This window comes from Buteo buteo, chromosome 3 (genome assembly GCF_964188355.1).
Source record: "Buteo buteo chromosome 3, bButBut1.hap1.1, whole genome shotgun sequence".
Lineage (NCBI taxonomy): Eukaryota > Metazoa > Chordata > Aves > Accipitriformes > Accipitridae > Buteo > Buteo buteo.
In genome coordinates this window covers 31,488,392-31,610,287 of record NC_134173.1, presented here as the reverse complement: position 1 = coordinate 31,610,287, position 121,896 = coordinate 31,488,392, and the positions used below count along the sequence as shown (strand labels likewise).

General features: G+C 38.1%; 1 protein-coding gene across 3 annotated transcripts; it reads right to left on the bottom strand.

The window, feature by feature from the left end:
- Positions 1–10,769: 10,769 nt before the first annotated feature.
- Positions 10,770–83,708, bottom strand: ASXL3 (ASXL transcriptional regulator 3). Of its 3 annotated transcripts, XM_075023224.1 has the most exons (10): positions 83,606–83,708; positions 82,153–82,264; positions 70,477–70,598; positions 57,686–57,803; positions 56,644–56,763; positions 51,907–52,070; positions 25,486–25,582; positions 24,914–25,019; positions 17,849–19,802; positions 10,770–15,162 (listed from the first exon to the last, which is right to left on the bottom strand). In XM_075023224.1, the coding sequence occupies exons 1-10, from the start codon at positions 83,681–83,683 to the stop codon at positions 11,494–11,496; spliced, it is 6,540 nt and encodes a 2,179-aa protein (XP_074879325.1). In that variant the 5' UTR covers positions 83,684–83,708; the 3' UTR covers positions 10,770–11,493. The 3 variants fall into 3 exon arrangements, with proteins under 3 accessions (XP_074879325.1, XP_074879326.1, XP_074879327.1); XM_075023225.1 differs by lacking the exons at positions 70,477–70,598; positions 82,153–82,264; positions 83,606–83,708 and adding exons at positions 65,253–65,628; positions 66,641–68,112; XM_075023226.1 differs by lacking the exons at positions 51,907–52,070; positions 57,686–57,803; positions 70,477–70,598; positions 82,153–82,264; positions 83,606–83,708 and having other exon boundaries at positions 56,644–56,742.
- Between the last annotated feature and the right edge of the window lie 38,188 nt (positions 83,709–121,896).

The following is a 121,896-nucleotide window of genomic DNA, read 5'->3' as shown; positions in this document are numbered from 1 at the left end:
AGGTAAAACAAACATTAAATTGATCTAAAACCCTGTAATTGTGAACTGGTATCCATTTACAATTTCTAACACTGGAGCAAATAACTACAAGCTGTATAGCCACAGAAAATCTGTCAAAAATTACTAAATTTTGCAAAATGTGTAGTAAAGTAAGAAAGTGTAGCTAATTTCTATTCACTGTTTATAACAGGTGAATTAGTCCTTTGAAATTATTTTGTACAGTGTTTAAAAGGGATTTAATCTATTAGGCTCTCCAGTTTTTAGACTATACAGACATTATGCTCATTATTACATTATTGTTGGTATTTCAGTTCATTTTCTGATATTCAGTAGGGACCCCTTTTTTGTTTCAGGACTAGCTTTAGCTTGATAAAAACACATGCTGTCTCAAAGTACTGTTTTCTTCATTATTTGTCTTTATGATCTTAATGTTAGAGTTCATCTCTCTTATAATGTATATAATTGATCTTTAAGATCTTGAAATCCATTTGATCTTTTAATTTTTAAAACTTCTTAATAATGGTTGGTAGGTATTTTAATATTTAGTTTAAAATTACTTTATGGTCTTGGATTGTCCAGAGAGTTTTCTTGTGTTCCTTTTTCAGCTCAACCGAAGTTTTGAAGAAGCAAGTCAATTTTACTGCAGAGAAGTGATAAGCATAGCCAGAGGAGAACCTTTAATAATGCTTCCTCGTCATGAGCACTTCTTTCCTCAAGGAAGGGTAGTACACAGAAAATGGTAACCTATAGTATAAGCATGTAAGGGTGAAATCAGAAAGGCCAAGCACAAAGTTAGGTTCGACCAGCAAAGAACATTAAAAACAATCAAAGAAGTCACTCTTGAAATACATCAGCAGTAAGAGGAACACCAAGGTGCCAGCTGGTCAGCTACTTAATGGAGAGGGAAAGCCATCCCTAAAAATGTCGACTATAATCAGATAATTAACAGAATTGGTACCAGCGACAAAAGGCTACTATCTCAGCCTTGAATAGGTTAGAGAGCACTTGTATAAGTGATACATTTGAAAATTATGTGGGCATAATGGCCTTTATTGCATAGCACTTGAAGGGGTGGCTGATTCAGTCACAGGGCCGTCAGGAGCTATCTTCCAGAACTCATGAAAATGGGTGAAGCCAGGAAGACTGGGGAAGGATGAACATAATAACCACCTAGATTTCAAAAGAGGAGGAGAAAAGGGAATTAGTATCATCAGCTTCATTTCACTCTCTAGAAAAATGTTAGCACAAGTTAATGGTTTATAAGGACTCAGAGATAAAAAGTAAACCAGCTATGGTCAACATGAATTTGTCAAGAAGGTGGGTCAACCCAGTCTTAATTCTTTCCATGACAGAGTAACAGGCACCGTGGACTGAGGAGCAGTAGATCTCACATCTCCATTTCACTAAAGCTTTTAGCACTACCGTGACATTTTCATAAGTAAAACAGCAAAATATGGTCTAGACAAAACTGTTACCCAGTTAGTCAAAAGTGGGTGGGAAACCATTCTCACACAGTCGTAGCAGCAACCATAGCAGAGTCAGTTCTGGCACAGCTCCAGTTCCTTCCAGCATTTTAGTTAATGAGATGGGTGATGGGACAACGAGTTCTGAGTGGGAGGCTGGTCTCGATGACCTACTGAGGGCCCTTCCAACAGGAATTATCCTGTGATACTGTGGTCCTGTTTTTCTAAATTTGCAGATGATACCTACCTGGGAAATACTGTTAGCTTGTTGCCAGATAAGATTGGAATTTCAGATGATCTGGACAACTTCAAGCTATGTTTAAAAGCTTAGGATAGCACTAAGCACTGACAAATAGAATATTCTACACTTAGAAATAATTAATTATTCAAATACAGGATGGGGAAGAAGAAGCTGGAAGCATTTTTATGGGAAAGGATGCAGAGGTTACTGGGACCAACCTGAACCCAAGTTAAACAGGCCACGGACAAACCAAACACTGTTCTGGGACACAGGAGCACAATTTTAGCCTCCAAGGCATGCAAACCAGTCTTACTGCTCCACTTGGCCTCAGCTAAGATAACACATTCACTTTCTCCTGGGAACTGAACAGCAAAAAGGATTTGAACTAACTGGAGAAAGTCCACAGAAGATCAATGAAAACGATAAGGGGTTGGAAAACATGACCTGTAAAGAAAGGCTGAGTATTAGGATTATTCAGCTTAAACAATGGAAAACCAAGAGAGACAAATTAACAGCCTAACTATCTAATAGACTGCTAGAAAGAGGAAAGAAGGAAGTTATTTTCAGTGTCTGTGAAGTGTAGATAAGACTGAATGGGCTTAAACAGCAGCAGGGAAGATTTGGGTTAAACATTAAGATAAGCTCTCTAATTGTAAGAATGGTGAAGCACTGAAAGAAACCCTGTCCCTGACTGGGTACCTACCTTGCAGGGCAGGTGAGGCACACCGCCCTCAGCAGCTGTCTGAGCCTACTGGGCAACAGCAGGGACAAGTTGACCTTCAGATTTCTGGCAATTGTATTTTTCAGATTCTATAATTTATGAATAAAATCATCCTTCTTTTTGCAGCACCAGAAATACCCTAATATTTAATCCTGACTTAAGTGTACCTCATAGCCTGCTTTCCTAATGCCTTACTCTCCTTCAGTAGTCCTTAAATACAACTTTTGTTTTTAACCACGTCACAATCATCAGATGCCAGAGAGAAGAACCCCTTGTGACTGACGCCTCACATGTATTTCTTTCTATTCCTCCCAAGTGTTTCATTTTCTCCCTAAGTCTCTATAAATTCTTTTTTATTAAATATTCAAGCACCATTGGCACTGGTGTACATATCATTCCTCTTTACTGTCACCTACACTCTTCATAAAGATCTTGATATTATTTCCCTGAAAATTTAGAACATGCAGAATGCAGAAGGTCTGTTCCTCAGGTCCAGCAATACTCTACAATGTCCCTTGAATCACATGGCTATTTTCACTGTCTTTTCATTTTATTTTAAAGGAGCCAAAAAGACAAATGCAGATTTTCCCCACCCAGATTAATTCATTCTAGGTAGCATGACATACCTAACTAAAATAAGTGACACAATGTATTTCTAGATTACTTTTTGAACTGTCCTATACAGCGACGAACATAAATCAGACTTGCCTGGCAATGCAAGCAAGGACTTTTAGAATCAGAAAACTAAAGTAAGGCTCTGGAATTCGTATTTTAGGAAACCAAAACAGAGACCCTTAATTTGAAAAATGCTCAGCATACACTAACTTTTAAATTTCTAACCAGAAATATTTTAAAATACCTTCAAACAGCCATTTTTAAGGAACTAGCCATCAGGTCTTGTAACTTTATACTATGAACTAGCTCTGAGTCTGTTTTTCCTTAAATATTTCTCTCCCAATTTAGACCTACAAAAGATGTTCTTAATATTTGCAATTCTGTACAGATACTGAACTTTTAAAACAATTGGCAGGATCACTTGTTCCAAAAACATAACTAAACTTCTTTTTCACTAGTCTTATGCTGACTGTTTCCTTATCCATGCCTCTTTTCAGTGACAGACTATCTGTGTTGGCTGTGTTTTCCTAATACTCTGAGGACATTTATTTGGACTTGTTGAACAGTAAATGCTCATTTCTGGATGGAACCCGAGACTATGGTCTATTCCGGCTGCTATGGATCAGCTCCTGCTCACATTCATTAAAAAATCTGAGGCTTGGACTTTTCCACTCAATAACCTAAAGGAAGACAAGGGATGTATGTTAGGATTATTGCATTTTCACAGTTTTATTCTTTTCCCCAAAGACTCCATACCATTCTGCACAGTGCCTAAGTAAATGAGCGAAGGGTGAGGCAGTACATACAAGTCTCTCCACGATCGCCCACATTTGCTCCTTTAAAAGCCAGAAATGCACACAGCAATAGCAAAGATTCTGCACAATGGATGTTGGGCTGAGAGTTCACAATCAGGGGGCATGAAAAAGTGATTTGCAGGATGGATCTGAGCAGTTGGGAAAGAATCAGAAGCAAATAAGATGCTTGACAGCAAGGCCCAATTTTTTTTTTTTTTCCAAAAAGGTGTATCTCCTTTATCTTAATATCAACAGTCATTTATTTACTCCACATAGCATGATTTCTTGTTAACAGAAGTCAATTATCCAATATATTCAGCTTACTTTCAGATTTGTTTTTTCTGTGTGGGCTCTTAAACTATTCCCTGCCCTGGTGGTACATGCATGAGGATGCTCAGAGATATTGGAAGAAAGCTCTTGGCTTTTCATTGGAAAGATACGGAGATAAGACTCTGAAGGCTGAACTAAGCTCTACAAGACCAGGACAAAGGACACAGAACAGAAGGGGTTTAGAAAGGTGACCTGTACACAGAAATTCACATTTATCCAAGGTGTCATCAGCTTCCAAAAAGTACAATCCAGGCATTTTTTTCCCCCATGGATATGTGAAACAACTGTTGTTTTAATCACTGCTGGTGCATCAATAGGCACCTCCCAGGCTGAGAGCGTGAACTTACAGTACTTAAAAGTAAACGGCTGTCATTTAACTGAGATATAACAAACTCGTCTCATCAGTGCCTGCTATGTATTTGTAGAGTACCAGTGTCCAGATGTCTGAATTATCTCAACAAGTGTTGCTTTATTTCTACGTCTAGGTGAGTTTCCACAAAAACCAGCCATACTAATAATGTACTCTGTCTCCAGGCACGAGCAGGTATCAGTGCCTGTGCCTGCCTCCCTTCTTTATCATGGAAAGCTGTCTCCAAGGTGGTGGGGCTCAAAGGTATTGCTGTTTGGTGGTCCTTCAACCGCAAGCCACGTCATCCAACAAAGCCAGGCTTGACAACAGCACACCCTTTGCACACCAAGCAGTGATAATACCTTCATATTTATTTGTGAAGCGCCTCGGTACAAAGAGCTGCGTCGCTGTCTATCTTCATCCACGCAGCGGCAAGGGAAACAGCAGGAAAAAAACCCCACCCACCTGGGCTCTGGCCCGGGGAGGAATCTTTTCCAGTGCATTGGTACTTCACTTCCATAGACTGCACAACTCCGACAGTGCCAACTGCAGGAAAGGATGACGTGAGCTTCAGGGCATCATTTCTGTTGAAAGCCATGTCCCAGGACTTGGAGGGGGGCAGGGAGGATGGCTTGTTTTCACTGCAGCTAAAGCTCCACCCTGCAGAAAGACAAACCCTGTGCCTTCGTGGTTGGTTTTCTCCGCGCCATCTGCTTTTGCGGAGGGAGGGTCCGGCTGCAGGGAGCAGGGCAGCCTGCTGGCCCCCGCTGCTGTCTGCCGGCTGGGCTGACCTCAGGGACACGCACGGGCTCGATACCTGGAAGGTCCTTAGCAAACACCACAGAAAAGCTAAATACTTTTTAAGGTCGAATAAAAATGTGCAGAAATACTTTCCAGGTTTTAAAAAAGTAAAAAGAAGGAAAAGGACAAAAGTGAGTATTTGGCTAGTACGGATTTAACAAATTGATTCGCATGACATTGCTTAGATGAAAAATAAAAGAAAAAAAGGCAGTTACTGTCAGAAGCAGAGCTGATCCCTGATTTGGCACAGCCCCATGCCAAAACAAATATCTAAGCAGAACTAAATAAGTTAAATAATCTGCATGACAGTACTAGCTGAGGGAGTTTGTCAGATGGGTATTGGATATGAAAAAAACATCACTGGATTATAAACTACATAGGTTGGTACTGTCTTCTTTCTGGATTTGGACAGATTTTAGCAGAAGGCTGCTGCTAACAAGACCCTCAGATGGTACCACATCTGAAATAATAATGACAGGAGGCTGGACAAAAGATGGTGTTTAGGATGCACTGTTCTGGTACTTCAGAGCAGGGCTATGAAAAAGCTTTTTGTTGCCCACCCTCTAACACTTGCACCCTAACCACCAGTACTCAAAGCTCTCTTTGCAGAGTAACATGATGAAAACTTTTTTTATTTTTTTTTATTTTTTTTAATATAATGGCTACTGAATTTCCATTTCAGGAAGGCCTTCTAGACTTCAAAAGATAAGTGGTTTGAGGAATATAACTTGGACTGGCTGCCTTTCATGCACCATGGATGTTTAATTTCCTTTGCTATGGGGATGAGAAGTAACAGAGGTGTATGCCTGGATTGCTGCTGCTGTTGTTAAGCACGTTCTGGGCAGGGTTGCAGATGGAGGCCAAGTACTAAAATACACCCAGCATTAACTACCCAAAGCAATATAATCACTTTCATCCACAAACTATTCTACTTACAACAACTTAATATACAACACCTAGTTTTATTTTACTAGTATAAGATGATTAATACTTGAGTTACATCAGAAGTCATTCAAACTATGTCTTACATCATTGTAATTGAAAAATCTTTTACAAAGGACTGATTTTTCTCTCACATTTCTATGTCATCAACCTGTACATACAATGGATGTGCACAAGCAGGATCTCCTGCCTAAGGCACTGAACATAAAATAAATAAACAAATGACAAATATTATTTTATCTCTTTATTTTTTTTTTCAGAATATTTTAATATTGAAGCCCAAGTTGTTATTTTCAAGGAACAGGGGAGGGGAAAAGGAAAGGGAGAAGAGAGAATTTATGAAGACAAATTATTTTATTTAATTTATGGTTTTGTGAATGGTCATTTCTGTAGGCAACAAAAGGTTGTTTTCTTAAAAAAAAATTAAAACAAACAGCACCATTAAAGAAAGCATGATCCCTGAATTCTAAACAAAACACTGTCTCGAAACAAAAAAATTGCTAAAATGCTTGTTTCACCGAGTCACCTCTGGCAGGGTAACAAAGCAAAGCATAACAGCATTAAACCGTAGCAATCCTGCTGAAACCAACTACACCCCCTTCTGAAGATTCAGAGAACCACTTTCCGAGCTTGTTCTGTGGGAATAATATTTTCTTTGGTAGAGGACTGAAGGAGGGTATTTACTTCACTGAATGCGGATAGAAAAAATATCTATGCACATTAGGGATCTCCCCAATAAATCTGTATTTCTCATGCATGGCAGGTATGAGTGGATTTCACATTGCTGTTATACTGCAGGAGTAATACTGCCCTATAAAGGCATAGAATGGCTAATGTCAAACAGATGTAAACATTCAGAATACTGACAAAAAAAAATACATACACACAAAAAACCCTGTACTGAAAATGTGAATCGAGTTAAGTTTCTGTAAAGCAGAAAAAATATTTTACAGCAGTACAAGAGAATTATGGCAACAAAGTAAAGCACTTTTCTTGTAACATTCATGAACAGTACAAATACAACAAAGTTATTCTACGGACTAAATTATTCTTTAACTATCAAATATAGTACAAAGCGAAATATTATGTGCTATAAAAGAAGCAGCTCCTTAAATTAGACTAAAAAATGCTTTTTTTCTTTTTGTTGGTTTTACAGTGACAAAGCATGATGACCGAAGACAACAGGATTTCATAGATTCAGAAACATTTAGCTACACAGGTCCATGATAAATCCACTGAATATTTTGTTGCTTTCCCCCCAGTGTTCTGCAGAGCCACAGAAGATGAACCGCTGTGCTGCTGCCAGGAGACTGCAGAAGTCATTCAGTGTTCAGAGCAGGGCCGTTCATGTGTGTCAGCTAAAATGATCGATTTCGGTGACACTTCTCAGCTCATCTTGAGTGTTTATCCTGGTACTTCACCACACCTTGGAGAAACTGCTAAACCAGAGGCTACAATAACGATTCTGAAATTGTGCGTGTGTTTATAAGGGGAAGGGGGTGCAGCATAAGGTAATTTTACTTCAGAAGTTGCATTATAAAGCACCATATGCACCAGCTTAAAAACTGTGCAAGGAATTGCAGGGCCCTGAAAAACCATCTGCACGTTCTGTAGCTTACCCTGACAACATGCACCACCCTCAAGAAGAAAGTCTATAGTACAGAGAATATACCTTTTGCTTTATGGCTCAACCTTTATTTTTGTCTTTTAAATGCTATTTCATGTACTCGACCTCAGCAGATAAATAAAATGCAAACAGGGAGCATCCAGTTCACCATTTCTTAATTATTTTCTTTTAAAGATTATTTCAAAGGGAGTTTCTGCTTGGAAAATTAGTTGAGAACAGAAACACACAAACACACACACTGCAAATGCCCTAACGTTATCTGCATATCTCACAGGTATGCAATTAAAACAATAAAGAGGGAGGAAAGAAAAAAGCGTGTTTCTCCCTCTCACCCAAAAGTGCTGCTCCAGGGGTAGGAGTGGGGGAACAATTTTGGACGTTTAAAAAAAAAAGGTAAATTATACATGCTGGACATTGGGACACATACATACGTACACGCAAACACAGAGCAGTGTGTTCTTAAGCAATTCTTTCACCACTTTTCAGTGCATAAACTATTAACACCCCACGGTGCAAACTGCATGGTCATTAGAAAACACAATGACACTGGGCCTGAAACCTGGACAATCAAACAAAAAAAGTAATTCAAAATTAACGTCTAAACGTGACTGTGTTCTTATTGAAGACCAAGGGTCACTCTCCCCCAAGCATCTGTGTGATACCAGAATCCAAGTAAGGTTTTCGGTCACACTAGGATTCAGTCAGGCTCCTATATCACCGCAGTTGCTTTTGAGTATTTTAATACCCTAAAACTATAATCTGTAACAACACTTCACGACTGTTGCTAACTAATTGGTCAAATTTATTCCTGGTGCAACTCCAATGACTCAAGAATGAAAAGAGTGGAACGGCACTATGGAAGAGTTTGGTCAGTTGTGTAATATAACATAGCACCATCCAGTCTAATGCCATTTTAAATAACATTTTATCACGACCTCACACATGCAAGTTGCAATCCTGATACAAAAATGACAATATGACATGAATGAGTTACCTACCACATTAGTCACACTCTTATCCTTCGAACAAAGTAAAACTATTTTGTGGCCGGAATTTATTTCTGTATTATGTCAGTCAATACAAGAAGTATTTTAAGATGCAAGTACAAACAAATATTGACTTATGTGCTGTGGACAGGAAAACCTGAGCTAGAAATAAGGATTCCCAGCAGGCTTATATAAACATAGGTTATTAGAAGTCTAAGACTGGTTGCTTTCTTTATTTTAAATAGAAGTATCCTACCTCTACCCAGGATAAATACAATGCAATACAATTCCGATACAAAGGCTCCTCAAATATGAATTTGATACGCATTAACCGACTACACTCATGCTTACTCGTGAGTATTTTTCAGTCACTGTTTTGCCAGCAGCTGGCGTAGCACTGGATGCTAATTTTCATGTAGTTACTCCTAGGTTTTTGCTTGGCTGGCTTATTTTCCTACCAGAAGACTTGAAAAGTGCTGAGAAGCCGTTTCTTAACTCACATGTCATATTAAGGAGCACTTTTGTATAGAAAAAATATATTATTGTATCAGCAACAAATTTGTTAGTGTAATTATAAATGGCCTTTGTACCACACAGTGTCAAAAATAATATTGATATGTTGCTAATTACAATAAAAGAGAACATCAAGGTGCACCATAGAGCTTCCTATGACAGGAATGTATGTTGTAGATATTCCAGCTCACTTTTAAGACAATAAATGGCGTTTATCATGTTTGTGAAAATGGTCCCACAAGAAAATAAATGTGGTTCCTCCATTCAGTAGAACCTCATTAATATGCACCCATGTCAGGGAGATCAACTACAGCTTATGAATAAGTATTCAAACAACGATCATATAAAAAGAGTATAGTGTAAAATGTAGCATAGTTTTTGTTTCCTAAATGTAGTTCTATCATTCACATTAGTATTTCAGAAAGCAACAGTAAATGCATCAGGAAATCCAAGCAGTATTACATCTTGCACATTCTTACTACGTTGCTCTCTGAAAATTGTGGAAGGAAAATAATTTTCTTGACCAGACTGTAAGGTCTTTGGATTAGTGAGGTTCTACTGTAATGGTAAAAATAACATTTCTCTCTGATGCTGACATTTGGGCAGACCAAACCACATATTGGCAGATGGATGACTTGCACTCCACATTTTGTGTTCTTGAAGTGGGAATAAAAAAACTCAAGGTATTTTCATCTCCCCAGCAACTGCATGTGCTTTATCCCTTTATAATACTTTCCTTTTAGGTGAATAGGGCCCCAAAATTATTGTTTTTCTTCTCTGCTGTTATGGTGGCTAGCACATCTGGAATGCAGCTATAGTCCTGAACGTAAATACAGTACTGGATAAATACTGAAGGTTACTTTAAAGATGCAGTATCCCTTTTAAAACTGCCTTTTTGATTCCAATTTCTAAAAGGTAGAGTAAGGGGTCTGAATCCCCTTGAGAAAAAAAAAGTTAGTGTTGTAAGTAATTCTAAGAATTACTTTAAATGGCAAAACTCTGAGATTTTTTTTAAATAGAGTAACTCATGTAAGAGGAAAAACAACTGATTATCTAATATTTAACTGATACACAATTAGAATCTTTCCTTATTCATTCATCACAAGAGCGCATCATTTTTTGGCCACAGAAAGGCTAAAACATCCAGAACCTATTACATAAGTCTGACCCTATAAATATATATATATGTGTGTGTGTATATATATATATATATTTGGGACTGACAAACCAAGTGGACAGATTAGAGAGACAAATGCAAATAAAGAATATTTGAGTGGGAAACAGGAAGAGAAAACAGGTTTTTAAGCCCCAGTAGAGAAGTTACTTTCTCCAGACCCTACTGAAGCCAATGTGATTCCAGTTTTGGTCCCACTAACCCATCGCATATACAATTTTTTCTCAAGGAATCAACAAGAAGAGATGATGAGTAAGATTTGAGTTCCATAGTCCCTGGCAGGCATATAAGGAAACTCCTCTAACAATTGAAATTCCTCTTTTTTTTTTTTTTTTTTTGGTAGGTGAGGTGACTATATTTTAGCCCTAGATAGTGAAAGTCAATTGAAGAAAACAATCCTATCAGCAGAAAAACTGCAAACTGACTTCGGAGCTACGATGGCCAATACCCCACACCTTGCCACTACCCCACTCAAAACAGTCACTATTCAGTGTGTTATTCATTCTGCATAGTTACTCCACTTCTTGCAGAGTTATTCTTCCACTGATCTTTAACCTGCAGCTTGTATCAACTATCAAAAAGTGGAGAAAAAAATGTGCTGCACTTTGTGCAAATAAATAGAAGCTACGAATGACATGCATTGATGCCTTTTTTTTTTTTTTTAGCACAGTAAAAGAGCTCATAGAAGCTTCAGTAACAAGGCTATCTTTTTGTTTTAAACTACTTCTACAGGTTTCCGCTTCTTCCCAGAAAATGGCACTCAGGCAGGAATAACTAAATTCTGAAAGCACACTTGGAAGAAAAAAAAAAACGATTAAAAAAAAATAAATCAATCAACTAATTGCAAACCATTAGTGGCCTAAACTGTTCCAATTTCTCTGTTCCTTTGTCCTGCGCTCCCACGCTGATAAGGGATACTGCATCTTTGATTCAGTTCCTATCGTACAACCAGACAAGCTACACACAGTTTGGAAGGCCCTATGCAGTCATCATGACAGAAGGCTCCGCAGCCTTTGCACACGATCATGGCTTTCAGCCTGCAAGAGCATTTCAGTTCCAGTTCGTCGGCATTGCTACTGTCAGCAAATTTCTGAACCGGGATCTGCGCATTCTGGTTAGACAGGCCTGTGGCAGTGTTTGAGCCACTTCCTAAAATCCCAATCGATTTCTCAATTGCAGATGCTGCCCTTTTGAAGCTTGTGCTACCGAAGTGTATTGTTGGATAATTTCCACAGAGCTGCTGCTGCTGCTGTGGGTGCTGCGTCTGTATTTTCTGAGCAGCAAGTTGGGTAAAAGGCTTCTGTGGCTCAGAAAGTAAATAGGAAGAGAAATCTGCATTTTTTAATGCAAACGCTTTTAACTGTTCTTTCACTTCGTTCTGATCATAGGAAGTTTGTTTCATGCCCAGTTCGCAGCTGCTGCTTAAACCTTCCTCAAAAGAAATAGGTTCAGATTTTATATTGCTACAGATGCTTGCTGGCTGAGGCCAACTAAGTCTTTTAGTGGTTTCCATAGTAACTGTCGGTTGTTTTTGATCAGAGGGGACTTCGGCATTTGGGTGAGGAGGGGGAGGAGGTGGCAGGGGTGGAGGGGGAGGAGGGGGATGCACTAGTGTTTTGCTCTGCAGAGTTTGAGAGGCACTGGCAATGTCATCACCTTCCTTAATTTGAATATTAGGGGAAAACACACTTCCTAGCCTCAGCTGGTGAGCTGCTGTAGAAATATTCACATCGCCCAAGCCCTTCTGTTCCAGGTGTCTGCTAAAAGCAAATGCGTTGCAGCCAGGTGGGCCTTTTGAAGTAGTTTGCAACAAAGCTGCCGTAGGAATGGGGCCTCTTGCAGCCATGGACATTTGGTAAAAATGCTGTCTATGTGAGGTACTAGCTTCTGCGTGAAAGCTGCCATTTTTATCAATGTGAAATAAGCTCTGCTGGAAACTGCATGAAGGCAACGGCCTCTTCTGCTGCTTGATCTCTGGGCTGTGAGCAATTCGGCTCTGAATGGCATGTTTGTTCAGCCACTCCTGCTTAAATGGCTGACCATGCCCTAGCTGATTCATGCTGGAACTAATTACACAAGGAGCCGCTTTAACATCTGTGTCCATTGACACCTTCCCAGGCTCACATTTAATTTGAGCATGTTCCCCTACAGTCCTGGCCATCCTCTTTTTTGGATGGTTTTCACGCTTTCTGATTTGTAGCGGGGCTACGCTGCCTGCTGTAAATCCTTTACCATCTGGATTAGGAGAGTTGGAAGGATGTTCAACAATATTTCTCTCGGACACTACTGTTTTACATACTGAGGTAGTTTGCAAAGGCAAGGGAAGCCTGTTAATTTCTAGTTTGGCTCCTGATCTGGGCTGCGGCAGTACTTTCTCTAAAGGCAGGTTGCCTTGCAGTAACTGTGTCACTAAAGGATTGTTGGCCTCCACTGACGACAAGCGACAGCTAGAGCCCCCGGCACCGGTAACTCTCTTTAGGGTTTCTGTTGTCAGGGACAGGGTGTCTTCCATAGAGTCCACAATGGATGTCTTGGAGGTCTGCGGCGGCTGCGCGCTCGTGGCTATTTCTGCAGTCTGGGCAGGCATTTCAGGTCCTGTAAAATCCTCGGTGTCCATCGTGAAGCACTTGTCAGACTCATTCGTTTCCGATTTAACAGGAACAGCAATGCTCGTCAGAAGACTCCTGGATTGCAGTTCTGACATTTGCGTGTAACTGGAAGGTTCAGTTTTGACATTTTTTAAGCAGTTTTGCTCTGCGTATTCCTTATGCTTACCGGAGTTAAGATGGCTGACCACCGGCTGGTCTGTACTCATTGCCTCTTCATCATGCCAACAAATTCTATTGTTAGTGCTATACTGACTGGCACAGGCAGCATCTGCTTCATTTTTAAATGCTGAAGGACCTCTTAATTGCTCAGCAAAACCTTGGCTGGGAGTAACCACCTCAATTAATTTATCTTGAGGAGCAAGAGGCACTTCTCGAAGGCTTGAACAACCTGCCTGCAAGTTCTTGCTGTCTTGCTTTGCTGTAATGGTGATAAAGCTGGAACTGTGCTCAAGGCTTTCATTAGAGACCACTTCAGGCCTGCTTATGACAGACACCTGAGGACAGGCTATACTTTGTAAGGCAGCTTCTGTCCTTACAGGTCTGCTCTGCAGGTCAATGCTGTTCTCTGCATTTTCAATAGAAGAAGAAAGTGACAGACTGGAATTCAGATTTGTAGTGTGGTCAACAATGACTTTGCAAGGTATAGACCTATTCATGGCAGTTTGTGTAAAGCTCACTGGCTGAGGTTTACCAGAGAGATCCATTCGGTTTCGTGCTCCAGAGCTTTTTTCTAAGAGATCAGCATTTAATTTAGTAGCATTATCGTAAGAGCTTATTGTCACCATGTTACCAGTAAACATTGAAATGGGTGGCCTTGCAACAGCATCTGCTACTGCAAGGGCCTCACTGCAACTTAAAGCTGATCTAACGGTAGTGTGAATGGAGACAGTGCTTTGCTCTTTACACCCAGTTATGGCTATCTTATCAGAAGAAAATCTGTTGGTAGTCCCCACTGGGGGAATCAGTACAGAACTACCAGAGAGATGATTTGGCAAATTATTTGCAATAGATGAAGCTGGCACAGTGGCATAATGACTGGAGACTGTGTTATTCGCATTGCTACTTGGTATCGGCAACCTTTTGTCATCGATGGCGTTTGATAAGACTGTATTGTCTATGGAGACTGGTACATTAGTGTTATCAATACATTTTGGTCCAACAGTTATGCATGGAGTATCAGCCCCTTGGATGGTTTTCAGCATATTTATATTACAAGCTGAAACTGCTGTGTTTGCACTGTCAACAGACATTAAAACAGAGGATTTATCAACAGAACTTGCAAAAGAAAGTTCTTTAATTGCTCCAGACATAGCAGTGCTGCAAACAGACACAGAGACTGAACTTTTATTATAAAGCACTGGCACACTGTTACTTTCAGTAGAGGTAGATGAAATAATTTTCTCACACAATTGTGGCATAGGTATATTTTCATCAGAACTGTGCACCGATATCTCAGTAGCAGTTTCTGGTAATATAGCTGTGTTAAGTGACTGCTGCAATAAAGTGGTAGTCTCACGGTGATGAGCAGACTTGTTGCTAGGGGACCTGCAGTTAGGATTAACTATGATGACACCAGTGGAACCTTCAATCTTTGTGTCAGTAGAAGTTGGAATCTCCAGAGATGAGGTACTTTCCTTTGAGCTGAACTGCGACTTTGATTCTTTATTAGTCTGGAGTAAATGAGCTCTGGCTTGATGCTTTGCAAATAGCTTGGCCTTTGTTTGTTCCTTGATGTGTGCCAGCGTTCTTGTCTTCCCACCTTCGCATGGGGTCCCCATTGCTCCAGAGACTATGCTTGCAGCTGCTGCCACGGCTGCTGCAGCTGCAGCTTCTCTTTGGGCTCTTGCTTGCTGAGCTCTTGCTTTGATATCTGCAAGAGTTCTAGCCCCAGTGTTTCTCCCACTGCTGACCGATGTACTTGGGGAAACTCGAGGTTCTGGTTTAGAAACAGGTTGGCTCTTGATGATAAAAGGTGGTCCAATTTTTGAAAGCTGAATCTAAAGGAAGAAAAAAACCAGTACTTGTAATGAGATCATCGACTCGCTAAAATCACCAGCTCTCTCTTAAAGGGTCAGAGAAAGGTAATGAGGGGAATTACTGTTCAGTGCAGTTCGACAGAAAAATACTACTAATTAGTGATATTTACACTTCAGTATTTTACCATCCGCCAGCATGAATAACTGACACCTGTATTAGCCTACTCACATTGACCCTTCTGACAGGAACAAAGATTGAACTGGATGACAACATGATGCTTATCTGATACAATTTGTCAGACCTGTTTTATATGCAGTGTACCTAACTGAGAAGATCAACAAGCCTAGTGCAGCGATACTAGAGAAGAGCCTATGACTAAGCACTTGCTGCAAATGTGTGAAAAAATAACAATCATGTAGTGCTTTTGCTCCTTGGTCTCCAATGACTGAGACATTAGGAACAGCCTGTCTTTCACTTATATACCAGACAACCTATCTTGCCTTTAGATAGGGTGTACCCGTATCTCCACTGAGCCTATTTTTCACGTTACACCACAGAGCACTTAGTGGTATAAAAGAAATGAATCACCAAAGGATATGCCTTTCCCTTCCTCACTCGCAATTTTAAAGAGACTTGCTTTAGTATATCCCTGGGATACCTCCTACACCACTGCATTTCAAAAATGAAATCCTCAAACCTACAAATATTAAAAATGCAAATATTAAAGTTTTAAATACCTAAAACTTTAAGCAAAATAATTACCTGTGAAATCACTGGGATTATTAGTATGTTTCCAATTAGGCACATCTGTTTTCAGGATTAGAGAATAAGAGTCCTGGGACCACTTTATAACTCATACACTCTCTCAGAATACCCAAACATTGGCAAAAACCCATTTCAATTTCTTAAAAGGGACATATGTTTACCGGCTGTCCACAGTAATAGGACTTAGTGGTAATGCTGTCACTTCTCTTCTGAAGGAACTGACAAGAAAACTAGGTAGTATTTGTAGGAAAAGTAGTCATAAGGTGTGACAGGAAGTAAGAGCCGTATAGCAGAATGATTTAGGAGAACTGAGGTTCTTTTTCCTTTTTTAATTACAGAGGATAGGGGTTGTTGGTGAAATTACCCAAGAGCCAAATATTTGTTACACAAAAAACATACTAGAATTGATTGTCCAAAATTATTTTTCAAAATGCTTGCCAATTTTTCAGTATTGTCATTCACTGGCTGGAGGCTTCAGGGAGATTAAATTCTTAAGACTGTGCAAGACTGACAGCATCTGACTTTCCATAAGAGATCAATATTAAGATGGTATTGTAATATTTAGCCACTTACATAACCATACAACTCTATGCTGGTCTAGAGGGTTGGAATACTTCACTTTTCCTAGCAGGTAAATTTTTGGCTTATAAATAAACACTCATGCCTAATATTGTGAGGCTTTACTATTTACTTGAACATATCTTAAAGAATATCACAAACTCACAACTACTTCAAAACACTTTGCTTTCTGTTTCAGTAGCAACTTTTTTTCAGTTTCCACTTCACATCACCAGAACTGCTAAATCTCTATGTGCTTGATTATTTTTATTATTATAGTCATGACCCTTTCTTTGTTCCCTAGTGATCTATTTTTCTTTGTGCTTAGAGAGTGATTATAATTTATTAGGCTAGATAGAGACTTTTCAAATATGAAAGATATCACTAAACTCAGAATGGGCTAACTTCCAATTGCATCACTGCTCATAAAAATAAATTAGTTGAAATATGCTGCCGCACTAGTGATTAAAACAGTTAGCCTATTTGCCCTCCTGGCCATACTAACAACGTTCAGTGATTGCAGCAGTTAAAAATAAATGCAGAAAAGGGCATTTCTGAATAATCAGGAAGTAGTATTGCACAGTCAATGGCTTAAGTTCAGCAAATTGAATCTAAAACTTGGCTGATGTCATCATGTACAAAATTAAAAGGGTCAAAACACTGAGCCTATATATAACTAAATCTATAGATCCCTCTGTTAGGAAAAAAAAAGCTTTCAACTGGAATTTACTTTCTTACATAGCAGAATGAGACACATAAAAGTGTTTGCTTAGTTGGTGTATCTTTTTTACCTTTTGCTTTGCCATTAAAGATATCTATCTACATATATCAATTAGACACTTCCCCCTAATAGCCAGGTCTCTGTTTTCAATTAATTCTACAGGTAAGACTTATACTTCAGCCTACCCCAAGCTTTGGGCTTGCAAAGGGATCTCCAAGTATTCTGACCCTAGGTTCTCTTGCTGGATTAGGGCACTGGTTGTTTTTCTTAGTATTGGTTATGGTACCATTTATGATTCATGCTTGCTGAAGAAGTCACCCACAGGAAAACAAGTGAATAATACAACTGGGTAATTAGAAAAAGAAGTAGCACTGTGTAAATGATGGGGAAGCTCTTGAATTAGATTAAGCCATAGATCCTGGAAAACTTTCCCTCACACAAAAGCAATTTTGTAGCAAAGACCCTGACTGAACAATTATAGATATAATTATATCAGAAGTAATTTGGCATGGTACAAATGTAATAGTAAAGCGAAACCACTGGTACTAACACCCCTCACACCTCCACAAAAAATACACTGTGCACTGTGTCTGCATGCGGTCAGTAGGAGGGAGATAATAAACCTTTAGTTTCCAAGTTGGCCTGTTTATTCATTACTTTACCTTAAGGGGTGGAACTCGGGGTTCTTCTCTGGGTGGCTGATCTTTATCAGATGGACTTGTTGATGAAGCACTACGGTTAGGCTGATCATCATCTATTCTAGCTCTCTTCTCTTTGCAGATTCCAAAACTGTGCTGTTCTGCTGTTTTCCTTTTTGGGATCTCTGGGTCTCTACTTTCATTCCTCACTTCGGGTGATTTTGTGGGTTCTAATGACTTGGAAGAATGTGAACTCTCTAGACGGCTTTGGGTGCTGCCTGTTAGCTTGTGAGATTTACTTCTGCACACTTCAGAGAACGTAGCTTTCTCTAAAGATGAGGTATATAGTTTATCATGTGGCTTTGATGGAAGCAGTTCGATATTTTTGCCAACTGATCCTTCTGATAAGACAGCTACCTCTGATGGCAAAAGTGTACCTTTCTTGTCACCTCTTTGCTGAATACTGTGATTTTTAATTTTGATCACCTCTGGAGGAGAGTGTTCTGGGATGGATGCAATGTAAGATTTCTCAATTTCAGAATGTGACTTACATGGCTGATGACTGAGGCTTTTGCTTTGGGGCTCTTCCAATACTGAAGTATCAGGTATAATTGTTAGTGAACCAACTTTCATATTTTCAGGAGCAGTCTGAAGTTGCTTTGGCTGAACAACAAGATTCTCTTCTTGAACCACCTTAGGAATGGCAGAGCTTTCTTCTTTCAAAGTGGGAAGGGAGTCTTCCAACAAACACGGCGATTTCCTTTGTTGCAAAGTAAGTCTTTCATTGCTTGGGGAATTAGAAACTGGAGATGTCTCCGATGGAAGAGGCAAACTATTTGCCACAGATGTTTCAGAAGTTAGAAGAACAGAAGATACTGAAGATGTTTCTGATGTTAAAGGCAAATCAGACATTGGAGATGTTTCTGATGTTAAAGGTAAATTAGAAGCTGGTGATGCCTCTGATGTTAAAGGTAAATTTGACATCAGAGATGCTTCTGAGGTTACAGGTGAGGTGGACATTGGAGAGATTTCCGACATTAAAGGTGTGTGCAAGTTTTCATCACTGGCTTTTTGCTGAATATCACCTTCAATGTTTTCAGTACTGGACACTTCAGATGAGCAAGCTGTTTCAAGAGATGCTGGAGTACAGGGTTCCTCTGAAGTCGACTGAGTGTCTCCTCCAGGAGAGGCAATACAAACACATGGTCCTTCTGGACTTCCAGAGGAAAAGGAAGTTTCAGAAATACAAGCATTCTCAGACAACTGTTCCTCAGGGTCACTTTGAAGCTCCATATCCACCGCAATGCCTCCACCAGTGAACAAGGAGCCTTCCAGAGCAGCATTTTGCATTTCTGGTGCAATTAGCTCTTTTGCAGACTCAGAATCCTTCTCTGCTGTATCACTGACAGAGTTTGTGGATGAAGCTGATTGTGCTGGTGATACACAATCCTCCAGCTGATCTATCACAACTGACATCTCCTCCTGAGAGCATTCTGACTTCAACTCCACTTTAATTTCAATGTGAGATACAGTATCAGTTACATCATTCATCATGACACAGGACTCAGTGCTGTCTGCAAGCTGTACTGCCTCTGTTTCTTCATTTGTGCCAGCTGGACTTACTGACTCCTCAGAAAACTCATGTTCTGTTTTATGGTTTTCCTCTTGGCATTCACAAATACTTGTCTCAACCACTTCAGCAATCTCCTCCTGAATGATTGATTCTTCAGGTATCAGTATATCCTCTGAGTCTGCCGCTAGATCCTTGACAGGAACCTGTTCCATACTACAAAGAGATGGACAATAATCTCTCTCTGGTAAAGGTGGAATTTTAGCACCTTTCTCTTCTTGGTCTTCAAAGGTTGCTTGCTTAGAAGGACCAGGTGTGCCAGAAGATCCACACAAAGAATTGCTTTCATCTTCATCATTGTTCTGCACTGCAGTGAGTTTCATTGATTCCCCTCTTGACATTCCCAATCTAAATAAAAACACACAAATTAAAAAGGTCTTTTCATCACAGACATGATAAAGGAATAGGATTGCCTTTCTCGCCCACATCTTTTATTTACAAAAAGGACATCTTTTCCAGTTTAAAATAATGGTTTGGTTAAGTGGTGGCTGACTGATTTATATATGGTTTTATACATTTTGGAAACCTAGCTACCTGGATTTTCTTACCAGTGTTAAAAAACTTAAATATTTTTAAAATAAGTAATCTATTATTCATTATTTAACTATTTGGCACATCAATGAAATAAAAAAGCAAGCTACACAGATTCACCAGTACCCATACTCTGTTTAAATTTCTGTGTTTTGTTTGTTTTGTTTTTTAATACCAGCACAATACTGCAATACTAATACAGCATGCATTGCAGACGAAATGCACAACTGTATCTTCTTCCATCAGTAACAGTTCTAAAGCAAATCCCTTTTTTCCCTCCTACACCTGCATTTAGGGTCAACGCAGCCAGCAATATGGCTTAAATGCTGCACTTTAAATAAAAAGCTGTACCTAAAACTAATAAGGCAAAGCACGTGTTTCAGTTTTGCAATTTGACAGTAATTTCAAATTTATCATGAAAATCAAAATAACTCCACTTCAGCCTCATTTTACAACTCAAGAGGCAATTATAAAGATCTCAGTTGACAGCTTGTGTGTTTTTGCTCCATTCTTTCAGCAAACTAAATACTTCATTTAAGATAAAAACTATTTCTAAATAAACAGATCTATCTATATACCATTCATTTGATTTCACTATAATTAAAAAGAAGATTAACATTCTTAAGCAGCTAAAAAGACATATTTATAAGGTATGCATTCAAAAGGAACCATCCCTGTGTATACTTCTCTTCTGAAGATTTTCTTACCTTTGGTCCTGAAAATATTAGTTTAAAAAAAGTTTTATTACTTCAACAGAATTTAAAAAAAACACACACAACAAACCAAATCAAAACAAAAGCCAAGGGCTGAAAAAATAGTTATTTTTAAAAATGTATGCGCTTTGACATCCTCATTTCTTTCCAAGGACAGTGGGAGTACAGGTGTTCAGCATCTTTAGTAAGATTTTCCAAGCAAACTTTGTGCATCAGCAATTCCATAATAGTAGAAAATACACAAAAGCTTGACTGGAGGCCTTAACAGAAATTTCATGGTCTTAAGTATCTTCTAATCTAATTAATAGAAGTTTGATCTCTGTTCTCATTTTAATCAGAAAACGAAGAATAATATGGAAATAAGCAAGCATAAAAGATATTCAGAAATTATGGAAGCAAGATAACTTGTCATTGTACAGTCAGAGGATACAGAGATCACAAAGGCCCATGTATATGGATGTACAGAATAAACATGTAAAAAACCCCAAATCTGTGGTTGCACATTTTAAAAATACTGAACTTATGCATTACAGTGAGAGCTGTAAATGCAAAAAAAACCCCAAACCAGCCTGCAACTGGTACCCCAAAAAGCACTCTCAGGGTAATTATTGATATTACCTACTAGTAGTCACTTAATATGCACAAAATCTCCCTATGCCATCAATATGCTGAGGAAGGATCCTCTGGAGAGCAATTCAGAAGAGCAATTTTACATCTCTCACATTGAATGCATTTCAGAAGATGTGTCTTTCTTCTATATAGACTATAGGTTCCCTATATTGTCTAAGTTTAGGTTATAAGTAGGTGAGTAAAGTTTAGTTTACCTAGGTTTAGGTGAGTAATTTCCTTCCTCTAAAATTCCTTGTGTAAACAAGCGAAAGTTATCTCAATGAGGAGGGCAAAGAAATCCACTGCATTACTGAAAACTGAATCAGTGGTCTATTTTCTCTAGCTGGCTTACATCACAAAAAGATATTGCCTGATATTTATCTTTATGGAATGAAAATCAGCAAAGGAATGAAGGACAGGATAAAAGTGAATGCAACTGTCACATGGACACTACACAAATTCACACATTCTAGCAACATATTGAAGAGGAAAAAGTGTAAGAAAAATAAGATAATGCAAGATTAAGGCCAGCAGAACACGTACTGAATCTTAAACGTTTTTTTGCAGTATTGGAAATACTACTATCTTGAAGAAGATACTGCAGTGAAGAAAAAGGCTTTCAAAAGGAGAAGGCTCAAGATCAGCATGTTTAAGGCAATCTCAGATTGCAAGATAAAAAGCTGATCTGTCTTCTTCCTTAGAGAAAAAGACACCCAAAGTTTGCAGAACAGCACAAAAATATGAGGACACCAGTAAAAAGCAATCAGTAAAAATGCTAAGGACAGGGTTCAGCTGATAAAGTGAGGGCAGTCAATCATCAAATAAAAAAAACCCCAAACAGCTACTCAAGGATATATGGATGCTAATATTCTAGTGCTGTGATAAGTAGTACCGGGGAAAATAAAAAAATTAAAAAATTAAAAAAAAAGAACAATTAAATCAGCAATAAAATTGAGAGGAGACCTACCCAAAATTAAAGTTTTGATTTAGTGAGCTGGCAGCACTATCCTGACACATAACTCTCTCAAGACTGGGAAAAGAAATAATAAATTGAGACAAGAGAATATAACCCTTGCAATCCTGGGGCAACGAGCCAGAAGAATGTGGATTTCTGGCAACATGCATCAGCTGATCCTAGACAAATGACTGCAGAATGAAGTTTTTGGGTTTTAGAAAGTCAGAGAGAGGAAAAATGAACAACCATGAGGAAGCAGAAAGAGAACATAAATGGACGGAAGTAAACTAAAACTGACAGTCGCATGATAAACAGCTTGGGTACAGGTAAGAGCAAACACAAGAAACATAATGTGTAGAGCCAACATGGAAGAAGCACTCTAAAGCCTTTGAATGCCATGTACTGGGGAGTGTGTAAAAATGTTTACAAAGATTCTGCATCTATTAATAGTCCTTCTCTAAGTATAAGGTGAAAATTGAATTTACTATTAAAAGATCAAATTAGCTCAAGTCAGAGCAAAAATACCACATTGACTGTAAAGTGAGCAAGTTAGACTGCAAGAGAGATCCATTTTGCAGACAGCACATGTGAGAAATAACTCAGGAAGCTTTCAAAATCTTACTTCAGTCGAATCAACATAGCTGAAAAGAGACAAAGTGCAATCATACTCAAAGCAAGTTTAAAAACCAAACTGAAGAAAGGTGAGAGAACTTACACAAGGTGGAAGCTATAGCAAAAGCTACCATTCAGTCAGTAAATAATGAGAAGAAGTACTTAAATCTAGCCAAACAGTAATGTAGACTGCCTACATAACAGCCAGCAAGAAGAATCCAAGTGAAACAATGCAAGCTGGGGAAAGGGCAGGGGGAACCAGATTCAGTACTGTAGTCAACATGGAAATTATGTGTAATATGACATTTTGCATAACAATGTTGATGTCAGGAACGTATCAACCCAAATGACATGTATCACTGCAGACTGAGTAATTATCTGCCAATCATTATAGTGTCCAGCATTCAGCTAGCATGGCAGGACTGCTGGCTCTGTAAAAGTATGGGTATCATTCTCTGTGTATGTGACAGTCATATGTGACTGAGGAATAGGCTTCAGCTAGAGTGAAGTCCTCAGGCTTTGCTGGTACAAATCTTCTACTTCTTGTGGAAGGCTCTATGCCAATACCTTACGCAGCCCTTTCCTTCATGAAAAGTTGGTAACTGACTCTTCTCTTGACATGCATAATGAAAAGCTACTACCTTCCTTATCTAAAAACCTAATTAATATTTTTCGATACTAAAGGGATCAACACCTGCACTACATTGAGGTCTCAAAGCTGTTAAGTAAGAAATTAAGCACTTGACAATAAGAAAGTCTGCCATATTAAGACCATCGAATTTCCACTATATGTAAAGATAAGGTGTGTAGAAATAGTATTCACACTGGGAGAAGGCACCTAGCAAGGGTGTGCAAAATAAAATATTAAAATGCATCTGTCCATTTGTTTCCTTGTTTTCACTACATTTCCCAGTGGTCCAAGGCAGTGGATTGTGAGAAGTAGCATTATTATCGCAAAAACACTTTAGTTAATGCCTTAATCTTTAAGTTAATCACTTATATGAAGGGTTCCCTGTACCCTGGATTTTCTAAGTAAAAAACATCTAACAACAAAAAGTAAGACATCCCATGTGATGATGGTTCCCATGGCACATTTTTGTCTGCTAAGTACTATGCAAAAATTCCATTAAAATATACCTGAAAATAAAATAAATAAATAAATCAGTAACTCTTAAAGAATTAGTTTGTAGTTATAATAATTAATACTTTTATTATTTAGTATTTTTAAAAACAGGGAGGTAATTCTAAGTATTGATAGATTAACTTTTTAAAGCAATTTTTAAAAGGAAGATTCTTGAATTTTAAAAAGATGTGAATCTCCTTAAATTTGATTAAAAAAAAAATAATATAAGAAATGAATCTTCAGCTGCTGCAGAATGCCATCTCTGTGGCATCATCAATGAAATTGTGCTGACTTGTCCCAGTTGTGCACCTGGATTGGTGCTATCTAATTCATTTTAGTCAGTTAAGGGTATTTATTTATTCTTTGCATCTCACTTCTAAAATTAGACTAGTCATTGTCACCTTCATTTGTCTCTAGCCAGTATTTCTTCTATATTGCACATTCTATTCCAGCAAGGGCCATCCGAGTCAAACAATAAAAAACACTATTTGATTTTAGAAACATTGCTACTAGCTTAGAAAAAATAAAATTAACAAAAACATACTACGGAAATATCTCTACTCATCTTCTAGTCTGTAGAAGCTGTATTTATATTTTGCAGGAGGGAAAAATTGCCCTAATGCTATCTTTTAAAAGATAATTAGAAAATACTCACATGCTTCGCCCTGTGTCTTAAGCTCTCCTTGGAATGAATTTTTATGGATGAGTTATGAACCTTTAAAAATGCAATTGTAATGCAAGTGCAGACACACCACTATAATTCTACCTACAACTTCTTATACTGGGGAATGACTGCCTTTGATAACTGCTTTATTAAGTTTTACAGCATATGACCATGCTATGTGAAGCAAAGAATTATATTTTCATTTTCTCCTAAAAGAAAATAAAAAATGCTTTTATTTGCTTCAGTACTTACTTTTCACCATAAAACCTTTCAAAGAATTTTTCCTTCCAAGGTTCTGTTTTCTTTTCTTTTTCAATCTCTTGTCTGATGCGCAACTGCATTTCTGGTGTAAATTCTCCTAAAAAACAAATACTAACATATTGAATAAAAGTTGTCAAGGATTAGCTTAATATGGGTAATTATAAATTACAGATACAAAGGTGACATACAGTGATTTCTGTTACAGTCACCCAAGAATTCCAAATGAAAATAATTAAAAGGGAGCGTGACATAGAAAAATTTAATTTACCATATGACATCAATATTTCAAAAGTATATTGGTGGGATGTAGTTGCATGCATTTATGTTTCCAAGGCTGGCAGTGATGAAGATGCTGGGGTTTTTTTTAAACTGTCAAAATAAGCTGCCACAGCAAGCTGTAAAAATGTACAGTAAATTCAAAATGGAATCAGCAATTCTTGTTTGGCTGAATTACTGGTGTATTACACTTTCTATTATAAAAGTATTTCTCAAATGTAGAAACAGAGACATTCTTCATAAAAACAATTAACCTTTGGTAAATCTGAGAACAAGTAGTGAGTTACCTTCTGCCAATCGCTGTTTCCACCCTTGTGCTGCATATGCGAAGAATTCATTATTTAGAGCAGAACTACTGAGGCGCAAAACTCCATCACTTCCCATCTAGAAAATAAGCCGATGGTAGCAGAAGATAGTGTCAGAAATAGTGTCAGCTAAGATTACATAAAAACAGAGTTCCAATTAAGGGAAATGGGGAGGGATAGGGAGTGGGAATAACAAAGAAAATTACCTACTACTACTAAACCAGCATTTTCATTATAGTTGTTACTGTAAATGTAAGTGGGCTAATCCAGCATCAGTGTGCTCTCTTCAGTCATCAGTATTACTGATGATAACTCAGTTTACAACTGATTGATGTGTTTTAATCATAGCCCTCTATCTTAGGCCTATGTCTAGAGCTATTGTACACAATCAAAAATCAATATCATTATTGTACTTGTGCATATGCCTGGAATATGGTACAAAACAAATTAATTAAATGTAATGAAGACAGTAACATTGCTGTTTCTAAATAAACTTAACACTCATGTTAGCTAATATGCTGTACTGGCAGAAGAGTGGGTGACAGGTAACCTTAACAAAATAACTGGTGTAAATTCAGCACTAAAACTAAAAACAGCTATACACATAATTTTATAGGCATCAACAGTGAAAAAGGTGGAAGAACATTATAATTATTTTTACTTTCTACATCTGTCACACATTCAATGATAAACCGCTATTAAAAATCACAATATTTTCTACAATAACTTTTAAAAGCAATCCAACTATTGAGCTTTTACCATAAAACTTAATGCTTATTTTCAGGTTGTAAGGATATGTCTGACTGTTGAAGGAATTCTAATAACTGGAAAAAGTAATTATATAAAACAAACTAGCGGTGGGTATCACCTCTAGCATAATAAACAAACAGACAATAAAAACAAGCTAGCAAATAAAGAAAGAAAGACAGGAAGCAGCAGGAGAGGTAACGTTGCTAGAACAAACACTCTCACTGTTTTAGATCCTTTAAGGTAACTAAGAGACAAATGTTTGCCAACACCATTTGTGACCTAGCAGCAAAACCCAGCACATTTTCCAGCATATTAACACGTTTCAGCTACGTACTATCCCCTAATTCTCAGTCCTTGTTTCAAACTGGAGCCAGAAAGAAGGAGACGTGTCAGAAACAGTAAACGATATTTAGCTGTATCTCCCTCACCCAGCTCTATATTTCACTGATAATACTGGCCCTACTTTCAGAACAATCTTTGCTAATTTACTCATTACCTAGCTGACATCCTGTCCCACAATAATCTCATAGGAGTAAACCAGAAAGATGTGAAGTAAAAAGAGAAACAGAATGATAAGCATGGACTCTGAAAAACAGGCAATGCTAAAGGCATTTGATTACAGCAAGAAAACAATATGTGCATTGTACCAGGGTCCCTCAGCAGGATATGAACCTACAGTTGTGCTGCCTGTGATTTCCTGCTATATGGCATTGTTTTGCCAACAAGTCATAGGATTTGCATTCAAGTAGGGTGGATATATAATGCTTCTACACTTCTCATGATGTGGGTTGTGGAACACATGCATATTAATTACAGATAGGCTATGACTAATGCTGAAACTGGAGAAAAAATGGAAAGAATTCTAGAAGTAATATATTAAAGTGAGATTTTTAGATACCAGTGCCTCTTGCACCTGAACAAACAAACCAATATATGGTCGAAAACAGCACTTACACAATTTCCTAAAAAGGTAAGATGAGAAGTTACAAAGAAAAGAATCACAAGTTACTAAATAAACAATTCTTTGTTCCTCAGAGAAAGGCGCAGCTTGAAGCTACCTTGAATTTCAACATACAAGGAGATGAAATAGAAACATCTACTCGTGTCATTGTAGGTTCTACTCCAAACTTCAGTAAATTTAAGATTTTATCCCTAAGCCTGATAGTGTTTTGCAGGAAAGGGTAATACAGACATGAAATTGTTATTATCATATTTAACCTCATTTAACTGCAGGCTGTCTCTGAAAGGTATGGTCCTCCTGAAACTCCATTGCTCAGCTGATGGCAAATAGTGTAGCTGTATGACTAGCCAGAACAACAAATCTCTTAGGAAAGTAATAATTTGTGGACAATAATTTTCTGTTAAATCAGCAAGATGATCCAACTTATCCTAAGGTCATATGATCACTAGATCTCATGCAAAGTTGGAATGTACCACAAGAGGCGGAAGAGAATGCCACTTTTCAGCACCAATCCACTTTCAAATTGCATTAAACATAATACGAAACTGTAGCCAACTGTGATTGAGCTATTTCACCTGGCTGCATAAATCAAGAGCATTATGAAGACCGCCAAGTAGTATTACCATGTGAATACAAGAAGAACAGTATTAGCTTCATTGTAACCCTGTTGTTGTAAGGACATGAGAAAAGCAAGCTTTGCAGGAAGAGTTACTGCATCTTTTATTTTATTGGCTAATATACTTGGAAAAAAGTGCCAAGTTTTTGGGTGCACAATTTCTTATAAGGTGTGAAAAAGAAACCGCAAACCTCAAGTTAAATGCTAGAAAGAGGTTCAACTAAATTAAAATGTTAACTAGTCCACCTGAGAGAAAAGCACAGGCTGGAACTTCAGAACAGAAAGCAAATGGTAGCAAGGTCATAGGTAAAGTTCATTAGCTCTTGTGGACCAGAAAACATGCCAAATAGTAAGTACCCATGGAGAAAAACCAGGAGGTAGAAAAAAAACCCAGAAGAAGAAGAATAGCAGAAAAGGGGAATGAGAGGATTGCAGTGGGTTACCTAAGAAGAAAAAATAGTATAGGTCAAATAGCAATGAAACAACAGATCATTTGTGGACTGCATTGGAAAACAGATGCATGCTGCACTGACCACTTTAGATATTAACTGTAACAGCTTACAAGTATTAGGGAACTAGGGAACTCAAGAAGAAGTCATTGCTGACTTCATGATAGTCGTTGCCTTTGATGAACTGGCAGAGGAGGACCTTTCCTGAGACCTGTGTTCATGAGACCACACAACTCATGGAACATTTAAGTAGCTGGAACAGCTGAAATCTAGGCAGAAGGGCATATAATGATACAGAAGGTGGAAACACACTAAATAATTAGAGGAGGAGCTTCCAGTGATGTATCTTAACATGATGTGAAAGAATAATTTCAGGCTAAAACACTATGGAAGGGTGCATGAAAGTAGTCATCATTACCTAGACTTGGTACACATAATGCACAGTGACTTCACCAAACTTGCTCAGAAATCTGAGATTGAAGAAAACCTGTGCTGGGAATTAGAACAGCAAGAATTTATTCAGTCAGTTAAAAGCTCAAAGAGAAAAGAATGAGGACAAAAAAGCTAAAGGAACTCATAATGGCCAAAGAGCTAAAGTGAATGAGGCAGAAATGTTCAAGATGTTATAAGAAGAAAAAAGTACTAAGCAGAAAGCAGATCCACTACCAAATGAGGAAAACAACCCAAACTAAACTAACAAGAAGTTCAATTGTTTAGCTATTTTTGATTCATTTAATGATTTCTACACAGGGAAAAATGTTTGAACAAGTTAGAACAGACACAAAATGAGCAATTTTATGTCTAGTTGTTATGAAAGAGTCTATCAGAAACAACAACACTAACAAAGATGTTTTATTCCTTTTCTCAATACCCCAGTCATGGGAAATCAGGCTGACATTTTTTCTGCTCTGTTAAACTCGGAAGGGCTAAGAGGTCTTCCTCCTACAATATTAGCTAACAATCTCTACTGAAATCTTCTTTTCTTACCTCACTCAGAGAACGCATTTTCACCTAAGTCAAAAAGTTAAAGTGGAAATTGAAAATTTTGAATCCAAAGGGTGTATTTACTTCTCTCTGCTCTGATGATAGACACAGCACAATTAACCACTAGGTCTAAATTAGAATTTGAAGAAACATGCCAATAAAGCAGATCTTAAATACACTATTAATTTTTATGGCATTTAAAAAAATGCTGTCTAACAGAGCCAGTGTGTTAATGAGCTGGAACAACAAACATTTCTTGGAAAGTTTATGTTTTATTCTGTTGAGCTTTAAATTTCTGTTTTTCTGATTAAGCACAATGGTAGAATTATGTTTTCTAATTAATACTTTTGTGCAGAATTCACAATGGCTTTTAAAAGTTCCTCTTTTTACTGAAAGCAAACAAAAAACCACTCAACCCCAAAACTTCTCTGCTAAAACCCAACATCTGTTTGCATTATAAAGCAAATGTCAAACATTCTTATCAAAAGGAACTGAGTAATCTTTCTATGAACAGCTAATTCAATTATTTTCCTCCAAGTTCCACTGAAATTCTCTTCTGACAATAAGGCAGGGGTTATTTTTCTATCTCAACCTGAAGATGCACGCTGGTGGTTTAGTAGGGATACAGCAAGTACTGCACAGGTATGTACTGGTAGGTTACCTGATCTTGGCTAGATTAGCAAATCTATTATTTTTATCTCTCAAATGATTCAAAATTCTCCTAATGTATTCATAAAACTACTAATGATCCACTATATATAGTTCCTGTGTAGTAGAACATATTTCTTACATAAAAGCTTATGTGTGAACATCACGCCATTTGACCATAATACCTGACAATAGAAAACCAAATAAAAAAAACAGCGAGAGAAGTGAAGATTCATCCAAGTGAATTGTTCAGTACCACTCAAGTAATTATATACTTTCTACAAACTGCTAGTAACCCTCTTTTGTGCTTTTATACTTTATATTGGGGGAAGAACAGTCCTGTAATTCATAGACTTTCCCAAAGGTATGTAAAAGGAATTATGTGCAAAAGATGGAAGGTATGAGAAAATACATTTTGACGCTTTTGCACTAAAGCCTCCAAAATATTAAAAATGAAAAATTTAGCAGCATTTATATCACACACAGGAAAAATTACATTTTATTTATGTATGTGGAGAGAAACCACCACCGTTTTCCAACATGGAACAAATGCGATTCTCCAGTACTGGGCACCAGCATCAAACTGACCTGTGATGAATGTACAGTGCAAATGTAGCAGCTGAAGATGCAGCAACCTTAGTGACTGACTTTCTGAAGGCAAACACTTTGGAGAGCTGGTGAGACAACATGCTGAGCCTGGCTCATTTTACTCTTGACAATCATAGAGCAGAAGTTCACAGGTGACAGGGAAGACCAGTACCTGTATTGTCCCCCCAAAATCTCCAATACTAAGGGGAACTCTCTCCAAGAAACAGAACTGTCTGAGTCCAAGTACACAGAAATAAAAACTTTATTTAGGTACTCTGTATAATCACTCTGGAAGAGCTCCTCTATTTCTACTAACAGTAAAGGAAGCAGAAAGACCAGACTCCTAATTTGGGTCTCTACATTTGCTACCTAAGCCAGTCAGCATGAAACACCCTCTTGCAACCTAAATACAAAGAAAACATCAATAGATACACTAAAGCATACCAGATTCTCTCTGGCTCCACAAAATCCCCAAAGGATTAAAAATTGCTATCAAATCTAGTAAAAAGTGATAGTAAGCTTTAGAAGAGATTGCAACAACACAATGCATTTCTCAACATGCACAAGCTTTTAACAAATGGACATCCTCTGAATGCAGACTAGTGTAAATTGGGGGAGTACTTTGGAACAAACACTTTGGTGACTAATTCTTGGGCTTTCCTTACACATCCATTACACTGCATAGGCCAACCATGTCCAAATTCATGCTTGTTGATCCTATAAATTTCCACCACTTCCTACTGGGGATCATGAAGTCTGATGCATTAATTGTTCCTTCATGCCACGGTGTCTATGTCAGCAAAAACCAGATCTCTCAGTGCTTAACACCAGGCTTGGTGGTTCATGTTGTAACAGGAGTGAACTGCCTTCTCTTTTAAAGTCCCTCCTTTTTAAAATAGGCTACCTACTCATATTACTTTAGCCACCCAAATACAGATGTAAGCAATAAATATTTATAGCTATCAACTATCTTAATAGAAAACACTGACCTTAGGCCTGAGACCTTTTCAAGGCTTGTGAAGTAGTATATCGAATGGGAGAAAGAAAGTGCAAAAGTAAGTTTGGCCCAATTGTGCTGGTTTGCGCTGAGATAGAGTTAATTTTCTTCACAGTAGCTAGTATGGGGCTATGCTTTGGATTTGTGCTGAAAACAGTGTTGATAACTCAGGGATGTTTTCGTTCCTGCTGAGCAGTGCTGACACAGCGCCAAGGCCTTTTCTGCTTCTCACCCCACCCCACCAGCGAGGAGGCTGGGGGGGCACAAGGAGTTGGGAGGGGACACAGCCGGGACAGCTGACCCCAACTGACCCAAGGGGTATTCCAGACCATAGGACGTCATGCTCAGCATACAAAGCTGAGAGAAGAAGAAGGAAGGGGGGGACATTCAGAGTGATGGCATTTGTCTTCCTAAGTAACTGTTAGGTGTGATGGAGCCCTGCTTTCCTGGGGATGGCTGAACACCTGCCTGCCGATGGGAAGTGGTGAATTAATTCCTTGCTTTGCTTTGCTTGTGTGCGCGGCTTTTGCTTTACCTATTAAACTGTCCTTATATCAGCCCAGGAGTTTTCTCACTTTTACCCTTCCAATTCTCTCCCCCATCCCACCAGGGAGGAGTGAGCGAGTGGCTGTGTGGGGCTTAATTGCTGGCTGGGGTTAAACCATCACACCAGTTCACAAGCAAGTCTCCAGGTGATACTATCAAATATCTGTGTAGACCACAAAAACTGGATGCTTGCCACCTGTGATCATTGGCTTCAGGCCACTACTTACACTGTTCTTGTGATTCTTTGAGGGGATGAATAGAAGGGGTGACTGCTAGCAATCATAACGAAAACAATATCCAAACTCATACTTTACAAACTATCATTTGATGACAAAGATTAATATTTGCTATTAATGATTTCTATAGTGTTAGTGCCAATGACATATGAGCCTAGACCCTACAGCTCCATACAAATGTAACTTAAAAAGTAATAGAGGGTGGTGGCATTACTGTCTGGAATTCAGCTTAAGATTAAAACAACTAACGTAAATGTCTAGGTATGGCCTACATTTCCAATCTCCTATTACAGTCAACGGAGGTCTAGCCGATGCAGTCAATGGAGCCTAGAGGACTATTCAGCTGACTAGCAACTCGGCATCTACTTTACAGTGAGACAAATAGCTCTTCAGGCACTTTGTTCATGTATTGACTCTATCTGTGTCATCTGTAGTGGGAGTTAGACACTTAGCACACTTGCAGACATACAAATTCAGATGTCTTCATTTGGAGGTGAATCCTATCCTCCTCTGTGTCAAACAGCTCAGAAACTGGACACAGGAAAGCTACAAAGAGGTAATACATTGCAATAACAGGAAAGCATAACAAGAAAAGCACTGACCAAATTAATTCCTGTTAATGCTTATAAAGCACAACAAATAAGATGAGTCAATGCATTTCTAAAGGCCATCTACCTTGTCATTAACTACTGAAAATTTAAAAAAGACACCCTTTTTCACACAGAGCAGAACTAGATACAAGCTCTGTGGATATATTTGGACAAAATGTTCCAGGTATGAGCAGTCACAAACATGACTCACAACAGACTATAAATTCACATCTGCTGCACTGGACACCAAAGACTACATTCCTATTCCTTTTGAAACAGCATGTTTAAAATGGGCACATGTAAATTTTAAATGGGCAGTCTCAGGCACCAGTAACTAGTTTACATGGGTGACTGTTTGGCAAGAAATTCAAATATGACAGCGTGATGCACCCTTGCACACCATCAGAGAATAAAAAGCTCTCTCCTTGCTAAACCCTCCAGATCTTCATATGATCTTTATATACAGAGAAAGGTAATCCCAAAATTAGAACCTGCTCTGGTAAAAGGGAGGAACCATTCCCAAGAACAGATTAAGAAAACCCAGTGCTCCCAGTGTCCAAGAGATTCACCACCTCCAAAGGGGATTCCAAGGGGAGAATGAAGGGGAATGAGGACAACAGAGACCATCTGATGAACCTCATTAAGGTCTTCGTAGATATGAAGCCTGCAAAATCTACCCATTTCACTGGTTATTAAACTTTGATGTCCATCTACCTTCACTCTAAGAATACAGCCAGAAATGAGATTGAGTGGATCAGAAGTGACAAGGAGGCTGTAGGACTCATCATGAAACCCAGGGATCTGTTGATGCTTTTATCAGCAGTGACAGACATATACTGGTAATGAAGTTGTGGTTTAATATGTGCTGTAGGCAGAATGCCTTTGGCATCTGTCACCCATGGGGTGATGCCCCAAGAAGGTTTAGAGAAATGGAAATAGGTAAGCAAAGATAGAAAACAGCTCTCACAGAGGAAAGGAACATTCTGTAAAGACAGACTTGCTAATTTGTCCAAAATTTGAATGCTGTTTATATATGTGACCCAATAGTATGGGCAAATAAAATAAAATAAAATAAAATACTGTTCTGTGTACCACTGCCAAAACAAGTTTATTTATAGAAGAAGGTTAAAGAAGGGGCCAATGTGATGACAGTGGTACATTTATCTCAGTCTTTGATGGTTGAACACTAATGCAAGAACTACAAATGGTACGTAGGAGGACTTGGAAGATTTGGTTGACAATCAACATTTTGACTTAATTGGCAAAATGGAGATCTGATAATTCATATGACTGATAGTAATATAAAAGACTAAAATTTTGGGGGGAAAAAAAGAAAGAAGAAATGACAACAGAATAAAAAAAAATGTGTTTCAAGTAGGCATACTTTCATAAATGCAGAATTAGTTGGGAGAATCCCCAAGAACATGGTGCTAGTGAAAAAGGAGTTAAAGAAACCTCACAGTTCTTTAAATAAACAATACTGACCACACGGAGTGCAAAGCCTCCTGTAAAGGAATAATGGGGACTGTACCATGAGACCGCATTGTCTCATTTAGGACGTCACTGTTGATCTCACAGCATGCAGGGAATGGAAATGAGGTCAACTTACTAAGCAAGAATACTACAACAGAACATGGTATAATGGGGCAAAATTAGACACAGCTGGCAAGGGACACGTCAAACTCTGGAAGAAATAATTATGTAAGTACATTAGGAGCAAGAAGATGATGAAAGAAAAAGTTAGTCCACTGTGCAACACAGGGGAAAAACTAGAGGGATATGGAGACAAAGCTAATGTTCATACTGCCTTTTTTGCATCCATCTTCACCACAAATCTGCTGCATTGAGGTGCTTAATACAATTAATACCAGCAACAAAAGGCAAAAGGGTAAGATCTCACCCTTGAACAAGCAAGGAGCTGAATAAATATTACTTAAATACATTCAAATAATTTGGGCTTGATAGACTAGCCTGTTAAATGCCGAGTTACGACTCTGTTTTAGAATTGTTAAAAGATGGATTTCAGAGCAGTGAAAAGGATAACTGCAAAATTATACATGCTAGCTATATTTATACAGCACATATGTATCACCTGTGTCTAAAGAAGGGGATAAGCACAGCTAAGGACTTACAGACTAAGGCAGCTTCAGAAGAACTCTATGGCCCCCACACAGATAACTGATTCTTTTTTGAGATGCCCTAGGGTGTCCTAAGATATTCATACGGACACATTCTGGGCAGACACAACCCAGAACCTACAGGGGACCTACAACCTTTCAAAGAAGAAGTTGGATACTAGACTACATACCGCAGCGCATCTCAATTGACACAACAAGCCTATGTTTACGTATCTTGCTTGCTCCCCCTGTCTTCAAGCTATGGAGAATATGTGCAATGATTAAAGCACAAGATATCACACTATACACAACTGCCTGGAAGTTAACAAGGAGCTGAGAAACAGCCAACATGGATTTGTCAAGAATAGGTCACGTCAAGTCCGTCTGTTTTCTTTCTGACAGCATAAAAGGCCTTGTCACAAAAGAAAAACAGCACAAGTTTTATAGCTTAACAATGCTGTGTCACATGACATTTTCTTAAGCAAAGCTAGGATATATAAATTGTAACTAGGTGGCTACAGAACTACTCAGAACTCTTTACTTAGGGAACTATTGTTTATTTATTACCAACTGGGAGGCTGTATTTCAGGGGCATGATAAAAAAAAAATGGAAGGAATTTGCAAAGAACATCAGTCAGAGAGGGATTGAGTACACTGAAATCTACAACTGAAATTCAGAATTCTCTTGATGCATTTGAGAATTACTTTGGAAACAATAGAGATAAGCAGGGCATTGCAATAGTGGCAAATGCAAAGTTGCAGACTTGTGTAGTAACACATAACTAGAGAAATACAAAATGAAGAAACTAAGTGGCTATGCAATGCTTCTGTAGAAAAGTATTTGCAGCTTATGAGCACGTGGGCTGATCACAAACTGAATATAAGTCAACTTTGCTATAAAATTGCGAAGCAGATGAGCACAACACTGGAAGTTATAAATGGGACTATTGTGTAAAAACACAGCAATCAGTTCTGCTCTTCTTGGTGTTACTTATCACTTGAGCTGGAGTAGTATGTTCAATTTTCATTGCTGCAACTCAAAACTGGTACAAAGTCCAAAGGAGAGAAATGAGGCTGAACACAGATTTAAGGTCCTAGATCTACAAAGACTGCATTAATAAGGGCTTCTTCTCAGGAAAAAGAAACGGAGAGGGGGAATGGGTTACCGCCTTCATGTTTGAAGGCTATTTCAAAATGAACACAGCAATCTCCACGCTTTCCACATAGATGCTGAACTGAACAAAGAATAACAGTCAGAATTGCAGCAAAAGAGATTCAGATTAGACACTGAGGATAAAACTTTCTAACAGTGAAAACAATGAAGCACTAGACTTACTTGGAGAGGCTGTGAATTCTCCATCACTGAACAGCCAAAAAACCTTTCAGACAATATCTATCAAGAAAAACAGACATTGTTGATTCTGCCTTAGTATACACAAGACTAGATAAACTGTCCTTTCTTTGCATATTTTCTATGTCAAGATATAAAAGATGCTAAAGAAGTTTAAAAATAAATTAGTAACAGAGTGTTTCACAGTTTACAAAGCTAAAGGATGGTATATCAAATTGCCATTATTACATCATCATTAAAAAGAAAACTAAAAGTACTCTTGCACGCATTTCTCTTCTGACCAACTGCCATCCTCCTTTTCTTAAAGAAAGGTGCTTAAGTCAGTCCTTGCATTCTGTCTTCAAGGCCTCTAGCCTCTTAATGCGCTTCCAATGGAGTGACTCTATGCAAGCTAGTGTAACTGACCACAGCTCATGATTCATATCTGAAACAACCACTCATTTAGACAGAATGACCTTCAAAACCACTGCAATTTTATAAGATAATGGCTTAGCTTTGCCTGCATGCAATTTAAACCATAGATTGCAATTAGTTCCGAAGTATCTTAAATGGATGTCATGGCATAGAGCATTGCACTGTCTTCTGGCTCTGCCTGTATTGCGGACACACTCTCAGTTTCTGGAACCATCTTTCTCAAACACAAACCTGTCGTATCAGCCACCACAATTATGCTTCATGATGGCTGGAAGGAGCCTTACTCACTCATCAACAACTCCTGCTAGCAGTTGATAGCTTGAGTCATACTAAAAGCCCAGGTAGATACTTTCTGTTCTTGAGGCTGTGTGTGGCATCCCTGTAGAACAGACTTCTCATTAAGCCCAAGAACCAGAAATTATCACTGGGAAATACAGAATGGCTGCAGAGGGTAGTATTATAAGGCCATATGTTTTGTCCATACCAATGTTTTCTAGAAAAAAATGTTACCATCGCAAAATGGACAAGGCATTAAAAAGGGGAACAGAAATTATTACTATATGTGCTCTTGTCAGTCTCTGGATTGTTTAATTTCTGACTGACACATTCTTCAGAAACTCTTAACATATGCTTGCACTTATATAAGCCTAAATTCTATATAATAATGCTAAACAATGATTCTCCTGTTCATTACTTTGGCTAATGATCTTGGAACCAATTATGTCATGGAGTTCTCCACAGCTAGAGCTCTCCCTGTCAAGTAATAGTTGGCAATTACAAAACTTAACTTTTACCCATCTGAAAAAAACTTTTAGAGTGAACTTGCATGTATTTCTAGTATTCCATTGAGGAAGTTTCTCCACTTCCTACAGAATACCGCTGACTGTTCAGGTATGCCATTACCTATCTAAAAGTCATTTTTCCACTTCTACAACTACCATTCAAAGAGATTGTGATAAATGGGACCAAACTGAAAGGATGTTCTAACAGTTGGCAAGTCTATAATAGAGAAGGAGTGTGAACGCGCTTGGGTAAGAAAAGGAAAGGCAGCTGTAGTTGTCACAAAAAATCTGTAAGTTCTGTTAAACAATAGCTGCATTTCTGATTATAGGGTTTCTGCTACACAATTCAATGTTAAGCAAAGATACTATATTTTTCAGCAGTCAGTAATATGTGAGTGGTACCATATGGTAGCGATATCAGATAAAATCAGAGGTTGAACTAACCCTTGATAACTGCAAGGAACAGATCATGTAGATAAAGCTTGTGAAAGATCACATAATAGACAATTACTAAGAAAGCTGTGAAACAGAAGATTTCTATTTCTATTTAGCTTAGTTGGCATAAGACTGAAAAAGGGGATTTTTATTTTCCATAAATAGTTCAGTCCATTTGATGTAACTGTGGCTACTACTCATATATATGCATCCACCATCTTCTATTTATATCAGTTAAACTCTGCCAGCAATCAATGCTAACTTTTAGTATGCAAAAGACTTCCATGGGTTAGTTGCCTATTGTATGAAATACAGCACTTGATTGTTATTAAAGTTGCCACTCTTCATATTTCATTTGGTTCTGGTAGATTAAAAAGCCCAAATCCAGTAATTTTTCTTCAGAATTTTTTTTATGGCTCATGTAAATTTTGGTGCCCTTGTCTGGATTCTTTCCACAGCTTCTGAAGTGAACTGGCCATGCTTAATATTCAAGATGATGACTTAATACTATTTATTTAATGAAAGGGTATTTTCTTTAGTGCAGCCTCCCTGCTGTTGTTGCTTTAAGGTTGACTGAACAGATGTTTCTGCTGAGCTGTCCATAATCATGACCATATCTTCTTTTCAAATCTGATTTAGAAACTAGCAATGGAATAATCCACATCATTACATCCAGTGCAGAATAGTGTATGCTCTCCTACACTAAATCATAGAATCATAGAATGGTTTGGGTTGGAAGGGACCTTCAAAGATCATCTAGTTCCAACTCCCCTGCCATAGGGAGGGACAACTTTCACTAGACGAGGTTGCTCAAAGCCCCATCCAACCTGGCCTGGAACACTTCCAGGGATGGGGCATCCACAACTTCTCTGGGCAACCTGTTCCAGTGCCTCACCACCCTCATAGTGAAGAACTTCTACCTTACATCTAATCTAAATCTACCCTCTTTCAGTTTAAAGCCATTATCCCTTGTCCTATCACTACATGCCCTTGGTAAAAGTCCCTCTCCAGCTTTCCTGTAGGCCCCCTTTAGGTACTGGAAGGCTGCTGTAAGGTCTCCCTGGAGCCTTCTCTTCTCCAGGCTGAACAACCCCAGCTCTCTCAGCCTGTCTTCATAGGAGAGGTGCTCCGGCCCTCTGATTGTCTTCGTGGCCCTCCTCTGGACCTGCTCCAGCAGGTCCATGTCCTTCTTATGTTGGGGGCCCTGAGCTGAACGCAGTACTCCAGGTGGGGTCTCATGAGAGTGGCCTCACTGCCATCATTAAACTTCAATGTCTAGCTTAGACTTCCTTACTATAGAACTCCTCAGTATTGGATTACCTCTGAACTTTTGGGTAAACCTCACATGGTAAGGGAAACGGCCACAAAAAAGACAGAGCTCAAGAGTCCACAGGAAGTACCTGTAGGTGTGATAGATAATTTGTATTTCCCTCAGAACTGGCAGGGAAGCAGAGTTTGGGGATCCAGAAAAAGGAACTACATGGAGATAAACCAGTGGGACTACCAGGGCCTGGAAGAAAAAAACTGCATGAGGGGCCCCAATAGCAAAGTTGAGAACAGCAGAACAAAAACATCTTGAATGCAAGTTGCCACACAGTGAAAAGCAAAATAAAGCCACTGGACTTCAATAAATTATTGGATTAGTAGCTGCACAAGCGTGATTCAAGAGATTAAGAATTCTGTAAATTCTTTACAGAAATGATGCTAGGGCAAAATACACCCTTGCAAATTATGGCAGTGTAGGGGAAAAAAAAAAGAAAAGAGACAGGAACCTATCAGCTTAAAGCACAAGCTTTTCATTAATCTCCAAGACCAGAAAGAACCATATTGAAAGTACTAACCAGGCTGTGTTATTAAACTATAATAATACACTTCAGATGGGGATAAAAATCAGAGGCCAGGCAAAAAATGAGATATTCTAACAAAGGAAAACAAGAACACTAACAAATCATCTTAAATCACATTAAAGAGCTAGCCTGTTACTGAACAGCTAACATGCTAAGTTTGTACTTCTCCAGGTCTTCACACATACAGAACGTAGATTTCAAATCCTGGAGAAAAAAAAAAAGGGGGAAATAATGCAACAAAGAACCCAGAAGATTACAAAGAAACGAGCATCAGCCAGGATGGAGCTCTCAAGAAGAAATCATGACATCAATCTAAATGCTTTCTCTGATAGGTCTGAGGAAAAAGCAGTAAATATCACCTAGAGAATCACACATAGAATCATGGGGTTTAGCATGACCTCCAGAGGTCATGAAGTTTTCAAAGCCATTCCACTTAGAGCAGCTTGTTTAGGGCTTTGCCCACTTGAATTCAGAGTATCTTCAAGAAGAGAGCTTCCACAGCCTCTGTGGAAAACCTCTTCCAGTGCTTAACCCCTTCTGCTGTGAAAATATTTTTCCTGATAATCAGATCAGAATTTCCCATGTTTCAGCTTGTTTCCATCACCTCTAATGCTACTACTGTGTGCTTCCAAGATGAGCTCTGTCTTCTCTACAACCTCCCATTAGCTAGCTACGAACTGACATGAGATCTCCTTGCAGTCTCCTCTTCTCCTGTGGGAACAAATCCAGCTCTTCTGTGCTATGGCCCCTTAACCATCTAGGTAGCCCTCCACTGCACCTGCTCCAATATGTCAATGACTTTCTTGAAAGAAAGGTTATCAGAATGATCACTTCTCCTGACCTGCTGGCTATGGTCCTGCTCATTCAGCCCAGGACACTGCCAGCCTTCTTTACTGCCAGGGTGCAATGCTGGCTCTTATTTAACTTGCTGCCTACCAAGACCCAAGGGTTCTTTTGTCCTTTTTTGAAGATGGGTGCAACATTTCCTTTCTCCAGTCATTGGGGACCTTTCCTGACCTCCAGGACCTTTCAAAGATGGTAGACTGTGGCCTTGCAAAGATATTACCCAGCTTTCAGCACCCTTGGATGCAGTCTGTTGTGTCCCATGGATTTTTATGAGTCAAGTTCTTGCAAGTAATCTTGACTTGGTCCTTATCTACTGCTGGCAGTTAATGCTTTTACAAAGCTCAGAGGCCTGGGAGAACTTGTTGGTGAATATGGAGGCAAAGAAGGCATTATGTCAGCTGTGTATGTGTTCATAGTCATTAAATCACACACCCCATTCAGCAATGGTCCCAAATTTTCTTTGTTCTGTCTACTACTACTTATTCTTTGCTCCCCTCAGGATCTTGAATTCCACTTCACAGTCACTATAGCTACAGCTAGCATGGTCATTTATTATACCCCCAACCAGCTATTCTATGCAATTGAACAGATATACCTGTGCATCACCTCCAGTTGCCTACTCCATTACGAGAGTCAAGAAGTACCCTGACACTCTCCAGAAATCTTTCTCTTTGTATTCCATTGTGTTGCCCTTATAGCGGCAACAGGGAGATTAAAGTCTCCATACGAACCTGGACTGTGATAGAGACTTCCTCAAGTTATTTATAGAAGAGTTTACCCACTTCCTCACCCTATCGAAGAATAAGTTGAGGTTAGAAGGGACCTCTGGAGGTGGTCATCTTATCCAAGCCCCCTGCTTAAGCAGTGTCACCTAGAGCGAGTTGCTGAAGACCATGTCCAGACGGCTTTTGAGTATCTCCAAGGATGGAGAATCCACAACCTCTCTAAGTAACCTGTGCCCTCACTAAAAAAAGATTACCTTATGTTCATATGGAACCTCCTGTCTTTTGGTTTGTTGCTCATTGCCTCTGGTCCTGTCACATCCTTCTTTCAGGTATTTATACATATTGGTAAGATTCCCTCTCATCCTTCTCTTCTCTAGGCTAAGTCCCAGCTCTCAAAGGCCTTTCCTCATACGAGAAATGATCCAGTCCCTTACTCCTCTCAGTGGCCCTTCACTGTAATCTCCAGTAGCTCCATCTCTTTCTACTGGGGAGCCCAGAACTGGACAAAGTACTCTAGGTGTGGCCTTACCACTGCTGAGTTAGATCGGATGGTCTAGCAAACTCCCATCACAATGACGACCATGCCACTCGCCTCTCCTCTGACCCCGACCCCTAAGATCTGAACCAGACTGCAATCCACCCTACAGAAGAGCTCCATACACATACACTGCTCCCCTTGAGGGCAACCACTTCCCGTCTTCTCTACCTGTCTTTTCTCAAGCAAATTTTCATCAATGGTTTTGATATACATAAAAAAAAAAGGGAAACAAGTGCAGAAAAAGGCACAGTATAATATTGGAGAGGAGCAAAAAAAAAAGGGAGGGAAATGAATAGTAAAGGAGTTGGTAATTACCAAGTTTAATACAAAACATTGATGATTTCAGGTCTTGAGGACACAGATGGTAGGAATGTGGAAGAAGTAGTGCAGTTGGAAGCTACAGAACATTTAAAAAAACAGACAGGGCTTGCAAAAAACCACAGAGACAAAAGGATAGCAACCGTTTCTTTGCCTGAAGATAAGGAACACTTAGAGGCTCATCTCAAACACAAAAATACGTGCACACATTTACACACAGTGCTATGACTTCGAAGAAAAATCTATCCTTTCTTAAAACAGTTTCCATGTATTTAAAGCCAACAATGGAAAAGGTTCTAAGTTTAAAGTAGGTAAACAGGAATACAAGAAAATTGCTTCTGACAAGATGCAACTATCAGGACCTTTTTGCTGTTGTGACTACAAAACAGTTACAGCAAAGCTGAAAAGTACACGGATGATAAGACAGATACATCCAACACAAAGGAATACACTAGACAGCAATACACAGATCTGACTTAAGAGCTGCTCCCAGAACAACAAACTCAGCCACCCCAACTTCATGTTTTAGGTAGGTGACATGGAAAGATACCAGCTTACACTATGTCTCTCACGGCAATTCTGATGTAATACAACTTGAGTGCTAATGTTCAATCTGTATAATCTCTCTTCTATGGGTCTCACCTTCTTGCAGTAGAGCATAACCTGACCCAGAATATGGCTAAATTTTATTTAGTCCTGATTATGAAGTTATCAATCCTTGTAAGAAAAACTTGTCATTCCCAACTGATCATTGACATAACATAAACAGTTTGTCCTTGAATACAAAATGAAAAGACAGATTCTGAAGACAGATGGTGAAAGTAATTCTGAATATTACTTTAGTCCTTTAAAAAATATCCAGACTAAACTTAGAAGTAAAACATCAAAGGATGAAAAAGAAAATATCCACTACTATAGGAATAATTGCTTCAGACAAGAGAAGAAAAGGAAGAAGAGTCTTTTAAAGAAAGAAACAAAGACCTTTTCCATCTTCACTAGAATGGGAAATATGCCGAGTGAGACTGAAGACTTGCAAACATATGTTTTCAAAATGAAATGTGACTTGTTAATTTAGACCTTGTCTAAATCAAGAAGACAAGTGGGGTAGCTATATTCATTCCAACACACTGCAGTGTCAAAAAAAGACAATAGAATCCAATCTGGTTGAGCTCAGATGCAAGAAATTAAATGAAGAATTTAAGGAGAATAATAAATCTGGCAAAATGAAAAGATAAAGCATGTTTTAAAATGAAGGAAAACCCAAGTAAAATATAAGGAAAACCAGAATATCCAGCAAGCAGTACCTTCTAACTGCATTCAAATTATAGAAATTACAATTAAAATTTATTTTTCTATTACATGGATCATACAAATACCAATCCCAAGCATGTCAGAATATGCAGCAAACAGCAAGTATTTATAAAGGTACTAAAAGAGGCACATAAGCCTGTAAAAAAAAAAGGTAAAATAGAAAAACATAGATTGTGATCAAGGCAAGCATGTATGAAACTTGTTTAAAAAAAGATGCTTGGAGACTTTGAGAAAGTAAAACATTATTAAATTATCCAACAACGCTTATATGTTGGGGAAGGTGCAGAAAAAGACATGTAAACAGCCAGGGTCCACTCATCTAGCTTTTGATAAAAATAAGAGACATATGCCTTTGATCCCGGGAAGCAGCAGGTGAGGGGATGTTACACGTAAACACCTAAAATTAGTCAGTCATTTTTTATGAGTGTCATAAATGAAAACCCTGCATCCAATGCCTTTTCTCTAGGCATTAGAAAACATTGCCTTCCTATGCAAAAAAAAAAAAAAAAAAAAAAGCTGTATCTCCTTAACACAAGAGAGAACAAGCTAAAGGAAATTTGAGTTTAAATAATTCAAAGACAAAGAATAGCAATGTTCTGAAATAACTAGGAAAAAGACCCTCGACCTCTTTTTCCCTTTTTTATTTAAGCAAACAAATGTACTGAAAATGGGGGGGAGGGAGGGGAGAGAGAGGGAGGGGAAAAGGGGGGAGAGGGGGAGAGGGAAAGAGAGGGAGAGGAGGAGAGAGAAAGAAAGGATGAAGAGAGGAAGAGAGATTGCAGGAGAAGCATGGATGGATCACTTCTGCTTGCTCTTATTTTCACTGCACCTGCATCCAACATCCTATTTCAAGTCCTTGGCTGTCTTCAGATTCAGAACTGTAAGGAATATTCTGTTCTCCATCTAATTCTAGTGCAGCCCTACAGTGGCAACACTGGAGGCACTGCAGACCAACTCATATCACTTAATTAATAGCACTCTGCAAAGAAGGAACAGTTGAAACACTACACACTGCAGTAGTGCAATGCATCATTAATAGCCACATAATTTGAAGCATGCCAGTTCCTTGTGTCCAGGTATGTTACCATTTATGTCCACATATTAGTTATATTCTCATAACACAGCTCCTAGCGCAGTGTCTTTTAAAAAAGGTACTTGTGCAAGTACTTTCCCACTGGAAGGGAGGTGTTTTATCAATCCTTTTTAAAGTATTAGTAATTCTGTCAAATGTAAATGGAACTGGTACTACATACAAGGTCCTCTTTTTTTTAAGCACTAACAGCTGTGCACTGTACTTTATAAACTTTGTTCGGAGAGAAGGAGAGGGGAACAAAAGCTTCACTAGTTTGCACCGGAAGAACAACGTTGAGCGCAGGGGCTCTCACATACCAGAAGGACTTACGGAAAAGGATGCTGCAGAGACAGCTGTGGCTCTTGTATTTTCAGCTTTCAGTGGGCACAGCACCATTGCTGTGTCCTACTAGATGTTCTTAGTTGAGCCTTGCTACAGACAAAAGCAACTGCAATAGTTCTGCTAACACCTCTGCAAAACTTGTTTGTAAAGGTGAGACATGCTTTAAGCGTGACGAGAGCTTGTAGCTAGGGCTTTAGAAATGAAACAAGAACTTCCACAACATGGATGCAGCATGGTGGAAAACACTGATTCACACTTCTGAAAAACAATGACCAAGCCTGCAGAAATATAAAAGCATGACACTTAATCAAAAATGTAAAGCTTCCTATTCACATATGTAGAAGTACTGATATTGAGGAGGACCTCTAAGGATTATTGCAAACAAGCAAACAAGAATTCCATTGCCACATCAATCAGAGCAGCCAGATTGCAATGCAATTGCAGTGAGCCTTACTGGACTGCGCTAGGGAAGCTAAAAGAGTATTCCTGTAGCTAAAGCCAACAGGGATTTTGAAGTAAAATCCTTAACCCTTCAACTCATGTAAAGTGAATGTTTGTTGTTAATACATGACTGTGAAACGTGCAGATACACCATCCATACAGCTGCATTTGGTAAAAAAGGTATCAACTTGCAGCACAAGGACAGAGGGGCCAGCCGGGGGTAGTAACCTCTCTGAACACCCCTGGCTAGCTGAGCTCAGGAATCAAAGCCCCAGAGTCTTACTGAAAAGGCAGCTTAAATGCTTTGGAATTTCTTCATGCATCTAGTCTATACAATACCTATATTAAAACTACCCTATATAAGCTGTACAAATAAAGCACATTACAACAACACCATGCTATCCACATTAACCAATAAAACCAAAGAAAAAATGCCAGTTAAAGGAAGAAATGTGACATAAAATGACCTTCAATTACTACACACACAGGGGTGCCAATTTAACAGCTTTTTAAATATGCTTAGGTGCAGCAGACATATGTTACATTTAACCTTCTATTGCAAATGTTCTCTGAACTAAGTGCTTTTGTCACAACCCTAAAATTGTTTCAGTGTAAACCTCAAACATTTACAGGAACATAATAATAATAAATTTTTGAAAGCTACTGATGATAGAGAATTGAAGAGGACAGCTAAAAGCTTGCAGTATTAGCAGAAAAGGCAGCTAAGTAAGAGAAAGTAACCATTTAGCTACTACTACACAGTAATTCCATAGACAGAAATGTAAAACAAACATGGGAGCAAATAATACACACAGGACTAATTTCTGCTGTTTGATGTCTTATAAAGAAAATGCTGGAAATGTCCCATGGCAAATATAATCCTCAACTACTGATGAAGTTAAGAAAGAAAACAGGAAGATGGTTAAACTGCTACAAGGAAGGAACTGTGAAAACAAAGCTTCACTTACTCTCTTTTAATATAAAACTAATATAGAGTAAGATATATTCTATATAGTATTTATTTTATTCTTTTGATTACAAAGAATAAAATAAATACTAAGTGTCAGAATGGCAGATACCAGACCTCTCTCCTTGTCTTTTACAAGTGTCAGAATTTTGTGTATTCATTACCTGCTCTCCACTGCAGAACTCAAACTGATGTGCTTAGGAGTAGGAGTAATTTGTGCACATCAAAAACAACAGTTACCTTTTGTTATCATTGCTCAAATGGTAGGAACAGATATTAAGCTGATTCATACTACATGAAAGCAAAGAAGTTTTGAAATGGAATTCTGTAGATAACCTCCCCCAAATTACTTGTAACTATTTTAAACAGAACAGAGAAAATCACTAATTGACATCAACCTGTGTCTTTTTTCAATGCAAGGTGAGAGGGAATCTTCGCAAAGTGATATAATCAACTTGGAACTGCCCATATCAACCTAAATTGAGTAGGCCAAGACAGAAACACAGAACCTGTGCCGACCTAAAAATTACAGGATGCTGTAATGTTATTACATAACAACAATACTGGCACTGACCCAAGAGACAGTTACTATTTTGGGATTCACTGATTTAGAAATTAAAAGAAAGAGATTAAGGTGGGTTTTGACCCATTTTAGAATCTTTTGATTTGTATGTCATTTTTTTCTTTTCAGTAGATTGGCTTACTATAAACCTGAAATATTCACAGGCACTTCTGCAATACTACATGGCTTCAGTATTTTCTTAAGAATATTTAAGTTTAGAATTTTGAACTAAAGTAACTACCTTGACTATCTATAAACTGTAGATTGATTCAGAAAATAATGTAGGGTTCGGCATTCGGAAGATCTCGCGATGTCACGGAAAGTTAGAGGGTTAGTCGCAGCCTTGTGATGTACCTGTAATCCCGCCTCCCCTTGTTAGTATAAAAGGAATTAACTGTGCAATAAAAGGCGGAAGTTGGCGCTCACACTGTGTGTGTTATCTGTCTCTTTCCCTGGTCCGGGCCGACCAGTGATCTAAGCGTGGCACCTTGATATGTAGCGAACGCTACAAATAAAATAGAAGTTTTTAAAATTTCTTTCATAAAACAAGTAAAGCTAAGACAAGATATAATTTTTACTAGGAAAATCCGCTACTGTTTTACATGCTCTTCATCAGTAGGTTTAGTCAGATAAAATGGTACTGCCACCTAACACACAGGTCTGAGGAGGCTTTGAGATAATTTGTGGGTGTTTTTGCAGGAGAAAATTCCCATCCTATCTGAAAGGGCAGGGCAGGTGCAAACCACAAGAGGCTCAGAAGAACCAAATATTACCAGAAGAAAAAATACAGGACAGGGAGCTAAATTCTCAAAGATCAGAAAGTTGTTAAGCGTTTGTAGAGTCTGGGTGCTTTCAGAGCATTCAGGAAAGAACATTTTGTTTACCACTATGGATGAGTAAAATCACTTAAGCTTTCTGCTACTGTGCAGACGAGGCAGCGCTTCTTTTCTTGGAAGCTTATGACATGGGTGTATTTCCCTTCCTTTTGCCCATACCCCACTGTTAACAGCAGCAATTTGACTGCCCAGTAGCAGCAACAAGGAAAGCTGGTGTAGACAAGATATTGACAGCTGCTGTTCCTTTTCAGCAACCTGTCATACAGACCTGTTACTCATCCTTGCACAAGATACATTGTTTAATTAATATTTAAAAGAGGCACTGATGCAGTATAGCAATCTAGATACAGAGAGAGAAACTTCATGCTTTGAAGATGAATATTTGCTGAGAGGTGGTCAGGAAGGCTTCTGTTACATGTAATTATCAGCTTGATGTATTAATATTAGAAGCAGGTATTTCTTTGATGAAAATTCCATTGTTCTTCAGCTGTAGAATGTTCTAATTAGAGCTGAAAAAAAAAATACTTTGCTGGTATTTGTGACAACTGAAATCTTTTGTGCAGAGACTTTGCTTTCCATACAGTTTCTATACCTACATGTTTTCTTTATTGCCAGCTCAGTCATCTAGGTCTCCTGGGGGAATCACCCAACAGGCTTCTGTATCAGCTGAGCTTTAAGGTTTTTGAGCCTTTGAGTCCATATAGATTAAGAAAGAGCTGAAAATGTGGATGTTCAAATTTCAGACACGAAGTTCCCAGTATCCAGTGATGCAACATTTTGGAGCAGTCTGCTAAATAGACAAGTCTGGGTCATGGCTGCTACTCTGAATGTCTACATACTATTTCACTCTGAACCCAAATGAAAGCAAATAAAATCCTTGATAAAACATAACTACGATAACTGCCAACTTGCTCCAATTTCTTTTATAGGTATTTTGAATACAGAAAATTACACACAGGCCTCACTGCTACTGAAATAAAATTTAAAATAATATACAACCTGAAATCAATTCCAAGTGTGAATAACTGATGATACAATTTATGTTTTCCTAAGGAAAAAAAAAAGGCAATGATCCTACACTTCCACTTCGTCAAAAATCTAGCAGGAGTAGGAAAAATGACAGCACCAACATCAGCAGAGTTGTTCTCAATGTCTTCCATTGCGGAACATCTTTCCTAAGGCCCTTTCTTCCATGGGCTCCCATGGCTCTTGTTCCATAAGGGGCTCCCATGGCACCTGATAGCAACCGCAAAACTTGAAAACAAAAGGAAAACCAGAAAACACAGCCCATGAAGCTCCTGACTTGGTCCTGAACTTTTTTTGAACATATTAGACTAAGCAGGGTTGAGAGATAAGTCATTTATTAATAATAAACACTTGCACACACAAAAAAGAAAACCTCAGCTCCCTTAACTAATGGTTTCTAAAAATGCTTATTCAAACTGACATATGCATGACAAGTTTCAGCTCAGTACGATTTAAGGAGGAGGAGTTATACCGCCCAGAAAAATGGTGTTTATGACAGAAATGACAAAGGATCGTTCATCATAGGGTTTTTCTATGTGGAGCAGTAATAAAACCTAAATGAGGCTGCACTTCATTAGTAATTTATTTCACAGATCACTATATATACACAAATAGCATAACTCTATTACATTTTTATAGTGCCATTCATTACAGTACTTCACATACTATATCCACATGACAACACAGAAATGCAGCTTTCTCTGGGGAAGACAGCAGCAGCCAACTGCAGAGCAGCGCACAGGGAGGAAACACTTCAGAGCCAGAAGAGCAGGAGTAGGAATTCTCAGGCAAAACAAGAAAAGGACAATATAAACCAACAAAACTGAACCCTCAGAGATGGGCAGCTAACTCAAAGAATAGTTTTACACCATTTTTGCTTGCCTCATGCCCCATTTGATTTAGACCGTAGAAATAAAAGAGGAAGACTGAATACTCTTGCCTTGTCCAGTTGGAGTGACCAACACCAGAGACTCCCACCAGAGCTCCCTGGCTGGAATTCTCTCTCCTTCTCACTTGATCCTTGAGCACTACACTAACGTTTTCTACATGCCACAGGAAGGAAAAGAGTACCAGTTCAATTGCTTTCATCAGTCCCTATCTGGGATGCTACTCTTTAGGTACAGCAAAGGACATATTCTTGGATATCAAGAAAAGGGTTGTGATTCTTCCGCTAGTAAGACCTCCACAAAATGAGGATTTGGTGCTATTTCACTCCCCACCAGAAAACAATCCTCAAACTATCACACTTAGAGGCCAAACATCTCCATTAAACTTCCAGAGATGAATGGAGACTCCTGCCTTCCAACCGCATGTTAAAACATGGTATACCACAGAATGGTGTATACAGAACGCTGTGAGATGACAGACAGAAGGATACTTGTAAACGTCTCATGACAACTGCTTTTCTGTGACTAGCTTGCCTGCAAAGTAATAGTGTCCAATTATGTAGTGCTAGGCCTTTGAAATAACACCTGCAATGTATGCATTATGTGAATACTTTCTGAAATAAAAATTAAAAAGAAATGGATTGCTTTTAACTAGTGAGGTATGATTAAACTCAACAAATATTCTCTTGATTTTCTTGCCAAAAACTGCTGTAAGAACACTGATAAGAAGGTAAATGGCTTGTTAGCTCTAAAGCCTCAATTTTTAAAAATAAATTTTAAAGTAAGAAACTTCTAAATAAGGCCCCTGTATTTGAAATGTCATTCAGGAACACTGAGATCTTTGATGGTTGGAGATAAAACATGATTTTACCTAGCAGACTTTTTTTTTTAATCTCTTCTGGTAAATTAACTAGAAAGAGAAAAAAAAATCAAAACTATTAGGAAAATACTTGCTGGGCACTAAGTTAAAAATCTGTTTTACAGCAGGGAAAACGGTTCTCTTAAAATTTGTCAATACTGACTTTGACTGCCTTGTTGAAGCTTGAGAATAAACACATTTACATTGTTTCTCCTGTGGCTCTGATTTGAATGTTCTTTTTCAAATATTCCATTATCAAAGTGCATATTTTTAGTCCACAACATACAGTATCTAATTTGATAAAAGGCTGAGTAAATGTACATCAATACAATTTTTCTTTCTCTTTTTGTCTCATATTGCACTGCTTTCCCCTTTGTTACTGTGGTAGACACTAACTACTAACAGTTTAAGAAATGAAACCATGGAATTTAACATCCTGATTTAAGATGCAGGTTTTAATCAGTCATTTAAGTGACCTGCATTCTCTAGTTAATACATAAAAATAGGGATGCTGTCCATCCACAAAAAAATATAATGACATTTTTTGGTTAAGTTAATGCGTCTGAATTAAGTACGTGAGTATTCCCCATTGAAATTGGTAAGACTGTTTAAATCCAGAAGTGAGACGTGTGTAAATGAAATTGTTTTGGCCTCTCTCTGCTATTTTAACTGCTAGACATGATAGAAAGATTTTTTTTCTTGCTCTAAGAAGCCTGCAATCTGACCAACAAAGGCAGGATGTAGGAAGCAACATGAAATTGAACTTTTATTTCCACCCTGTTACTTCCCAAATAATTTTCCTCAACAGAACAGACTAAAACCACACATGAGCCTACAGCCATGAGGTCTGAACAAGGACTTCCTTACAAAAGGTGTGAATGAATGGATTCAGTGCACTGCAGCTGAGCAGATGCATATGTAGGCATGCGTTAAAAGGTGAGGAGAAGAAGAAACTAACAGAATTAATATTGACCTGGACATTGCTGGCAGAGTGCCTAGGAAGATCACAGATGAAAAGAGACTCAATGTAAATAAAGTCTTGAAGATGAGAAGTTTATCTTCAACATCATAGGTAGAAAACCTAATTAAGAGATTTGGCAAGTTCAGAAGATCTGCTGGCCCATTTCCATTTAGACAAATCAGGCAGCTGCACAGTTTTCAGAAAGGAAGGAAGCAGGAGCTGGTTGACGCTTAGATATAAACTTTACACTCATTCTACATCTAGCAGTTTTACCTAAGAAAAGTATGGAAATTTCCTTCTTATTCTTTCCTGGAACAACTCCTAGTCAATCATATAAGCCTATGCAAACACAGTGTAAAGAAGACTCATTAAAGAAAGAAATATTGCACGATGCTACTTACCTGCCTGTCTACTTCTGGAAGCAAAAGCAGGAGGTATTGTTGGAAATGCTGAGGTAAAGAAGCAAAGGTGTGTTTATTTATTAAAGCCCTCAGGTTAGTGTTCACTAGAATAGATCCTGGTGTTTCTATGTCAATATCCTCAGCTTTGGTCCATTTCAAATGTCCTGGAGTAAATAAACAGAAATAACTTTAAACATAAAAAAAAAGGAGGAGAGTAAGAACAATTATTCCTTTTAAGTTTTTCACTTTTATTGTATAATACAGTAAGCTCCAGAGAAATGGTACTCTGAGAAGGGTAACACAGCCTTTTCTAGGTGTCTTAACAGCTTCTTTTATATTCCCTGTATTGGTCTCTCAAGCTCTTACAGTATCCGTGTTCCAGTCAACATTACAGTTGACATATTCTTACTCCCAGCTCAAGAGACCAACTCAACTCAGCAGCAGCAGAAAATTTTCCTGTCATGTCATCAACATAATTATAAGCACCTATTTCCAAGCAAAAGACTGCTTAATGAGGCTGATGTGAATCAACCATTACAGAGAGCTTCTCTTTCGCCGTGCTCCGCATCTGCAGGGCACTATGTCCTACATAACTTGTCCTATAGCACCTGCTAAAAACTACCTGTGTGAGTAGACAGTGATCATAGAGATAAGAATATTTAATGTGTTAAATTAGTGTCTGAAAACATGCACTTTTCAGAATTTTCATAAGAACCTATGATCTAAAATGATCAACACACAGAAGGCAGCAGCAGGAATTATCAGAAGTTTAGAAAACAGGGTCTGTGAGATAAAATACAAATCCAGGAATGAGTAAGATAGCAACTCAGCAGAGTGAAGGGAAAATACATAAATGGCTGATGAACAGGGGTAAAGAACAATGTCTTCTTACTGTCCACAATGGATAGCAAAGGTAATGAGATTAAACTCTTGCACAGTAAGAAATATTTACATTAAGATACTGGGAAAAGAGAGCTTTCAACCACCAAGGACAAGGAAACACTGGATTAGATCCATAGGGAGGCATTACAGTCTCCATCAGTGGAAATCTTTAAGAATACTAGACAAATACCTGTCAGGAATGACAGGTGTGTAACTGATTTTGCCCTATGACTGATGAACAAATTAGATGACCACTAGAGGTCCCATCTGGTCTCATTTTGCTATTATTTCTAGGTTAATATTTAAAAGATACTTTTTAAAGGTCCTTAAAGAGCAATTACTGCTATATCTCCTTCAGGATATATACATACTGCTACAATCCTTTTTTCCTCTCAGTCTTAACTTATTATGATACTCAATATGGAAATGGAAGAAGTGGGGAGTCTAAGTGGCTGGCAAAACTCAAAAGCTTCTAACCCCTCCCAGTAAACTCCTCCAGGTTTTGTTCTGTTATACTTTCAAATATTTCAAAGATGCTACAAAAGGGGTCTTAACTAAATCATACACAAACTCCAGCAGAACCTCTAAAAAAGCAATTGAAAAGAATATTCCACTGCTATGAGCAGTGATGGCATTTGGCATACACATAGGACCTCTCAGCAAGGATTACAACTGACATGTTAAGAAGAATACATCTATTTTACAAATGGGGGAATTTGGGCCATACTGATTATTAGGAACTTATCAAATACTACAAACTACTTAACAGTAACATTAATAAAAATAATGCAATTATGTTTAGATTTCTTGGAAGGCTTATAGCGGTCTCCTGTGAAAGGCTGTAAAATTACCCACAAAATGTACAAATGAAAGAAAATGCAGCAGATTTGTAAATTCTAATAGCTCCCCTTCAGCCACAGCCTCCCACAAACATTCTTGTAATTTCCTTTTACTTTTCAGCAGACAATACTAACTGAATGAGAAAAGGGTTACTTTGCATTTTGCACAAGATAACATTTTCCAACACATATTTCCAACATACTGTATTTCAGTACAGCAAAGGCTCCATTACGAACAAATGAATGCCCTGTTATAAAGGACAATTGTATGGAAGAAGTGATCATTTTCATGAACGCATCACAATAAACTGTCCTCACCATCTGTTCCACCCACTAAATACAAATGCAAAAAGAACACAGTCCCCAAGCATAACACAAGTAGTATGATGTATCTTATTTTAATGCCTGTATATATACTCTTTTCTTTAATCAATACAGAATACACATCTCCATCTTCTAAGTGATTCCAAATTGGAATAACATTTTTCCCAGCTAACACTTCATATCCTATGGAAAGACATACACATAGAGATGATCCAAACTAAAACAAGATATATGACTGCAAAGTCAGTAACATCCTTCAGTGGCAGACATTCTAATAGCGTGAAAAGCCCAAGACAGTATCAGAAAGTCAAACCTAATTCTGTGTGCCTCGGTCACACATTTTCTGACTTATCTGACCTACTATCACTTACAGGCTACCATGGAGGTTTTATCAACTTGTGGAAGAAATATGTATATTATTCCTAGGATGATAGGCCAGTAGCTCACTGTGGATGCCCAGAATAGCCATACTTTAAAAAACCAAAATCTGCTCAGAAGAACAACAAATTCTCTCTCCTGCACCCTTCCTATGGCTAATTTAGGACCTTTACTGCAGGTCTCAAGTTTGTAATCAGATTTAGCGAAGTATTTGGGAGTAGCATGGAAAGTTGTAGTTCTGTGGAATATGACAAGAGTATGCCACTACTGCATTGCTAATTGTAACTCTGAGAGGACTTTATGACAAAACATATGCCAACGTTTTTTATATTGTTTTCCACAGAGAAAGACATTTTTAATCCTTATATAGCTGCTACCAGAGTCTTGGGGGATCATGGCCCAGATCAGAAATAGAACCTGGAAGATGAGAGAGAAACTCAAACTTACAGCCTTGGAAAAGAAGAGATTAGTCTGCAACACAGAGAATTGACTATGAAAAGGATGGGAGCACCATGGTTCTACATCAAAGTATAAAAATCAAAATAAGAAAAGGATAGAAATCACACAGTTGGCAGAATCAGTTAACTAAAAGGGGAAAAAGTCATACTTAATGGGAGTTAAGAAAGTCTACCAAACACAACATGCAGTGAATGTTGGGCAGATCAGCAGTTTCAGACAATCAAATAATGTCTGGAACTGAATTGTGCACTGTATAGGACACTGGACCTATTCTCAAAGATGCTCAACAACTGTTCTATTAGTATCCCAAGAAATATTATGTCTCAAGAGAAATGTTTCAGCAGGTACAAGAACAGAAACCCTTAAACCTTACACAAAGTTCCCCCCATTCCAGTTGTGGTGTCCCAAAAGGCCAGAGGATTTTTTCTGAAATCCTCAAACATTCTAATGAATTCACTCTACATTTGATATCATTGGCCAACAGTTGATGAAATATCTGGGGATGGGGAGGAATGCATACATCAAATTATGTATCTCAGTCTTAAATGTAGAGAAAAGTTACAGGAAATAATCCAAAATTGGACATATCTTTGCATAGCAAAAGTTGTAATACTGAAGGAGTATTTTTGGTTTTGAATAATGCCATTTGATCAACAGAGAGAACTAGCTATCCAGCTGAGATTGATGAATAATCTGCAGAAAGATCATATATCAAAACAACGTACAATTTCATGGGAGGCTGTGATACTATAAGACTTGCAGGAAACAGTTCACCAGGAACTGGCAATAGTATATTTAACAGCCAACCTATGATATTTAGGAAGTAAAGTACCTTCAAGATATTTTACAGAATCACTATACATAAAATAGAACTATGACAGATCATTATTAAAGAAAAACAATCTTATCACCACAAAGACAGACATTAAATAATTTTAGGACGTTCCAGCCACTACACAATGCTTGTTTGCTAACTTTTCCAGTATGGCCACATTGCAAAACACTTCTTTGAATGATTCAGCAGTCTGCTGAATCCAAATAGTTCTTTGTAAAAATAAAGTAAGTTATGTAATTATTCTACCTTACTTTAGCCGAGACAAGAGTCTTAGTGAATACTACATTTTCTGCTCCTTAGGGAACATTTCCAATTATATTTCATGCAGAGCAGGAAAATCTGCCTATCACATGGAGCTACTGAGAATTTACTCTTAGCATCTCTTCAGAGAAAATTCTTCATTAATTACAGATCATTATCCATGAATCTTTCTAAAAACCACAGAAAATAAAACCAGAAACTGTATCTACCACCGCAAGAGGTGTAGCTTCAAAATAATTAAGGATCCAACTGAAGAAACAAATCAACCAAAGAAAGAGAATTAACCAAAAATGATATGCCAAATCTCTATATGACATGGAATAATGCAAAAGAAGAAAAGAAGGTTAACTTCTAATAGGGCAGGTATGTAAGCAAATATGCTATTATCTTTGGGAATAAATGCATATTAGACTGCAAGCAAATTTACCAGGAAGAAAGAATATTTGCTACACCCCATCCTCCAAAAAATCATAATGCAGCAATCAGAAGCTAGTTGCTAAATGACCTTTCTGCCTGCAGTTGCTTAGGTCTGTCAAACTTTAAAAAGCAACTACAGAAAAGCATTCTGGGGGAAAAAAAAAAAAGCCCATGGATTTTCCAGTTAGCCAGAAAGAAAGATGCCTTCTTGAGAAAGGGTCAGCTGCTGAGTTTGAAAAAGGGACAGATAAACCAGAAAAACAAAACTTTTAAAGGGATCACAGTTTAGAAAAATATCAGTATTACAATAACAAGTAAGATATTTATTTTACTCCTACTCACCTAAACCAGATTTTTTTAACCTCTTTAAGTGCTGGCTTGTTTGTTTTCCAGTTGGAGACTTTTGCCCATGTTTCATCTCTTTATCAGAACCATCTGCTTCACCACTTTTAGATTCAGATCCTTAGGAAAAAATAAAACCCCCAAACATGATACTGATGCATTTGTACCAACAATCCCCGCAGCACCCTCTACACTGTAAACAAAACAAAAATAGGATTTAAAAAAAAGTTGACTCTACTTGCTGCAAGGCAATACACCTTTCTGGTCACAATACGATTCCTCATCATCAGAGGAAATGGAAGTAAAAGCTCAATAAATCAATTAAGTGCTGAAAACTAAAGTTTACTGAACACTGCATTCAATAAAAATGTTCACTGATCTAATAAAAATAGCGTTTTCCTATAATGCCCAAGAGATATCTTTAAAAATATTTTAACCTCAAGTTATGGGGCAGTAAAGCCATCTAAAGGCGAAAAAAGATCATTTCTTTGTGAAGAAACATTTATAGAAGAGAGATGCCTGGAAATACAACTGTCAATTTGTGTTAAACATAGCCATAGAAATCTCTTAAAATGAAGTAACTTAACCACCAGAACTAAAGGTCAAGGTTATGCTGCAGTGATAAGCATGGTACCAGAAGAAGAAAAGCTAACAAAAGGATCTGAGTATTGCAATGCAGAATTCAGACACAAATTCACATTCACAGAGAAGCTTGCCTTTTTTTTCCCTCTCCCCTTTTTATGGCATTGAATACCAGCATGTGGTCCTCCATTAGAGTTCCAGAGCCAAACAAAATGTTACTTTGCATTCCTTTAAAGCTGCTGCTATTACCAATCGTCATTTTACTGTGTGCATTCAGTTCTTTATTAAAGAAAAATCTCCATCCTTGAGACACCAGATTTGATAAGGAAATAAAGACGTTAAACAAAGCCACCAAGCGGAAATATTATTGCAGCAGTTCCAAATTCTGTATGCTACACAGCTGATTCAGAGGAAGACTCTGACTAGAGCTGATCTTGCAAACGGTCCTTTAGCTATTTACCTGAAGGTGAATCCGACTGCTCATCAGACACCTTTAATGGTGTCAAAACAACACGAGGAACAGTCTTGTTTACCATCATTGAGACTCCATTTCTTCTTTTCTGCTGTTGTCTTAAAGCCTACAAAAACGATAACAAAACATAAAAATGTAACAAAAAAATAATGCTTATAAGTGAATTACATGAGACATTTCTCTACCATTAAACTGAATCTCTTAAAATAAGCATAATTTACATAGCTACTGACTTGCCAGACTTCATGCTCGCCCCCTTTATGTCATTTTCCTTTAAAATATAAAATCAGGCTTTTGGTTATAAAGAGAAAGAAGATGCACCTTAGATCATTTTCCAATACAGTTTTGACAACAAAGAAGCACATAACTGTTTGCTCTACCTTAACAGCACAACATGATAACCCATGGAATGTGAAACTAAGACTTCCAAGTAAAAAAAATGTAAAATAAATGTTTCAAAACCAGAATAAAAATATATATATGTCTGCACATCTCTCGCAGGTGCATCCTCTCCAGTATACTGCTCAGTCAATCAAGTTAACACAGAGTGTCATCAGTATGTACAGCATGTAAGGACTACAGTATTGATGCACTCACTCAGCCGTGAGTAGTGCTGCACAAAATCACTGAACATGGCAGGAATCATTTATTTTTGTGAAGGGAATCAGTCCTAATCTTGGAAACCTTGCAGCACTTGGCTTCTGTCTGCTTGACTTTGGGCATTAACCTTCAGAACACGAACATGATGGTGTTCTGGCAAATCTGGGGAAAAACGATACAAGAATAAATCTCTACAAATGGGAGTGCTTTGTGTTTCATAAATGGATCGAATGCAGGGTTGATAATGTAATACAAAATATTTAAAGATTAGAAATAGCAAATACCTGTCAGACTGTTTTATATGGAAAATGATATCTGATTCAAAAGATCTTAAAACATACAAATATGAATACTTGCCAATCAATACATTTGCAAGCATTAAAATTCTGGAATTAATCAGAATGGGCTGGGCTTAATACAGATCTCTCCTATCCTCCTGTCTATTCTTCTGCAATCTTACTGTGGACTGTCTTTTTATAACTGTGATTTGTGTTATGATCTTGGGGGGGATTTATTAAAGTAATACTGTATCAACAAGGAACATATTTCATATGAATTATCCCTGTAGGTTTATGAGCATGAATGACTGATGCCTTATAAGGTTTAAGTCTGTAACTTCAATTAATCTGTAAAATCTTTACAAAATGTTCACATAGCTAAATAAAAAAAAAAAACAAACTCTGGAGAAAAAAAGAAATCAATATCACTCTATTCCTCTAAATAACACACTACACAACATAAAATACACCAAGCCACACAAAAGCTATTTCATCGATTAACCCCTTTTATAGTACACTTCTTAAAAGACACATAAGCACTGTGCAATAAAAAGCAAATTAGAACACTTGAAATCAAACAAAGAGAGGAAGCTGGTCAGATTTGCACTGAACCAAAGAAGCAAGCAGAAAGTCATGAAGAACAGCCTATACTTCACACATTTTTGAGACAGAAAATTCATACTAGTATTAAGCAAGAACAGCCAGACTTGTGGACAGAAAATTCCAAAATATTAATGTTTCTCCAAAATTCCCCAAAATTCCAAAAACGACCCTCAGTGCACAGTCCTGCCAAGCTCAGTGTCAAACCAGGTGATCCTTCTTTAATAGTAATACCACTAAGACAGTAACAAATAGCCCACTAAAAATTAACCGAAAAGACAGCCAACTTCTGCGCTAACAGCATACCAATATAAGCACAACTCAAACTTTGTATTGTTGTGCCCCACAGCCTGATTTGCCTGATGAAGAGCAAAGACAATATCCATCCTCAGTGTCATCCTCCCTAAACAAATGAGTAAGAGCCCAAACGATGCCTCATGTTCTCCTCCAGCCTCCTCCTGACCCTTCAAGACAATTTCCACTTCTACCAGGGACCACAGTCTTGTTGCCAGCATCCATAAGGAAATACCATTTTAATGATTTATACAGCCACTGTGACAAAGGTAGATTCTTTGCAAAGCCTCACAGTTGATTTTCAATGCTTTAGATTGAACTCCCATGAATGAGAGAAAGTGAGTAGCAGTGTATCCTCCATCGATGACAGGTAGTCAGTGTTTGTACACCTTAGGTGACGCACACGCTGCTGGAGCGAGGGCAGCGGTACCCAATCTTTATCAGGTGCACCACTTACCTTCTTTCGTGTTGCAGCAAGGCCACTTGCGGGCCTTAAGCACACATTTATGTAACTGATCTGGCACTTCTGAGAAGCACAGGCCACCCCATGCTCCCAGAGCACTAATGCAAGACAGCACAGCTCATCCCAGCACTCCCTGGACACTCAGAGCCACAAGAGCAGGGAACCCAGCTGGGAGCAGTCAAATGTTGCTACCAGAACTATTTACTTTGAGGCATAGCCCACTTTTGAGCTATAGGCTAAGCACCTCAACATGTGAGGATCAAGCACAAACCTTAAAGACACCATTTCCCTTTGACACACATTTGCTTTTCAGGGTTTCTTTCCGTAACATTCACTGTTTCACTGCCAGTCCCTCCCCCATCTCCTCCAGCTTTACAACGCAAGGAACCGATCATCACGCAGGGCTCACAGTCAAGTTTGGAAATCAGTCTGTATGGAATAACTTAAGCTGCCAGTAAAGCTACACACATATGGACACCTGAAATAGAGGTTGTAAAATGGAAAAAAAAATTAAAACCATGTGGGCATCAAAATCTAAGTCAAAGTTTCAATGCAAAGTACCAATGAGTTATACTGCCCAAAGAATAGAAGAATAATCTTCCCTATGCCTCTCTATCTTTTCATTTGTCAAAGAAAAGATATGAGGCAGGGGAGGAGGGTATAAAAGCATCCAGTAAATAATCTTAACATTTGATTTGCAGGGTAGAGAGATGGCTGAGATTTCGCTCAGTCATCCTGTTTAGTGGGACATATTATTCCCAGCTAATCACAACAACTTTGTGTTAAATTCTCCTTTGAATTTAAAGCTTCAGGGTCTGAAATTTCGGATTGACAAGTCTTTGCAAGACAACACTAGGAGCAACCCAGCAGAGGGAGAAATTGCCGACTGATGCCTAGTTACTAGTAAAGCTAAACACCAGAAGGAGTTAAATATAAACCAAAGACACTCTGTGCAGTCTCTGCTGAGGACGAATATATAACTTCTCTACACTCAGCCTCAAGGATATTAATTTTAGGATACAAGACTACCGTAGGATAAGACAAGAATCTTGTATCCCAAGATTAATTCTACTTAGCTGGGAAGTCAATGGGATTACTCAAAGTGAAACACACACCAAACAGTTTGCTGTATTGAGCTTTTAGTGCACCAAGCTAATTTAGCACTTTCCTAGTCACCATGACCAAATAAATCTCTAGTTTGGGCTCTTCTGGTGAAGGGAATAAACACAAAGTAGATGAGTCGAATTTGTAACTAGCACTTTAGAAAATGAGGAATTTTATAACTTATTCCAAAGAAAAATGGTTCCAGACCTGACTGTAGATACAGAAACATTAACTAACACAAACTACATTGACCACTTTTACCGACACAGCCTTTTGCATCTCATCCATGTTTAGAGTTATATAACCTCCTAGCTGGGCTTCCTACAGATCTACAAGAAAGAGCCAATGATTCTACCAAATGATAAGGTGTCATTTTTACCAGAGAAAGTAAGAGATAAACACATATAGCACACATGATAGCTTACATCATTCTTTAATGAGACTCTAAGTTTACATTTCAAATGTGTTCAATCACTTAGTGCTAAATGCTTGAGCTAAAAAACCTGCAAGTTGTAAATTACTAGAAATGATCACTGTTGAAGTATTCTGTAAAACATTACTACCATCCTATCTGTACAGCACGTAAATAAAAAAAGGAGAGAAAGAAAACGAAAGTTCATGTGGTGTACAAGTTAAACATTAAAAGCCCTCTTAAAATCACCACCAAAATATAGTACTTACATCCAGCCTTTCACAAGCAGATTTGCAAAGGACATCTGTGAATCTCTCGCACATAATGAGTATGGAGAATTCCCAATATTCCCATTCATAAAAATGAACCTGTGACCATCTGTTGAATAACACTGCCACGGTCATTATACAGGGCTTGGAATAATTAATTTGTTCAATGAAATTATTTTTATTGCCAAAATCTTTAGGTAACCTATCAATCCATTTTCAACCAAAGAACTAAAAAATAACATAAAAAGATGAGTATTAAGAAAACACAAACTCTGAAGATAAATGGCAGAAGAAAAGCACCATGCAATTAAGAGTGATTTGATTCCAAGCAGTTTTTTATAAAGAGGTGACAAGAGCAAGTCTCCTTCTCTTTTTCAGGGAGTTTATGCCCCTGCTAGAGTATAGCAGTGTGTTGGAGGTTTCATGAATACCATTATCTGTTCTTAAGAATAATCATTTCTTATTTAGTTGATCTTAACACAGTAAAGACTTCTTCACCCATGTGACAAAATGGTTGACTCTCTTCAGTAAAAACTAATAAAGTCGTCTCTGAAGTAGGAATGAAAGGAAACAATATAAACTAAAAGGTAACTGAAGAGAGGGAAAAAATACATCCCCAAAAGAGCACCAGAAGCAAAATGTCTAGCTCTATGCTCTGATTTTACTGCTGCTTGGGATATTTTTTTATTATGTTTCTTTCCCACATCTTTTCAACTCAGAATGAAAAAATGCAGCATACAGATAAACCATTAATGCAGAAAACCACTTTCATTTGAGCTTAAATGCATGACATGCTGAGATTGTTAAAAATTAAGTTACTAACAACAAAGATATGTAACACTTGGTTGCATTAAGCAACATCGTCCCAGATTTCTATTTGTTCCATAAATGTCAAGTCTACATTCTGAAACTCATATCATGAAACATAACCTTTGAAATTTCACACATTATGGATCAGAAATGTAAAGCTATAGAATTCTTCCGTTCTGCCATGTGAAAAACACAAGCTACGATACACTGAGAAAAGTCTATTGCACAAAATAAATAACAACTCTACATCATGGTCATGGATCCCAAATTGGTAAAGATGAAACAGATTTATAGTTTATCACCGATTCACTTAATACCACCATAAAATTCAGCCTTTGTCCTCTTTCTCACCCTCATTTTGTTAGTAAAATTTAGACAGCCTTTAATTCCCATGTATCTATAAAATTAAAATTTCTCAGTGGCAACCTGTTTCATGGATACACAGAGCAGTTAAAATAAAACAGTAAGCACCATAAATCATGAAGAATAAACACATTATTATTTTCAGGATTCCACTACTTCTTATATTAAACATACATTAAAAGTACTCAGTTATAAACATGCAAACATAAGATTAAAACAATAATAAAGATGTCCTATGGAAACAGCTACAAAGTACAAAGTGCCATTTCCAAAGCATAGAGCAAATTAATTTACTTTTAGCCAGACTTGCACACCAAACATAACATTACTATTGTTACGTGTACACAACCAATCATTTGGACATGAAGAGTAGTGGTAGAACACTAGGCTAGAAGTTTGGAGACCTAGGGTTTATTTTCAAACTCTGCTAGTAACATCTTGAACAAGCATCTATTCTTGTCCTATGCCATCCTCCTACCCTGTGACACTTACATCTGTATTTGGAACAAAAATAATTTCTTGCTGTGCATTTGTTCTTTAGGTCCCAGTAGTGGTCAGGGTCCTTCTGTACAACTACCATATACATTAACAACTGAACATTTTTCTGTATATTAACCAACATTGAACTAAAGTGCTTGGGCATTTGTGATGCAGAGACAGAGATGTGTGTATTTATGTGCATGTCTGCACACCTGCAAGCCAGCACTATCTTCTACAGGATTACAATAATGCATTCACAGCTACAGTTGCTGCAGATCTGCAAAGTAAACATTTTTGTTGCTTTCCCAACCACAGAAACAAGAGAAGGACAAAAAAAACATTTGATGTGTTCAATGTCTGTTCTGACTTGCATGTGAAGGGGATGATGATGGTATATGCATCAACTCAGTGACACTTTTTTCCAAAGAGAAGAGTGTTGGTTTTTTTTAAATTGTTTGTATAGTATTAAACTAATATCTATCAGCTGAAAAGTGCTTTATGGGGAAATCTGTTTCTTGGCACAACAAAGCACGTATAGGTAAGGAAACAGTTTGTAGAAAGCAGTTTAAAAACAAACTAAAATAAAGATAGCAATGTCAATACAAAATCTTAAAACTGTAATCAACATTTTACATAAGGTCAAATTTGCAAACATACTCTGCACAGGGTCCAAAGCATACAGTGGGGGTTTCAGGGCTAGACTACCATTCTCCAGATAAAAAGTTTTGTCATATTACTTCTCAGAGAAACAGGTGCACCAATTTACATTGCACCAATGTCAGCAGTTACAGCGTAATGCCTTTCTGCCAGACATCCTGTTTCAGCTTGGGTTCTGCCACATGCCCACACAGCCTGCGCACACAGCCTTCTGGGGACCTAACCAACAGCTCCTGGAACAACATTTGTAGATAGCTGCTTGTCAGCATTTTGTAGGGGGCTTCCTAGAGCTCTGCAGAGTTGTGAGCTGTTCCAGCTCGTGTCTTTCCCTGAAAAGCCCAACCATTTTGAGGATACACTTCAAAATCAAGACAATTCATTTTCACCTGGGTATAATTTCATGTTATAACTATTCAAATCAAAAGCTGTTCTTTTCATACAGCCCAGAAGAAGATATTCACTTAGACACCCACTGCCACTGTATGGAAAAATCATGTAACATCATTGGGAAAGCTTGACTGGGACTCTCCTCTCCAGTGATGATATTTGTCATTAATACAGTAGCAATAACCAATCCAACTTAAATAGTTCCCCAAGTTACTTAAAGAAAAACATTATTAGACAAGTGCAATGCTTCGAACTAGGCCACTATCATCAGCTTGATTGTCTGAGACTTGGAACAAGCAACTGCATCCACGGAACAGAACAAAGAGAGCGCTTTTGACCTATATTTGGCAAGGAGATTCTACTACATAGCAGTGGTAGACTTAACCAAAGGTAATGTTCATGCCAGGATGTATTTTAAGCAAGGGACAGTCCTATGGTCAGGCAGAGGGGCAACTACACTTCAATGCGGTACAGTTCTAAAGTTGCTTTAAAATTCTTCTTAGTTATTTCTCAGAGTAAGAGATTCTGGAAAATACATTTATGAAAACAGAAAACATGCAGGAGCGCTGCAAAAAGCATGCTATGCAAACAACCCCAGAGGAAAAACAAACAAGCAGAATGCCCCAGCAACTGGGGGCTAGTTACTAAAAAGCAGTACAAAAAGAATACAGGGATTGTGTGGATTCCTGTCCCTTTCTTTCCATCACAGGTAAGGGCTGAGGACCATGGGGATGACCCAGAAGAAAGTCTCATAAACATTGTCTTGCGTCTTACCAAAGCACTGTGTTGAGCAGCTGGTACATGCTGCCCATGCATAGGGACCTTTAGAGGGACATACCGTGCAGCCTGCCTTCGGGCAATGCATGTACTCCCTGAAGAGCTCCTGCTGGAACTCTTGCTCTTCCAGCTTCTTTTCCCCATTATGCAGTCTCCCTGCCATAGTTTCTCTGTCCTCTTCCCTAGACTTGTCTTGGCAAACAGAAAATCAGTTTAGTTTATCATCTTCGAACTTCCATTTTCCTGAATGCATTTTGTAAATTCCACTGTCCCTTCCCATGTCTCTCTAGAAGTGAAAAAGCAACGTTTTCCTTGTTTTCCATTTGTTGACAGGAAAATGTGTCAAGAATCATCACTTATGTTGCCAGACATCTGATCAAATGCTTCAGCTAGGGAGCCAGAATTCTCCAACTGTGGCCTTGGTAAATTTGTAGCATCTGAAATGAAACATAAGAAAATGGTTAACAGAGACACTGAGAAACTGCAGCAAACTCTCTATACTGAGGAATTCAGCACAAAAAATACCTCTCAGTTCACACTGGATTTTCAGAGCCTTTCAGGAAGACACCCTGTGCTCAAATTCTAAGTGATAAGGACATAATAATAATGATCTCCTCTGTCACCTTTGTTTCTTTGTGGGCAAGGAAGGGAAAAGAGGGCAGGCAAATATATTGGGCTTATATCAGAACATGTGAGTGAGTAGCTGCTCAAGTGAGTCAAAGGACAGACACCACAGACAGACTCATACTGTATTACTTTCTATGGACAGCAAAATGCTTCAACATAACTTGCATCTGGCTGCAGTCAAAGAAATAAGTCCTAAGTTGGACCCGGTGAGTTTGCTCTTGTTCTTCTCTCAAAGCAAGATAAGCAGTGTGCCTGAGCTGAAGACAGGAAAGCAAATCCACACCAGCATCAAGGGAAATCAGGATTCTACCTTCAGTGCCAACCTAGGCACTTGGACACCCGTGTCCTTAAAAAAACAAACAAAGAAATCTTGATAAACCAGACCCGTGAATTTGGGTAAATCAGGGCTGAATTACACTGTTCACCAGTCTGCTCTGAAATTTAGTCTCTTGTTGCTTCAGCTTGTAGGTTGGTTTCTAATAATAATTACATTGTGCTAGAAAAGTCAGCCTGAAATGCTATTTGGAGCTGTACAGGTCTAATGTCCTATAATTCAGAAGCAACACATAAGCCAAACCATAACTTTCCCATAGCTCTCTTACTGCTTGGGGCCTGACAGCATCTACTGGAAAAAAAGGGGCGTGGACTTGCCACTTCTACTTTAAGAACAAATTATATGAATGGGTGCCTTCCTTCTCCATAAAAAACTGCATCTACCCACTTTACGAATAAAATAGTGGCACATATATGAACCCAGCCACCAAGCATGCAGACAAAGCCCAAAGTTAAGAAAAAACAAAACAAACCACGGCAGCAACATACCTTGTGTAGACTCCCTTATTTCCTGAGCTTCTCTCCTCCCAAACCCACTTGGCTGCTGTCTCTGGAGTTTCTGTCTCTACAAAGAGATCTGGATGCCCAGCACAGTCTCAGACATGTCCTGGTCTGTATTCAGATCCTGAGTCTGAATGGAGTAGCCTTCTCTTCTCCCAAAAGAAAACTTATGGGTACCCTTCTTGGTGCTGATTCCAAAGTGCCAAAAGTGAGGCAGGATTTTCTTCCATGTCTGGGAGGTCTACTATCATCCCAGACATCGTTATAGTGCATCTTCAAGTTCTTTATCCTCTCTTGGTACTGCCCCAGGAAACAACTGGTACACTGATGGACAAGGTGCTCTTATACTTGGCTATCACAGTCCAACAGACACTAAAACCACCTCAACGTCCTGGATATTCACACACGCTCAGTGTTACCTATGTGAGGCCAGTTTGCAGATATGATCGTTTCTTCTGAGAAATGTTCCAAGAACATCTTGATAGATACAGACAAATCTGTACACAGCGAAGACTTCCAAACAAATTATCACCTCAAGTCAGTGGAACAGAAACCGGACCAGAGAGGAGCATGGTAGATACTATGCCATGACTTGATGTCCATACTGGAGTTAGCCTTGTCCAGAGCAAGAATAATTCACACACTAGTGTGACCATGTACCACTGCTAGCAGATGCAGATGTAGTTCAGTACTTTCCCAGGAAGAGGTCCTTACATGGGTCTGCATGCCAAAACTCTCAAGTGTGAAAATGAGGTAAATCAGTATGGGACTGATCAGTACTGATAGGAAATCAGCGTGTGACAGCATGCCGTAAACCTTCTTTTCAAAGGTACTAGATCAGCAACAGATGGGCACACATACCCAAACACTTCCAACAGCAAAAGGGAAACAGAAATCTGTAAAATCTGCCATCAGAAAGCCAAGCATAAAAGGCAGCTCTACACCATAGATGCTTTTGTCTAAACCCTCATGAATGGGGAACTATTTTGTTGGACATTACACTCAGATACTGTACAAGAGCAAAAGTGGAACTCCCTCAAAAATGAGACAGAAGCATGAAACATGCTCAGTGGTAAAACACTCAAAACCTTTCTCCCAACAAGGACACTATGGTAGGTGGTGAAGCTAGAAAGCTTCCAGACCAAAATGGCAGCCCAGCCTTTGAAAGGTGAGGAGACAAGGTCTGAACTGTGACACAGACATTGTGAGAGTCCACTGCAACTGCAAACCTCCTTAGCCTCTGCAAAGTACCCCAGATCCACCGCTACCTGAGACAAATCAAGACCAAGAGCCAGGGTTCAGAAAATGCCCTTTCCTCCAAGCTCCTAGCATAGCTCAAGAAATGCAGTGTTGTGACTAATTTGATTCATGAGAACTTCCTAACATGCAGGCTGTTACAAGGAAAGGTGAGATTGCTTTTTGCAATCTAAACCCAGGAATATACCTCTGGAATTCATTAAAAATCAAATCATATGTAAATCCAGCATATGATACTTTAAAGAGAATTGCAAATGACTGGAGTGGTTAACAAGTAGATAAGGCCAGGTTGGATGGGGCTTTGAGCAACCTCGTCTAGTGGAAGGTGTCTCTGTCCATGGCAGGGAGGTTGGAACTAGATGATCTTTAAGGTCATGTCCAACCCAAATCATTCTATGATTCTATGATAAGCAGTGGAGGAAATCTAGTTCTAGCTCAGATTTTCAAGCAATACTGCAGATTAACAACTTGCCTCTCACTTTAATTTTAATGGATTACAAAACAAATACACACAAGATCAAGTTAATGTGAAGAACCCACTGTTTTTTAAATAAATTGAGTAGGAAACTGTTTGAAAGACTATCCTGTAGGTTTTCATTCTGTGAAAACTGTTTAGTAATAGAAAAAAAGCCATACCTAGGGAAGACTCCATTATGACATACACACAGTATATATATGTTTATATTATAAATACTTGCTGAGAGCATGATGATGGCTCATATTCTGTTACTTTAGCATGGAACTGGTAAGTTAGTATCAGTCTGAGGAGCGTTGCATACAACTGTCCAAAGTTTCTTGTGCATTCAAAGGTACTACAGGTTCTTCTTTGTACAAATTTTAGGTACTATGTATCCATAAAAGCAATAGAAAGATTGGAAAGTGAAAGAATAAATTTTCAACAGCAATTTTATAAATAAAATCACTGTTAAATCTTATTCACCTCTGCTACAATATCAAATTAAATCAAATCTGCAGCATGTATATGGCAGTAGCCAACAACTGAAACTTTAGAGAAAACAAAGCAAAAATCCTCTACTATTCCACAATACAAACATCCATTTGTCTAACACTGTACATAAAGAAAACATTTTACTGATAGCTGTAATAATACTCATACTCTGAAGTACAGGATCTAATTACCATCAGCTTAACTAAAACTAATTTCTTTTTATCGATTATTTAACTTTCTGATGTTGCTTTAACCCTACTGCCTTAGGGAATGTTTTCAAAGATTTCCATCACTGTTTTGACTTTTTATATTAATTAATCTATTCTGATTAATTTGCCCTTTTAAAAATTATTCTTAATGCTATACATCTGCTAAGTGACAAATGGTAGAGTTTAAACAGTTACACAAGTTCAAACGTTTGTAGCTTTGCTCTTTTTTCCCCCTCCTTCCCCTTTGCCCACTCCCTCCACCCCTAAGAAAGTTCATGTATTGCAAAAGACACGTATAGAAAAGTTTCCAAAAAGTGACTTTTTCACAACTATCCACAGTGTTAGTGAGCTGCTTTGTGCCCACTGTTCAATTTTCCTGATGAAACAGATGTAATACCCCAATCTAACAATCCTTTCCAGGCCCCAAAGCCTCTAAGTACATGATAACCTTATATGAATGATAAAGGTCTATGAATTTTAGTGGATTTAAACTCAAACCGCATGAAAGACTTAAGTGTTTTGAGGAGATGTGGAAAGGCTTTGCTTAACTTAAGCCTAAATCAACAACTCAGCAATAAACTACCCCATGAAATACTAGACCTCCGTTAACCATAACTAAGAGAGCAGTTATGAGAAAAATTAAAACAACATCATCTCATTACACTAACACTTTAGAAAAGTTGTATTTCATTTTTGATAGTCTTTACAGGACTAAAATAATTCCTACATACTCGAAATTGAGAGGAGATAATGATAATTTTGGGGGATTTATAATTTTTTAGTTTTTCTTTTTCATTTGCTCAGCTGTAAGCTGAACTAATTTGGCACTGTTGGAAAATAATTTTCACATTGTTATGCTTTCAGTTAGTATCTGGCTTTCAATAATTAGCTACTTTACCAAGCTTTACTACTTATCATGCAACCTAAATCATCCAAATCATAAGTTAATCAAAAACCAGAAACTACTCCACTTTTATACACTGTAGTGTCAAATAGAGTATGAAAGAAAAATTACTTAACAGACCATAAATAAAAACTGAACAGCAAGTATACCCAGGTTCTTACCTATCTGCAGAACTTCTTTCAAAATCTTTTTTTTTTTTTATTTTAAGCCTCACATAAAATTTCCAACACAAATGCTTACATAGGAAAAACAGGGATGTGATAATATAAACAATTCTGCTTACTTGAAAGGCACTTAAAAAACCCATAAAACTCACAATAAATAGCAGGACTGCACCCTCGGTTAAAAAAAAAAAAGAAGAAAAAAACCCCAGCAATACATCACCACTAAACAAAGCACTAAAAATCCTCAGAAACGCCTTGAAATTCTTCTGAGATCTTATTCGTATAAGACTGACATGCATGCTGAAGGGAAGCCAATTGATTATCAGTCAATACAAGCTTACCTGCTTAAGTGCTTTCTTTGTGTGCTGCTGGAAGGAAGATACTAGCTTGCTTTGCACTGGTGCATTAGTAAGGCTTGAATCACGATTGGAAGACATTTCTTCAGATGTCTGCTTTGGGCAAACTTTATAAAAAGAAAAAAAAAATCAGAATACTGTTATGGGGGTTATCTTCCCTTTATCTTGGAAAGTCCTGAGGACAGAAAAAAAAAAAAAAAGGCAAGTGCCTGGAAAACAAAAAGCTCGCTCTAAGAAATTCAACTAATCTTGAGGTCCAGATGAGCTGAAAATCCAGCCATACTCTAAATAATTTAATTGTGTCACAGATATTTGTACCTCATCATGCCCTTTCTATGCAGTTCTGGAGGCCTTGCATACTTTGCCTTTCAGGTCCTGAGAGGTAACTGAAATAGTTTAACTATGGTTTTCACACAGAAGCTAGACAAAAATTATCTTCCTCACCAAGACATTTTTAGTGGATTATTATGTGTCTAAATGTGTATTTATACAAGACACACTGATGACCCTGTGTTCTAGAAATATTTATAAATACGTAACTTCATGCCAGATTGTAATGGCTTCTTAGGAGCCAGACTCATCTGTTTTATAAGTACTTCTTGGTAAAGCTAAGATCTCACACTTTCCTGTTTAATGAGTAGACTGGAATGATCTGCAAAGAGGAATTCTGGTCTCTCAAGTAATACACACTGCTACTTGTCAGCCTTCTAAATAATACATGTTCTAATGAACAAATACTACAGTACTTGCATTAAACAGCCTCTTGAATACATGTTGTGTGACACACAGAAAAAGTCTCCTCGTTAAAAATAAAAGGAAATACGATTAATTGTTTTAAAAAAACCAGCTTTATTACACAGATATGAAAGCTGTGAAAATAGCTGGAGGATCCTATTAGTCTTGGTAGTCAGCAAGCTTCACTAAAAGGGCTGCAAAAACCTTTCCACTCTTAATACCTTGCATTACTATTACTCTCACTAGTGTCCTAAGACAGCCCAGCTAAAAAAGCTTTAGCATGGATCCAGAAATTAAGCAGCTTTTTTTCCATTCTCCTCTGCTGACTCAATTCAAGTCTGTCTTCCAGAGCTGCTCAAAGCTGGTTTGACATACCTTTATAATGCTCTGCAGCTGTATACGGTTTTCCAAGGATTGCCATACTTCGTACACCTACCAGAATACTTTGAAGACACTCAAAGCAGCTGCAGAGACACGTGCCAGAAATAATTTTAGCCCAATGTTTCTGTTTGCCTATGGTTTTCTCATCCCATCCTTCAGTGGGATGAGCAGACACCTGAAGTAGCATTCTAACTCCCTTGCCTTTAGCAACGTTTCATAGAAGAAATATTGTAATGATTTTTAATTTGTGTTCGTAAGAAAAAGATAGAATAGAGACAATTTAGTTATCAATAATTAATGGCCACCGTAAGATGCATGTGAAATTAAACATTTGTTTTCACACTGAAAGAAAAAAAAATACTTACCTCACAGAGAATACACTCTGTTTTATGGTATTGGCACTATGTCAAGATAATTTTCATATTAGATAAAAATTTTCATTAGCAGATAAGACAAGTCCTATTTTGTCACAAGATTTATAACTGATATTTGTCACTTTTTTCCCTTATACTTGAAGGATTTGTCAAAATAAACAAAGAAGCTGCAACACAAAACAGGTTCTGAGTTTACAGTGTCTGGCTGAGCTGGAGTTAATTTTCCCCATAGCAGCCCTCATGAAGCTGTGCTTGTATCTGTAGCTAGAAAGGTGTTGGTAACACACCAGTGTTCTGGCTACTGCTGAGCAGCGCTCACACAGCATCACGCTGTGTGTCCAACATTCCCCCCTCACCAACAGGCTGGGAGGGTGAGCAAGATCTTGGGAGGGGACACAGCCAGGACAGCTGACCCAAACTGACCAAAGGGATATTCCAGACCATGGGACATCTGCTCAGCAATAAAAGCTAGGAGAAAGGAGGAGGATTACAATGTTTGTCTTTCGGAGCAACCGCTATGCGTACTGAAGGCCTGCTTCCTGGGAAGTGGCTGGACATCGCATGCTGATGGGGAGTAGAGAATCAATCTTTTGTTTTCCTCTGCTTCTGCATGCAGCCTTTGCTTTTCTTTATTAAAATTCCTTTATCTTGACCCACAAGGTTTTTTTTCCATCTGATTTTCTCCCCTCCCCATCCTGCTGAGCGGAGTGACAAAGCAGCTTGGTGGGCACCAGCCATCCAGCCATGGTCAACCCACCACAGTCCTTTTTGGCACCCAATGTGGGGCATGAGGAATTTGGGATAATGATAGTAATTGGGAGAGGTAATAGGCAAAACGTGGACCAAATAATGTTAGGGAGCAGAATGATCATGGGTAATTTTGATTGTTGTAATTGTGGTGAAGGAAGGAGGGGTAGATTGTGTGTGTAAATTCTCCACTTTCATTTGGTGTTGTGATTATGCTATTTTTATTTTGGTGGGGGGAATTCTTTTTTGTTGATGTGAGTGAAGTTTGTGAAGATTGTGTGATGAATGTGGAATTTAATGATAATTCTTAAATATGTGATTCACAGAGGTGAGGGGTAGAATGTGTTGGGTTTGCGTGGCAAGGTTTTAGTACCAGGGAGCTAGAGGGGTGGCTTCTGTGAGAAGCCGCTAGAAGCTTCTCCCATGTCCAACATAGCCAAAGTCAGCTGGCTCCAAGATGGACCCGCTGCTGGCCAAGGCTGAGCCCATCAGCGATGGTGGTAGCGCCTCTGGGATAACAGATTTAAGAAGCGGGGGGGAAAACTGCTGTGGAACAGCAGCTGGAGGCAGGAGTGGGAACATGTACGAGAAACAACCCTGCAGAACCCCAGGTCAGTGAAGAAGGAGGGGAGGAGATGCTCCAGGCACCAGAGCAGAGATTCCCCTGCAGCCCGTGGGGAATCCATGGTGAGGCAGGCTGTCCCCCTGCAGCCCAGGGAGGTCCATGGTGGAGCAGATCTCCACCTGCAGCCCGGGGAGGACCCCACGCTGGAGCAGGTGGGAGCCCAAAGGAGTCTGTGACCCCGTGGGAAGCCCGCACTGGGACCCACACTGGAGCAGTTCATGAAGAACTGCAGCTCGTGGGAAGGTCCCATGCCAGAGAAGTTCATGGAGGACTGTGTCCCGTGGGAAGGACCCCACGCTGAAGCAGGAGAAGAGTGTGAGGAGTCCTGCCCCTGAGGAGGAAGGAGCAGCAAAGACAACGTGTGAGGAACTGTCCCCAACCCCCATTCCCCATCCCCCTGTGCTGCTGTGGGAGGAGGTAGAGAAAATTGGGACTCGAGTTAAGCCCGGGAGGAAGGAGGGGGGAAGGTGTTTTAAGATTTGGTTTTATTTCTTGTTATCCTACTGTGATTTGATCGGTAATAAACTAATTTCCCCAAGTGAAGTCTGTTTTGCCCGTGACGGTAATTGCTGAGCAATCTCTCCCTGCCCTTATCTCAACCCATAAGCTTTCCGTTATATTTTCTCTCCCCATCCTCTTGAGGAGGAAGACTGATAGAGCAGCTTTGGTGGGCACCTGGCATCCAGCCAGGGTCAACTCACCGCAGTCCTTTTTGGCACTTGTGGGGCTCAAACCTACAACCCCAGGATTAAGAGTCCCATACTCTACCGGCTGCACTAGCCCACTTCACTTGTCCTTTAAGTTGTCTTTTTTGATAGTAAACTTTACTCATCATGTGGAAAAGATTGATCCAACTTAAAGGACCAGCAAATTGTCAGCAGAAAACAAAAAATAGCTGGTTTATATAATCTAAATCACTGCAAAAGCCAAGCTCCTGAGACAAAGAACACCTACACCAAAATAAAAACCTGACATTTCAAATTACCCAGCTCTTTTCTTTCAAAGAGAATTTTTTTACTGTTTTCTGGCAAAATCTGACAATCAAAGAACTGAATAAAAAACCAGAAATAGTGTGAGCACACAAACCCCAGAGTCAAGGAGAGGAGAACAGAAGAAATTTAAAAATGCCTAAAGAATGGAAATTGTTATATACTTAACTGTACCTCCTAAGAGAGGATGCAACACGACTTGTCATGAAAAACTTATTCCTGTTCTCCAGGCTGATTGCAACTCCTATTACCTTCTTGTTCAATTGGGAAATTCTGATTTTCATTACTCTGATCTAGGACATTATCCAAGAGTCTCCCCTATTTATTTTGGGGATAAAGTTCATCCTAGAGAGGTTTGGCAACACTAACTGATGATGTTCAACACTATAACCCTTAATGGCAAAGTCACAATACAGCACAGGAATAAAAATAAACATAAAAATAATTTTGTGCTTTCAATCATTTTTCTTTTAACAATAAACCCTGAAATTCTGACAGGGTCTATTAGAGGCCATACTTCTTATTTCTATCATTACTTAAATTTACATAAAAATATTATCAGTGTATTGGTTTCTTTTGCTTCTGTTTCTTCAAAGCTTTGACAACAAAGTTAAACCAAGGAACAGGCATTGTTCTAATGGGTGAAGCAACTGGAACTGAAACCCACTGAAACAATAAATAGGTTTCCATTGCTGTAATCTCTTCTGCAGGTACAGAAGGAATGCCTCACTCTAGGCTGGTTTAGTTTAGTGCAACCCAAAACTAGTTCCTTCAGAGTTTTGGAAACCAAACATTTTCCTGTGGTCCATGATTAAAGAAATAGATATGTGAAACTGAAATCCACTGCTTAAAAATTTTAAAATGACATGGTGATTAGAGAGAGTCAACTTCATTTATTAACAACAAATTATACTTCCTTTCTAAAATATATTATGTACATTATGAATATTTTCCTTCATATATCTAGTAGCTTAAAGTAGTAAGAAGCTCTTTTAAATATTGTTTTCCATGTTTTAATTAAATTTCCATTTCCATTAAAACCAGCTTGATACAAATCATGTCTATAAACCTAACCATCTAGTAAATAAGAGATGTCATTGCCTATTTTCCAAAAGTAGAAGGTACAAATATTAAAAATCTAAATGTTATGTTAATTTATAGAATTGCTTAATAACTTATACAGTCTATTCACTTTAATAGCAAAAAATAATACTAAAATTGATATACAGGCCTCATTTAGAGGATAATCAAGATATTGTTTACAAAACAATATGAATTGACTTTTCTGTAGGAAATGAAATAGAAATATGAGACAATGAATAAATTTATTCTTTAAAACATGTTCTGCTTCTGTGTCAAAGTCTCACTATACTACAGTGCCTGTAACCACAGAAAATTGTATTTATTTATTTGTTCATTTATATGGATATATGGTCCAACTGCTTTTCTCTGAATAGGTCAGAAGTAAAAGAAAGGGAAAATATGACAGAAAAATATGTAAGTGTTTGAAATGAACACTGATGATCCCAATGAAAAAAACAATGCCTTAAGAACACAGCAGGCATTTCTGCTATGGAAACCAAAGAACACAGTAAAAGAAAAACAAATTCAAGAAGAGCCAGTGGTCTTTGTACCTACATACAACTTTGGAAAGCTGCAACTACTTTGTCCTTAAGCACTGAAGATGCATGAATATTATCAGATCCATGTTCTCTTGAAAAGCTTTATCAGAAAAGAATGCTAAAAATAAACCACAGGCTGGAGAGGAAAAAAGAACCCTGAAAGAATGCGACAGATGAAGGAAAAATATTTGGAAGCAAATAAAGAGGATACACCATTATTGCTACAGTAGAGGAAAACAAGAGCAGTTTTAAGCCTACAGGAGGCATTTCCATTTAGTGGAGAATAATTAGGCTCCATTCTTCAAATCGGCTTCTTCAAGGGCCAGGACTGAGTGAAGGAATAAAGCAAAAAGCAACTATTAAGCCATAAACTGTTAGGTTATGAGCTGGAAGAGCAGCTGGGTTTCTGAAGATAAGACGTCCTTAGTGAATGTTCAGACAGTGTTAACATGAATGATAGAATTAGAATTACTTAGCAAAAAGAGCATGTTAAAAATGTTTTTGACAACTTCCATTTAAAATAACTTCCTCTCTTCCATTTTTCCAAGACCAGTTTTGGTAATTATTATGAAAGGCTATCATTTATAAAAATCAACAACTTTATAGGCTATCTCTGTAATTTTTTATTACCTTTTACCTTCCCCACCCAAGAAATATGACACCTATATAAAACATATCAGAAGACACGTTTCTTTCTAAGAAACAATTTTTATAGGAATACAACTTTAAATTATTCTGTCTCACTGCCACTGAAAGTTATTAGGAATAATTATAAACAGATTTATATAACTAGATGGACAGAAAAATTCCTGGAGTGCTTTAAGGGGCTTATTTTCCCCAAATAAATAGCACAATTAATTCTGATTTCAGACAGACCATACTGATTTAAAATCAAACCAGTAAAATCAACAGCAGTTCACTTCCTTCTTTGTTAAAGAAACCACAGCAGATGAGAAGGATTGTTTATTAATGGCCATATTACAAAACACAAATTAATATTGCTACCATATGCTAAAGACTAGAGTCTACCTCAAGCATAAAATGCATGCACACACTCTGGAGATATGAAACTTCACAGAGAACTCCCTTAGGAAAACGTACACACAAAATCTCTCTAAAATATCCATAAAATTCAGTATTTTCTCTGGGTGACACAGATCTATACTTGTATTGACATAAATGGTCACGCTTTGCCAACATAGATATATCAAGTAATTCACCTCCATCGCTCTTTGATCTCTACAGCCCAACTTGCAAAATCTGAACAAATCAGAACTCCACTGTTGCCATCAGCTCTTGAAAATGAAAACCACTTCGGGAGTTAGTTAATTGCACAAGTTCACCAAAGCAAGCAAAAACAGATGCATGTATCAAGGGCACTACTGTGACTGTAATATTCTTCTTGAAAAGCAATACTAGCACTGTGAAATGATAAATAATGTTGAATAGTATTTTTTGGAAAAAGACATCAAAAACCACATCAGCTTGGTAGCTTGCACTGAATCACATTATATTCTTGGCATGCTTTTGAGACCCAACATTTCACAAAGCTTTGAAAACTGTGAATCCTTATTCCAAAGGAAGTCAACATTTTCCACTAAAAATATACAGCCTGTCATCACTAAGCCACCAATTTCTTAGGCCTCATTAACTCTACTGTACAGCAAATAAAGCAGATGAGAAAGATCTCTCCCTCAAGCTCCACAGTATCTTCTCTCATTCTTATGACTCCGCTCCAGTGGCAATGAAACAAACAGAAGTTAAACTTGATCCTGGGTACAGTATTTTTATTTTATAACTACTTGAAATGAAAAAAAAAACCCAACAAAACAAAACCACCAAAACAAGCAAACAAACAAAAAAGTGAAAATCCATCTCTTTCTGATGTGTCATCCAAAACTCTATGTTCGAACTGCTATTCCATTACTGCCCTTCTGCTTTTAGAAGAGCCTATCCCACATCCAGATGTTGCCATGTGCAATGAACTTATTCAGCAGAATCATCCAATATTACTCCCAAGAGACAAGATGCTAAGGATAGCAGGTTTCCCTGAATTGCCAGAAATTCAGTTCCCAGAAAGGAACTGAACATCTAAATGTGGACTCAGGTTTCAAACAATGGTGACTATTCATTCCTCACTACGGGAGTTATCCTAGTGGCTTCCTAGTCCGAAAAGCAAAAGGTGTTCAAGAGCACAGTAGCTACAAAGACAAAATTTCAGGATTCAGCATGAATCTGATCCTCTATCGTCCATCATTTCACCTACTATCTCTAAGAAAACTGCATAAGAAATTAATTCTGCCGTTGCACGTTTGCAATTGAAAAACTTACAGTTTTAGTAAGTGCTGAAAACCAAACTGTCTCAAGAGGAGGCATGTTGCTCATATTTGGGCAAACATCAGAACCTACATTTGGGTTGGGGAGGGAAGTCACGCTACCATAGGAATTGCTACCTCCTCCACAGTTACATCATTGTGCATTCCATTGGCTTGCGTGAAGACAATTTTTTAATCAACTGTGCTCCGTGGCTGATGGATTAGACCTGGCTTCAGAAACCCTAGGGACAAATGCTTTTTGAGAACAGAACATCCTATTGATGGGCAAAAGGATATGATAGTCATAATTTGCCCAGGCAACAGTAATTGGGATTTTAATTCTTCTACTGACTGCATCTTTACATGCTGCCCCTGTATTTGAGGGAAATGGAATTTATAAAAAGATATGAGTCTGCTACAGAGCTTCTATAGAAATCCCATTCCAAACAAAATCAACTGTAGGGAAAAGAGTTTCTTTAACATATGCCTTTGGAGAAGGTGGGGAAAGAAAGATTTCTCCACAGTATCTGAAAAATCCTGAGGTATGACCATTCCAGTTGTCAGTTTAGCAATACTGATGTGGAGTAACAGCTTTCACCAAGTTATGTGTTTATAACTATGAGGAATTTTTATAATATTATGCTAATAAAATTGTTCAGTAGCCTGCATTTATACTGGGAAAAAATGTGCCTGCTGGGGAATAATGTGATTCTTCTCTGTTTGAGTGTCAGCTGGTACTTTTTACTCTGAAAGCTGAGGACTATCATCTAAAAACCCACCAACAGACTGCAGCTATTGCTTAGGATTTCATCCTCTGCTTCCAGCTAGCTTTAAAGCGGCACTTTTTAAACTCTTGCTAAACAATTTCTGATCACTCTGTCAGAACTGGGGCTTCTGGACTCTACCACAGTGGAAACAAGAGCAAATAAAAATGCAATCAACCGGGCAACTAAGAATACAATGTGCAAACAACGTCCATCCTCATATGTATCATATGTACTAAGGCTGAAGGGAGACATTGTATCTATTGACCTTTCCTAAAACACAAGTCAGAGAATTTCATAAAGCGTTTTTTGTACTGAATCAAATGTTATTTTTGCACCACAGAATAGTTTACTGGAAAGAAAAAAAATCCCAGCTTTAGTGTGAAAAGTTTAACTGATAGACTTCTTGTTAGATTTGGTCTGCTAGACCAAATATTTTCTATAGAAATACCTTTTCTCAAATATTTACAAACCAATCAAGTCACCACCTCATCTTTGATAAACTAACTAGACCATCCCTATTAAAATTCCCAGAGCAAAGGAGGTATTTATTCACTCAGGAGTTCTTATATGTCTCTTCTAAATCCTTTCCTATTTTTCTTAATTCTTTCTTACAGCTATAATGAATGCAGTATACTAGTAATCATTTAAATAGTGCTATACCCAAAGGAAACTGTGCCTATATTCTTTAATCAGTACTACCAGAATTATAGTCCAAGAACTGCATTGGACTAATTAGCAAAAGCACTGCATTCATGTTCAATTCATTTTCTATTGTGATCCTTAAATGCTTTTCAGATTTACTGATTTATTGAATATGTGTTTCCACTGCAGAAATGTGACCTTTTTTCTTCACTTTGAAGTCTAAAAAAATTCATGCTGTTCAACTATAATCATTTACAAGGCAATCAAAAGAGGTCTGAACATTATTATTTATTATCAATAAATTCAATCAAGAAGGATTTTATACTTTTCAAAAAGTTTTGACAAAGATATTGAATGAAGAGTGGTCAAATCACTTCCTCAAGAGAACAGCAAAAATACCTACTGTGGATGGTGATTCTTACACCTTTGCAGATCTAATAATTTGTAATTTTCAACCCACTTAAAACTGGCTGTATTTCTTGGGCATGGTCCTGTTTTTAAGCCAAGCATTCTACACTGTAAATGAAATCACTTAAAGAATTCTACATATATATCAATAGATACCTTTAACAACAAAACTTTTGGTCTCAAGAAAAGCTATTATCAAACATGTTTGACACAACTATGTTCTGTATCAGTTGACTAATACAAGATATGCTGTCTTCAATTCCTTATTGATCACATCCAGCATCAGCCTTTCTACATGCAATGTAGACTCACTATTGCCATCCCATCTACTCTTTTCAAATACATCCACTGCACGACATAAAAAAAATTTAAAATGTCTTCTTTTCAAAAAGTTAAATATATCACAGTTTTCCAAGATTTGTTAAAGATGAAACATGAGGGAAAGTTCTTAGCTTTAAAAACAACCCAGGTGTAATTTACTGCTCTACCCCAAATATTTTAAAATGTTTAATTTTAGCAGCTGTTTTTTTATGTCACCACAAGTGCTAGAATTATTTTTATTACTGTAAACTGTGAAAATGGTATGCAGCCTCGTCCCAGTTAAAACCCAGAAATTTTCTACTTCTGGCATTCTGGCATCCTTATTTACATCCTACCACTCCTAAATAATTGCCAGGTTTCTGCCATGATTTTTATTTGTTTATAACAAGTAACATCAACTTTTGCTTTCCTATCTGTAACTGTATTTACACTGCTTTTCACTGCTGTATTCTTCCTGCAACTTAGGGAAGTGTACACCAATAAATTGTCTGAGTATCAGACAGGAATTGTTGAAGAACTACAAATACGTAGGTTCACTTATACATGCAGTATATACTACATAAGCATAAAACCACTGCACATGCAGAGTCTGTTAACTTACAGACACAATATATCAAAGAAAATGAAGAAGCAGAGCCATTTAATAATTCTTGACTTTTATTTTTTCACTAAGCTTCAAAATTTCACCACTAGATCCACAACAACCTGTCTTAGGTAGTTCTGTTACTCCTATCACTGAGCATTGTGTGATTTTTCAATGCTGCTAGCAAGCAATGCTGAAATAGCAGTATTGGTCCTGTACAAGTGCAGCATGGAAGCTAAGTTGCTCAAGATCAAAAAGGAAGTCTGCAGCAGAACAACACGAGCTGAGCCTTTTCATGTCTTAGTTGTAAACAGGACACGGTCTCATCATATATGAAGTGAGCCAAAACAGTAGGCTGCAGTCCAGCAGTGGGACAGCTTGTGAGGGAGCAGCAGAAGAGAAGAACTGATCAAGGAAAAGTTTATTTCAGAGGTCCTGGTAAGCTTGATTTTTGTATAAAGCATTCACTTTATAAGCACTACATGAGTGTAGTTTTAATAAGAAAAATATTCATTTCTATTACTTGCAAGTAATTTTAGGTGACTGAAGAACTGTGTTTTCTTTATGAGCAATTATTACCTCTCAAAAAGAAAAACTATTTCTAAGGTTGCCATTTTCAAGTTCTTGCAATGTTTCAGTTTGTCATTACCTCAGAGAAAAAAAATGCACAGGATTTGATATTTCAACATGTCTTTATGTCAACATGACACCCAGGAGAATCTATGCCTAAAACAAAAAAAAATACAAACCTTTGTTCTGTGCCCAGAACTCTACTGAGGGACCAACCCCACATGCCCATTGTGAAATCAGTGAGATGTCTATCCGACAACTGCAAATCTGAAGCCTGATAAGGCAAATTACTCTTTAGCTGGGGGGCCTAGAACAAAAAAATTGTAAGCCAAAAAATTACCTACTCAAAACACAACCAAGAGTGCTACTCATTGTCTTTTACAAACCTAAGTCAAATAAAGGCATTTGGTGTTCCTGATTTCTTTATAAGGCCAAAAAAGAGAGGGAGTCACTCAAAAATAGTTCCACTGAGTGCAAAACATTACTTATACTGTTTAGAAACCACACCATGAAAATCTTAAGTAAACAATACTTTTTCTTTTCCCAAAATATGCCCTCTAATATTGAATTTAAAACACCTACCACCATTTTCTTCTCCATTATTATTGTTTGTCTCAGCCATTTCAGTGCCATCTAACTCAGAATCACATCCTAAATCCAATGTTCCATCAGTAGGGCATGTTGATTCTTCCTTCTACAGTTAAAAAAGAAAAAGAAAACTCAAATTAACAAGAAAAAAAATCAATCATGATGCTGCTGCATCTCCGGAAATAGATTACTGCAGTGTACTCTCATGCTTATATTTCAAAAAACAGAATAAAATAAAATATGCTTGTGAGTTACTTCAGAGAAAGACATAAAACCAGATCTTCATGAAACAACTTGCAAAGCAAATGCAAAAAAGCTATTTTGTGAAGTCGTAACATACTCTTTTTTAAAAAATGTCAAATAAAATGCAAGATCTTCCACTTTTTTTTTTCTTTAACAGAAACAGACTTATTTGGCTTTTCAAAATCCTTGTTTTCCAGTTGAGTGTCCACAACACTGCAGCAAAACACAAATCCTTTAATGTTTCTTTTCTGCCTTTGCCTGTTTCCTGAATTCAAATAGCTGAAGCAACCTGGAGCTCACAAGCATGGGAGTGATTGTGAATACCTGGATTTGTGCCAAGAATATCTCCCGATTTAAAGAAAAACAACAGCATTTGTTTTACTAAATTAGGAAATAGAGCTTCTGAAAACTATTAATTCAATCTCAGATACAGAATTTTTACTTATCAGGAGCAGGCAAATCTATATAGTTTTATATTTTTTAAACCCTTACATCAAGTAAGTCTGTCATAAATTACAAAACATCCTTTCCCCAGCCAAAAATTTTAATTGACTACCTTTAGACTGCCAAACATATAATCTCACTGTCTCGTTTCTCACCTCTGCCTCACATTCCTCCACTCCTATTGTGAAGCCCCTCTAAGTTTGATCATGTACAGCAAGAAAAAATTTCCACCCACAGAAACCATCATATACATACCAAAAAAGAAAAATAAAGAGGAAAAGGAGTAGAAATAGCATAAAGGCAAAATACTATCACTGCAATTATATTCCTTCTCAAAAGCAATGATGCAACCTGTAAATTAAAAGCTCATTTATACTAGACTTGCAGATAATTTTGCACTATTCAAAAATCAAACATTAACACAATTACTTAATGAGAAAGTCAGTGATACTCTTGAGCTCACTGCTCATAAAACAAAGGCCTTTCTGTGACCAACTCTGAAAGAGCAGCATTTTAGCTAAGCTACATGTTTTTTATACCATATGCCAAATTCAAGAACATGTATATGCTTTCTAGGATAAAACATTCAATGTTTACTTTCATTATAAATCCTTTTAAAAGACATCTGAAAACAGTTAGAAAGACTATCAGGTCATTTCCTCTCTAAAGAATCTAATCTGTTTACCTTTATATCTATTGAGACATTCATAAAATGGATTAATAGCGCTATGTACTTTCCATATACAAAATTTAAACTTACTTTGAGAGCGTAGAGTCCTGACTTCCCAGGGATTTTGAAGAATGTTCCATCACCTACACGAGTGTTAGTATGAAGCATTGCATTCAGGCAAGCTAATGGAGAGGTTCCACTGAAAAATAAAATTGTGCAGTCCAAGATTGAGTGCCTCTTGTAAACTATTCCCTCGGTCTATTTTTTTTTAAAACTCATGCTTGCCTGGCTTTTTTTTGCGTCCCCCCCTCCCTTTTTTTTTTTTTTTTTTTTTTTTAATTCTCTCAACCCTGAAAACATCTACATTACAATAACAGGCCAGTTTCAAACTTAATCATATGCATCTGTCCCCTAGGCTCGAGGCAAAAAGTCTGTGAATTATAATTATGCTTTTCTTCATACAGCAACCAGCTCCACATTCTAAGAGAACCAAAGTCCAAATATTTATGTGAAATTACTTTGTAAATAACACCATGAAGCCTCATTTTTAAAATGTTACAGACAATGTGGCTGCTGCACATGAATGATCAAAACAGTACGAAGTTCAAGGGCAGCTGCATCCCATAGGATGAAAGGCAACAAAAGAATAATAAAGAGCCCAGGAAGAACACATTTAAAATTAAAAGTGATATATAGTTAAGCTTTCTTCTGGCTTAACATGGTCAGCATGCAATACTATACATAAATATAAGCACATTTGTACCTTCTAAGAAGCACTATCTTTTCCAATTAGAATTGTTTTAGAGATTAAGAGATTGACCTACTCAAGGTAGTAATTGTAATACCACTATGGAATGCATGTTAAGGGCCTATTTAAAAAGAAACATTACACATTAAGAAAAAAAGAGATGAAATACTTGTACAGAGATGTCTTTGTAATATATGCATGTTTACATCAGAAAAAGAAAGCAAACGTTTCTACTCTAGCTACACTTACACTATTCTGAAAAGTTGATCTAAGAAATAGTGGGGAAGAAGGTAGTCATAGATTGTTTTATTTCATTTTAATTTAAAAATTAAAGTACAAGATTTATAGATGTACTATCACATCTTTGTCCCCATTTACTGACTAATGTACACGGTGTACTCAGGGACTGAATCTGAAACTGTGCTTCTTCCCTGGGGTCCCTAGCCTGCACGCACGCTTATCTTTAGCCACGTAAATATATTCCACTTGGTTAAGTGGAACAATGCCTGTGCATTAAATTGTGTTGCTAAGTATTTCAGGATTAATTATATACTCAACTATAAACCAGGAAGAGGGCTTCAAAAGTCCACCAGAAACTACTGTTCTTTATTATGCAATATTATAAAACATCCAATCTTTGTTGAAAATTGCACAACTGATACTTTTTTTATAAATATAACTGGACTGAAATTGTCATCTTTCATACGATGATGCTTTGTGTTGATTTCCATGGCTCTGTTACAACAAAACTCACCTTTACTGTACATGTATTAATTTAATGGCAAGATGGATAATGCGGTAATTGCTCTTCCAGTAAAAATTAAACTATGAAGTGTCCTCAGGATAGGAAGTCCTGTCCAATATAATTTATTTCCTATTGGTCACCTAATGTATCACATTACTACATCTAAAATCAAAAAGCACAGGTAAAAATACTGCTTGCTGATATACACATCAGATACTTAACAGATATCTATTTTATGAGTATTCTAAATATAATCATACAATACAAAAATTCTGACAACTTTTTGTTGTTCCTTTTTTTTCCCTGCAAATAAAACTAATTCCACATCTGGTTTTGATATAACACTATAACAGAATACAAAACTAAATATGGTAGAAATATAACAATACTGCTAGTGGTAGCACAGAAAACATTAAGAGATTTCATTGAGTTTAACGATTACTTAAAACAGTTTTGGAATAAGTTTTGGAATAAGTAGGATTCGTCTCTTTACACATTTTCCTTATTGTATTAATGTTTGACAAGTAAAGACACAAAGCATTTAATAGAGCAGTTCTAGTTGTGTAATTTCTTCCATATGTTAACATACATAACGTGAAGCAATTTCAACTCTCACAATCTTGGATCTTTTTAGTGAAACATTATCACAGATTAAGACTTTCTCTGCAAGACAGGAAGAACTTGCTGACTCTGCAGCGGAAGACAAACTCAATATATCAACAAGAAACAAAACTCTGTGTGCATGTATGCATGATTTGTAGCCTTCTATTCCAATATAGATATTCTGGACTCCACACTTATTTTTAGATATCATTAACCAATTAAAATGATAAAAGATGAATGAACCCAAAATAGAGGATTTGGCAATATCTCATGACCACTACTGTGTTCGCAGTAGATATCTTAATCTTCAAAGTCTAGCCAACTGGCAAGTGGACAATAGAAACTACTCTCTGACTTACAAAGAAATCCGTATCAGCTAGTGAGCCAAGAAGTACTTAAACTACTGTTATGCTTGTTTCATACAGATATCTACAATTCCGAAATAATTTGGCATGCAACCAAAGGGCCATATCCACTCTTCTTGAAAATTGCACTTGGGTATGTCTATAATGAGCACAAAACAAACCACACATACTTAAGTTGCAAATGAAATAATAATCTGGACATTGTGGGGTGGGATTTATTTTGAGCTAGCAGCTCAAACTGAAATTCCATGGTGTCCTTTATCACTGCTATTTTGACCCATGTTAACCAATGACTTGCCTATTCTTCTGTCAGCACAGGCATCCTTAAAACACTCTATTAAAATTCCCAAACGTTACCCACAAGGGATGCTGGAAACACTTGCAATACACGCTATCACAGCACATGGGACTGTGGTTAGAAAAGGCAGCAATCAAAGATCTCACGATGCAGACTGATGTCTGAATCATAAAGCAGTTTCTGAGGGATCCATACTACTTATCGCATGCTTTCTAAATTCTCCTGTAGCCTGAAGACATATTTGCTCTGCTCAGAGCTGCTGGCATGTATTAATACAGCAGCCAAGGACTGCCAAATATAAGGCTGAGTATCTTTGAATGTCAAAAATGGCAGTTTGACCTAAGTTCCTGAAACACTCCAAATCATTTCAACTTTGATTCAGTTAAATCAAATTGGATACAACAATATTCTACTTTGTAACTTGATATCTGTGAATTTTTAGAGCCGTAACATATTTTAAACCAATATGCTGCAAGTTTTGTTGCCGTAGTCTACACACGAGGAATATGTTTACCATTTACAGCCTTCAGATGCAGAACTTTCATACTATTTATCACCTTTTTGGTGAGATTGCTTTAAACCGTTGTGGTATTCTAAAAGTCATTCATACATGGGAGTCACCCTCTGTAGCAGTATGTCTTTAAGATTGATCATTTTCTGCTCATATGTCTATTTTATATACATATACATCTATACATACATACAAGCAGTATGACCACACCCACACATTTTCAAATAGATTTAAAAAGTGAAAAGTTACTTACTTTCTGTAAAGTTGATATGAAGTTACAACAACCAGCAACATAGGAAAGAGAAAAAAAATTACTGATTAGCCTTCCAATATAAAAGTTGTTAATGCAATTTGATCATTTAAAAGACATCAGGCATTTCAAAGTTTCATAAATGCTCTTTTCCAGAATCACTATAAGTTTGTAGTATTCAGCACATCCTTCCAAACGTATTCACAAATTTCCTGTACATCATCAAAGCAAGCTTCTCACCCCAACTCCCCCAGTCAAAAACATCTCCAATATTTTGTGACTCTGGGCTCCCTCTACTGGTCATGCAGCCGGTGTTGCCTAAATCGAAATGCCGGACTACACAGTCTCTACACACAAACCCCTGCAAAAACATGTAGGGGAAGTACAGATTTCAGTTACTTTCTCCCCTGCCACGCTCCCCAAAATCCTACAAAAATCTGTAAAAACACCAGTAAAAACACTACTTATTTTTATATTGTAAACTTCTCAAACACACAGTTTTGTCAGAAAGACCCTGAAAACTTCTGTGGTTATACTTTTAATTCTAATGGTCTTTGCTAGACTGCTTGCCAAGAGAAAAAAAATTATGATCTTGGCAAAAAAAAGTTTTAAATATGGAAAATAAGTTGACTAAAGCCAACCTTTCCAGACAATATAGTGTGGCAGATAGTGAAAGTTTCCTGACACTATGCAGACAAGGCAACTCTGGTCCTGCAGCAGGCAGCATTTCAGCCACTCAGTCCCCCTGCACATGGCATAGCCCCCTCTCAGAGCTTACAGGGTTCCTGATAAGGTCCCAAATTGAACAACGACTGCTGTAAGAGGAGCACATAGCTATTGTATATGTGATCAGTATTTATTTGCTTGAAATCATCTGCTCATTTTATACAGATCCAAAAATAGTCACAAAGGAGCAACCATTTTTACTGACTGCTGGAAACAAAGTAAAACCAAACACTTCAGAACTGATTTCTAGACCTGATATGAAGTCACACAGAATAAAATATGTTTATAAAGCATGTAAGTTACACCAGTTTCAGAGTACACAAGAGTGATAACAGACAAAGAAAATAAAACTTATGAGGGAAGGCTGTAGAAAACACGTTTGTGTCGTTCAGAAAACAGGAAAATAAAAGAAGGCATAATTGTAATTTTTCAGAAAAATGTAAAAGGCTGTTGAAGTCAATGGAGATAAATGTTCTTCATGGCCACTGGAGGAAGAAAGTTCACAGACAGTCGAACAGTGTGGCTGTAGCTGTTGATGTTTTAATCAACACCAGAGCAGAGAAGGGAAGTTTGTAAAATGAGCTTCATCAGAAGATCAAATACATACCAGTCCTACCTGGTACATATACTGGAACCTGTCCCAGTGTTAGCATTTGTATTGAATGATCTCTTGAGCATGTGTCCAGCACTGTATCCTAGGACTCTTTATCTCTTTAATAAATCGAAATTTTGTTCAAGCCTGAAGTTAACCATATACCCTAAGTATACTTTTTCCAACACACACAGCAGCCAGAAATGCTGGAGAATTGACTAGATGTCTAGATGTGCACTGCTTGCTTAAGTGTTTCATAGAGCAATGCATGTAGCACTGGATGCCCAGTGCAATGAAGCCAAAGAAGCAGCTTTCCCACAATCTTCAAGGAGCCATGTGCCCGTGGTCTTGCTATTATGTGCCAGCAAAATGTCTGAACTTGCCTTACAAGATTGTACCTGTGATCTGGCTTGGGAGAGACACATAAAAACACCAGGAACCTAAGCAGCAATACCAAGACAAGAAGGTAGCTGTCCTATATATCAAGATGACAAGTAAACTGCCACTGACCACTTTAGAGCTCCTCTCCCTCCACAGCCATGCTTGACTGAGCTGGCAGCGTGGCAGCAGCCATTAGCGCCGGGGCCAAGGCAAGCTCTTCCAGCCTGGGCTCAGGAGGAAGAACCAGGAGAGGTCCAGTGAACAGAAAACCGAAAAAACACCCAAGTCATTTTACTATATTCAAATGGTACAGACACAGGATTCTTCCCTTGTCAGAGGAAAGTAGAGAACATACAGTAAATGGCTGAAAACAATGCTGATGAGTGCAAGATTTCCTGCCAACCATCTACAAACTTTTCAGAAATAAAAGCTTCAAGTTAGTCTAAACAAATCAAATCACATGATGATGAAGTCTCGACTGTCCTCCCTGGTTATTTTATAGATCCCTACACAGTGCAGGGCGCTGGCTCTGGCTAGACACCAGGTGCCCACCAAAGCTACTCTATCACTCCCATTCTCAGCTGGACAGGGGAGAAAAAAAAATAACAAAAGGCTCGTGGGTGGAGATAATGGCAGGGAGAGATCACTCAGCAGTTACTGTCACAGGCAAAACAGACTTGACTTGGGGAAATTAGTTTCATTTATTACCAAAGTAGGATAATGAGAAATAAAACCAAATCTTATAACACCTTCCCCCCACCCCTCCCTTCTTCCCAGGCTCAACTCCACTCCAAATTTTCTCTACCTCCTCCCCCAGCAGCACAGGGGGATGGGGAATGGGGGTTGGGGTCAGTTCCTCACATGTTGTCTTTGCTGCTCCTTCCTCCTCAGGGGCAGGACTCCTCACACTCTTCCCCTGCTCCACCGTGGGGTCCCTCCCCCAGGAGACAGTCCTCCACGAACTTCTCCAATGTGAGTCCTTCCCACAGGCTGCAGTTCTTCACGAACTGCTCCAGCATGGCTCCACTCTATAGGCCGCAGTCCTTCAGGCACAGACTGCTCCAGCGTGGGTCTCCTGCAGGGTCACAAGTCCTGCCAGAAAACCTGCTCCAGCATGGGCTCCTCTCTCCACGGGTCTGCAGGTCCTGCCAGGAGCCTGCTCCAGCGTGAGCTTCCCAGGGGGTCACAGCCTCCTTTGGGCACCCACCTGCTCCGGTGTGGGGTCCTCCACGGGCTGCAGGTGGAGATCTGCTCCACCGTGGACCTCCCTGGGCTGTAGGGGGACAGCCTGCCTCACCAGGGTCTTCCCCACGGGCTGCAGGGGAATCTCTGCTCCGGCGCCTGGAGCATCTCCTCCCCCTCCTTCTTCACTGACCCGGCTGTCTGCAGGGTTGCTGCTCTCACATATTCTCACTCCTCCCTCCTGCTGCTGTTCCACAGCAGGTTCCCCCCTTCTTAAATCTGTTATCCCAGAGGTGCTACCACTGTCACTGATGGGCTCAGCCTTGGCCAGTGGTGGGTCCATCTTGAAGTCAGCTGGCATCGGCTCTGCCAGACATGGGGGAAGCTTCTAGCAGCTTCTCACAGAAGCCACTCCTCTAGCTCCCCGATACCAAAACCTTGCCACACAAACCCAATACACACAGGAAGACCACAAGCAGTGTATTTGCTTTCTCATCCAATGTTAAACACAGAGTACGTGTTCCAGGTAAAATTTCATTCAGAGTCATTCTTCTTTCAACAGACAGCAAAATCATGGACTAAACATGTTAATCCAAACTAAACCATTTTAAATTATCAAACAGCAAACTTGATTTGAACAATCAATTTAAATCTTGCTTTCCAGTTTTTTCCATTTAGTTTCCTATTGCAAGGTTAATTCATTTATTGCTTGAAATGATTAAAATACCCCAATTAGCAAATAAATAGAGCTTTAATGTAATACTACTTTTTGCTCATCGGTAGACTATAAATGCATTCAGCAATTATCTAACTTAACTTACAAAAATTAATCTAAGTCATATTTTCTGATGTTAAAATAGCAATGACATCTTATTTACTAAATCATTACAAGTATATTTACTTCTGTTAAGTCATTGTTTTAAAGAAACTGGAATTTGATTAAAAGATTGGCTTTTAAATGCTGACTGAAAATACACTAGATGTGTTGGACAAAAAGAAAAAAGGGAGACTTTTCAAAATATTACATATCTGACATAATTTATTAAACAATAAAAACATTATCTTTTAGTATGTGGGTCATAGGTAGCTAGGTAAGCATCTACTATTTTTATATAAAGACTAGTAAAACTGTAGAGCTGGTAAATCTCAGTCTCTTGCACAGTTTTTATTCATAAATTGAAACAAGAAAAAAGCATTTTACTTTTTGAACTTCCAATCGGCTTCTTAATTTTGAAGGGACTATCAATGAGAACTACAGAAAATACTCCTGATACCTACAGTTAGTGTGACTGTAAAAACTATTTATGTTGTGGAGTCTTAACCACTTAAATAATAAATAAAGTCATAATAAAAAAGTCTTAAGCCTTAAACAGTTGTTTGTTAAAGTTTTATAGGAATTGAAGTGCATACAGGCAGAATATTATTTATACAGTTTGAATAAACTATATTTCAGGTTTATTCCTAATACAAGCTCTTCCAATTGGATCTTTAAATGTATTTTAAAGGATTAAAAGAAATTTCTTAAAAGAAATATGTTGGGTTTTTTAAAGTTTATTTTTAACCAATTTTATCCATGTTAGCCAAAATTAACATCAGTTTTGTTCTCATTTGGGCAGGACCTTAAAGAAAATTTTTACATCTCTGGTCCTACTTACGCTTCAAACAGGATACCTGACTTTCAGTCTTTGAATACCACAAACAGAGCTACTGTTCTTGAGCAGGGCAAGTAAACCAGAAGGCTCACATCTATCATGCAATAAGACAGACTAGTACAGCTGATTTGACCATAGTTTCACAGACTGCAAACAAATCCCAGAAGATGACAGGGAAAAAGACCCATTATATATACTATTAACATCACTTCATACTCAACCCTCATATAGATTTCTTATTTTTCTAAACCAGATTAAGATAGAAGCAAGAATATTATTAGTATAATGGAAAAAATAAGGACCAGTACAGACATGCTAATACATAACATATCCATCATAGATACCCTGCGTCTGTCTCACAAGCTAGCAGAAGTTACCTATCAGCTTTCACTGAAGTTAACCAAAGTAATGAATCCCAAACATCTAAAGCAGAAGAACATAGCAATGAACTTGAACCGTGCCCTTTGTAGCTTGTGAAGGAGTTACAAGCAGCTGGAATCACAGTTGACTAAAGTGTCTGATATATCACCAAGAAACTGAATCTTTTCATTGTCCTTCAAATGTGAAATAATCTGGAGCAATACTGGAGAGAAAGAAATTCAACATGGATACTAAATTCAAGCCAGGTATCATGAAAAAGTATTTTATGCATTCCTTAGCAGGAAATCTCATTTACAAACTCACCTAGTCTGGTTTTACATTTTGTATTCACCAAACTCAGAATCAGGGAAGGAGTCAGAAGTGAAGCTGCTTTCACAGAACTAAAAGGTGTCCTCTCTCTTATCAGACCACCTGTGAAGCATTAAACAACGCTGTCTCTCCTTGGAGGAGTGGCAAGCAGCCACCCAGAGAGACACACAAAGATTATGCAAGTCTTCTGTGAAAGGATATACGTAACAAACAAATACTGGAGATTATGCCACTACCCTTAAGACCACTTCTAGGATCCTCCTACATGAACCAATCTTCCTCTGGGCCTTTTCTACATCTACATACAGTCATTGTGTGCAGTGATTACATGACATTAGCACACACAATAAAGCACAAACAATATAAACCTCTAGCCATATGCCATTATGTAAAAACCAAGGTGGACAAGTGAATGAAACTGCGAGTTAAAGGCAAACATGACAAAAAGACAGGGGACGCTTGTAAGAAAAGGTTGTTTGTTTCTTTGTTTATGAGTTTGCCAGACTGGTTGCATTCACCCACAGTCAGTCTCAAGTGATACCTGACCACACAATCTAAGATGATACTTAGGTTTCCTGGTAAAGCAAAGCTCTCATCCATGACTACGCATAAATTTTTATTCTAATTCCCTCTCAGGAGCTAAGAGTTTAGCTTACTTTTGCAAATAATGGCATAGACTTAGGTTGTATTGCAGCACTATGGTATAGCTGACCTTTCTTTTTTTCATCTGAGGTAAAGACTACTGAAAACACATCAGATCTGCCCTCTGCTCTGTACAATGGCCTTTGATAGACATTTCAATCAAGTTCAGCATTTCTACCCTTAACTTTAGAGTGCTCTATGGTCTGGGGCCAGGGTATATGAAGTTCTGGTACCCTACAACACTGATAAAGAACCTTTTTGATATCTAGAGCAAAGTGTATTGTATCTTCTGGTGCTGGCAGCCTGGGAAAACTTCTGGTGGTGTCAAACCTGGTGACAATAGCCACAGAAATGTTGCAGAAAAAAAAACCAAATGGAGTTCATCTGTGGTGAAATCGCAGCTTTATTATGACTCATCTAAAACCATAAAATGAAAAGCCCAGGGAACAAAAGTTCATTGCAAATCTCAGTACTCCTTAAGCTAGTGAGGCAGCTTCTTTTTAAAAAGAAAAAAAAAAATTCTCTCACAAGAAAGCCTTTACATACAAAAGTTCTAGAACCTGTGTAAAATTTAAAAATGTTCCTGGATAGAATTTTACAGAGTTATTGCCATGGATTTTCCCCTGAAAATATTTTTTCTTAAAAAAAAAAAGGTTTTGAAGGAAAAATTTCCTATGGAGATACAAATTTACTCTAGGTTTACAATGTATTTGAAAACAAGATGCTAGCAGTATAGCACGTAAATTTGAGAAGAAAAAATAAAAAGCATACAAACTTATCATACCAATGTGACATTATACACTGCAGACAGAAAGATACAAAGATGCTTTCCTGAAATTTAAATATCCCTACTTATTATTTTTGCTGATTACCCTTGCCCTTTGTCAGCCACGCCTCTGAGTAGGTCTCCCTAAATATCTTGAATGTTCTGAAAAGCATGTTTGGAACACCATGACACCTCTTTAAATGATATTCACATATGGCAACAAGCATTCCTCAACCAGAAAGGAAATGAGAATACAAGTTTTATAGAGAATGTTTACACTTTTCTGTGTTCCCTAACACCTGGGAAAAAACCAGGGGTTTTGTCTTTGTGAAGATAAACCTCAAAGAAAGGATATATAGTAAATGCATCTCTGTAGTTTGAATGCTTACCATTTTGTTAGATGTAGTACAAATAATACAAGAAAAAAACAATGCTAACAACAACAAAAAGCATTTTGAATGTGTTTTTGAAAGACACAGGAAAAGATTAAAGAATACCTTTTGAAATCATCCTGAAAGAAAAATGTTTCAGAAAGAAAATTATCCCAAAAGAACAAGAAATCAGCATGTGTCAGAGAGAGTCATGACAGCTAAGGTGTCCTCTGGACTGAGAACACCCTCCTCATTCAACATCACTTGAAAGAAACTATTTGATTTCTTTGTGTAACAAATTCTTATGCTGGTCAAATAACACAGTTCTCTCTGACAGCTACTTCCTATTCAATAATATATGTTTTTTTTCTTTTCTCTTTTAACAAAATATTTCCTTTTAGCAGTTTTAACTTATTTCATTAAAAAGCAGTAGTACATTTTTCATTTTCTACTCTAATACCAATGATCGCCATGAAGAACAAAATTATAAAGAAAGGAAGAAAATGAATTCCTGCCACATGAAAGGAACTCTGGAGTAGAGGTTAAAAAATGGCTTTCTTAAAGAAGCCATGGGTTTGATATATATGATGTCTTATTTTAGTATCAGATTTCACAGGCCCTTGTGGGTTTTAAATACATATGTTTAGAAAAATGAAGTAATGACTGTGCTACAATCAAAAATGTACTAAACCCAAGAAAAACATTGCCACAAAATGTGCAATGTATAAAATGAAAAAACCACCCCACCCTTCCAAATATTCTTGGCTTCAAGTTGGGTGAAGCTTACTGTTCAAAAAAAAAAAAATTAAGGTGGAAAGTAAAGTGACTATGCTGAACAAGACATAGTCAGTAATCACCGAATGCCTTTTGGCCTCTAAAATTTAATCATCCTACACAAGGGACCTCTATGAAGTTATCCCAAGTTCTCTTGTTTAATTTGGCTTTTTAATTGGCCAGTCTCCACAACTTTCTCTGTAGTGCTTTAAGAATATCTTGTGTGTGTTATTGAGATATAACTGGTTAGTCAAACACAAATAAAAAATACACCCCACCCCCCTAGCCCCCCCAAGTTACAGCTATTTTTAAGAACATTCAGCTCCATCAAGGTTCACACACGCATATAATTGTAGCCTAATTTACATTGGAGGGAACTTCCAGAAGTCATGTAGTCCAACCTCCTGCTCAAAGCAGGGCCACTTGGATCTGGGCCTTGTCCAGTCAAGTTTTGTGCAATCTCCAAGAAGGGAGACTTCACGGCCTCTCTGGACAACCTCCTCCCGTGCTTAACTGCTCTCACTAGGAAAATATTTTTCTCAGTATCAAATCAGAATTTTCCATGTTTCAATTCGTGTCTGTTGCCTCTCATTCTTTGCTTCTCATGCTGTCACTGTGCAACCTCCAAGAAAAGCCTGGCTTTCTTTTCTCTATGCCCTCCCATTAGTGAGCGGTGGACTGCAATGGGATCCCCCTGAGCCTTCTCTTCTCCTGTGTGAACAAGCCCAGCTCTCCCAGCCTTTCCTCATACATCATAGGCTCTAGCCTCCAGCCATCTTGGTGAACCTCCACTGGACTCACTTTGGTATATCAATCTCTTTCCTATATTAGGGGGCCCCAAAATGGATATGGTACTCCAGATGTGGTCTCACACGTGCTGAAGAAAGGGGAAGGAACAGTTCACTTCACCTGCTGGCCACGTTCCTGCTAACACAGCCCAGTATGGGCTTGGCCTTCCTTGCTCAAGGGCACATTGCTGAACTAACATCTAGCTTGTTAATCGTCAGGACTCTCAGGTCATTTTCTGCAAAGCTGACTTCTAGCCTGTTAGCCCTCAACCTGTACTGCTGCATGGGTTACTATGTCCCAGATGAAAGAGTTTGCTCTTGCCTTTGTTGAATTTCATGAGGTTCCTGTTAGCACAATTCTCTTCTGTCTTAATCCCTCTGAATAGCAGCCCAGTCTTTCAGTGTACCAACCGCTCCCTCCAGTTCATCCAGATCATCTCCAAACTTGCTGAGTGTGCACTCTGTCCCATTGTCCAGGTGTTTAACAGCAACATTCAACAATAACAGCCTCAGTATCAATGCCTGAGCAACACCACTTAGCAACTGGTCACCAGCTGGAGTTAACACCTTTGATCAAAACACTTTGGACCCTGCAGTCCAGACGAATTTCCATCCACCTTATCATCCACTTATTGAGTTCCTATCTCACCAATTTGGCTGTGAAGATACTATGGGAAATTATGCCAAAGGTCTTACTAAAGTCAATGTAAACGACATCTACTGTTCTCCTCTCCTCCACTGAACCAGTCATCTGATCATTGAAGGTGATGAGGCTGATCAGGCATGATTTGCCCTTGCTCATTCATATTGGCTTTCTGCCACACTTGGGCCATTCATATTCAACCAAGGAAGATAAAAGAGTTTTCCTATGCCCTTTTGTCCATAGTCTGATAATCAGCCATGGCCAAGACAGTCATTAACCTTCACACCTTCAATCAGTTCTTCCTTGTTCATGTGTAACAAGTCCAGGACAGCATGTCCCCTAGTTGGTTTGTCAATCATCTGCATCAAGAAATTGACCTTCAGGAATGTCCTGGCTTGCTTGCATCCCCCCTGACTACTATGACCTGTAATAATTGCAAGGTCCCCAGTAGTTACTTAAAGGCCTCATCTACTTCTCGGCCAGATGGTCTGCAGCAGATGCCACCACAACATTACTCCGGTTGTTCTGCCCTCTGATCTCTCTTTTAAGTACTTGACAGGCTCAGTACCCATTCTAAGGGAAAGCACTGTACACTCCCACCCCTCCTTTGCATGTACTGCCCCTCTTTGCCAGCCTGTATCCATCCATCTATCCATGGCAGCACTCCAATGTGTGAACTATCCCACCATGTCTTTGTAACCCTAAGGAGCTCTGCAAGTGTGCACAGACTTGCAATTCCTCCTAGGCTTCTTTCCCATGCTCTGTGCATTTGTGTACAGGCACTTGAAATGGATACCTCAGTCATACTGCCTGCATAAGGAACGTGCAAGGTTCATTTTGTTCCCCAGACACTTTCTCAGTGTTCCCCGTGCCTTCACTTCTCTTCAAATTGCAGCAACCCTCCCATTAAGTAGCTACTTCAAAGCCCTCCAGAAAAGGTTACTGAGACTGTCAGCAAAGGTGCCCTTGCTACACTCCATCTCATGGATCCTGTCCCTGTTCAGCAGTCCTTATTCCTCAAAGAGGGGACCATAGCTTTGCCCGTGACAACAGTCATGCAGCTACACTTTGACTTGAGGATCATGCCCTCTGCCACCTGAGCATTTCCACCTCACTGGCAGGACTGAGGAAAATACCACCTGGGCATTTCTGCTCTTCACCCTTGCCCCCAGGGCTCTGCTGTCATTTTTTATATACTTGGGCTCACCCCAGTAATGTCATGGTAGCCACATGGATGAACAGCAAGGGGTAAAGTCTGAGGGTTGGACAAGCCTCAGATATGTCCATCTGCAACATTTGTGATTCAAGTACCCCAAAAGAAGTAAAACCTTAGCTATAGCAAGTACACCAGGTTGGCAGGTGGGTGCCTCTGTCAGGATATGGCCTCAAATAACTATCACCCTCCTTTTCTTCTTCATGTATGCATTTGCCTGAGCCTCAGCTGGCTCTGATGTCTCCCCTGACAATCTTGCTCACCTCCTTCCAGGGCACTACACCTATCCTTCTCTGCAGGCAGAGAATCTCCCTTCTACTGCCAGAAGTAATAAATTTCCAACTTCCCAATCTTAGGAGTCTCTATCCACAGCTCGTTTGACTATAATCTCTAGCTGCCTCTACTTCACATCCCAGAGCCTGGGTTCTTGTCTCTGCAAAGATCCTGTTGATATCGTGTTTGTCCCCTCTCCTGCTGCATAGTCCACTCATCTCCCAGAGCTCCTTCACCTGGAAACTCAGCACCTTGACCAGAGTGCACTTCCCGTGGGTGAAGCCACAGCCCTGCCCAGTGCATGTCCTAGACCTGGGAATGCAGCCCAAGAACTGGAGTTCTCTCTGGGCCAAGGCCTCTGATGTGCCAGGAACAGTTGCTGGTGACCATGCCCTACAGCGTATCAGTACCATCACTGCACAGTTATAAGCAGTCCTACATTGTCCTGAGCTAATTTTCTGCACCCCACTGTGTCCCTCTTGTACTAACTGCTGTGAAAACTGCTAGGTGTCTTAGCTCCCTCTGTTTCCTGGGCTCTGGGACCTGCACTCTTGCCCACCAGTTATACAGCTACTCCTCAAGCATTCATCAAACAGGTGCTTGACACTGCTTCATCAACAGTCAGCTGAAGACAGAATACATAGGTAGTCTACAACCAGCAAGTAGCCAACAAAAGCTGTCTGTATGAGCTGACAGAAGGAAATGCCTCCATAGGCTGGCCCTAACCTGCAGCAGCAAGCCACTGAAGTTCCCAGAAGCAGGAGCTCGCAGATTTTCCCTGAAGCTTCCTGAAGAAGCCTGGAAACCACTACAACTGCTAGGTCTCTGATTAGCTGCCTCTGCTGGAGATCTGCAAGAGTAACAAAATATACTGCAAAAGAACAACAGGACTTCTGAGCTGCTGCACCACTCACGGAGGAAGCCCATACAGCATCTGACAGTGGCTTCATTAACTCTGTCGCACAGTGAAAAAGGGAAAAGAAGGCAGAACAAATCATTGCTGGAAAACCACTAGGGGCCAGGTCTAGTTCAGAAGGCTGCCACTTCATCATGCTATACCAGGATTGTAATCCTGATGCAGTCACAGCTTCCAGCCACGCTCCTCCCCTGGTTGACTAGCAGAATCTCCAGCCTTTCTTATCATCCACAGCAGGGGCTTTTGTTACCACAGCTGTGTCACTGACAAGACACCATCCTGCAGTTATGCCAGCAATAGCGCATCTATGTACCTGTATGGAAGGCAATGGGGTAGTTTCTGCTTTCACCAGCGAGGTTTGCACCAAGATTAATACTGGGCTCGTGTCACTTTCAGCCAGCTCTAGCATTCAAAGTAGAAGCTTGAGTGGCTTCCCTCTAAGGCAGACCACATGTTCCTGCCTCCATGACATGTTCTCCCTGCACCACCCCACCCCCCTTTTTCTTTTTCTTTAAATCTTGATTATTTCTCCAAATAGCCACGCAAATGCTTGTGCCAGCATCCAGGGAGGTGGGCAGCCCAGAACAGGAAAAGCAGCTTGAAGAGAGCAGGATTATTCTTTCAGCTGCAATATTGGTTTACAGAAACCGGAGAAGGATGGCCTCAGACTGACACAACTGGTTCCCATTTCAGACTCCTCAGAGCAAGGCCTGTATTTCACCTTTTGTCAGTAAAGCAACATGCTCCCTCCCGCCTCTTCTGAACCTACACGCCAGATGCAGCTGGCTCGCCTGAGCTGTAACCCCTTGGGTTGCTACATCTGGCATGAGAAGACACAGAGGAGGGGAGAGGCAGAGGTACCACCCTGCTGAGGGAAAGCAGAATTACCAAGCTTGAAGGAGCCCTACCCCCCCCCCCCACGTTCTTCCACTCAAGCCTAATGTCATGTCCCTGCTCTTTCACATGATTTCAGTATGGTTTTCCAGTCGTTGCCATTAAGACCAATTGCAACTCAATTTATAAAATTAGAATAGGTGCTTATGTACAAACATGTCCTTCTACCTTCCCCTAGTAATGAAAAGAAAATACAAGAGGCAAAACACATGCTGTTAAGACCTATTAGAATTAAATTTTAAAAGGCAAACATATTTCAGAGAAAAGGCTTAAATTGTGGCAATATTTAACCATTTAAAGGAAATAATCAACAAGTATTGCTGAGCAAAGTTCACTAACTACTGTAGAGTTTAAAACTGTTTATATTTTGTGAGAATTATGGATTTCTTTTTTCACTTCAGAAATCTTTAAATCTTGAATATGTTACTCATTGTTGAGCTATCACACTGTCGTGTAATATGAGATTACTTTATTAAATAATATTGCTCCCTGATAGAAAGGACAGCATTAAAGCAAATTGCTATGCTGAACTTAAAAGTGATTTATTTTTATTTCTTTACTCTCACTAGCAAAAATCTTAGTAAGTTTAAGTTATCCTAATTAAATTGTTTTATTAACTTTGCCCATTCTTAAAAATTGACACATGTCAACATACTGGCCTGCATGAGTTTGCTATGTTGAGCCATTTCAGCCACACCATCCATCTGCCTAAGTAATCCATTTTCCAAATCAGCAATAAAGTTTTTAATGCAATCAATTTTCCAAATCAGTAGGAAAGTTTTTAATTCTTATTAAAATTTCTATGGAATTTTTTACCTGGAAAGAATGTATCTATTTATTGAATGGCAATGCTGAAACCACCAAAGCCGAGTTATTTTAATATAAGGATTTTACAGTTTTTACTTGATGGAAAGTAATTTCCAGGGTCTCGGTTACCACATGCCAGTACCACACACAAGTTCTTCCTGGCAGTTAAATTTTTAACTTTGCTGCTAACAGCATTCAGTTACAGATTCCTCAACCACAGTGGACTTGCTTGGACTTGTTTCCTTTTTATTCTTTCTTTTCTCTCATTTTCCTTTCTGTCTCCTTTTCTTCTGTTATTTCCTCTCTCTTTCTTTTCCTTTTTTTCTCTTCTCTCTTTTCTTCTTCTCCTTTTCTTTTTTCTCTCCTTTTTGGTCTCCTGCCTTTCATTTCTCTTTCTTTTTCTTTCCCCCTTTAGTCTCTTCTTTATCTTCTCTCCTTCCCTTTGTTCTCCTCTCCCTTCTCTCATGTTCTCTCTTTTCTTTCCTTTCTGCTTTTTTCTCTTATTTTTCATGGTCTTCTCTCTTTTCTTTCCCTATATTTATTTTGTCTCTTCTTTCCTCTCTTCTTTCTTTCCTCTTCTCTCTTTCCCTTTTTTGTTTTTTTCTCCCTTTTTCTCTTCTTTTTTTCTCTCTTCTTTTCCACTCTCCTTCTCTCTTTTCTTCTCTTTCCCTTCTCTCTTTTTTTCTTCTCTGTTCTCTTTTCTTTCTCTTACCTTTTTTCTTCCTCTCTCTCTTCCTCTCCCTTGCTTTCTCTTTCTTTCCTCTTGTGGTAGCCTAGCATTGGCCAGCAGCCATATGCCCACCCAGCCACTTAATCCCCCTCCTCAACAGGACACAGGGAAAAAAAGGGATGAAAAAGCTTGTAGACTGAGATAAAGACAAGAGGCAAAACAGACTCAACTTGAGGAAAATGAATTTATTGCAAATTAAAATAGATTTGGGTAGAGAGAAACAAAGACAAAAAAATTAAAACAACAGCTCCCTGATTCTAGACTCAACTTTCCTCCTTCACTCCCGATTCCTCTACCTCCCCCTCACTGAGCAGTGCTGAAGGATGTGGAGGTTACAATCAGTCCACAAAAACTCCTCTGTGCTGCTGCTTCCTACTCACACTTTTTGTCTGCTCCACTGCGGGCTCTCCATGGGCTGCAGTTCCTGCCAGGAGCCTGCTCCAGCCTGGGCTCTCCGTGGGCAACAGCTCCTTCAGGAATTATCCAAATCTTCCAGCGTGGAGTCCGCCACAGGCTGTAGTGTGGGTATCTGCTCCAGCGTGGTCCTCCACGGGCTGCAGGGGAATCTCTGCTCCTGGGCCTGGAGCACCTCCTCCCCCTCGTTCTTCGCTGACCTTGGCGTTCACACTACTGTTTCACGCTCTCTTTTTTACCCTCCACTTCTGCCAGAGTGCTGGTTTTGCCCTTTCTTAAATATGTTACCAGAGAGGCTCCACCATCCTGGCTGCTGGGCTCAGCAGTGCCCTGCGGTGGGTCCGCTGGAGCCAGCTGGAACCGGCCACGTCCGGCCTCTCCTCACAGAGGCCACCCGGCAGCCCCCACTGCCAGCACCTTGTCATGTATACCTCTTCTTTTCTTCCTCTCTTTTCCTTTTCTTTCTCTCTTTTCTTCTCTTCTTTCATTTCCCTTTCCTCTATCCTTTCTAGTTCTCCATCTTCTCTCTCTATCTCTTCTTCTCTCTTCTCCCTTTCGCATTCTCTTTCTGGCTCTCCCCACATTCTCTTCTCTTTCTTGGCCTCACCTCTCTCTCCATCCTATAATATCCTATTCTGATAAAAGAATCATACTTCTTTTAAAACAGAAGTATGAAATAATAGTAAACCTTTTTGTGAAACAAGAACAACTGAAATCACTACATTTCATTTTATTTTTGTTAATTTCTATTCAAAACAAAGGAAGTGTACCATATCTTACTCCTTCTCACTCACAAAAATTCAGGAAAATCTCCACAGCTTTTTTTCTTTATTTCTTCTCCCCAGTTTTCGATTAGGGCATGACATCTCACTGAAAGAATTTAGAATTTTGAAACTAAATGTCAAATTCTGGGATAATTATGCAAAAGTGTCATGTTTCTTTTTAGCATCCAAAACATTGTATCCAACCCAAAAAGAGAAAAAGGAAGTTAGAACATATGAGAACGACCTATTTCTACACCTTCAGTTCACACTCAATCAACAAAAAAAAACCAAAAACCACAAAAATTTCTTAAATCTATTGTATCATGTGAAAGAATGAATGAATGAATGAAAAGAAACATTCCTTCCCTTACAAAAGATTTTTCTCAATATTCTTGTATTTAAAGACTAATTTACTCAACCACCAATACCGGCAGAAAAATCAAACTGATATAAAGAATAAAGAAGCTGGGAGTAATCACAATAAAATAAAGATTAGATCCAAAAGCAATTACTTTTTTCTAGTAATATTTATTCCTACGAAAATACTTCTGCAAGCAAGACGCTACTTTCACACTTTACATTAAAATAAATGTAACTACTACAACTTTGTTGACTAATAAGTGTCAATTATCTCCTTAAAATGTTTTTGTTAAGAGCTCTAACCTGTAAGGAAAGCCTGAAAATAAATACAGAACAGGCAATTGCAGTACATCCTGTACCTTTAAAAATGTAGCAACATATGATTTATTGTATTGGGTCAAATTAAAACATTTGGGTGGATGTGAAATGTTTAAATTATACTTGTTGTACATAAGAGAGTTTAACTTGGCAAAACAGCATAGCAAAAGGTTCTTTCCTTCTCTCAAAGGACTGAGCAGATACTTTTATTTTTGTGTTTTAACTTAATCCAGCTGTTGCAATTCATACTATGAGTAGATCTCATTATTTTTTGACTTACAACAGCTCATTAAGTCTGGAACAGAGAGACTTAAGTTTCTATTTAACTTATAACTAAAAGTCAATCTAATTTCATAATGTCACAGGCAATGTTTTAAAATTATAACAATAGTAGCCATCAAGTAATTTGTAAAAACAAAGCATTGATAATTAAAATAAAAGTTTAAGACTAGCCATTCTTGATAGGCACATCATTCCATCTGAAAGGAAGCTTGATTCTGCTGAAGTCATTAATAAAGTCCCTTTGAATGTAGAGGCTGAGACACACATACAAAGAGCGAGCCAAAGAAACATAACTTAATGTGGTATCACAAACAAAATCCAGTCTTAATCAGAAATTGTTTTCTGTTAGTCATCCTGATCACTATGTCTAAATATTTTTAATAAAGAATTAAATGGTAAGTATAATATTAAATCAACTGACGGTACCAATCAGGTAATGAATTCCTGGATTGTAAACCTGGGCACAAATAATCTTGTATCACTACTACTTCAGTTTATACAGTTCAGTACATCTTCTGACTGAATGGTATTTTGATGCAATTGTTTACATTAATATCCTTAAACTACTACTAGAAACAGAGAAAGGTTAACGGTTGGATTGGGATTAGTGGTGTTAGTTTTGGATGAAGGGGACAGACAGTTAAGAGTACACATACAGTTTGAAACTGCCTAATTTTCACTGGCCTAGAAAAGATTCCCTGACTGAAAGCAAGCAGTCTTTAAAAAAAAAAAAAAAACAGAACTAAACAACAACTTCCTGCCTGTCATATATTTTTAAAGATTTCTTCTCAAAAAGTTCCTTGCTGTCCTTTACAGGTCATAGTTTTTTTCCTTTGTGATGATTGTAGGCAACACATGTTATTTTTGACACAATGATTCCATATTTGATAATGGCTACCTCAAGTATTTAACAGCCTATAAAACAAAAACTCAAGGTGTATTGGTAACATAAGAAAAAGAGCGGAAGCAATAACAAGTAATGAGGGCCATTTGCAAGAGAAAATAATAATTGTCTAGATCCTGCACTTGTTTTATTTTATTTGTAAACGAAATATGAAAGCATGCAAGTGAAGCTCTTTTAGGAAAAAAAGGTACAGAATGGTGTATCTTGATAGATTCCTGATAGCAGATAAACATATCTTAAGCAAGCTTATTGAAACATATAAAAGATACAGCAGTAGCTATGGATGCTATAAGATGGTAAATAGGGTGACTCAGCTATTTTTGCTTGTTTTTTCTTTAGTAAGTACTACCTTCCAGTGGTAGAGCTACTAGATCCCATTTTCCTTTTTTCATATTACAAATAAAATGAAAACAAAAAGAAATTGGGGGGGGGGGGGGATCAATTTGTCCTCTCAGCTATTGAGGGCAAACAGCAAAACAGTTCTTAGGAATCTTTTGAGCTCCTTCCCATAGTCTTTGCTATTGGAATAACTGAGCAAAGGATGTATTTGAGTATAATTTTGTGATATACAATTTTATATGCATGTAAGTGCATGTGTATGCGTAGAAAGGTGAATTTGTGTCTGTAGGTGTATTTACACACTCAAGCACATAAATACAGTTTTGTAAATACAATATTTAAGTTCTTTTATTTATACTTTAATTTGATATATATATGTTTTGGTTCTCAGTTCTCTGTTGACACTGTAAATTTTTGCCAGCCACACAATTACTGGTTCTAGCACACAGCTATCATAAAACAGCCTCACTGACAAATGCAGAGTTTATTGGGATTACAAGCAGAAGATGGGAGCTTTCTATACCACTGAAAGAAAAGCAGATCTTGCATAAAACATATTTTTCCTTCACATGATAGTACATAAGCAAGCAAAAGATGTTTAGGCACTTTTTAAACTCTGTTTTGAAATTAAGAACATGCACATAATTTAATTTCACAGTAATTAAGATGACTACCTATGAGACTCAAAGTAAATAAAATGGAATTGCTATCAGCTAGGCTTAGATGGAAAAGAAATTCATGTATGTAACAAATTTTCTCAACAGTTACACCTGATCTTTTTCACAGTACTTGGTTAGTGAAATTCTGAGGCTTTTTTTGGTCTTGATTCTATAAAAACATGTTTCAGAATTTTAAATTAAATATGCCAGTGCATGACTATAAGAGAACTAGTAAATTTTTCAGCTCATGCAATACGGGGGGGGGGGGGGGTTGGGGCGGGTACGAAAAAAGAATTATTTCTGTATTTTTTCCCCTTCAGTTAAGAAATGGTTTAATTAAAGGTAGACTGAAACACATACCCATATCTTTATAGAAACATAAAGACATCCACAGAAAACTGTTCCAGAAAATAAATTATTACTAGAAAATGATGCTTTCATAGAAAGCCTGACAATGTTTTCTTCTTTCACATTCAAATAAAACACATTTAATTCAATCTGCCAGAAATGGCTATGCTTCTGCTCTGTGAAAAAAATATGCTAATGATGAAAATAAGGACTTGACAATTTACTGAATACTAAGCGGAAAATCTGTAATGAATTGCCTGTGTTGTAGTGTTCAGTTTAGGCTCCTTCCTCCCCCCTCCCCCTCCAGTTTCTATGGAATGCTAGAAATAGCATAAAAAAAAAGATTATACCATTTTGCAGGATGTTGTGCATGTCCCTTAAGACAGCGTGCTTAGAAATAAAGACAAAAGTCAGCTGTGGGATAAGTGAAATTCAAAGCAGTAACAAATAATAGGTTTAAATACTAATTTTGCAATGCAAAAGAAATACAGAGAACAAAACAGAAACGCCAAAAAAACCCCTAACCCCAACAAATAAATCTCAATCAGCAACTAGCAAGTTGAAATGTAGACTAATTCATTTTACACCTGCAAGAAAAAGCAGCTTCTTGGGTTACTGTGATGTTGCAACAAAAGCTCATAAATCCATTAAACCAGGCATGTCTTCAGGTTCCCAGCAGACTTCAATTTTCACTGCAGGTTTTAAGTCTTCAACAGATAGATTAAACACTCTTCCTAAGAATATTTTACCAAAGTGCTCATTCAAAAGGTGACTCCTTCTAGCTAAAGTCTCCATATCATTCTGTGTTTAAAAGTTTGATTTATATGGCTGCTCCTGACAGGCTTATGTGTTGAATCACAGTTGCCCAAATACTTCCTAAAGGAAATACAGTAGATTTTTCTTCCCTTTTCTAAACACAAGAGACCTGAACAAGGTTGCTGGCTACTCAGCAACAGTTCTTGCGTTTTGCCCCTAACTAGCATATATTGATATTAAGCTCTCTTGCAGGTCTTGTTTCTGACTTTTATTTTAAAATACTAGTTTATTACCTATGTACTTTAATGTTAATATGTGACAGATCTTCATTTCAGAACAATGATGGAAACAGAACATATTCTGTCAAATCTCAGTTTCCCAAAGATATTTTTGAAAGTTTTGGCTCTGGACAACAACAGACACTATTATTGGAAAGTCTTCTATGTCCTTGCTCCTCTTACAAAGATGCTGGCAAAGCAGGCTGATAAAGGCAGTAAAATCAAAGAACATACATATCTACTTACCTTCCACATAGTCATGATACAGTTTATAGAACTGCAGGCCAATTTTGGATAAAAGAATAGAAAAACACTCTGTAGACTGTGGAAGGTCTCTCTCTTCACTCATTTAAAAAAAGAAATCAGGCTTAAAGCACCACACTGTGGGAAACACACTATACACACACACAAAAAGAAACCCAACCAACCGCCAAAACAAACAAAAAACCCACCCCAAACGAACAAACCAAAAAACTTGCACTGCTGAGAGAATCTATTAAGGATCTGGTGAAACCTTCCTAACGTAACTTCTGTAAGTATCTGATTGTTTTGAATGTGTTTAGATCTCTTGGATATCCTTATTTAATTTCTCTTTCTGAAAGACAGACACAAACTTTAATGCAGAGTTACTCTTTGAAATACAGAAACATTAAAAAAAAAAAAAAAAAAAAAAGATCCATAGCATACTTACTTAAATATTGCTAAAAGAGGAGTTACACTTTGTAGGAGAAATGTGGGAAGACAGTTATCACACCATATAAACTTTAGGATAATGCTATGCTTATGGTGCAATGCAGGATGTTTTTCTTTTCATCAGCCTGAACTACATTACTGCTTTTCAGTCTCTTTCAATAGTAGTCCATGCTAAGAGACACAACATATGAAAAAGAAAACACAACTTAAATTCTTACATTAAACATCAAAAGATATTGATGAAGGAATTATTACACTATGCAAAAAAAGCCAACACTGAATTTGTTGACAAATTTACACTATTTAGTCATAGCTGATGTCCATCTACTTCAAAATAAAATGTCCTTTAATAGGAAGTGTTGTCATTACTGCACAAAATAACTATTAAATCTTACAAGATCATCAGCATCTGCACTGCTATCCATTATTTGTTATATTTAAGTTTTTGGATTTCTTCTTGTATTAAAAAAGGAATATCTTTAATGTGGCATTAACATATTATGGGGGTCTTAATTTCAGCAAATTAGGCTGTGATAAAGAGCACATGGGCATGCATTCAAAGATAAAACATTTTTGCAATATAGACCTTTAGAAGTTGAAACATGCTTATCACATCACAAAATTTAACCACCATAATTCTTCCTATTACAGCTAAATATATTAACTGCTAAAATTTTCACATTTCCACTGAATTACTATAACTTGAATATCTAATGATCATATGGGTCATTCTCCCTTACCAGTAAAGCATCAAACAAATAAAAAAGCTTTATACACTGCACTAGCATAACGTTCTTTGAGAAAATACAGATTAGGCTTGGGTGGGAGGAGCAGAAATCTAAGTAACTGCACAAGTAAAATAAAAATATTTTAATAATAGTGAGGAAGCAAGTGTGTCACACAGACTAGATTCCTGTTTTCCCAATCCTTGCAGACGCATTTTGCAGAGCTGCTAATAGATTTAAAGAAAACAACTTTATGACAGATCTTTTAAAACAATTAAAAAAAAAATCAAGCAACTATTTCCTATCACTTCTATGAAAGGTGAAAAGGTGGTTACAATATATGTTTTAGCACCCAGACACAGAGAACTATTGTACCAAATGGAAAACTGAAGTACTGAACACTATATGAGAAAAAAATGTGTATGGAAAAGTAACAGTAACACAATAATCTTTAAAAAAAGAGAATCAACTGGTTTGAAATCTCAGTTTACCTGAGAATACAGGAACAGACTTCAACATGATGACAAATCAGGCGCAAAGTACAAAAGGGGAAGCCATATGAACTTTTCTAAACTGTTGCAAATCATCTATTGAAGGTCCCAGACATGATAAAATGATGGAATTGTGTTTTTATTTCTTCATAATTGGTCCTGGAACCAAGCTAAAGAAGAGAGCTTGGTTGGTCCTGAGCCAGAATGCAAAATAAATACTGAAATCTGGGATGTCCACATTGTATTAAGAAAACTTCAGGCACATAGAGCAGTCAAATTAATGAAGTTGGAGTCGTCATATGCGGGAAGGAAAAAAGGGTGACAGCAGATTGGGGTAACGGCAGACCATGGGATTGGTGACCCAGTTTGAGAAAGAGGGAGGATTCATGTAGCAGAAACTCTTGGGACAAGAGACTGCATGTAGTTAGTTGGGAGCAAGTAGAGATACTGCACCAGCAACACCAATTTAATGGACAGGATATTGGGAGTGGAAGAGCAGAAGACCAGGCTATATTCTTAGCTCCGTATTTACCCTTGAAAAGTATTACCTTGCTTCTGTTTCCACTCTCTTTTCACATACGCTCAATTAATATTCTTAACAGTAAGAACAGTGTCCTCCAAAGTATTCTGTGTCATACTCAAAAGATTCTTACTATTTACATTGTGCCATTTGTCATCCGAAATATTTCCAAAATTAAATCCATGCCTTAATAAAACTAACAAAGGAATTTGCATCTGTGACACAAGCATGATTTTTAGGTTACCTGTTAAGAGCTGGGGCACCTCTTATTACATGCATCTTGCAAACAAACAAACAAACAAACAAAAAAACCCAAACTAACCCAAAAACCCCAAACCAAAGAGGTAATTTTATAAAAAAAGCTGACATGCAGACTGATTTTACTAGACTGTTTACTGAAGTCCCTAGACAGAGACTCCATTGTCCTGTGAAAGGAAGAGGAGCAGCATTAAAACAAACAAACAAAAAAATACCCCAGATAATTTCTAAAAACTGAAATATGGAGGAAAAATGAAGATAATGGTGGCTCAGACAAAAAAAAAAACAAAAACATTCAAGGTTAGTTGTTAGTTAAGTTCTTATATAGAAATATACCTTTTATAGGTACCCACAATGGAAGAAGCACCACCACTAATAAATAAAAATCCTGTTGTCTTTGCAGTTAGCTGAGGGAAAACATTTGAGGTTTTGTTATTTTTACATCTGTTTCATTAGCACCCAAAACCAGTTTTCCAAATCAATACAAAGACAGGATTACCATCATACAGATGTAAGCAAGCTAGCTTTAAACTAACAGTGGGGTAATCACAATGCAGCAACATGGAATCAAGAATTAACAACGCTGCTCTTAGGCTTAAGTTAAAACCATAGTTGTTTTAGGGCTACAGCACTATCAAAAACTGAAATAATTCTCACAGAGGTGACAGGGTTGTGATTATACAAGTTACAGTTGTGATGTTGGAATGCAGTAATGTAGGAAACCCATCAGTTTTTACCAGGTTAGACTGCACTGTGGCATAACAATGCCAGGAATGCCTAGGCAAGAAGGAGCAAGCCTGAGATTTCAGCTGGTGAATTGCTGCTATCACAACTGCCTACCAAATTGGGCGGTTTGTTGCTATACTGGGAAGAACAGCGTTTCAAAGAGGTGTCTGAAGTAAATTTATGCAGAAAGGCAGGTTGTACTGTAAGTTTGTTTCTTTCACTGCTCTACAGCCAAAAGCCACATCTGTAGAGGCATAAAAATCAACCTAATAATGCCAGGCAACAGAACGCGAATAGCTTTCTCTCTCTCTTCCCATCAAGGCTTCCTTTCAGTCCATTGCAGGGAATAACTACCTTCAAGATAAAGCAATGCACTCCTTTAGCTGAAGAGGCTCCCAAATAAATTCTATCAGACATATGCAACCACAGAAGCCTCTTAACTGTCTGTGCTCTTCCGTTAACAATCAGAGCCTTAAGACAAAACCTGTGGTTCTTTCAGTGAAATTTTTAAGAGCTTTTGGTTATTGGAGGGCATTTGCATTTTTTATTTTTTTTAATGTGGAAGATAAAAACTATGGCTTAATAATTATGAATCACAATGACATCTTGGAATTACTTTACAGAGAAAGGAAGTAAAAATTTCTCTGTCTACATGCATACACAATAAAACAAGGAACATGAAAATGATAAACAACAGAAGACAGTTGCCAGCTCATTTAGCCTATTTACAGAAACAGGAGCATTTAAAATGGGTCTTATTTTTAACTCAATAGCTCTAAGGATGAAGTATGCAAAGGCTTAAAGAGATACTGTCAAAAAGATCAAAGGATGCAGAAGTGACAGTAATATTTTCAGGAGTACCATCTCACTTCAGAGAAAAAGACAGACCCTGCACAGATCGTGTGTTTTATTCTATTGATGACTCCACTCAGCAGTTCGAAGTGGGTTTAATTCTAGCTAACCCACTATTAACATTTCTGCACAAAGAGTGTAAATCTAGTAAGAGTGTCTTGAGATTTATTAGGGTCATACTTTGCTGCTTTCCTAGGCTCAGAAGACTTAATATGTTATGATATCATTCATGACAGATATTATCAACACTGTAGAGTGCAGAAGAAACAGCACTATTGCCAGTGCCAGTGGCAAGTGTCTCTTCTTAGTCTTCTGAAAGACTACTGTCACAACAATAAATCAATAGATAGCTTAATCTTGCATAGCAAAAGACAAAACATGCAGAGAAACATAGAAGGAGGAGTTACGACTGATGCTGTGATTCTCATAATTGAAATGAAGATCAACAAAGAAACATCAGGAGAAAGAAGTTTAAGATTCCTACTGGAAAATGAAAACCAAAATGAGATGAAGGGTTTTGTTTTTTTTTTAACCTCTTCTGTGAATTACCTGAAAAGAATAATCAAAGTTACTTGACAATACAGAGGTCAGTTACTCTAGCTGTACAGCAAAAATACTGTGAAATTATCTCATTCCAGGGTTCACAGTCCTGAGTCTAACAGAGGAGGAAATTAAATAGCTAGCATAGCTGTGGGCTAAAGTTGCACTCCAAAAAATTAAACATTGCTTGTCCCATTTTGAAAGTTTATTGGCTATTAACTTCTACTGAGAATCTTTGGCTTTAATTTTATTCAGACAAGTAAATTTCTCAGCCTCACCAAGCAAAGGAGAAAGGGAACTACAGAAAGCAAGACATAATCTAGGGTTATTAGCATCAAACATTTATCAGAATTTGGCTGGATATTCTCCCCTAGGACTCAAGCAATATGTATGGCCCAAGAACTTCAAACTGATCTAAAAAAATTCATAGAAAAATATGGATCAAGGGATATGCTAGTTCATTCCCCTAGTTCAAGGCAGGATCAACCAAATCTACATAATTCCTGACAGACACATATCTAAATTGGTTTTAGAAAGTTCTAGAGATCTCTCACAGCTCCCCCACAGCTCAAGACAGGAATTAATTATACCTGTTAGAAAAAAAAGTCATCTTACTATCTAATGGGAATCTTTTATTGCTAAAATTTAAAGGCCTTATTTCTTCTCCTGTCCATATCAGACATGCAGGGTAACTTATTCCTTTACTTTTTTCCTATCTTTTATGTATTGGAAGACTTACTATGTCTAAACTCCATCTTCTCTTCCTTAATCCAAACACCTAATTCATACCAACTTCTGCCTTATTTTTATGTCCCTGATAATTTTAAGCAGTATTCAATTGGTCCTATTCTTCATGAAGGTGCAGTGCCCCAAACAGAAGGGAATAAATAGGTTAACCTGGTGGTCCTACAGGTAATTTCCTATTAATGACAAAAGAGGGCAAAACCAAGGATGGTACTAGGGTCAGAGTTTAATATAGCAAGAAACCAGGAGAATAAGAGAAGTTTTTTTCTGTGAGAATGAGCAAAAAATTTTAAAACACATGACCTATTTAAATATCCCCATTATGACCATACAGGCATCTCTTGGGAAAAGAAAGACACAGGGACAGAGAAGCATCTGGCAAGTTCCTGGGACTGTGTTAGGAACAAAAATCCTTCAACGGAAGATGTAAAAAGCAGTTAGGAAGGAAGGCAGTACTAGCTTTGACTTGAACCAGTGAGGAAGAAGCACCTGAAAACATTGAGCATTCCTGAAGGGTTGATTCTTCATTTTTAGGAAAATAAGGGAGAACACAAAAAGAAGAAAATGGGCTTCGGGAAATTAAACTTCAGCAAACTCACACACCCACCATGCACAAAGACGTATCTGTAAGCACACCAACAGATAGGAAACTGGCTTGCTCTTCCATGAAGGGGTGGCACTGAGCACTTACACCAAAACCACAGGAGTGCTAGTGCTTTTTCTTTGTTGACACCTAATTAGAAAGGTGTCTGTGATTAAACAGCTACTAAAACCAACGCCAGGAACAAACATGGAAAAAATTGATTAGATGATAATTAAATAAATCAGATGTTCTCAAATCAGTTAAAACTGTTGAAATTCACTATAAGGTATTTAGGGCTAACTCGACCAGTCTCAGAATTATCAATAGTAATTTTTGAGAATTTGTAGAGGATAGAAGTGATTCCAAAAGATTGGAAAACATCTCATGACTAACTTTAAAAAAATGAAAAAAAGGCAGGGCCAAGGAAGTAGCAGCAACTGAATTTCAATTCCCTCAAAATATGGAATAAAAATTATTTGGAAGTATTTAGCAGATAAGTTGAGTTGAGTAATACATAGACCTGTCAAGAAAAAGTTACTTCAAATCTATCAAAATATTCTTTATGACATAGTAGCAGACCCTGTAGTTAGAGAAACAGCAGTAAGCGTATCATGTAGCCTGACTTAATGAGTCTTTGGTCATTGTTTCTCATGGGACTTTCATAAGTGAAGAAGAGAAATAAAATGCTGCCAAAGGAAAAAAGTTCTAATAAGCAGATGACACTAAACTTGGAAGGGCTGCACGCATGCTGAAAGACAAGACTACATGTTAAAGCAATCTTAATAAATTTGAGAAATGGTCTGCAGAAGACCTGAATACAATTCAGTAAGGAGAATTCTAGACCTTAACAGGAATAAGTAACAGCAGAAATACAAGATGGAGAACAACTAGCAAGGCAGCAACACAGTGGAAAAGGAGCATTGAGGCTAGAGTGGATCATACTCTGACTGGTAGTCTATGTCACACTAGCAAAATCTGCAAAATCTCATGCTAGGATGCATAACCAGCAAGTTGCAAGTCTAGAAATTTACAGTGGGGCAGGGAATTGTTTTCAAAAGAACAGGACAGTGGATGCTAGGAAGGAAAATCCAGAGCATTGTGCACTGGAGCGAGCTGCTGTCTATCTTTTTATAAAGAGATTTCAGTGTCCAGGACTGTTGGTTTGACACTGTTCACTATCAGCACAGGCATGAATGTAAAATAAATACTTCTCTCTCCTCTCCCCCCAGAAGAAAACCGTATATTTTCTACATCCCAAAAAGGTTTGCCTTAAAAGTTTTTACTCCTTCTAGGTAGCAGAAGCACTGCCTGCCTGCTGACTATTTTACAACCAACCATGGCAACAGGAAAGATTTTTAAAAAACAAAATTGAACTCTACAACCCCCAAGATATATACGAAACTGAGTAGGTGTATAACCTCTCAAAGGACATGTCAGTAAGTTTTTATTTTAATTTCTAACATATATCTGCTTTGTAACTTTGGAATTTTCCTCCTACTGTATTTAATTATTTGAGTAATAAAAAAATAAATGTGCAACGATGTCTTTATTGCAAACAAAGAAAAGAAGAGGCTGAATAGTCTGCCAGTATCTTTTTAAAGATTACCCATAATGACAATGAGATTGCTGAAAATCATATGTTATTCATTCAGATTTACTACCCCAGCAAAAAGCTTTAGATTAATTAATGCTGCAGTATATTTGAAAAATGACTAAGCCAATTAATCTCATACATCTATAAATGGAGCAGTAGCAAAGAGAACTTTTGAAGAACTTAATTTAGGATTGCCAAGGTTCTACCGACAACTGATTATCAGTATAAAGGAATAAGTAAAGTATATTAAAGTAGTAACATATAGCTGGTAGAAGTTCAGACTTGAAGAATACACAAATCAATACAGAATAAAATACGCTAGCAACATTCTACTGCTTATGACCAGGTGACTGCACATCATAAATTTACATCTCTTGCTCATCTTAGCTGGCTGCAGCATAGAATCCAGGAAAGGTCATCTTTAGTAAAGGCAAAGGTACCATACTGGTGGAAAGGTACTGAAAGAAATTGAAGAGCTGGATGAAGTAAGTGGGAGGCTCTGAATTCAAGAACTGTGAAAACAAAACATTACTGAGGCCCAATCAACAAATATGAAGTCAGATAACTTTGCAGGTTTGTGCCTAATCAATATTAAAATGCAGCAGAAACACAACTTCTACATGAAATCAGAAGTTAAATGAGAATCCAAATACTTAAAAAAAAAATCAATACAGAATCAATACTTTTTGTTTTTACAGTTGCAGAATTTAGAATTTTTAGGCTAATCAGTTTAGGATGACCTAGCCTATAACATAGTACAATGTTTCAAGTAAGGAGTAAAGAACATTGAATTTTATCCTTCTCAGTTACCTAGATACTCGTGACCACATATGGCATCCTGCAATCTACTACACATTCACACATACCTGCACAAACCATACCATGAATAAGAATCAGAAAGGATCTGAAATCCTTTTCTACTTCCCTGCAATTCTCAGTTTCTTAGTAACTGAAGAAATGAAAGAAGATCTAGCTTTGAACTTCTTTAAAGGAATCTTTCTCTTATTATTCATTCTGCAGCAATTAAAAAGGGCTTCCACATTTTCCATATTTAAATCATAAAAACATTGCCTTCACTCCCTCCCATTGGTTTTGCACACAAAATTTTATTCATGCACTGTTCACAGAAACAAGAATTTTTAAAATTACAAAGAAATGCTATTATCATATTATCAAGCATGCGAGCCTCTCCCATGCAGTTGTCTCATGCCACAAGATGTAAGAAGAAGAAAGCAATCTATTCACTGCTGTGAGAAACAGTATCTTAATAAAAACAGATTTTTCAAAGTTGGGTTTTCTTGCCTTTTTGTTGTTGTTGTTGTATGCAAATCCATGCAGCTTAACACACATTTGGACATTCATTTTCAAAAGTTTTCATCCCCTTGTTTCCTTGGCATCACTGTGTCATAACCCCAGCCAGCAACTAAGCACCACACAGCTGCTTGCTCACTTCCCCCCCACCCAGCAGGATGGGGGAGAGAATCAGGAGGAAAAAGGTAAAACTCGTGGGTTGAAATAAGAACAGTTGAATAGGACAGAAAGGAAGAAAATAGTAATGATAACAATAATAAAATGACAATAATAATAATAAAAGGATTGGAATATACAAAACAAGTGATGCACAATGCAATTGCTCACCACTTGCCAACCAAAGCCCAGTTAGTTCCCAAGCAGCAAGCCCTCCAGGCCAACTCCCCTCAGTTTATATACTGGGCATGATGTCACATAGTATAGAATACCCCGTTGGCCAGTTTGGGTCAGCTGTCCTGGCTGTGTCCCCTCCCAACTTCTTGTGCCCCTCCAGCCTTCTTGCTGGCTGGGCATGAGAAGCTGAAAAATCCTTGACTTAGTCTAAACTCTACTTAGCCACAACTGAAAGCATCAGTGTGTTATCAACATTGTTCTCATACTGAAACCAAGACATAACACTATAACAGCTACTAGAAAGAAAATTAATTCTATCCCAGCTGAAACCAGGACAATTGCCAAATTTCTTGAAGCAATTTCTTAACAGGAACTAAAGCATTTCCTATCTGTAAAAGGTGGCAAATTCAACTTTGTCTTGTGTACCATCTCTTTTGCAATTTTGCCAAAATACAGCTATTATAAGCATGTTATGTGGCTACCAACAAAGCAGTGCATGGTTATGCAGTGCAAATGATCACACAGAGTGTTCTGTTTCTTAGGAACAACAGTGAATTCAGTAAAAATATGTCCCATGGTTACTTCTGGTTCACCGGAGTAAACTCAGAAGTAACTGACATAATGAGTTACTATTGTTTTAGGTTCCACACTAAAAGAATATAATTAAAATAATAGTGGATGTCTCCCTTTGCTTTGAGACAGCAACAAGTATTATAACAATTTATTAGAATAGAAAATTTTTGCTATAACATTTGGAGAAGAGGAAACTGCATCTTGTAGGAGATCCCCACCAACCAACCAGTTTTTCCTTAACTTATTTTATTTCCTGCCCAAGTTTCCGTCTGCAGGTCACTAGAAGACCTACCAAGTAGTTACTCACCTTTGAGGAATAAGAAGCTGCATGCCCATTTGAACCAAGCGTCAATGGAAGACAACTGTTGACTTCCATAGGCTCTGGATAACTCACCTATACCCGAACAGCTTAATTATTATAGTTGAAATCTACATCCAAAGTATGCTGTTATTAAGCAGTATCCAGCCTCTGCAGCCACACAGACTAGTTCCCAGTGTTCAAATACCCCTCTCCTTCCATTCCCAATTCTTTATTGGCACAAACCCTGTTACCACAAGCAACACCAGCATGTTACAAACTCAAGTGAGAGAAGGAGTGCGTCTAGCTCCATCTCACACTTTCTCCATGCATATGGCAGCAGGGGCAACTGAGTTGCCAAGCTTCGGTCCTTAAGCAACAATGAGATGTAGCACTGGGCTGTCTAAGCAGATCACACTGTTTTTCTAAAGAAAGGCCATTGGACTGGAGCTAGAACACAGGCTCCTTTTGGAAGGTACAAAGTTAAGCCAGTCGCTAACATTTTAAAAGCCTTGAACTAACAAACAAACAAAACCCATCATCTGTATTTCCCACTTTGGTACTGGAAATCTATTCAGCCATTAATCAGCACTTCATGTTTTGTAAAGTTTATATACCATTCCTAGGTGATTTTCAGAGAGATAACAAAAATACAGAACATATAAACACTGACCTTGTTTCTTTTAACCCTTCTTTCTGAATGACTTCCAGTATTTGTTTTGCAGTCATTGGTGAGTTGGGGTACTTTTCCAATGCCTGAAAAGAAATAATAAATATGTAAGTGACAAGACACAGCTGTCCTGTGAATCTGAAAGGTTATGCAATCATGCAGTTTTTATGTAGTCATTTGTGAAAGGCAGGGAACAGTAGTGTTGAGACTGGAGTCCTCTGTCTGTTGGAAGGCCAGATACAATCCAGGAAACTGCAGCAAGAATAAGATTTACTTGCTGCTTTTGTGCATCATCTGCTACATCTGCCTGGGAAAAAAATCTTAGCAGGTTCCAAATAAAAGAGTTGAAATATGCAACTAATTTTATGACACAACAACAGAGTTCCTTTCAGGCAGGAGGGAAAAAACAAAACAAAACAAAAAGAAAGAGACAGCTAGTCTTGTTTTTTTGGTTTTTATTACTTTAGAACTATTTGAGGTCATTTGAATATTCTACACTTAGGTTTTGTCATGACCTCAGGAACAAAATTGGCTAAAACCTTCTGTTTGTAGAGCAGGAGCTACTGTGAGAATTAACACAGATAGGTTTCAATTTTAAAATGCTTTTTGTTTCTAAAAACAATGAAAAATGAAGTAGTCAGAACAGTCACAACACACAAGATGCTACATGACAGAGTGCAGTATATTTTTCCAGTTCAGCTCAGTTTTCCACTCCTTTGCCTTTTCCAATTGAGCCCAAAGTAACCCACTCCTCTTTCCAGATACAACCATCTTGTACAGATTTTTCTGGTTTTCCACTTCCTTTTTGTCCCCATCAGTTTTAAGCTGTTAAACAAACAGCCACTCTTTTGCTCATGTAAAGTGCCAGACTGACAGCCCTGGAAAATGAAACCTTTCAATCAGCAGTAAAAGGTGCAGCACAGGCCATGGCAATCAAGTTTCCCAGAGCATCTTGCCAACGTATCTCAAGCAGAACTTGCATTTCTACCCTGAGTAAATAAGAAATCAGTTTGGTCTCCAAATTCATCCGATCCTGAGCTTCTCTCTAGTAGTTACCAAATGATGGCAATTGTGAAAGTAGCTACTACTACGTGGATACCTGCCCACTGGGAACTAGAGACACCACCACATCGTATCATGCAAGTCATCAAACTGTGAAGGGTGCTAGTCAGGGCTGTAATTCAAGCAGCTCACCTAAAGCCAAAACCTTCCTACTCACTACAACTTGATCAGCTCAGCCCTCTCCTGCCATTTTACAGTTCTGATTTACTGCCTGTTCTCCCCTTTCACAGCCAAAACACAGTTTACCAAATCCATCGGTTCTTTGTTACAGATAAGCTTTGTATCCTTTATCTTTCAGTTCCACAAAGGAAAATGCAGAAGTGAGGGCTGCACTAGAAAGGTCTGGGAGCTAAACTGAGCTTATCTCCTGTACATCAACAGGCAAGATTCAAAAGGGACCCATCAGGAAAGGAAAACCGAAAGGTGATTTGAAAGAAGAAAGAAGAGTGGGTAGGAAAGAATACAGCAATAAGCAAGAACACAAGGAACTGCACAGGGCTGGGAAAAGGGCCATTGCACAGCAAGGGAAGAGAAATGATACGATGTATTAGTGACAGAACCACAATGACACATCCGAAAAATGACAATGCATATAAAGATTAAGACTAGGATGAGAAAAGATTAATGGTGTGAAGAGACAAAAATGGAAACTTTAACCTTTGGAAAGAAGACAAAGAAAAAGGACAAGGTAAAATGAGAATACATCAAAATAAAGGGAAAAGGAGAGAACTGAACTGGGAACATTCCAGAGGGCAAACTGGAAAGGACAGAAGAGGAAACTACACTGTACTGGACACGGCTATGAAGGAAACTGTGTGCACTTGAAAGTGGGGTTACTCACTGTGGAGGAATCCCTGTTTCTCTTCCTGAGTACAGGCCCCTCAGCACACCTGGGCAGCTCCTCCCTGCAATTGAGAAAATTTGGGTAGCCCTGTCCCCTTCTCTACGACATCACATCCTACTCTATAAAGTCAGTAAAAGTGCCAAGTATTACCACGTGAGTTTGACAATAATGGGAAGGAAACAATAAAGCTACGCAAACATCAGAAGTTGCCCTGTTCTGGACAATGGGAGAAGGGAGAGCAGTTTGTGCTGAGGAAGCTGCACTGAACTGGTTGTGGAAACAATGGCCAGACATACAGATGATCATCTTCACCAAACAACAATGAAACCAACAAGCAGGATGCATAACACCACTACAGAAAGTTTAATCAAACCCACAAGGCAGATTTCAAATACCACAGTATGAAGTGAACACATTCAGGGTATAATGACAAACTGAAATGCAGAGTATGTTAGACAGGCTGAAAGTGCTGGAGCAAACAATCACCCATTGTGTGGACTTGTTTTATGCCGGACATGTAGCGTGGGCTGCAGTTCATATACCCCATGAATTTAATTCTGTTCATCTAACCCTTTAAACCCTTTAAAGCCTGTTATTCAAAGAACTGTTCATACCCTAACTGAAAAGCATTAATTCTCCAATTCAAACACTGCTTAAAGTTGAAAATCCTGTTATTGAGTACCTGATTAAGTTTTCTTTATCAGAACGATTAATTTAGCAGAGAACCTTAGTAAGGTTGTTTTTTTCTGCCCTTCCCACAATGTTGTCATCGTGTGCCCCCTCCCCAGTTTTAACCTAACCATTTATCACAGAAGAAAATAATTACTTGTAAAAACATTTTAATGATAATCTCATTTTCTTCCCTCAGTTATGGAAAACAGCATCAGAGTATTATTTAAGAGTCTGTGAGCTAATGAAGACACTGAATTGACAATTGCACTACTCTCTCTTGCCTCTGTATCTCACCATTAACACCACTAAAAGCCCACAATCCCTTTTGCATTTCTAAGACTTTTAAAAATAACATTAGAAATTCAAACTGAATTACTAACTGTGCCTTAAGGCAAATAAAATACTAAAATGCAGTAGCATAGTTAAGTCATAGACTTCTTGGTCAGAAAAAGTAACGCACATCAGGGGAGGAAGCCTTTATCTGTTTTAAATATCTTTCTCCTTCCTCCCACTCCATCCACCAACACTGCTATCGTACATGGGCAGTGACTAATAATGCTGAAATTAAAACATGTTCTGAAGAGTATTATTGTTTCAATGTATTTTGTCAAGAAGGACAATGGCAGAAGAATAGTTTGCACTGACTGCAACCTCTATCACAAAGGATCAAATATGCTGTATTTATTCCTGCCATTCAACCACTGCCTTAAAAAGCGACAGCCACTAAATAACTGGGACAAATAATTTGATACCCATCAGGACAATCTGGAAGGGAACAGTAGTCATTGCACTGAACACATTCTTGGTGTTCATTCAAACCCTGGTTAATGGTTCAAAAAGAAGACAACACAGATCCTACCAAGCACAGTGGAAATCAAGCCTCCCAGCAAAGGGTAGAAGCCTGACAAATTGTTATGTTTATATCATCTATGGGTATCAACCCACAACTTCAGAGATATTAATTAAATGGATGCCAAACACATACATTCCCAGTTTCATTGGAAAAGTCATGTCAGTTATATGGGACAAGAAGAAATCCAAATTCCTTTTCTCACCATGGCATCTATCATATTCTGTGCATCATCAACTGCTCAAAAAAATCAGTTGCCACACTGGGGAAAAAACACTTTCCAGTGAACTGTTAGCAAGAAAACTCTAGAGCAGAGTCACGACTCTCAGCTTTGCATAAGAGAGAAATCCTGAATGCACCCCAAAATCAGAAGAGAACCTCTATATAATTGATGGAATGATAGTTTAATTTATATACACAGCAGCTCTTGACTGTCTGAATCAGATCTGCTCAATCATTTCAGCCACTAGAGGGAACACAAGCAGAGGGACAGCATGAAGAAAGGCAAACTAGAAGGTTGGCCTTCTTGCCACCCATAAACATTCCTGCAGAAAGTGGGAAGCTTTGCTAGAGAAGCAGCCACTACTTCTGCAGCTATCAGTTATTATACTGGCAGAAAATGATTCTTCTAAACAAGAACCGAGTGTGGTCTGATACTGTGCTGTGGTCCAAAAGCAGCAGGCAGGTCAGCCTAGTGGGCTTGTTGATGCTAATTGTGCAGCCAGAGTACAGTCAGCTGGAACTGGCCAGAGCCTCTTCCATTTGCAGGAGCTGCCTGCAGGGATCTGAAGGTCAGGTAGATGGCAAAAATCAGGATCATTTTAGCACATCTACTTGGTCAAACCATTCGCTGAGCCACTACTCACAAACTGAAGCAATTCTCTTTAGAACATTATTTAAATAATTCAGGAGGAGAAAGAGGAACAGTGGAGTTACTGCCAGTGCTTCCACTCAACAGCTAAAATACAAGTCAGGCTGAACTGCACAACAGACAATCTTTACTGCCCAAAGACAGCAGGGTGAATAAAAGAACAGAAAAATAACTTTCCTTCTCCTAAGC

Excerpts from the sequence above, each read along its gene's own strand:
- ASXL3 (XM_075023224.1), bottom strand. The coding sequence starts at position 83,683 with ATGCTTCATACTAACACTCGTGTAGGTGATGGAACATTCTTCAAAATC. Across the intron at positions 25,020-25,485 it reads GAAACAGCGATTGGCAGAAG|GAGAATTTACACCAGAAATG; the intron begins GTAACTCACTAC and ends TTTGTTTTTTAG. Across the intron at positions 15,163-17,848 it reads CCCGAGTTCCACCCCTTAAG|ATTCAGCTTTCAAAAATTGG; the intron begins GTAAAGTAATGA and ends TTCTTCCTTTAG.